The 144,179-nt window shown below is 41.9% G+C and overlaps 1 protein-coding gene across 1 annotated transcript; it reads left to right on the forward strand.

Moving 5' to 3' along the window:
- The first annotated feature begins 48,385 nt into the window (after window positions 1-48,385).
- Window positions 48,386-96,848, forward strand: RSRP1 (arginine and serine rich protein 1). The gene is made up of 6 exons (XM_053707211.1): window positions 48,386-48,534; window positions 55,002-55,054; window positions 75,592-76,224; window positions 85,416-85,528; window positions 95,884-95,955; window positions 96,137-96,848. The coding sequence occupies exons 1-6, from the start codon at window positions 48,476-48,478 to the stop codon at window positions 96,305-96,307; spliced, it is 1,101 nt and encodes a 366-aa protein (XP_053563186.1). The 5' UTR covers window positions 48,386-48,475; the 3' UTR covers window positions 96,308-96,848.
- Window positions 96,849-144,179: the final 47,331 nt, after the last annotated feature.

Here is a 144,179-nt window from a genome sequence, read left to right on the forward strand (position 1 = left end):
TCCTGTTTGAGGGTCTTTAGAGCAATACTGGAGGGGTATTGAATCATGTTCTAAGGCTGTATAAACTTCTTGTTCTATGGGTGTCAGATTACCTATTATCTTTTCTGGTGAGATAGTGAAATTAGGTAGTTTGTGAGGAAGTATCTCATGTATACGGGATAGAGCATCTGCTTTAGTGTTTTGACTTCCAGGTTTATAGGTAATTATAAAATTAAAGCGATCTAGAAATAATGACCATCTTGCCTGTCTGGCTGTTAAAGTTTTGTTCTTTTTCAGGTATTCAAGGTTTTTATGATCAGTAAAAATGATAAATGGAATCGCTGACCCTTCTAAGAGATGTCTCCATTGTTCTAATGAACTCTTTATTGCTAGGAGTTCTTTGTCTCCCACACTGTAGTTAGATTCCGCACTAGTTAGTGTTCTTGAATAAAAAGCAATGGGGTGAATTTCATTATTATCTTTATTTTTTTGGGAGAGAACAGCCCCAATGCCTGTATTAGAGGCATCTACCTCCAGCTGGAATTGCAGATCAAAGTTAGGCAATGATAGAATTGGAGCTGTAGTGAATAACTCCTTAAGTCTATCAAAAGTTTCTTGGGCTTTTCAGACCACTTGAAATGCTGATTTATATTAGTTAGTTGTGTCAGTGGTCTTACTACTGAAGAGAAATCTTTAATAAATTTTCGGTAGAAATTTGCGAAACCTATGAATCGTTGTAACGATTTTACTGTCATGGGTGTAGGCCAATCCTTGATGGCTGATACTTTTTCAGGATCCATTTGTATTTTATTTGGGGTTATTATATAACCCAAAAATTTTATCTTAGATACATGGAAAACGCATTTTTCTAATTTTGCATATAGTTTATGTTCTTTAAGACGTGTAAGCACCCATCTGACGTGTTTTTCATGTTCTGTGGGAGAATTAGAGTATATCAGGATATCATCTAAATATATGATGACACAAATATCCATTAGATCATGAAAAATTTCATTAATGAAATGCTGGAAGGTTGCGGGGACATTGCTTAAACCAAATGGCATTACATTATATTGGAAAAGTCCATAACGAGTTCTAAAGGCGGTTTTCCATTCGTGTCCTTCTTTCATACGGATTAGATTATAAGCGCCCTTTAGATCTAGTTTTGAATATATGGTAGCCTCATTTAACCGTTCCAGAAGTTCAGGTATGAGGAGTAAGGGATACCTGTTTTTAATTGTTATTTCATTCAAGGCTCTGTAATCAATGATCGGTCTTATTGTACCGTCTTTATTACGCACTAAAAACATTCCTGCAGCAGCTGGAGATGTTGAGTGAGAGATAAAACCTTTACGAAGATTTTCATCAAGATATGACCGTAAGTAGACCAATTCCTCTTGTGAAAGAGGATATATCTTACCATGAGGTATTTGAGACCCAGGTATTATATCGATTGGGCAGTCAAACTCCCTATGTGGTGGGAGATTTTCTGCTTCTATTAGATCGAACACCTCTGCCAGGTCCTGATAAATTTCAGGCAATTCATGTTCTATAGCAGAGATTACCTGATAGGGAAAACATGTCTTTAAACAATAAGCTGAGTCTAACGTTACCTGTGATGATGACCAATCAATATGTGGGTTATGTATTTGTAACCAACTAAAACCTAGGATGAGTGAATGCATGTAAATAGGTATCAGGTCAAAAGTAAGGTACTCAGTGTGTCCCTTGTCATTTGTTACCAATAGAGGGATTGTCTGGTGAGTAATGGGGCCCTGTTGTATGAGTGAACCATCAATGAGTTTAACAGAGACAGGATGTGATTTGCAAACAATTGGTATTTTATTAAGTTTAACAAAGGAAGTGTCTATATAATTTCCTGATGCCCCAGAATCGATCAAAGCGTTAGAACGCACGTTTTTCTGATCCCACTGTAAAGAAAGGATGAGAGTCAGTTGAGGATTATGTGTGAAATGTAAAATATTATGTCTGAACTGATTCTTACCCTTCTTCTGTCTTAGCAGTAATGGGCAATTGGTAACTGAATGTTCTTTTTGCCCACAATAAAGACAAAGATTCTCAGACCTGCGTCTGGCCTTTTCTTCAGGTGTTAGAGGACCCTTTATGGCTCCAATTTCCATCGGAGTCTGGTTGGAAACAGCCTTTTCCATGGTTGAAGTATAAGGATAAGATTGTCTCGGCATAACTTCATAAGAAGCTCTTTCAGCCTTCCTTTCACGCAGTCTGCGGTCCAGGGTGGTGCTTAATTTCATCAGTCCATTAAGAGTGTCAGGCATCTCTAATCGGGACAACTCATCTTTTAGCGATTCCGATAGTCCCAATCTGAATTGGTTCTTTAAACTGATCTTGTTCCATTGGGAATCGTCTATCCACATTTGGAACTCTGTGATGTATTCCTCGATGTTCCTTTTCCCCTGTTTCATAGATCTTAATTTTGTTTCTGCAGTTATTTGAGTGTGGGAATCCTCATATAAAGCAGTCATAGCTAGGAAAAATTATTCTAGGGAATCTATAATTGGATGTTCACTCTCAAAAAACCTATTTGCTCAAGAGCATGGCTCCCCCTGGAGGAAAGAGATAGTGGTGCAGACCTTGATCCTTTCTGTATGATAGGTCTTAGGCCTGAGAGAAAAAAGGAGTTTGCAAGCATTTTTGAAATCCCTGAATTCGCTACATTTACCCGAAAAGGGTTGTGGGTAATGAATATGAGGTTCAAGGATTTCTGCTTCTTTCACTGGCATACATTCTTTTATTAGGGTTTTGAGAGCTTTATTTTCTGTTTGTACCTCAGTTAAGGCTCTGGCTAGATATTCCAATTTCTGATGGATATTAGAAAATTTGTTTTTTATTTCATTAGGATCCATAATAAAATTTATAGATATAACCTTTTTAGGGCCTGAAAATTCTGTGATAAACACACTCACTTTAAAAAGAAAATTATATATGTTTACAAAATAAAGGTTATGTTGCTCTATTCTTTTTCACAGCAAGTAAAAAACAGAATTTATGCTTACCTGATAAATTACTTTCTCCAACGGTGTGTCCGGTCCACGGCGTCATCCTTACTTGTGGGAATATCTCTTCCCCAACAGGAAATGGCAAAGAGTCCCAGCAAAGCTGGCCATATAGTCCTTCCTAGGCTCCGCCCACCCCAGTCATTCGACCGACGGACAGGAGGAAAAAATAGGAAAAACCATATGGTGTCGTGGTGACTGTAGTTAGAGAAAATAATTCATCGGACCTGATTAAAAAAACCAGGGCGGGCCGTGGACCGGACACACCGTTGGAGAAAGTAATTTATCAGGTAAGCATAAATTCTGTTTTCTCCAACATTGGTGTGTCCGGTCCACGGCGTCATCCTTACTTGTGGGAACCAATACCAAAGCTTTAGGACACGGATGAAGGGAGGGAGCAAATCAGGTCACCTAAACGGAAGGCACCGCGGCTTGCAAAACCTTTCTCCCAAAAATAGCCTCCGAAGAAGCAAAAGTAAAAGTTTTTTTAGCCTGAGGAAACAGCTTGTTATAGCTGAGAAACGCGTTGCATTTTTAATAAAGAGATTTTTTAGACATACACTTGCTTTCTTCTATGAAGTATTTTATATCCCTTATATTTTGCTAACATGATTATTGGCACCTGAGCGAATTCCTATATCTTCCTGGAGGGCTCAGTCTACTGGGCGACTGTTTGGTTCCAGTTTGCTGTTTATGCACCCACAGGTGCTTTGGATTTTGTAAGTAGGATAGCTCATTTCACCATTGTGTTGATCAAACGGTACTTGGCTATGGTTTGCACATTTTGTGTCCATCTAGGAATCTGCTAACAACCATTACCTAGGACCACGCTTGACCCCTGAAGTGTACCAGTGAGCTGGACCACTGAGAGGCTCCAGTCTGCTCCACTAGCACCAAAGGGTGCAGCTCGTTTGTGAGTATTCATTTGTCACAGGTGTGGATTTTATATTTTTGTTTATGGCTGTACTAGGCCATGTTTGGCGCCTCTGTGTTCTCTCTTTTTTCAAGACCAAGTCGCTGCCTTACATATCTGATCAACAGAAGCCTCGTTCTTGAAGGCCCATGTGGAAGCTACAGCCCTAGTGGAGTGAGCTGTGATTCTTTCAGGAGGCTGCCGTCCGGCAGTCTCATAAGCCAATTGGATGATGCTTTTAAGCCAAAAAGAAAGAGAGGTAGAAGTCGCTTTTTGACCTCTCCTTTTACCAGAATAGACGACAAACAGAGAAGAAGTTTGTCTGAAGTCTTTCGTAGCTTCTAAGTAGAATTTTAGAGCACATACTACATCTAAATTGTGTAGCAAACGTTCGTTCTTTGAAACTGGATTCGGACACAAAGAAGGTACAACTATCTCCTGATTAATATTTTTGTTGGAAACAACCTTTGGTAGAAAACCAGGCTTAGTACGCAAAACAACCTTATCTGAATGGAACACCAGATAGGGTGGAGTACATTGTAGAGCAGATAACTCAGAAACTCTTCTAGCAGAAGAAATAGCAACCAAAAACAAAACTTTCCAAGATAACAACTTAATATCTACGGAATGTAAAGGTTCAAACGGAACCCCTTAAAGAACTGAAAGAACTAGATTTAAACTCTAGGGAGGAGTCAAAGGTCTGTAAACAGGCTTGATCCGAACCAAAGCCTGAACAAATGCTTGAACATCTGGCACAACTGCCAGTCGTTTGTGCAGTAGGACAGATAAAGCAGAAATCTGTCCCTTTAGAGAACTTGCAGATAATCCTTTATCCAAACCTTCTTGTAGAAAGGAAAGAATCCTAGGAATCTTTATCTTATTCCATGGGAATCCCTTGGATTCACACCAGCAGATATATCTTTTCCATATTTTATGGTAAATCTTTCTAGTTACCGGTTTTCTGGCTTGAACCAGAGTATCTATCACGGAATCTGAAAACCCACGCTTTGATAGAATCAAGCGTTCAATCTCCAAGCCGTCAGCTGGAGGGAGACCAGATTTGGATGTTCGAATGGACCCTGAACAAGAAGGTCCTGTCTCAAAGGTAGCTTCCATGGTGGAACCGATGACATATTCACCAGGTCTGCATACCAAGTCCTGCGTGGCTACGCAGGAGCTATGAAGATCACCAAGGCCCTCTCCTGTTTGATCCTGGCTACCAGCCTGGGAATGAGAGGAAACGGTGGAAACACATAAGCTAGGTTGAAGGTCCAAGGCGCTACTAGTGCATCCACTAGAGTCGCCTTGGGATCCCTGGATCTGGACCCGTAGCAAGGAACCTTGAAGTTCTGACGGGACGCCATCAGATCCATATCTGGAATGCCCCATAGTTGCGTCAACTGGGCAAAGATCTCCGGGTGGAGTTCCCACTCCCCCGGATGGAATGTCTGACGACTCAAATAATCCGCTTCCCAGTTTTCCACACCTGGAATGTGGATCGCAGATAGGTGGCAGGAGTGATTCTCCGCCCATTGTATTATTTTGGTCACTTCTTTCATCGCCAGGGAACTCCTTGTTCCCCCCTGATGATTGAGATACGCAACAGTCGTCATGTTGTCTGATTGGAATCTTATGAATCTGGCCTTTGCTAGCTGAGGCCAAGCCTTGAGAGCATTGAATATCGCTCTTAGTTCCAGAATGTTTATCGGGAGAAGAGACTCTGCCCGAGACCACAGTCCCTGAGCTTTCAGGGATTCCCAGACCGCGCCCCAGCCCACTAGGCTGGCGTCGGTCGTGACGATGACCCACTCTGGACTGCGGAAGCTCATTCCCTGGGATAGGTGATCCTGGGTTAGCCACCAACGGAGTGAGTCTCTGGTCTTCTGATCTACTTGAATCACTGGAGACAAGTCTGTATAATCCCCATTCCACTGTTTCAGCATGAACAGTTGTAATGGTCTTAGATGAATTCGCGCAAAAGGAACTATGTCCATTGCTGCAACCATCAATCCTACTACTTCCATGCACTGAGCTACGGAAGGACGAGGAATAGAATGAAGAACTTGACAAGCGTTTAGAAGTTTTGACTTTCTGACATCTGTCAAGAAAATCCTCATTTCTAAGGAATCTATTATTGTTCCCAAGAAGGGAACTCTTGTCGACGGAGACAGGGAACTTTTTTCTATGTTCACCTTCCATCCGTGAGATCTGAGAAAGGCCAGAACGATGTCTGAGTGAGCCTTTGCCTTTGAAAGAGACGACGCTTGTACTAGAATGTCGTCCAAGTACGGTACTACTGCAATGCCCCTTGGTCTTAGAACCGCTAGAAGGGATCCGAGTACCTTTGTGAAAATCCTTGGAGCAGTGGCTAACCCGAATGGGAGGGCCACAAACTGGTAATGTTTGTCCAGAAAGGCGAACCTTAGGAACTGATGATGTTCCTTGTGGATAGGGATATGTAGATACGCATCCTTTAGATCCACGGTAGTAATAAATTGACCTTCCTGAATTGTGGGTAGAATCGTTCGAATGGTTTCCATCTTGAACGATGGTACTCTGAGTAATTTGTTTAGGATCTTTAGATCCAGGATTGGTCTGAAAGTTCCCTCTTTTTTGGGAACCACAAACAGATTTGAGTAAAATCCCATTCCTTGTTCCGCCGTTGGAACTGGGTGTATCACTCCCATCTTTAACAGGTCTTCTACACAATGTAAGAATGCCTGTCTCTTTATTTGGTTTGAGGATAAGTGAGACATGTGGAACCTTCCCCTTGGGGGTAGTTCCTTGAATTCCAGAAGATAACCCTGAGAAACTATTTCTAGCGTCCAGGGATCCTGAACATCTCTTGCCCAAGCCTGAGCAAAGAGAGAGAGTCTGCCCCCCACTAGATCCGGTCCCGGATCGGGGGCTACTCCTTCATGCTGTTTTGTTAGCAGCGGCAGGCTTCTTGGCCTGCTTACCCTTGTTCCAGCCTTGCATTGGTTTCCAGGCTGGTTTGGTCTGTGAGGTATAACCCTCTTGTTTAGAGGATGCAGAATTAGAGCCTGGTCCGTTCCTGAAATTACGAAAGGAACGAAAATTAGACTTATTCTTGGCTTTGAAAGGCCTATCTTGTGGGAGGGCGTGGCCCTTTCCCCCAGTGATGTCTGAGATAATCTCTTTCAATTCTGGCCCGAAGAGAGTTTTACCCTTGAAGGGGATATTAAGCAATTTTGTCTTGGATGATACATCCGCTGACCAAGACTTTAGCCAAAGCGCTCTGCGCGCCACAATTGCAAATCCTGAATTTTTCGCCGCTAATCTAGCTATTTGCAAAGCGGCATCTAAAATAAAAGAGTTAGCCAACTTAAGTGCGTGAACTCTGTCCATAACCTCCTCATATGGAGTCTCTCTACTGAGCGACTTTTCTAGTTCCTCGAACCAGAACCACGCTGCTGTAGTGACAGGAACAATGCACGAAATGGGTTGAAGAAGGTAATCTTGCTGTATAAAAATCTTTTTAAGCAAACCCTCCAATTTTTTATCCATAGGATCTTTGAAAGCACAATTATCCTCGATAGGAATAGTAGTGCGCTTGTTTAGAGTAGAAACTGCCCCCTCAACCTTAGGGACTGTCTGCCATAAGTCCTTTCTGGGGTCGACCATAGGAAATAATTTCTTAAATATAGGAGGGGGAACAAAAGGTATGCCGGGCTTCTCCCATTCCTTATTCACTATGTCCGCCACCCGCTTGGGTATAGGAAAAGCGTCTGGGTGCACCGGAACCTCTAGGAACTTGTCCATCTTGCATAATTTTTCTGGAATGACCAGGTTGTCACAATCATCCAGAGTAGATAACACCTCCTTAAGCAGTGCGCGGAGATGTTCTAATTTAAATTTAAATGTCACAACATCAGGTTCAGCCTGTTGGGAAATTTTTCCTGAATCTGAAATTTCCCCATCTGACAAAACCTCCCTCATGGCCCCTTCAGATTGGTGTGAGAGTATGACAGAACAATTATCATCAGCGCCCTCCTGCTCTTCAGTGTTTAAAACAGAGCAATCGCGCTTTCTCTGATATGCAGGCATTTTGGATAAAATATTTGCTATGGAGTTATCCATTACAGCCGTCAATTGTTGCATGGTAATAAGCATTGGCGCGCTAGAAGTACTAGGTGCCTCCTGCGTGGGCAAAACTGGTGTAGACACAGAAGGAGATGATGTAGAACCATGTCTACTCCCTTCATCTGATGAATCATCTTGGGCAACTTCATTATCTGTGACAGTACTGTCCTTACTTTGTTTGGACGCTTCAGCACAATTATCACATAATTTAGAAGGGGGAGACACATTGACTTTCATACATATAGAACATAGCTTATCTGAAGGCACAGACATGTTAAACAGGCTTAAACTTGTCAGTAAAACACAAAAACCATTTTAAATCAAAACCGTTACTGTCTCTTTAAATTTTAAACAGAGCACACTTTATTACTGAATATGTGAAAAAATATGAAGGAATTGTTAAAAATTTACCAAAATTCCACCACAGTGTCTTAAAGCATTAAAAGTATTGCACACCAACTTTCAGAGCTTTAACCCTTAAAATAACGAAACCGGAGCCGGTTACAGTTTTAACCCCTCTACAGTCCCAGCTACAGCCTTTGCTGCGACTCTACCAAACCCAGAGGAGAATACGATACCAAATGACGCCTTCTAGGAACTTTTCCAACTATTTTCAGGTCCTCACACATGCATCTGCATGTCTTGCTCTCAAAAACAACTGCGCAGTAATGGCGCGAAAATGAGGCTCAGCCTACAACTGGGAAGGCCCTTCCTGACTGGAAAAGGTGTCTAACATAGTGCCTGACGTTAAAAAACATTCCCCAAGTTTATAAATTTGAAATACCAGCATAAACATGTATAAAATGCCCAAATAAAGCAATCGATTTTGCCCATAAAAGTGTCTACCAGTTTTATAGCCCATATTAAGCCCTTTATTCTACTTGAGACTAAGATAATGGCTTACCGGTCCCCATGAGGGGAAATGACAGCCTTCCAGCATTACACAGTCTTGTTAGAAATATGGCTAGTCATACCTTAAGCAGAAAAGTCTGCTAACTGTTTCCCCCAACTGAAGTTAATTCATCTCAACAGTCCTATGTGGAAACAGCAAAGGATTTTAGTTACTGTCTGCTAAAATCATCTTCCTCTCACAAACAGAATTCTTCATCTCCTTCTGTTTCAGAGTAAATAGTACATACCAGCACTATTTTAAAATAACAAACTCTTGATTGTAGAATAAAAAAACTACAACTAAACACCACATACTCTTAACCATCTCCGTGGAGATGTTGCCTGTGCAACGGCAAAGAGAATGACTGGGGTGGGCGGAGCCTAGGAGGGACTATATGGCCAGCTTGCACAAGGTGAGACTTTACTTTTGTAATTGATAATATAGAATGGGAAATCTCATATGATAAGATAGAAAAATGGAATGTTCTTGTTTAGCAAAAATAGACTCAAAGATATCAATATAAATGAGGATATGAGAAATTGGTACTTGAGAATATATAAATATATTGAGAGAAACCTTCATATACTTGAGCATGTAGTATATATCAGAAGTTTAATCCAGAATTAACATTCTTATGAATGTCAGCAAGAAGTTCACGCACTCACACAATCATACCATAAAATATATACAGTTCCAGCATACACGCGATATAGCCCCAGCAAGGAGGAGGTTAATTCAGGTAAGATACACCCCACACAGGGAGACACACTTGATAGACAGTTGTGAGGCTTAACCAAAGTAAACTGCTTTAACAAGTAATGATACCCAAAGGAGCGTGGAGAGCGGATCCTATCCCTTCAGAGATGGCTGATCATGTAGCTTGGAGAGCGGTAGTACCGCTGAGGAGAGAGCTGACAAGGGATGTGCTGGTAGCGGTGATCCGGTAACCGCTTGTGTGAGCGCGACTTCGGCTCGCGTGTGGAAGTAGTTCCGGTAGGCGTAGGGATCCAGGGAAGAATTCCGGTCAGAGACAAAGTTCCAAAGTGAAGGAGCAGCTGAGACTTTGGAGAAACAATGAGCAGAGATTGTTAGGACCTGAAAGGAGAAATTCAAAGGTAACTTGTTCACAGAGAGAACAATAAAGTGAGAATCCACTTCAATTTTCAGGCCCTGAGTGAGGTAATAGCACTTCCTTAAATAGGGAGGAAGTGCTATTAGGTAGTGAGTCTTAAAGGGGTATCACACTATCCCCCCTCTTTTGCTCTCTCTATCCCCCCTCTTTTGCTCTCTCTCCCTTTTCTTTTGCTCTCTTTCTCCCCTCTCTTTTGCTGTCTCTCTCCCCTCTCTCTTTTGCTCTCTCTCTCCCCCCTCTCTTATGCTCTCTCTCTCCCCTCTCTTTTGCGCTCTCCCTCCCTTCTCTTTTGCACTCTCCCCCTCTCTTTTGCTCTCTCTCCCCCTTCTCTTTTGCTCTCTCTCTCTCCCCCATCTCTTTTGCACTCTCTCTCTTTCTCTCTCCTCTTGTGCTCTCCCCTCTCTTTTGCTCTCTCTCCCCTTTCTCCCCCTCTCTTTTGCTGTCTCCCTCTCTTTTGCTCTCTCTATCTCCACTATTTTGCTCTCTCTCCCCGTTCTTTTGCTCTCCCTCCCCCCTCTCTTTTGTTGTCTCTCTCCCGCTCTTTTGCTCTCTCTATCCTCCCTATTTTGCTCTTTCTATCCCCCCTCTTTTGCTCTCTATCCCTCCTCTTTTGCTATCTCTCTCTCCCCTTTTTTTGCTCCCCCCTCTCTTTTGCTCTTTCTCTCTCTCTCTCTTTTGCTCTCCCCCCTCTCTTATGCTGTCTCTCTCCCCCTCTCTTTTGCTTTCTCTCTCCCCCCTCTCTCTTGCTTTCTCTATTCCCCCTCTTTTGCTCTCTCTATCCCCCATCTTTTGCTCTCTCTCCCCTTTCTTTTGCTCTCTTTCTCCCCTGTCTTTTGCTGTCTCTCTCCCCCTCTCTTTTGCTCTCTCCCCCCCTCTCTTTTGCTCTCTCTCACCTCTCTTTTGCTCTCTCTCTCCCCTTTCTCCCCCCTCTCTTTTGCTGTCTCCCTCTCTTTTGCTCTCTCTATCTCCCCTATTTTGCTCTATCTCCCCTATTTTGCTCTCTCTCCCCGTTCTTTTGCTCTTCCTCCCCCCTCTCTTTTGCTGTCTCTCTCCCTCTCTTTTGCTCTCTCTAAACCCCCTCTTTTGCTCTCTCTATCCCCGCCTATTTTGCTCTCTCTCTATCCCCCCTCTTTTGCACTCTCTCTATCCCCCCTATCTCCCTCTTTTGTGCTCTCCCCCTCTCTTTTGCTCTCTTTCTCCCCTTTCTCCCCCCTCTCTTTTGCTGTCTCCCTCTCTTTTGCTCTCTCTATATCCCCTATTTTGCTCTCCCTCTCCCCTTTCTTTTACTCTCCCTCCCCCCTCTCATTTGCTGTCTCTCTCCCTCTCTCTCTCTATCCCCCCTATTTTGCTCTCTCTCTATCCCCCCTCTTTTGAGCTTTCTCTCTCCCGGCGTCCGCATGGCCCCGCCCGTCCCCACCTACGTCACACCCGTCCACATTACACACTGCCCCGTCTGCGTCATGCACGGCCTCGCCACCTCACGCACGATTGGCCCAGGCCCAGATGCCAGGTCAGTGTGCTGAAGGCCAGGTGTGTTTGTCCTTGCGCTGTCTCTACTGCGCACGACAGCTTTGGACAAAATTACTTGGTCTTTTATATTATAAGATTCTCATATGTGTCTCTGGGTATAATGTGTTGAAAGAGCATCAATACACTACTAGTGAAGTGAAGTGAACACATGGGTGAGGCAATGACAATCAGTAGATATATGCAGCCACCAATCAGCAAATTTTTTTGCTCTCTTTCCCCCCTCTCTTTTGCTCTTTCTCTCCCCCTCTCTTTTGCTCCCCCATCTCTTATGCTCTCTATCTCCCCCTCTCTTTTGCTCTCTCTCTCCCCCCTCTCTTCTGCTCTCTCTATCCCCCCTCTTTTGCTCTCTCTATCCCCACTCTTTTGCTCTCTCTCCCTTTTCTTTTGCTCTCTTTCTCCCCTCTCTTTTGCTGTCTCTCTCCCCTCTCTCTTTTTCTCTCTCTCTCCCCCCTCTCTTATGCTCTCTCTCTCCCCCTCTTTTGCTCTCTCTCTCCCCCTCTCTTTTGCGCTCTCTCTCCCCTCTCTTTTGCACTCTCCTCCTCTCTTTTGCTCTCTCTCCCCCCCTCTCTTTTGCTCTCTCTCTCTCCTCCATCTCTTTTACACTCTCTCTTTATCCCCTCTTTTGCGCTCTTCCCCTCTCTTTTGCTCTCTCTCCCCTTTCTCCCCTCTCTTTTGCTGTCTCCCTCTCTTTTACTCTCTCTATCTCCCCTATTTTGCTCTCTCTCCCCGTTCTTTTGCTCTCCCTCTCCCCTCTCTTTTGCTGTCTCTCTCCCTCTCTTTTGCTCTCTCTAAATCCCCTCTTTTGCTCTCTCTATCCCCCTCTATTTTGCTCTCTCTCTATCCCCCCTCTTTTGCACTCTCTCTATCCCCCCTATCTCCCTCTTTTGCGCTCTCCCCCTCTCTTTTGCTCTCTCTCTCCCCTTTCTCCCCCGTCTCTTTTGCTGTCTCCCTCTCTTTTGCTCTCTCTATATCCCCTATTTTGCTCTCCCTCTCCCCTTTCTTTTACTCTCCCTCCCCCCTCTCATTTGCTGTCTCTCTCTCTCTCTCTCTCTCTCTCTCTCTCTCTATCCCCCCTATTTTACTCTCTCTCTATCCCCCCTCTTTTGAGCTTTCTCTCTCCCGGCGTCTGCATGGCCCCGCCCGTCCCCACCTACGTCACACCCGTCCCCGTCCACATCACACACTGCCCCGTCTGCGTCACGCACGGCCTCGCCCCCTCATGCACGATTGGCCCAGGCCCAGATGCCAGGTCAGTGTGTTGAAGGCCAGGTGTGTTTGTCCTTGCGCTGTCTCTACTGCGCACAACAGCTTTGGACAAAATTACTTGGTCTTTTATATTATAAGATTCTCATATGTGTCTCTGGGTATAATGTGTTGAAGGAGCATCAATACACTACTAGTGAAGTGAAGTGAACACATGGGTGAGGCAAAGACAATCAGTAGATATATGCAGCCACCAATCAGCAAATTTTTTTGCTCTCTTTCCCCCCTCTCTTTTGCTCTTTCTCTCCCCCTCTCTTTTGCTCCCCCATCTCTTATGCTCTCTATCTCCCCCTCTCTTTTGCTCTCTCTCTCCCCCCTCTCTTCTGCTCTCTCTATCCCCCCTCTTTTGCTCTCTCTATCCCCACTCTTTTGCTCTCTCTCCCTTTTCTTTTGCTCTCTTTCTCCCCTCTCTTTTGCTGTCTCTCTCCCCCCTCTCTTATGCTCTCTCTCTCCCCCTCTTTTGCTCTCTCTCTCCCCCTCTCTTTTGCGCTCTCTCTCCCCTCTCTTTTGCACTCTCCCCCTCTCTTTTGCTCTCTCTCCCCCCTCTCTTTTGCTCTCTCTCCCCTTTCTCCCCCTCTCTTTTGCTGTCTCCCTCTCTTTTACTCTCTCTATCTCCCCTATTTTGCTCTCTCTCCCCGTTCTTTTGCTCTCCCTCTCCCCTCTCTTTTGCTGTCTCTCTCCCTCTCTTTTGCTCTCTCTAAATCCCCTCTTTTGCTCTCTCTATCCCCCCTATTTTGCTCTCTCTCTATCCCCCCTATTTTGCTCTCTATCCCTCCTCTTTTGCTCTCTCTCTCTCTCTCCCCTTTATTTGCTCCCCCCCCTCTCTTTTGCTCTTTCTCTCACCCTCTCTTTTGCTCCCCCCCCCCCTTATGCTCTTTATCTCCCCCTCTCTTTTGCTCTCTCTCCCCTCTCTTTTGCTCTCTCTATCCCCCCTCTTTTGCTCTCTCTCCATTTTCTTTTGCTCTCTTTCTCCCCTCTCTTTTGCTTTCTCTCTCCCCTCTCTCTTTTGCTCTCTCTCTCACCCCTCTCTTATGCTCTCTCTCCCCTCTCTTTTGCACTCTCCCCCTCTCTTTTGCTCTCTCTCTCTCCCGCATCTCTTTTGCACTCTCTCTCCCCTTTCTCCCCCTCTCTTTTGCTGTCTCCCTCTCTTTTGCTCTTTCTATCTCCCCTATTTTGCTCTCTCTCCCCATTCTTTTGCTCCCCTCCCCCCTCTCTTTTGCTCTCTTTAAACCCCCTCTTTTGCTCTCTCTATCCCCCCTATTTTGCTCTCTCTCTATCCCCCCTCTTTTGCTCTCTATCCCTCCTCTTTTGCTCTCTCTCTCTCCCCTTTTTTGCTCCCCCTCTCTTTTGCTCTCTCTCCCCCTCTCTTTTGCTCTCCCCCTCTCTTATGCTGTCTCTCTCCCCCTCTCTTTTGCTCTCTCTCTTCCCCCTCTCTTTTGCTTTCTCTATCCCCCCTCTTTTGCTCTCTCCCCTCTCTTTTGCTCTCTCTCCCCTCTCTTTTGCTCTCTCTCTCCCCTTTCTCCCCCCTCTCTTTTGCTGTCTCCCTCTCTTTTGCTCTCTCTCTCCCCGTTCTTTTGCTCTTCCTCCCCCCTCTCTTTTGCTGTCTCTCTCCCTCTCTTTTGCTCTCTCTAAACCCCCTCTTTTGCTCTCTCTATCCCCCTATTTTGCTCTCTCTCTATCCCCCCTCTTTTGCTCTCTCTCTATCCCCCCTCTCTCCATCTTTTGCACTCTCCCCCTCTCTTTTGCTCTCTCTCTCCCCTTTCTCCCCGTCTCTTTTGCTGTCTCCCTCTCTTTTGCTCTCTCTATATCCCCTATTTTGCTCTCTCTCTCCCCTTTCTTTTGCTCTCCCTCCCCTTCTCATTTGCTGTCTCTCTGCCTCTCTCTCTCTATCCCCTCTATTTTGCTCTCTCTCTATCCCCCTCTTTTGAGCTTTCTCTCTCCCGGCGTCCGCATGGCCCCGCCCGTCCCCGCCTACGTCACAACCGTCCCCGTCCACATCACACACTGCCCCATCTGCGTCACGCACGGCCTCGCCCCCTCACGCACGATCGGCCCAGGCCCAGATGCCAGGTCAGTGTGTTGAAGGCCAGGTGTGTTTGTCCTTGCGCTGTCTCTACTGCGCACGACAGCTTCGGACAAAATTACTTGGCCTTTTATATTATAAGATTCTCATATGTGTCTCTTGGTATAATGTGTTGAAGGAGCATCAATACACTACTAGTGAAGTGAAGTGAACACATGGCTGAGGCAATGACAATCAGTAGATATATGCAGCCACCAATCAGCAGATCTAAGCTATGTTCTTGACTGCTCCTGAGCAGTCCTAGATAAACCTTTCAGCAAAGGCTAACAAGATAACTTGTAAACATGAATGTTGTTTAAAATGTTATGCTCTGTCAAAATATTGTAAGCGAATGTTCTGCTTTCATACACCTTTTAAATTAAATAGATTTCAGAAATAAGTCAAACACTATAATGTAGCTTTAAAACTATACACTTAATTTAACACATTGAGAGAAATATGGCATACAGGCTTATTATCAAATTCAAATATTTCCTTGTTTTAACAAGTACGTGTAGATATACCAACAAGCCCCATGGATTAGTATATGTTAGTATATGTTCTGGTTTAAAGGGACAGTCAAGTCAAACAAAACATTCATGATTTAAATAGGAAATGCAATATTATTCAACTTTCCAATTTACTTTTATCACCAATTTAGCTTTGTTCTCTTGGTGTTCTTAGTTGAAAGATAAACCTAGGAGGTTCATATGCTAATTTCTTAGACCTTGAAGACTGTCTCTAATCTGAATGTATTTTGACCACTAGAGGAAATTAGTTCATGTGTTTTATATAGATAACATTGAGCTCATGCACGTGAAGTTACCCTGGAGTGAGCACTGATTGGCTAAAATGCAAGTCTGTCAAAAGAACTGAAATAAGGAGTCAGTTTGCAGAGGCATAGATACAAGGTAATCACAGAGGTAAAATGTGTATTTCTATAACAGTGTTGGTTATTCCAAACTGGAGAATGGGTAATAAAGGGATTATCTTTCAGATGTTGACTATCCCTTTAAGCTGTGTTGTTGGCATCAAAACAGTGATATGCCATCATGTATAATTGTAATGGTCAATGTTTTGTATTAGGAGAACATTTTGGAGATCACATCGCAAAAACCAATCAATCTAATCAACAAGGACAGCATGTGATGTTGTCTCCACACACTTGTAAAACACACTTTGCAAAAAATATGCCTCCATGGACCCTGTCCCATAGAAGCTTATTAAATACAGAGTGTGCTCCACAAGTGTAAGAAGACAACATCATCACATACCTATCCTTTACACATAAAATATATACAGTATCTCACAAAAGTGAGTACACCCCTCACATTTTTGTAAATATTTTATTATATCTTTTCATGTGACAACACTGAAAAAAATGACACTTTGCTACAATGTAAAGTAGTGAGTGTACAGCCTGTATAACAGTGTACATTTGCTGTCCCCTCAAAATAACTCAACACACAGCCATTAATGTCTAAACCGTTGGCAACAAAAGTGAGTACACCCCTAAATGGAAATGTCCAAATTGGGCCCAATAAGCTATTTTCCCTCCCCGCTGTCATGTGACTCGTTAGTGTTAAAAGGTGTGTTAAATTTGGTGTTATTGCTCTTACACTCTCTCATACTGGTCACTTGAAGTTCAACATGGCACCTCATGGTTAAGAACTCTCTGAGGATCTGAAAAAAGAATTGTTGCTCTACATAAAGATGGCCTAGGCTATAAGAAGATTGCCAAGACCATGAAACTGAGCTGCAGCACGATGAGCAAGACAATACAGCGGTTTCACAGGACAGGTTCCACTCAGAACAGGCCTCGCCATAGTCGACCAAAGAAATTGAGTGCATGTGCTCTGCGTCATATCCAGAGGTTGTCTTTGGGAAATAGACGTATGAGTGCTGCCAGCATTGCTGCAGAGGTTGAAGGGGTGGGAGTCAGCCTGTCAGTGCTCAGACCATACGCTGAAAACATCAAATTGGTCTGCATGGCTGTTGTCCCAGAAGGAAGCCTCTTCTAAAGATGATGCACAAGAAAGCCCGCAAACCGCTTGATGAAGACAAGCAGACTAAGGACATGGATTACTGGAACCATGTCCTGTGGTCCGATAAGACCAAGATAAACTTTTTTTGGTTCAGATGATGTCAAGCATGTTTGGCAGCAACCAGGTGAGGAGTACAAAGACAAGTGTGTCTTGCTTTCAGTCGAGCATGGTGGTGGGAGTGTTATGGTTATTTTGAGAGGACAACAAATTTACACTGTTATACAGGCTGTAAACTCACTACTTTACATTGTAGCAAAGTGTAATTTCTTCAGTGTTGTCACATTAAAAGATATAATAAAATATTTACTAAAATGTGAGGGGTGTACTCACTTTTGTGAGATACTGTATATACACAAGTACTTCCTCCTTCCCACGAGAGGGAGGCTCTGGGGAGGGCAACTGCCCCTCCAACGAGTTCTTCTAGGAGATGGTTGGGGAAGAAGGGGAGGAGGAGTACTATAAGTGGTTAAGGGATCACCAGGCTGAGGAGGAGATTGAGGCAGAGGAGAAGATGGAGGAGGCCCAGGAGCAGATGGTCCAGGAGCAGAAGCTCTTTTCCCTGGTCCGCTTGGCACCTCCTGGAGGACCTGCAACATATTATTTAGAGTATTCAAGATATTAGTTTGTCCTTCGAGCAGTTGGTTCATTACTCCTGTCATGAACACCCTGTACTCCACCTGTTCCCTCCGGGAGGCATCTCTGAGTAAGTTCCTCATGAGCTCCAACTCTGGCACCTCTGAGGGATTGTTCTCCTCAGAAGGAGCTGCTGCACGGTGGGCTGCTGCATGGGGGGCTACTGCAGGGATCTCTTCTGCAGTGGGGGCTTCTTCAGGGATGCCTTTCATTTCTCCCCGAGGTGGCAAGTCATCTGCACCACTCTCATACCTGGGTGAAGGAGGAACCTGTTGGTGCTGTGCTTCCTCATCCCTGGCCTCAGGCTCTGTATATTTGAAAATGAAAGAAATCGAGATATTAGCACAGTTCCAAATAAAGATGTAAATGTTCTATTTGAAAGTGTATTAATGAGGCTGCCTTCGTAATTCAATTGTAAGCAAAAGCAATCAATACAATTTACGTCTTTGCAAACCCGTCTTTCTGATATCTAGATGGTCAATATGAATGTCTTTTTGCGTTTGTCTTAAATCTGTTTAAATGCACACCTAATCTGTAGACTAGATACTAATGTGATGGGTTTTCTTCAAATGCAACTTTCTCAAGGTAATTCTGAATGCGTTTACGTAATAATGCTTAAAAAAGCGTAATTGCGTTAGTCATATCCCTAATTATTTTTGCGTGTGAATGGGTTATGAGGTGGATGTATTAACGGCATTTGTGATCTCATTCCACAACTTCCTCTTATCCGAAGGGGTGGCCCTCTGTGCCTGCCGCCTCGTAGTCTTCTCTATATAAGCTTCGATAAGGGCCTCCTTCTCCTCAATAGTATATCTCTCCTCCCTCTGCCTGGGCTTCCCCTGTGATGTGAGCCCCTGTTCCCCGGACTGTGAAGTGCCCTCTCTACGCTGAACACCACTGGGCCCAGCCACTTGTTCATCTTCCACAATGTGGCTGGGTCCACCCACCCCTTCCTCTCCTCCTCCCTCTCTCCTGCCTAACCTCCTCCATAAGCTCATCCCTATACTCGTGCCTAATGAGCTCTAATAGCTCCAGGCTAACCTGCCCCCCTTATTGGTAACGATGGGTATGGGATGAAAGGGAATGGGGTATGGGATGAAAGGGAATGGGGTATGAAGTGTAGTATTAAAGGGAATGGGGTTGTCAAGTTAGGTAAAGTCCGGAATCAAACCCAAATGCTAGAGTGAACTTAATTAACAAGCTAGCACCGAGTATAAAACTGGACGTGACCCACAACAGCTTCTGTAATAAGGTACTCACACAATAGCAGGATAGTCCACAGGTTGCAGAGTAGGTGTTATTGGTAACTTGATAACAGGCGGTGTAGGGTCAGGAAAAGACATAGTCAGACAGGCAGTGTTCGGTAACTTGTAATCAGACAGATTTAGGGTTAAGCAATTGCGTAGTCAGACAAGCAGTGTTTGGCAACTTGTAATCAGGCAGATTAGGGTTAAGCAATTGCGTAGTTAGGCAGGCAGAGTTTGGCAACTTGTAATCAGGCAGATTAGGGTTAAACAATTGCGTAGTCAGGCAGGCAGAGTTTTGAAACTTGTAATCAGGCAGATTAGGGTTAAGCAATTGCGTAGTCAGACAAGAAGAGTTTGGCAACTTGTAATCAGGCAGATTAGGGTTAAGCAATTGTGTAGGCAGGCAGGCAAAGTTTGGCAACTTGTAATCAGGCAGATTAGGGTTAAAGGGACATTATACACTCAAAACAATATGGGGTATTTAAGTAAAGCATATAAAGATAATAAACTTTGTCATTGACATGTATTTTCAATTTTGCCTCTAAAGCTGCTAAAAATGATAATAAAGTTGGAAGTCAGGTAACTACATGAGAATACGTCCGTAATACGGCTAGGCTATTGAGCAAGCATTTGTCCCTCACTCCCTAGCAAGTACAAGCCCTGCAGGGACAGCTGTGTGAGCTATGCGTGATTCATAGGGATAATAAAAGCCTATACCTATATGTAATGTGTGGGACTGACACATCGCACCGAGCAGCAGTTTACAGTGCAGTATAAGGCTATATTATGTGCACTCTAAATATCCCAGCATAACGCTCACAGCTCTCCCTGCAGGGCTTGTACATGCCTCTGCTTTATCGCCAGCGTCTCCCTAAGCGGGTTGTTTGCTCTCACTAGGCGGGAGCTCGGCTGCACCGCCATCAATCAGCTGGGATTAGCTTGCTTGCCCATGCTGTGTTCGGTGTATGCTCGATTATTTTACAGACTATTTGTACTGTGATTTTACATCTGAAACGGTAAATGCTGGTTGCGGCTGATGATGGATTCTGCAATAGTGTTATGAAATGACGTAACAAACACAAACCAATGGCTATGTTTTCACTTTCAAGATGGACTAAAAAAATCTAATTTTTCAGCTCAGACTTTGAACTAGTTGCAGGATATTGTTGAAACGTCATACTAATGCAATCACGTAATTCCATCCTGCAACTAGTTCAAAGTCTGAGCTGAAAAATTAGGTTTTTTTTAGTCCGTCTTGAAAGTGAAAACATAGCCATTGGTTTGTGTTTGTTACGCTGGTGATAAAGCAGAGGCATGTACAAGCCCTGCAGGGAGAGCTGTGAGCGTTATGCTGGGATATTTAGAGTGCACATAATATAGCCCTATACTGCACTGTAAACTGCTGCTCGGTGCGATGTGTCAGTCCCACACATTACATATAGGTATAGGCTTTTATTATCCCTATGAATCACGTATAGCTCACACAGCTGTCCCTGCAGGGCTTGTACTTGCTAGGGAGTGAGGGACAAATGCTTGCTCAATAGCCTAGCCGTATTACGGACGTATGCTCATGTAGTTACCTGACTTCCAACTTTCTTATCATTTTTAGCAGCTTTAGAGGCAAAATTGAAAATACATGTCAATGACAAAGTTTATTATCTTTATATGCTTTACTTAAATACCCCATATTGTTTTGAGTGTATAATGTCCCTTTAAGCAATTGCTTAGTCAGGCAGGCAGAGTTTGGCAACTTGTAATCAGGCAGATTAGGGTTAAGCAATTGCGTAGTCAGACAAGCAGAGATTGGCAACATAAAACAGTCAGTAAAGGTATAAACACAAACAAAGTCAGGTAGGCAAAAGTTTGTTAACTTGATCTCAGGCAGATAAGGGTAAAGCTCAAGCGTAGTCAGACAGGTAAAAGTTTGTTAACTTGATATCAGGCAGAAAAGAGCAGGAGAAGAGTACTCACGGATAAGCCACAGCAGTTTAGAAAACAAACGGGCACAAGAAGATTGAGCCGCCGGAATAAGAACCCCACCTGACAGCAGCAGAGTGGGATGGCTCAGTATGCGCATCAAGTTGCTAGGCAACATAGCGCAGAAGGCAAAGAGAAAAACTGCCGGAAGATGGGGAGCGGATTGTGACGGGGTATGGAGTGTATGTAGTGTTAGTGATAAGTGTATGTATGTATTACATGTGTTTGCGTGTAAATGTGTTTATATAAGGAATATACCAAAAAACAGCACTCCCACACTCACCCAAACTCTCGCTCACTAATGCTCTCTCTCTCTCACACTAACTAACTCTCTCACACTAACTAACTCTCATACACTAACTCACACTAACTCTCTCTAATCTCACCAAACCCTCCAATGCCTAGACCTGCACCTAATTCAAAAAAGCAATACAGTAAAAGAAGCCATGCTTAGAGCGTGCTTTATACCCTATGTAAATGTTTAATGATGTACCGGTTTGCAAAGTAAACGAGGTTCAGATGTGCTTTATTTTTGATTTGTATGTGTGCAATGTGGAGTAGTTGTTTTAATTTGCGCATGCTCATATTGAGTTTGTAAATGCACATATGTATTTGTGGAATGTGTATAATGCGATGATATCATAGTGATCGTTTTGCATAACATTCTCCAAATGTAGTATCTCCAAATCTAAATGCTGATTTCTGATCGTATCATATTTGTTAAGTGTTGTAAATGTTTATTTGTAATAATGTTTCGTAATTGCCAAGGTGAATGTTTTGTTTGTGTATCAGTGTGCAATTCTTTTTTCATGTTGTTTTGTTACGTGTTACAGATCGCAACGTATTTTCCTATTCCTTGTTTAGTGTAAATGTTTTGTAGTATTTGTTGTTAACGATTATGAATGTTGAATGTGTATGTGCTATGTTGCGTGAGCGATTGTTGTTTGTACATTTGAGCTGACTGTTTTTATTGTCCATTGTATTGTATGCGTAATATGACAGAGCAGTGTGTATTTCTCGCGAGATTGAGTGTATTTTTCAGTTTGCTATGGGAGAATCCATTACGCGCCCGTGATTACGCTTGGGAAAAAAACTTGGTACTCGTGTTAGCGTGATGCATTACGAGGTGCTTTTCAAACTCGTAATACCTACGTTATGAAAAGTGCACAATGAAAATAATGTACACGATATTAGCGAGCAGCTATAGCGCCACAACTTGTAATCTAGGTGCTTATTTTTTAATAAAGTATATCACTATTGATTTTGGGGAAATTTGGTGGACATTTATAAAATTAACCAGAGATCTAAAGTGCTAATTGTAATGGCTGCTTTTATATATATATATATATATATATATATATATATATATATATATATATATATATATATATATATATATATATACATTGTGGGCCAGATTACAAATGGCACGCTAAAGAAGTAAACATAAAGCGCGTGGGTTGAAAGTAAATTGTTTGCGTGAGAGTAAAAGCTGAATCGCGTTAACTTCAGGACTTCGGAAATCACAACCACGTTAACTTCTCCCCATAGACTTCAGTAGAGCGTGCAAATTGAAAAGACTAACACATCGCTCATGCACTAATACGACAACTTTTAATTCAGTATTAACCCTTTATGCGAAGACTTCAGGCGCACTTACCCAACGAGAGCAAATTTAGATTGCGCTCGTGTAGTCGCATTTACTGTACTTTCAACTTGTAATACGTGTGCAAGTCTTTTTTTGTGTTTATATTCTAGTTATTGATGTTAAATGAGACAACAAGGTTGCGTTTCTAACCTTAGAGAATGACTTATAGCAATGATGGCCAACTTCCTAACGCATGGGGGCAGCATTTCAATATTTTAAGAAGCCTTATGGGCCGCTTATACATTTATGGCTATGAAGCAAACAATATTTAATAAAAATGTCCTGTAACACGGGGCCAATTTTAGGTAACTTTGAAGTAAACAAAAATATCTTATAAAGAAAGTGGGCCATCCCTAAATAAGGGTTTCTAAAAGTCTAGCACTTCAGCTAAATGTTAAAAATAGAAGAAAAAAAAAAAAAAAAAAAAGAGGACACACAATGTGGCTTAAAACACTAAATATAGTTATTACCAAATTAACCAAACATGAATTCTATCATAATAAAATTCTAAAATATGTCCCTTAAGGAACCCCTCATCAGAGGACTAGTAGCCAGCTACTTGCCAGACAAAATAAGGTGCACCAAAATGAAAGTACTTGTTTAGTCTATCAAGGCTGGAATAACACAGGTGGCCAAACAAGTAAGGCTACTGACTCCAAAACCAGCTTGTAGATCCAAACAAAGAGCGTTGGTGTGCCTGATAGGGGCCAGTTTCTGGCTAATCCATATATGTACAAACAACCTGCACAGCGGAGCGCTCACGACCGTCCCATACGATGCTGATCCTCCTACTACGGCTCAATGGAGAGAGGGCGGGAACTACCTCCCTTTGTGTAAGGCAAAGGCTGCTTCCTAAGCGTGACCGCTCCACACGCTCATATAATAACAGATAAGTTCAAGGAAGAAAGCGCTCTGAGCCACAGAAGAAAAAATTCTAAAAAGTTTATTCCAACAGTAAAACGAAACATAGGTCAGGTAAAAACAAAACATCAGGATGATATGCAGGTACACAGTGTAGCAGACGCGTTTCGTGCACATGCGCACTTGGTCACTGCTCACCTGTGTACCTGCTCAATACCTATTTAAAGCAAAACTAATTAAAGGCATATACACCTAATTATGGTTCATTCTAATATCAGCCTGAAAATAGCGTTACGTTGTAGGGGCACATAGGCCTAGATTTGGAGTTTTGTCGGTAACGACCCGCGTAGCTAACGCCGGCTTTTTTCTGGCCGCACCATAAAAATAACTCTGGTATTGAGAGTCCACATAAAGGCTGCGTTAGGCTCCAAAAAAGGAGCGTAGAGCATTTTTAACGCAGCTTCAACTCTCGATACCAGAGTTGCTTACGCAAGCGGCCAGCCTCAAAAACGTGCTCGTGCACGATTCTCCCATAGAAAACAATGGGGCTGTTTGAGCTGAAAAAAAACCTAACACCTGCAAAAAAGCCGCGTTCAGCTCCTAACGCAGCCCCATTGTTGTCTATGGGGAAACACTTCCTACGTCTGCACCTAACACCCTAACATGTACCCCGAGTCTAAACACCCCTAACCTTACACTTATTAACCCCTAATCTGCCGCCCCCCGCTATCGCTGACCCCTGCATATTATTATTAACCCCTAATCTGCCGCTCCATAAACCGCCGCTACTTACATTATCCCTATGTACCCCTAATCTGCTGCCCTAACATTGCCGACCCCTATATTATATTTATTAACCCCTAATCTGCCCCCCACAACGTCGCCTCCACCTGCCTACACTTATTAACCCCTAATCTGCCGAGCGGACCTGAGCGCTACTATAATAAAGTTATTAACCCCTAATCCGCCTCACTAACCCTATAATAAATAGTATTAACCCCTAATCTGCCCTCCCTAACATCGCCGACACCTAACTTCAATTATTAACCCCTAATCTGCCGACCGGAGCTCACCGCTATTCTAATAAATGTATTAACCCCTAAAGCTAAGTCTAACCCTAACACTAACACCCCCCTAAGTTAAATATAATTTACATCTAACGAAATTAATTAACTCTTATTAAATAAATTATTCCTATTTAAAGCTAAATACTTACCTGTAAAATAAATCCTAATATAGCTACAATATAAATTATAATTACATTGTAGCTATTTTAGGATTAATATTTATTTTACAGGCAACTTTGTAATTATTTTAACCAGGTACAATAGCTAAAATAGTTAAAATAATTACAAAATTACCTGTAAAAAAATTAGTTTAAAATTGTTGTAATATTTTTCTTATGTTTGTAGATATTTTTTTATTTTTTGTAACTTAGTTCTTTTTTATTTTTTGTACTTTAGTTCCTAACGCATGGGGGCAGCATTTCTAATATTTTAAGAAGCCTTATGGGCCGCTTATACATTTATGGCTATAAAGCAAACAATATTTAATAAAAATGTCCTGTAACACGGGGCCAATTTTAGGTAACTTTGAAGTAAACAAAAATATCTTATAAAGAAAGTGGGCCATCCCTAAATAAGGGTTTCTAAAAGTCTAGCACTTCAGCTAAATGTTAAAAATAGGAAAAAAAAAAAAAAAGAGGACACACAATGTGGCTTAAAACACTAAATATAGTTATTACCAAATTAACCAAACATGAATTCTATCATAATAAAATTCTAAAATATGTCCCTTAAGGAACCCCTCATCAGAGGACTAGTAGCCAGCTACTTGCCAGACAAAATAAGGTGCACCAAAATGAAAGTACTTGTTTAGTCTATCAAGGCTGGAATAACACAGGTGGCCAAACAAGTAAGGCTACTGACTCCAAAACCAGCTTGTAGATCCAAACAGTCCAGCTAGGGTATATTTTAATACAGAGCGTTGGTGTGCCTGATAGGGGCCAGTTTCTGGCTAATCCATATATGTACAAACAACCTGCACAGCGGAGCGCTCACAACCGTCCCATACGATGCTGATCCTCCTACTACGGCTCAATGGAGAGAGGGCGGGAACTACCTCCCTTTGTGTAAGGCAAAGGCTGCTTCCTAAGCGTGACCGCTCCACATGCTCATATAATAACAGATAAGTTCAAGGAAGAAAGCGCTCTGAGCCACAGAAGAAAAAAATTCTAAAAAGTTTATTCCAACAGTAAAACGAAACATAGGTCAGGTAAAAACAAAACATCAGGATGATATGCAGGTACACAGTGTAGCAGACGTGTTTCGTGCACATGCGCACTTGGTCACTGCTCACCTGTGTACCTGCTCAATACCTATTTAAAGCAAAACTAATTAAAGGCATATACACCTAATTATGGTTCATTCTAATATCAGCCTGAAAATAGCGTTACGTTGTAGGGGCACATAGGCCTAGATTTGGAGTTTTGTCGGTAACGACCCGCGTAGCTAACGCCGGCTTTTTTCTGGCCGCACCATAAAAATAACTCTGGTATTGAGAGTCCACATAAAGGCTGCGTTAGGCTCCAAAAAAGGAGCGTAGAGCATTTTTAACGCAGCTTCAACTCTCGATACCAGAGTTGCTTACGCAAGCGGCCAGCCTCAAAAACGTGCTCGTGCACGATTCTCCCATAGAAAACAATGGGGCTGTTTGAGCTGAAAAAAAACCTAACACCTGCAAAAAGCCGCGTTCAGCTCCTAACGCAGCCCTATTGTTGTCTATGGGGAAACACTTCCTACGTCTGCACCTAACACCCTAACATGTACCCCGAGTCTAAACACCCCTAACCTTACACTTATTAACCCCTAATCTGCCGCCCCCGCTATCGCTGACCCCTGCATATTATTATTAACCCCTAATCTGCCGCTCCGTAAACCGCCGCTACTTACATTATCCCTATGTACCCCTAATCTGCTGCCCTAACATCGCCGACCCCTATATTATATTTATTAACCCCTAATCTGCCCCCCACAACGTCGCCTCCACCTGCCTACACTTATTAACCCCTAATCTGCCGAGCGGACCTGAGTGCTACTATAATAAAGTTATTAACCCCTAATCCGCCTCACTAACCCTATAATAAATAGTATTAACTCCTAATCTGCCCTCCCTAACATCGCCGACACCTAACTTCAATAATTAACCCCTAATCTGCCGACCGGAGCTCACCGCTATTCTAATAAATGTATTAACCCCTAAAGCTAAGTCTAACCCTAACACTAACACCCCCCTAAGTTAAATATAATTTACAGCTAACGAAATTAATTAACTCTTATTAAATAAATTATTCCTATTTAAAGCTAAATACTTACCTGTAAAATAAATCCTAATATAGCTACAATATAAATTATAATTACATTGTAGCTATTTTAGGATTAATATTTATTTTACAGGCAACTTTGTAATTATTTTAACCAGGTACAATAGCTAAAATAGTTAAAATAATTACAAAATTACCTGTAAAATAAATCCTAACCTAAGTTACAATTAAACCTAACACTACACTATCAATAAATTAATTAAATAAAATACCTACAATTACCTACAATTAAACCTAACACTACACTATCAATAAATTAATTAAATACAATTCCTACAAATAACTACAATGAAATAAACTAACTAAAGTACAAAAAATAAAAAAGAACTAAGTTACAAAAAATAAAAAAATATCTACAAACATAAGAAAAATATTACAACAATTTTAAACTAATTACACCTACTCTAAGCCAATTAGAATATTCCTACCTTAATTCCGATTGGCTGATAGAATCCTATCAGCCAATCGGAATTCGAGGGACGCCATCTTGGATGACGTCATTTAAAGGAACCGTCATTCGTCGTTCAGTCGTCGGCCAGGATGGATGTTCCGCGTCGGAGGTCTTCAGGATGCTGCCGCTCCATTCCAGATGGATGTCGATAGATGATGCCGCCTGGATGAAGACTTCAATCGGATGGAAGACCTCTCTGCCCCGCTTGGATGAAGACTTCTACCGGATCATGGACATCTTCAGCCCCCCCTTGGATCAGGACATCGGAGGAGCTCTTCAGGACCGATCGGTGAACCTGGTATGGTGAAGACAAGGTAGGAAGATCTTCAGGGGCTTAGTGTTAGGTTTATTTAAGGGGGGTTTGGGTTAGATTAGGGGTATGTGGGTGGTGGGTTGTAATGTTGGGGGGGGGTATTGTATTTTTTTTTACAGGCAAAAGAGCTGAACTTCTTGGGGCATGCCCCGCAAAGGGCCCTGTTCAGGGCTGGTAAGGTAAAAGAGCTTTTAACTTTAGTAATTTAGAATAGGGTAGGGCATTTTTTATTTTGGGGGGCTTTGTTGTTTTATTAGGGGGCTTAGAGTAGGTGTAATTAGTTTAAAATTGTTGTAATATTTTTCTTATGTTTGTAGATATTTTTTTATTTTTTGTAACTTAGTTCTTTTTTATTTTTTGTACTTTAGTTAGTTTATTTCATTGTAGTTATTTGTAGGTATTGTATTTAATTAATGTATTGATAGTGTAGTGTTAGGTTTAATTGTAGGTAATTGTAGGTATTTTATTTAATTAATTTAATGATAGTATAGTGTTAGGTTTAATTGTAACTTGGGTTAGGATTTATTTGACAGGTAATTTTGTAATTATTTTAACTAGGTAACTATTAAATAGTTCTTAACTATTTAATAGCTATTGTACCTGGTTAAAATAATTACAAAGTTGCCTGTAAAATAAATATTAATCCTAAAATAGCTACAATGTAATTATAATTTATATTGTAGCTATATTAGGATTTATTTTACAGGTAATTATTTAGCTTTAAATAGGAATAATTTATTTAATAAGAGTTAATTAATTTTGTTAGATGTAAATTATATTTAACTTAGGGGGGTGTTAGTGTTAGGGTTAGACTTAGCTTTAGGGGTTAATACATTTATTAGAATAGCGGTGAGCTCCGGTCGGCAGATTAGGGGTTAATAATTGAAATTAGGTGTCGGCGATGTTAGGGAGGGCAGATTAGGGGTTAATACTATTTATTATAGGGTTAGTGAGGCGGATTAGGGGTTAATAACTTTATTATAGTAGCGCTCAGGTCCGCTCGGCAGATTAGGGGTTAATAAGTGTAGGCAGGTGGAGGCGACGTTGTGGGGGGCAGATTAGGGGTTAATAAATATAATATAGGGGTCGGCGGTGTTAGGGGCAGCAGATTAGGGGTACATAAGGATAACGTAGGTGGCGGCGCTTTGGGGTCGGCAGATTAGGGGTTAATAAGTGTAGGTAGCTGGCGGCGACGTTGTGGGGGGCAGGTTAGGGGTTACTAAATATAATATAGGGGTCGGCGGTGTTAGGGGCAGCAGATTAGGGGTACATAAGGATAACGTAGGTGGTGGTCGGCAGATTAGGGGTTAAAAAAATTTAATCGAGTGGCGGCGATGTGGGGGGACCTCGGTTTAGGGGTACATAGGTAGTTTATGGGTGTTAGTGTACTTTAGAGCACAGTAGTTAAGAGCTTTATAAACCGGCGTTAGCCCAGAAAGCTCTTAACTACTGACTTTTTTCCTGCGGCTGGAGTTTTGTCGTTAGATTTCTAACGCTCACTTCAGCCACGACTCTAAATACCGGAGTTAGAAAGATCCCATTGAAAAGATAGGATACGCAATTTACGTAAGGGGATCTGCGGTATGGAAAAGTTGCGGCTGAAAAGTGAGCGTTAGACCCTATTTTGAGTGACTCCAAATACCGGAGGTAGCCTAAAACCAGCGTTAGGAGCCTCAAACGCTGGTTTTCACGGCTAACGCCAAACTCCAAATCTAGGCCTTAGTATGTAAAATATTACAATTCCCTTATTATATGTAACAGTTAAATATTACAAAGGAAAAGAGGATAAAATAAAGAAAACACAGTAGTTAGGTAGTTGAATTAATATACATACCTCCATAACTATAGTATTGCCTGATTTATTTATTTTTTTAAAGTAATTTTTTATTGAGGTTTTGCGATAAGGAATAACATACACTGGTAGCCTTGTAACAATAAAAATAAGTGCATCATTATGCAGGAAACAATGTCTTATATAAAACAAAAAAATAAAGAATCATAAATGAGAAGAGACATAACAATGTATAACAACAAGTAGGCTTCTCAAATATAATAGCTTGATTGGTCAGTTGGATGGCCCTTCATGGGCCTTTTAAGCAAGAGTTAACAAAAAGGCTTAATGTAACCAAATTAGCAGCCACATAAGGGCTTTCAAATAGCCAATAACAATCAGCGGGTAAGCACCGCTCTAAATATTAGTTATTGAACTAAAGTAATATACGTCTAACCAGAGAGGGGAGGGGGGTTAGCAAGTATCTGAAGGATCAGTAATGTAATCTATGGTCCCTAATGGTCTCTTCCACACTTGTAGAGCTAAGGATATGTTGCAATTAAGGAGGGAAACTACACACAGATAGGCTCATGGTTATCTGGGCTGCATACCTATCTTAAGGCCAAGAGCCTCCTGAATTAATAAATGTATAGGGGGAAACTAGGCTAATGCAAAGAACTATATGTTAACAATGCAGGTCTTTTACGCAATAGACATGGAAATTAAAGCAATATATTATTGGCAATTACATCTGAAATATGAATTGGAAAAGATAGTGTCTTGGAGTATAAATTGGCTAAGTCTCCTAAACTTCAGAAATGTTGAGAAAGGGGATAAAATTATGTTGGATATGTTGGGATCAAGACATAGAGGTATAGCTTAATATAAATAGTCTCCAACATATAGATGCAAATGGAGTGACCCGACTGTATACGCATTTCAAACTCTAAAATCCTCATTGGAACATCAGTGGGGAGTGTTTAATGGCAATACATCTCTTTTAAATGATAATGAAAGTAAGGTCTGTTGCATCCAGGCCCATAACTATTAACCCTAAACACATAAGTCTAAAGTTATATACCTAAGCTCTAGAAAGATTTAGTGTAAAAAAGCCTGGGATAGCTTGCAAGAGTAGTTTAAAGAGATGTGGTTTCTTATGGTATAGGGACTATAGTAGGTGTATCTTGGCTACTATTGCTAAATTCAGATATGAGAGGGGAGTCGAGGTATGGGGTAAATGTAAATTAACAAAGTTGTGGGAGGCTTAAATAAGTAACAAAAGTTCCCCTCTAGTAGCACCCAGTCTCTTGAAAACCACGACTCTTTATAGTTTAGTGCTATACCTCTACTCACAGAATTAAAGACAGCAAATAAGATATAGGGCAACATTCCTTTTAAAAACTAGAATATACTGTGTGCTAAAGTAAATGTGAATTTGAAGCAGAGGAATAAACTCTTATATTCAGTTAAAGAGTAACTAGGCAGAATATACTAGCTGTAATAGCTCTGTCATATGATTTCTGAGTAGATGGGCTAAATGTATAGCTCGTTCAAAAGGTACATATCATTTATATAATATTAACATATTTCTTCAGACATGTTGTACATATAAGGGGCACACAGCAAATAAGGGGAGTCGAACTATTAACCAGGACTCACAATTCGACAACAGACTAACCTGTTAGTCTTGACATATGGAAAACTATAAGGGAAAATGAGACAAATCACATTTTATACATAACAGTGTCCAGCTTAGTGCGAATGTCCATGTGAAGACCTTGGCGACATTTCTTCTATCTTAGTAGAGTGAGTAATAGCCAGTCATTTAGCACAATAGCAAAGCAAGAAATCAACGAGTCAATTTTTCCTTACGGCAGTGCACAAAGTATATTGAGACTGACCATGTCGGAGTAAGTTTACCCGATCCCTCTTCGCAAATGGCTGAGCCTGCTACTGACCTGATAGGAGCTCAAAATGGAGAAACTGAAGAGAGGGTGTCGTCTAGGGCACTCCTCTATGTGAAGATGAGGTGTTAGAGGTGAAGATTGCAGGTGAGTATGAGAGAGCGGAATCACAACTGACCCCACTAGCGAGGGACCCACCGAAAAAATTAGGTCTCCGGTCATCACCGGAGTCTTATTTAGCACAGTACGGCACATCAGGTGTTTAGTAGCAGTCACCCACGCTTGCAACCGCTTCTCCTCCGGTGTTCACTCTATCCCTAGAGAGGTATTTACTAGTGTGTCTTCCAAATCTCCACTACTATGGCACGTGATATGAACTTCCTGCAGTTCCACAGGCGATATCTCCCGTAGGGCAGGAGTAAGTAGTCTCAGCTACGCTGAGAGGAGGCTGTGAGCCGTTATGCTTAGAGTCAAGTTCAATTGCGCTCACCAATAGTAGATCCATAGACGGCTCCATGTGGGGGCGAACTCTAATGGCTGCCATTAGGTATTCAAAATTATTGTCCATTTTCTGGGCTAATGCTACCAGGAGGGACTCTATTTCATTATGCATTGACACCTCCATATTGACAGGTAGTTGTACCCCCTCCTATTAGTGGTTAAATGACTCGGCTTTACCCATCAGGGGGGTGGATATGCTGATGGTAAAAGGCAGCCGCCGTATCTGTCCAGACAGCTTAGGAGACAATTTCTTGATTGCAGACAGCACAAAAGATATATCATTCGGTTAAGCTTTGCTTCTTGCATCCAATTCTACATAAGAGACTTCTGCTTTTTCAAATAGAAAGTGGATAATTAGTATATCAGCTGTATAGGTCTTAGATCTTCTGAATTTCATGTCTGGTCATGGCGGCTGCTAGGACACGCCCCCAGTATTGCCTGATTTTAATAGCCCTATAGATCACTTTTATGTTAGAAGTAAATGTTCTTTAAGAAACTTTTCATGTAAAACTGGGAATATTATCAAGACAGTTAATTACACAAATAGGTATAAATCCCAACTCATATTTATACCTTGGGGGTAACTAGTCTGGAGTGTAAACATCCCAAAAAATTTCCCTCTTATTCAGAGACATTTCCCTGTTACCTCCTCTTCTCCATGCAAGTATAAAATCTATACCTTGCACTGTTAATGCAGTAGTGTCTAAATTATGTAGTTGCTTGAAATGTCTAGCTACTGGAGTGTCTGATCCTCATCCTCAATGGAGCGTAAATGCTCCAGGAATCTTTCTTTCAGCTGTCTCTTAGTTTTACCTGTATATTGTTTTAAGCATATTTTGCAGGTAAGAAGATAAACTACATGTGTAGTTGCACAATTGATAGAGAAGTTAATCTCATGATCTTGTTGTGTAACAGTAGATTTAAATTTGGTACCCTCTTACACAAAACCACAGGTTCTACAGATGGGTCTCCTACACTTGAAAAATCCATTTATTCTTTGGAGCCAACATTTATTTGTCTGTGCTCTCAGGTCTGAGGGAGACAAATGATTAGTTAACGTTCTTCCCTTCCTGGGTATAAAGTCACATCCTCCCTGTGTAATGTCCCTAAGTATAGGATCAGAATACAGTATGGGCATCGATTCCCTTATGATACCACAAATTTTGTTATACTCAAGACTGTAAAGAAGTTATAAACTTGGGTTTCTGTATATGTAGTGTAGTCTTACTTTTTGTGTTATTGTTTTTGTATGTTAGAAGATCCTTTCTAGACATCTTATAAACATCCTTCTTGGCCAAGTTTAAAACTTCTTCCTTATAGCCTTGATGCTTTAGTCTGGCAATGGTTTCCTCTGCTTGCCTCTGATACTCTGACTCTTTCGAGCAATTCCTCTTTATCCTTATTAATTCTCCTTTAGGTATACCCTTGACTACATGCCTCTGGTGGCAATAATTGTATTGCAGGATTGTATTACCTGCTGTGGACTTTCTGAACATAATCATATCTACACTATGCTCTAATTCATTTTCTGTAATAGTTAAGTCCAAAAAATTAACGCTCTTCTAACTCTGTTCACTTGTAAAGCTTATGCCGCAATTATTATGGTTAAGATATTCACGGAACTTATCTGCCTCTTCTTCACTCCCATCAAATACAAAGAAGAGATCATCAAAGTACCGATGAAAGTGAACAATTTGATCTCTGTAGGGATTTTTATCTCCATAGACATGGGACAGCTCCCACCAACCCATAAATAGGTTGGCGTAAGTGGGGGCAAATTTAGCCCCCATGGTTGTCCCAAGTCTCTGGAGATAGAACACAGACTGAAACATAAAGAAAAAACCTTAGTTACCGATTCGAAATCAGTTTGTAAATCCAGAAAAAATTAAACTGCTATCATTCCTTTGCCATGCTGTATGGACGTATACAGAGCTGAAACCTCTACTGTAATGAATCTACAGGTAGGTTTCCAGATAATATCACCTATTTTGTTTAATAATGCTCTGGTATCCTGTATATAGCTAGGCAAATTTCTAACTATTGGTTGTAAAAAGGAATCAACTAGTTCAGAAAGTAATTCATTTAGAGAATCAATGCCCGCAATAATGGGTCTACATGGGGGGGGTATTGGATTTTTATGGACTTTAGGAAGGTTGTGCAATATAGGGATAACTTGGGAATGGGGAATGAATGCTTCCTGTACAGATTCATTCATGACATTATTGTGCCTTGCATAGAGAATCAGGTTGGCCTTTTCATTTTTAAATTTCTTAGTTGGGTTTTATTTTAATTTGATATATACCTCTCTGTCACGGATACTGGGCTGCAGGGGCTGAACCCTTGCCCCCCCCCCCATTTCCTCACCCCAGCTGTTCCTCTGCGGTTTTGGGCTCCTCAGAGCAACCACGATCCCCCAGACCTTCTGTTCCCATTTTTGTTTTACGGATACCAGACAGCTAACGCGAACCCCCCCCCCCACCCCCCTACAACCTCACCCCTGTTGTTTCTCAGTGGTTTGGGGCTCCTCAGAGCAACCACAATCCCTGGAAGCTTTGGTTTGCTTCTCTTGTGAAAAGCTGGTATATGACCAGGAAAACCCTCCTAGGCTGGCTGGGCCCCTGGAACTCCCGGTTGGCCGCCTCACCACGGACACCCGCCTAACCCCTCTCAGACTGTCCGGGCTCCTGGAACTCCCGGTCGGCCACAGGACACCCGCTAACTTTACCCCTGGTCGCTCCAGCACCCATGTACCCCAGAGCTCCACTCTTTTGGGGATTAGTAGCCCCTGAGGACAAGAGGTGGGGGAATTACCGGAGGGGAGCTGCTTTGGGAACTGGGGGTTTTGGACACCCCTACCCCCATAATTTCAACGGGCTGTATCTCTGGTCCCCAATAACGAATCACGCCGCTTTTTGAACTGCAGCATCTGGGGACCGAGAGCTTTCAAATGACACACTGGAAGTGCCACCGCTCCCCCGGATCACCCAAAAACCGTCACCACTGTGTCCTGGGATTCTGTGGGACTATGGTTGCTATGGAGGCGTCGGTCAGTCTGGAGGGGCGGGAATGGCGGGAAAACTGTGGCATTGTCTCCTTGTATTATCAAAATGAGCTGTCTGTATAAAAGGTGTGTGTGTTTTCAATAAAATCAGTTCTTTTTTTTCACCTGAATGCTAGTCTGTCTAGTCATTTAGGCGGGCTCCTGCTAGAATCACTTTCCTGGGCTACATAGGAATCACTTTCCTGGGCTACATAGCAGTTTGTTCCAGACAGCGGAAGGACCCAGTTGACGGTGCTACCCAGTCGGGGTAGCGGGAAGTCCGTCACATTGGTTGGCAGCGGTGGGATGCTTCCGTCTACCTGGAACGTTCAAACCACCAACTGAAGATCTTGCCGGATGGAGCAGTACCATGGGCTCCCGAAGGAAGAATTGAGAATGTTGCTGCAGACTAGAGGGAAAGTCGCCGGCAACAAGACAAAGGCAGTGCTCGTAGCCGAAATGATGGAGGACGATCGGGCTAGCGAACAGGCTGGTGGGTCAGATAGCAACCAAAGCGGAGGACAGCCCAGTACAGCCTCCACTCAAGGGACTACGACATCTGACAAGCAGCGGCAGGTACAGTGGCAACTGGCTCTCTATGGACCCAACCCCCCGAGGAGATAATTATTCGGATAGTGACTGATGCCAACAAGATACACATGTTGGAGCTTCAGAAGTCTATAGGGGGGGTCATGCCGGATCCCCTGGACCCCCCTTCCCGGCCCAAGAAACTACCTCATGGGGCTTTCCGAACTTTCCAGGATGATGGGAGCGAGGATATTGACCGCTACCTATAGCTGTTCGAGACCCAGTGCCGGATGCATGGGGTCACTAATGCCGATAGGGTTACTATATTAATTGGCAAACTATCCGGTAGGGCCCTGGAGGCTTTCCACACTGTCCCCTCCGAAGATCAAGGCAACTATGACCGGGTGAAGGAGCACATCCTTGCTTGGTATGGACTCACCCCAGAGGCTCACCGGCTAAACTTCAGGGGACTACAAAGACAAGAGGAGCAGCCATATAGCGAGTTCGCCCACCGCTTAGCTAGATCCTTGAACTCCTGGGTTACTGGGTGCCACATCACCAGCCTAGATGAAGCGGTTCAACTCATCCTCCTGGAGCAGTTCTACAACCGCACCCCAGCAGAGATAAGGGACTGGGTAAAAGACAAGGGACCCAGAACAGCTGACCAACCACTGCCCTGGCCGATCGGTATGTGGATGCCTGGCGCCAGGCAGCCACATACCCCCGGCCAGCAACCCGCTCCGCTCCAGCTCGACCCCCAATGGTCTTTCGGCAGCCACAGACCCGGTTGCCCCCTGGTTACCCAGCCGGGAGCAGCCATCCCCGGGGGTGTTATGGGTGTGGACACCCAGGACATGTTATACGGGACTGCCCCGCCAGACAATGAAACCCCCCAGGCCAGCCGCCAAGAAACCCTGCCTCAACCTCGAGGGGGTCTCCTCAAGCCTGCACCTATCAGGCCGCTGTCCATTGTACCAATACAGCGAGCTCCGACCCCTATGCTGAGTGTACAGGAGAAGAAGTGGGTGTCTTGCACCATGTCGGCTCAATGGACCAAGACAACCGACAACAACACAGGCAAGTTGTCTGGGTCAACGGGCAGGCGGCTCAAGGTATGAGAGATATGGGGGCCACCGTTTCTTTGATTCAACCTCACCTCGTTCCCCCCTCCGCCTGCACTGGGCGCACCCTTGAGTCCATTTGAACTGGAAAACCGACTCCCACAATGTAGAAGTGGGAGTTATGCACCACATCCCTGCCGAGGTCCTGTTGGGAAACTACCTTGGCCACCTTGTGTCCGCCTTTGTGGGGGATGCCTCTCCGGATACCTGTCCAGTGACTACCCGCCAGCATAGGCAGAAGCGATAGTATGATCGCAATGCCCGTACCCGAACCCTGATCGTGGAACAGAAGGTCCTCGCTCTAAAGCCTGTCAAAACCGACAAGCTACAGGCCTCTTGGCAAGGACCTTACCGGGTTGTGGAACAACTGAACAACACCACATACCTGGTAGCGAAGTGTTCAGATGAAAGGATCAGTCGGACCTTTCATGTGAACATGTTAAAGGCATACATAGAGAAACCAAGAGATGTGGTCGCTATCTGTGCGCCGGCAGTGGAGGACTCTGAAAGTCTTCCAATGCCGGAGCTTCCCGGACCTACTGACACCCCCCAGGGGGTGGATGATATATCCCTAGACGATAGGTTAGAGCCCGGACAGAAAAGGCAGGTCCGGTGACTCTTGGAACAAAGAAGTGACATGTTCTCTACTGTCCCTGGGTTTACCACCACAGCCATCCACCGGGTGGAGACCCCGGGACATACCCCCCTGCGACAGGCTGCCTACAGGGTCCTAGAGGCCGTCAGGGACAGTATGCACCAGGAGCTCTGGGGAATGTTGGACCTCGGTGTGATTGAACCGTCCAACAGTCCCTGGGCCTCCCCGGTAGTGTTAGTACCCAAGCAGGACGGAACTACCTGGTTCTGCGTTGACTACAGTAGACTCAACGACAGAACCACCACTGACGCCTATCCCATGCCCCGAGTAGATGACCTGTTAGATCGAATCGCCCGGGGCCATTTCCTGACCACCCTCGACCTATGCAAGGGTTATTGGCAAATCCCCCTCGACCCTGAGTCAGTCCCCAAGTCTGCCTTCATCACTCCCTTTGGCTTATACCAGTTTAAGGTCATGCCGTTTGGAATGAAAAACGCCCCAGCCACTTTCCAAAAAATGGTAGATCGCCTGCTGGATGGCCTCCAGGACTATGCCTATGCATAACGGATGACATTGCCATCTATAGCGAGACCTGGGAGGACCATCTGGTCCACCTAGGTGTCATCTTAGATCGTCTATTCGAGCCGCCGGCCTCACCTTGAAGCCAGCTAATTGTACCATTGGACGCTCGGAAGTTCAGTACTTAGGCCACCGAGTCAGCTGCGGTAAGCAGCGACCCGAGCCGGCCAAAGTCGAGGCAGTAGCTAACTGGCCCACCCCCAGGACCAAAACCCAACTCCTTGCCTTTCTGGGTACTGCAGGCTACTACCGGAGGTTTGTCCCTAATTTCAGCACCCTCGCCAAACCCCTGACTGATCTGACCCGTAAACAACTTCCCTGACAGGTCCTGTGGTCCCCCGAGTGTGAAAAAGCCTTCCAGAGTCTATAGTCTGCTTTAATCTCTGCCCCAGTACTGGCCGCTCCTAACCCAGCCAAACGTTTTTCTGTCCACACAGATGCATCCATGTTCGGGTTTGGGGGCCATACTAAGCCAGGCAGACGAGAAAGGACAGGACCACCCCGTTGCCTACATCAGTCGCAAATTGCTACCCCGAGAAGTAGGCTACGCGGCGGTTGAGGAGTGCCTGGCGCTGATATGGGCTTTGAAGAAGTTGCAGCCCTACCTATATGGGAGACCCTTCACCGTCCTCACTAACCACAACCCCCTCAACCGGATTTCCGGGGACAATGGAAGCCTGTTGAGGTGGAGCCTAGCCCTGCAGCCATTTAAATTTGACATCCAGTACCCACCGGGAAAGAGCAATGGGAATGCTGACGGACTTTCCCGGCGGACTGAAGTGGCATAAACTCTTTGGACATCCCCAGGCCGACCCGTGTGTGGATCTAGCCGGGTCTGCCGAACTGGAGGGGGGGAGTTGTCATGGATACTGGGCTGCATGGGCTGAACCCTTGCCCCCCCCCCCTGATTTCCTCACCCCAGCTGTTCCTCTGCAGTTTTGGGCTCCACAGAGCAACCACGATCCCCCCCAGACCTTCTGTTCCCATTGTTGTGTCACGGATACCAGACAGCTAAGGCTACCCCCCTACAACCTCACCTCTGTTGTTTCTCAGTGGTTTGGGGCTCCTCAGAGCAACCACAATCCCTGGACACTTTGGTTTGCTTGACTTGTGAAAAGCTGGTATATGACCAGGAAAACCCTCCTAGGCTGTCCGGGCTCCTGGAACTCCCGGTCGGCCACAGGACAGCAGGACACCCGCTAACTTTGCCCCTGGTCGCTCTAGCAACCATGTGCCCCAGAGCTCCGCTCTTTTGGGGATTAGTTGCCCCTAAGGAGGACAAGAGGGGGGCAATTACCGGAGGGGAGCTGCTTTGGGAACCTGGGGTTTTGGACACCCCTAACCCCATAACTTCAACGGGCTGTATCTCCGGTCCCCAATAACGAATCACGCCACATTTTGGACTGCAGCATATGGGAGCTGCAAGAGCTTTCAAATGACACCCTGGAAGTGCTACTGCTCCCCCGGGATCACCCCAAAACCGTCACCACTGTGTCCTGGGATTCTGTGAGACTATGGTTGCTATGGAGGCACTGGTCAGTCTGGAGGGGCGGGAATGGCGGGAAAACTGTGGCATTGTCTCTCTGTCTTATCAAGATGAGCTGTCTGTATAAAAGGAGTGTGTGTTTTCAATAAAATCAGTTCTTTTTTTCACCTGAATGCTAGTCTGTCTAGTCATTTAGGTGGGCTCCTGCTAGAATCACTTTCCTGGGCTACATAGGAATCACTTTCCTGGGCTACATAGCAGTTTGTTCCAGACAGCGGAAGGACGCGGTTGACGACGCTACCCAGTCGGGGTAGCAGGAAGTCCGTCACATTGGTTTGCAAGGGTGGGGTGCTTCTGTTGTAACGTCTGCTACTGTCTCTTTAACAGCTTCACAGACCAAGCTTATATAAGACTCCTCCTTATCCTTCTTCCTTGCTAAGTAATTTGTTATTTGAATGCTAGTAAGGCTCTTACTGATTCCTGCTTAGCCTGAGATTCGATTACCCCTATAATAGTGTTTATTACTGGATTTAAGCACAGGGGAACCTTCCTAAATCTATTATCCAAAATTCATACATCCTTGGAAACTTGCTTACTGATAATCCGCTGCTGCTGCAGCTCATATGGTGCACAGACATACTTAAACTTTGTTTGCTACTCGTGCTGTAAGGCTAGAGCAGTGTGCATAACCCCACCTACCTGCAGTCTCCTCTGACCTGACTGCACGCTAACGGAACTCACAGCGCAACACGCTTGCGGCCGTCTCCACCTAACAGAGCCCCCGGACTCAAGCAATGCCTGCTCGGCTCGCTAACATTGGACCTCTGTAACCGCGGAGAGACGCCAGCACCGCTACTAAACACCGGACCTACGTAGCCTGAGTGAGTAACCGACGGCACCATATGCTGCTCTGCACCAAAGGATATAGCAGTCATAAAGTGAATCCGCACATAAACAGTGTGCTCTGATATCTATCTCTGTCACTTGTATACAATACACCGTGAAGTGGGGTATTAATGCTATATCAGCTGGGACTTCTCTTAGTCCCCTCTAGTCGATGAGCAAATCCTGACTCTTGCACTTAAGAGTCACAGGTGTGGTGTGAGACAGAGTGGTTACTAGATTGCATGCATTCCTATCACTACACAATACCTGTCTAGATTCTTACATCTGTCTACCAGGAACGTCCAAACCACCAACTGAAGATCTTGCCGGATGGAGCAGTACCATGGGCTCCGGAAGGAAGAATTGAGAACGTTGCTGCAGACTAGAGGGAAAGTCGCCGGCAACAAGACAAAGGCAGTGCTCATAGCCAAACTGATGGAGGACGATCGGGCTAGTGAACAGGCTGGTGGGTCAGACAGTGACCAAAGTGGAGGACAGCCCAGTACAGCCTCCACTCAAGGGACTACGACATCTGACAAGCAGCAGCAGGTACAGTGGCAACTGGCTTTTTATGGACCTAACCCCCCCCCCGAGGAGATAATTACTCGGATAGTGACTGACACCAACAAGATACACATGTTGGAGCTTCAGAAGTCTATAGGGGGGGTCATGCCGGATCCCCTGGACCCCCCTTCCCGGCCCAAGAAACTACCTCACGGGGCTTTCCGAACTTTCCAGGATGATGGGAGCGAGGATATCGACCGCTACCTACAGCTGTTCGAGACCCAGTGCCGGATGCATGGGGTCACTAATGCCGATAGTGAAAGTGTTTATAGGGTTACTATCTTAATTGGGAAACTATCCGGTAGGGCCCTGGAGGCTTTCCACACTGTCCCCTCCAAAGATCAAGGCAACTATGACCGGGTGAAGGAGCGCATCCTTGCTCGGTATGGACTCACCCCGGAGGCTCACCGGCTAAACTTCAGGGGACTACAAAGACAAGAGGAGCAGCCGTATACCAAGTTTGCCCACTGCTTAGCTAGATCCTTGAACTCCTGGGTTACTGGGTGCCACATCACCACCCTAGACGAAGCGGTTCAACTCATCCTCCTGGAGCAGTTCTACAACTGCACCCCAGCAGAGATAAGGGACTGGGTAAAAGACAAGGGACCCAGAACAGCTGACCAAGCCACTGCCCTGGCCGATCGGTATGTGGATGCCCGGTGCCAGGCAGCCACAGACCCTCGGCCAGCAACCCGCTCCGCTCCAGCCCCAGCTCGACCCCCAACGGTCTTTCGGCAGCCACAGACCCGGCCGCCCCTGTTTACCCAGCCGGGAGCAGCCATCCCCGGGGGTGTTATGGGTGTGGACACCCCGGACATGTTATACGGGACTGCCCCGCCAGACAACGAAACCCCCCAGCCCAGCCACCAAGAAACCCAGCCTCGTGGGGGTCTCCTCGAGCCCGCACCTATCATGCCGCTGTCCATTGTACCCATACAGCGAGCTTCAACCCTTATGCTGAGTGGACAGGAGAAGAAGTGGGTGTCTTGCACCATGTTGGCTCAATGGACCAAGACAACCGACAACAACACCAGCAAGTTGTCTGGGTCAACGGGCAGGCGGCTCAAGGAATGAGAGATATGGGGGCCACCGTTTCTTTGATCTAACCTCACCTCGTTCCCCCCTCTGGCTGCACTGGGCGCACCCTTTTGTCCTGGGATTCTGTGGGACTATGGTTGCTATGTAGGCGTCGGTCAGTCTGGAGGGGTGGGAATGCTAATCTGTCTAGTCATTTAGGTGGGCTCCTGCTAGAATCACTTTCCTGGGTTACATAGGAATCACTTTCCTGGGCTACATAGCAGTTTGTTCCAGACAGCGGAAGGACCTGGTTGACGGCGCTACCCAGTCGGGGTAGCGGGAAGTCCGTCACACTCTCCATCTTTTTTAAATGCTTAAGACAGATTTCCTTTTCATTTGTTAAGCCAGTATTAACTTGTATCCCTTTCCGATTGAGTTCTTCCAAATCAGTTACACCAATCAGTAAATGTTAAACCATTATCATTTGTGACTCTAGATTTATCATCTGTACTTCCTTGTTCCTGACCCTCACCTGAACCGTAAAAATGTTTACGCAATGTAATCTTGCGCACAAATTTATTTATATCTAGTATGGTTTCAAAAAGGTTAAAGTGATTGTCAGGAACAAAATTAAGACCTTTGGACAGTACATGTATCTCTGTTTGGCTCAGTACTTTTGATGATAAATTGATCACATCTGTGTTCATGCACATTTTTACTGTAACTTCTGTGATCTCGTTGCATATGGCTTGTGTACAGTTCCTATTTTTTGTCCTCCTTCTCCCTGTTTCTGTATGTTGTATGTTTCTCTTTTTTCCTCTACTACCCCTGTGTGTTTTTTTCTTGGGGGAAAAGTCTGTTGCTCCTCGTTTTTTGAAATCGTATTTGATGCTTCTGTCATAGTTGTTTCTTCCACTGACCTCAGTACTGAGGGTATAGTCGTTACCTCTATTGTTTCCCCATCTGAGGAATCAAACTCATATTCAGTATCAGAGAATGTTACTGATTTGCCTTTTTTGTTAAATGTACCACTCCTGTTTTTGTTTTATTATAGGTGCGGTTATATTTAGGCCTAGCAACATCTTCCTGGCTCCATTTGTAAACCTGCTTTTTAAAATCCTTATCACTTTGATAGTTTTTAAGCTTATCTTGTATTTCTTTCAATTCTACAAATTGCTGCGTCGTTCTTTCTTGTATTGTATAAGTAAATCAATTAGAGCAAAGGAACAGGTATCTAATATAGTATTCTATTTCAAAATAAAGTCATTGACCACAAATGAAGGAAATTTGCGTATACGCAGCCCTCTGGGTATACATTTCTCTTGCTTGTAAATTAAAAATGATTTTATGTCCAAATCCAATTTTATATCTTTTTTACGTAATGTGTCAATTTAAAAAAAGAGACTGTCCAAAGTGTACACTATTCTGTCATAAAAATCAGGTGTGTCTTCCCTGAAATCTCCCAGTACGTATGATGACTCAGTATTATCCTCCATTATGTTCCCCTCTGTGTAAGTGCATATGAAATAAAACTCTGACCTATGTGGATATTGTATATTCTGTAGAAATAATATTATATAACCCTCCCTGTCTTCAGCCGTGTATATTATACATCCTAATAGAAAGTATAAAGAAATATTTCATACCTCCTTTATCTGTTGCTGTCTTGCTGTCACTTGAAACATTTGTATTGCACAATATATGCTGCAAATGCTTTTGGCTATCTTTTCTCCATGCAATCAAACTCCTGCAGCTCCTAGGCAAAGAAGGTAATATAAGTGAAACAATCCATACCGTTCAGGGTGAATATATTTGTAGACGTAGCGTGTTATGGACATAAAATAATTTTTAATTTACAAGCAACTTACACGAAGGGAGGTAGTTCCCGCCCTCTCTCCATTGAGCCGTCGTTGGAGGATCAGCATCAGATGGGACGGTCGTGAGCGCTCCGCTGTGCAGGTTGTTTGTACATATAACTTTGTTCATACTGCTTTTCCTGCCTAGGAGCTGCATGAGTCTCATCATTTTGCGAATAACGGAGGAACGCTGTTTATTAAAGGAAGATAAATCTTGAATAGATTCTTTGTCAATACACAATGGCCGGTTTACGGCTGAAGAACAATAACAAAGGGTTTACAGCGTTACACGCTATGTCTACAAATATAATCATCCTAAAAGGTATGGATTGTTTCACTTATATTACCTTCTTTGCCTAGGAGCTGCAGGAGTTTGATTGCATGGAGAAAAGAAAGCCAAAAGCATTTGCAGCATATGTTGTGCAATACAAACGTTTCAAGTGACAGCAAGACAGCAACAGATAAAGGAGGTATGAAATATTTCTTTATACTTTCTATTAGGATGTATAATATACAGGGCTGAAGACGAGGAGGGTTATATAATATTTTTCCTACAGAATATACAATATCCACATAGGTCAGAGTTTTATTTCATATGCGCTTACATAGAGGGGAACATAATGGAGGATAATACTGAGTCATCATACGTACTGGGAGATTTCAGGCAAGACACACCTGATTTTTAAGACAGAATAGTGCACACTTTGGACAGTCTCTTTTTTTTAAATTGACACATTACGTAAAAAAGATATAAGGGGATACAAGTTAATACTGACTTAACAAATAAAAAGAAAATCTGTCTTAAGCATTTAAAAAGTGTTAGTTCTATCCAGTCCATACTTGAACCAAGGTACTTGATATTTTTAAAAAAAACATAGAAGAAAAAAAAAAAGATCTCTCAAGAAGCCCAAAAAGCAAAAACATAACAAATATTATCATAATTTTACACCTCAAGAAAGATCAGCTTTAAAAAAACTTGCTGAAGATGACAACATTGTACTTAGACAATCTGATAAGGGTGGAAATACAGTTGTCCTTAATAGGGAGGACTATATAACTAAAGCTATGAGACAGCTTGGAGATGGAGAGGTATATATTTTAAATTAAAAGAAAACCCAACTAAGAAATTTAAAAATGAAATGGCCAACCTGCTTCTCTATGCCAGGCACAATAATGTCATTAATGAATCTGTACAGGAAGCATAAATTTCCCATTCCCCAGTTATCCCTATAATCCACTACCTTCCTAAAGTCCATAAAAATCCATTATCCTCCCCAGGTAGACCCATTATTGCGGGCATTGATTCTCTAAATGAATCTCTTTCTGAACTAGTTGATTCCTTTTTACAACCAATAGTTAGAAATTTGCCTAGCTATATACAGGATACCACAGCATTATTAAACAAAATAGGTGATATTATATGGAAACCTACCTATAAATTCATTACAGTAGATGTTTCAGCTCTGTATACGTCCATACAGCATGACAAAGGAATGATAGCAGTTGAATTTTTTCTGGATTTACAAACTGATTTTGAATCGGTAACTAAGGTTTTTTTTGTTGAGAGCAATAGAATATCTGTTGACACACAATTTCTTTATGTTTCAGTCAGTGTTCTATCTCCAGAGACGTGGGACAGCCATGGGGGCTAAATTTGCCCCCTCTTACGCCAACCTATTTATGGGTTGGTGGGAGCTGTCCCACGTCTATGGAGATAGAAATCCCTACAGAGATCAAATTGTTCACTTTCATCGGTACATTGATGATCTCTTCTATGTATTTGATGGGAGTGAAGAAGAGGCCGATAAGTTCTGTGAATATCTTAACCATAATAATTGCGGCATAAGCTTTACAAGTGAACAGAGTAAGAAGAGCATTCATTTTTTGGACTTAACTATTAAAGCAAATAAATTAGAGCATAGTGTAGATACGATTATGTCCAGAAAGCCCACAGCAGGTAATACAATCCTGAAATACAATTATTGCCACCCGAGGCATGTAGTCAAGGGTATACCTTAAGGAGAATTAATAAGAATAAAGAGGAATTGCTTGAAAGAGTCAGAGTATTAGAGGCAGGCAGAGGAAACCATTGCCAGACTAAAGCATCGAAACTATAAGGAAGAAGTTTTAAACTTGGCCAAGAAGGATGTTGATAAGATGTCTAGAAAGGATCTTCTAACATACAAAAACACAAAAAGTAAGACTACACAACATATATAGAAACCCAAGTTTATAACTGCTTACGGTCTTGAGTATAACAAAATGTGTGGTATCATAAGGAAATCGATGCCCATACTGTATTCTGATCCTATACTTAGGGACATTACACAGGGAGGATGTGACTTTATACCCAGGAAGGGAAGAACGTTAACTAATTATTTGTCTCCCTCAGACCTGAGACCACAGACAAATAAATGTTGGCTCCAAAGAAGAAATGGATTTTTCAAGTGTAGGAGACTCATCTGTAGAACCTGTGATTTCGTGTCAGAGGGCACCACATTTAAAACTACTGTTACACAACAAGATCATGAGATTAACTTCTCTATCAATTGTGCAACTACACATTTACTAGATTATATTCTTACCTGCAAAATATGCTTAAAACAATATACAGGTAAAACTAAGAGACCACTGAAAGAAAGATTCCTGGAGCATTAACGCTCCATTGAGGATGAGGAATCAGACACTCCCGTAGCTAGACATTTCAAGCAACTACATAATTTAGACACTATTGCATGAACAGTGCAAGGTATAGATTTTATACCTGCATGGAGAAGAGGAGGTAACAGGGAAATGTCTCTGAATAAGAGGGAAATTTTTGGGATGTTTACACTCCAGACTAGTTACCCCCAAGGTATAAATATGAGAAGGGATTTAGACCTATTTGTGTAATTACCTGTCTTGATAATATTCCCAGTTTGAAATGAAAAGTTTCTTAAAGGGACACTGAACCCACATTTTTCTTTCGTGATTCAGATAGAGCATGCAATTTTAAGCAACTTTCTAATTTACTCCTATATCAAATCTTCTTCATTCTCTTGGTATGTTAATTTGAAAAGCAAGAATGTAAGTCTAGATGCCGGCCCATTTTTGGTGAACAAAGTGGGTTGTCCTTGCTGATTGAACAGCACCAATAATCAAGTGCTGTCCATGGTACTGAACAAAAAATTTGCTGGATCCTTAGCTTAGATGACTTCTTTTTCAAATAAAGATAGCAGGAGAACGAAGAAAAATTGATAATAGGAGTAAATTAGAAAGTTGCTTAAAATTACATGCTCTATCTGGGTTCAGTGTCCCTTTAAACAACATTTACTTCTAACATAATAGTGATCTATAGGGCTATTAAAATCAGGCAATACTATAGTTATGGAGGTATGTTTATTAATTCAACTATCTAACTACTGTGATGTCTTTATTGTATCCTCTTTTCCTTTGTAATATATAACTGTTACATATAATAAGGGAATTGTAATATTTTACATACTAAGTTCCCCTACAACGTAGCGCTATTTTCAGGCTAATATTAGAATGAACCATGATTAGAATGAATAATGCTTGTGAGGGGTAAAAGCCCTCTTTCCTAGCTGGACTCTTTGGATCTACAAGCTGGTTTTGGAGCCAGCAGCCTTACTTGTGTAGCCACCTGTGTTATTGCAGGCTTGATGGACTAAACAAGTACTTTCATTTTGGTGCAGCTTATTTCGTTTGGCAAGAAAGGGTTAGAAATCTTTTAAAATTTGTATAAATAAAAAATACATCATTAGATACCTCAATACTAAAACTTTTAAATGCACTTATTTTAACCCAAAAACGAAGCTTCTAATCATAAATAAAACATTTTTCCTTCTAAAAACGGCTCTAACGACCGCCCATAAAACAAGGCTGGAACTCTCAATAATGAATTCTCACATCCTCCAATCGCAACGCCATATAACGCCTCTAATTTGAATATTCATGATATGCTTCTTGTAAAATCGCATGCACTGTATAATTTAAGGGCAATCGCATGCGTGCTGTACATTTGAACTCCTGTTCGCCATTTTTATGTATTTGTTCCCATGCATTGTCAGACACAGCCTTCTTAGTCATCACCCAGTGCAGGGTTGATGATGCACCTGCTGACACTAAACTATTAAAAATCAATTTGCGCATGCGTGGGTCAGATACAATGGGAAATGTGCTTGCGGGCCGCCATGATTGTTCTACTCAGGTAGAACACGCTAATATGCTATTAATAACAAGGATAAATAAATGGGCTTGGCAGCAATAATAATTTCATCAGGAAACTACAAGTAAACCATAAAAAATTGCTTATACATGTTATTTGCACTATATAAGTATTTGATAAGAGGTTTTAAAATGTGGAAAGTTTTTTGGGGGGTTACTATCCCTTTAAGGTACATATTTTAGGATTTTATTATAATAGATTTCATGTTTTAATCATTTGATATATTTGGTATTTTGAGCCACATTATATGCCCTCTTCTTTTATTTTTCTATTTTTAACATTTAGCTGAGGTGCGTTACTAGCCTTTTGGGAGCCCTTATTGATTGCACACTTTCTTTATAAGATATTTCCGTTGTACTTTTCTAGTAGGCACCATCTTCTGTATTATGCAGTTTAGTTATTATTATTTTTTTAAGACAATTCAAGGAGTAATTTTCTTTTTTTAGTTGTTTTTTAAGCTTGAAGGTAACCCTCTGTCCGCTCTTCTCAACTCCAGAGGGCTATTTTGAGTTGCGCCCAGTTTTTTTTGCCACCAATCAGAAGTTACAACTTACCAATGCCCTCAATAAATATTATATTTTATACATTGATCTTTTAATAGTTTATTTTTATTTTTCCTAGTGCTTTATAATTATACACCGCCTAATCTTTCACATCGTTATGCAATAGCCCCCTCCCCCTCTTCCAGTAAATTCTAGAAGTCACACTCATGAATATCATTAAGTAATTGACAGTTGTAACGTCCAATAGTTAGTCTCCATGTCTGGAAGGTTATGCCAGTCAGCAACTGGACCTCCTCCTTGCTTAGATGCTTACTGAGCTATGCGTTGCGTTCGAGAAATTTCCAGAGTTCAGACACCTTGAGATAGTTGAGGAGAGCGGAGTTCTTGATTTGTTTTGGTTTGTGGTTTATACCTGGTTTCGATTTCCAGCATGACTCGAACTGTAGAGTTAGAGCCTTCAGGTTCCGAATATGTTTCAACTGGAAGCCCGTGAGTATATTTTTGTTTCCTAGTACAGGCGTATTATTATATTCATGTTTGTGTTACCCACTTCATATGTATCTAACATTTAAATAGTTGGCCATGGCCAGTGCAGTGTTTGAACATGATGTTAGCGAACCTACGTTTTGAAGAGCTCCCCGCAAAATGTCAGAAATTGGTAATCATAAAAAAGCAGTTTAAAGGCCAAATAGCTTTTTTTTCTCTTTATATACCAACGCGGCATGCATAATTTGTTTTCTAGCTAGTGGTTAAGTGATTTTTAGCTATGGGTTTTGTTACATTTTCTGTCACATAGTCAGCTATGGTACGTTGAACACTTGAATTACTCGCAGCCATTTCGCTGTAGCAGGAACTGTCCCTTCTTGTTACCTCCATTTTGTGCACTGAGCAGTTAAAGTGACAGTCAACTCCAAAATGATGATTGTTTAAAAAGATAGATTATCCCTTTATTACCCATTATACAGCCAGCATGGTTATATTAATATAATTTTTTTTTCTCTGAATACCGTTTATCTAAGCCTCTTTTGACAGCCTGTTCTATCAAAAGAGCAAACGTATCAGATTCAGAGCAGCAAACAGAAGTGATGTTCTGTCAGCAGTCTGATAAGAAACACGCACTGCGCATGCGCTCATCAGCATAGACACGTAACAAACGTCACTCACATTGCCCATCAGATTCTTGAACTGTGAACTGCAGCACGCACTAACAACCATCAGATTGTTGGACACTGGATAGAGTGCATGCGCTATACACCTTTATATTAAAGGGACATAATACTCATATGCTAAATCACTTGAAACTGATGCAGTATAACTGTAAAAAGCCGACAGGAAAATATCACCTGAGCATCTCTATGTAAAAAAAGAAAATATTTTACCTCACAATCTCCATAGCTCAGCAGAGTAGGTTCTGTGTTAAAAGTTATACTCAGCTGCAGGTTAAAAAAAAAGTAGAAATGAACTGCAGCCAAACCGCATCAACAGTGCTGAGGTCATGAACTCTCTTACTGTGATCTCATGAGATTTCATAGTAAATTTCCTTGAACTGAATAGGGAAATAACATGACAGTGCACGAAAGCTCGCTCCTGCCGCTGTCCCGGGACAGACATACTGATTTGCTGCTTAGAAGTCCTTTACAATGGGATGTGGCTACTGAGGAATTTCTGAGATAAAATCTTTATTTTTTACATAGAGATGTTCAGGTGATATTTTCTAGTCAGCTTTTTACAGCTATGCTGCATCAACAGTTGGATATCATGGCCCTTTAATTAAATCTGACGTCCCGGGTTGTTTTAATATTTACAGTATATAATAATGTTAATTTTTTTTTTTTTTTTACACTCTCAAATGTTACGTAGCAGGTTTTTTTCCAGCAAGATATTGGGGTAATGCATTCATATACAGGTATACCTCGCTTCACTTTACAGCATTTCGCTAATACAGCGCTTTGTGGAGCTGAAGGTCAACCTCCAAGGATTTTGAAACAGTGCTATACTCGTCATGAGATTGAGAGAAAAGTGACTGGCACCATGTTGTTATGCTTAGTTCACCGTTTACAGCATTACAATGCGATCTGTGTCTCAGTGCTGTAGTCTGGTAAATTTTACTACAGTGATTGTCACTTATTTACAGGTACAGTATTTATTGGATACTAATTGAATACGTGCTGTGCTAGTGTTTAAACTAAACATAGCACTATTGCACCCCTAATATGTTAGTTCAAACATGTTTTTAAACACTGGCAAGTGAAAAGAAAGCTAAAACCACGTTGTTTCACTTTATGCGGTTTTCACTTTACAGCGGGGCTCTGATCCCTAACCCGCTGTATGATCGGGGTATACCTGTACATGGTACATTAAACAGAAGTGGGAAGATGCATAAAAGTCTAGCTTTGTGTTTAAAACTTTTTTTTTTACAATGACAGAGCTGTAAAGTGACATTGAAACATTGTGACACCGTATTTGAGATCTGTTTTCCAGCTCTCAGTGTCGCACTATAAAGTGAAAAGATAAATTGGGCAAAGCTTTCTGTCATCAAGTATGCTGAGACCTGTTTAACACCTTTTAAAGTGAATGTAAATTTTGATGATAAAGTGCCCGGTTTTTAAAAATTCAATAAAAAAAACAGGGGCACTTTAATTTATCAAATTTACATTTTTTTCGCCCCCGTCGTCGCAAGCCTCTTCCTACGTCAGAAATTATGGATCTGTCATCTTCCAATCACGGTTTTCCCCCGGGGGAATCGGTGTCTGATTCAACGCCGTGATTGGAGGAAGCCTAATTTTAGACCCAGGAAGAGGCTTTGCGACGGGTGGAGGAAGCGATGCATCGGCTGTCAAGATTAAAAGGTAAGTATTTTCACAACACAAGTGAAATGTAAATTCTGATGAATTAAAGTGCCCCTGTTTTTAATAAAATTTTTAAAAACGGGTCACTTTATCATCAAAATTTACATTCACTTTAACCCTTTCGTAACAGGGTTAAAAAGTCTACATCGGAACAACGTTCCGATGTAGACAAATTGAAGTCAAGCGATTGTGCAAACGATTGTGAGATTTCAATTATGGGATCGGGTCTGGGGGGCGTCCCTATGACGCTAGGAACGCCCTCCAGACCGCGATCAAATCCTCCAAGCGCAGTAGGCTTCAGGACAGCCTTTGGCTATGACGTATTCCGTCATAACGGCTTTAAAGCCCAGTGCCGCTGTGATGAGATACAACTGCATAACGGCGTGAAAAGGTTAAATGTATGACTCATAACACTATATTGAAAGAAATACAATGTTATCTTTTCACAAAGCCACTGTTTAAAGTACCATGAATATGTATGCATTACCTCCAATATTTTGCTCGCAAAACCCCCCTGCTATGTTACGTTTGTGAGTAAAAGGAAAAAACAAGTTACATTATTATATACTGTAAATCTTAAAACGACCCAGGGCATCAGGGATTAAAGTGAAAGTAAATTTTACAATCCACAAATAACGCTATGGATTCTACTACTATAATCCTATATAGTCGTTATTTAAAAAAAAATAAAAAAATTTGTGCCAAATTATAACGTTGTATTTTCCGTACCTTTTTGCTAGCTTCCGGCTTTAATAGTCTTACACGTAAGAGCGGTCCCACCCGCTCTATGTATTTATCTGTGCTTGCTCTCGTTAGTAAAAAAAAAAAATTGCGCATTGGGCAATGCGATCTCTGTGTCTATACATAGGATTTCTCTTTGGCTTTTGAACATGCATCGGATCATGGATTAACTTCTAGGATAGCCGCATGTGCATTTCAAATGGTGGCGTCGATCTAACCATTTGACGCCCATGGGGACCAATGATGTTGTTATATCAGTATTCGTCACTGCAAAACAATTTATTTTTTTCATGTGCACGGAGGAACGGTAAACAAGTCTGGTGGTTTGAGGGTAAAGAAGTAGTGTTAAAAATAGAATTAGAACAAAATTATGAATGGAAGTTCACTTATTTTTAATTGTATTTTACAACCAAAATATAGCGATATACTAATGTTGACTTTCACTTTGTCTCTTAAATCATAAATAATTTTACTAACTTTTAAAGGAACACTGTACCCAATTTTTTTCTTTTGTAATTCAGAAAGAGCATGCAATTTTAAGCAACTTTCTAATTTACTCCAATTATCAATTTTTCTTCGTTCTCTTGCTATCATTATTTGAAAAAGAAGTTATCTAAGCTTTTTTTTGGTTTCAGTACTCTGGACAGCACTTTTTTATTGGTGGATGAATTTATCCATCAATCAGCAAGGACAACCCAGGTTGTTCCCCAAAAATGGGCCGGCATCTAAACTTACATTCTTGCATTTCAAATAAAGATACCAAGAGAATGAAGGAAATTTGATAATAGGAGTAAATTAGAAAGTTGCTTAAAATTTCATGCTCAGTCTGAATCACGAAAGAAAATTTTTGGGTACAGTGTCCCTTTAATATAAATAAAGGCATTAGTATTTAGCACATGCGCTCTAACCAGTGTCCAACAATCAAATGGTTGTTAGTGCGCACAGCCTTTTACTGTTAAAGAATCTGATGGGCACTGTGACGTACTGGCTTTGGAATGTGACTACCTTGAAGAGCACATGCGCGATGCGTATCTATCAGCTGACTGAACGTCTCTTACGTTTGCTCTTCTGATAGAGCACAGTCCCCCTGATCACATGACTATTATCACATGACTTACATTTTAGCCAATTAGTGCAGTGTCAGCCACAACTCCCAGGAGAGAGCACAATGTTATCTATGACCCACATAAACTAGCCTTGTCTAGTGAAAAGCTAATAAATAAAAAAAAAAGCATGTGATAAGAAGCGGTCTGTAGTGGCTTAGAAAGATACAGAGCTTGGAGGTTTAAATGTTATAAAGTGTATTAATGTAACAATGTTGGTTGTGCAAAGCTGGGGAATGGGTAGTAAAGGCATTATTTATCTTTTTAAACAATAACAATTTTTGTGTTGACTTATCCTTTAACCCTTTGAGTGCTAATGATGGCTCTGAGCGTCACAGAGTTTCCCACTCTGGTGCTAATGACGGCTCTGAGCCGTCACTAGCACTCTCCCACCTTGAGGGAGATCTGGGGGCTCCTACCCCGGCGATCGTGCCTGTAGAGTGACAGGCATCGCCGGGACTTCCCGTTTTGTGTGGTGACGTCACGCGCAATAACGTGATGACGCCACCACGCAACTTATACTTAACAATGTTAAGTATAGGAGCAGGGGGCATGCTGCTTAGAAGCCTGTATCTCAGGCATCTAAGCAGCTACAGACCCCCAAGACCCACCATTGGAAAGGTTCCTTGATAAAGCTCATTAGCGAAACGTACGTAGGATACATTGTTCCTGGGCGTCTTTCCAAGTATCTGCACACCAATTAGGAGAGAGACATATACTGGACTTAAGGGGGAGGTTGTGTGGTCAAATATCTGCACTCCTTACCACGGTCTCTGGTATTGTGTGTAGCTCAACCTGAGCAATTACTATATTGTATTGCCAATCCTGTTGTATTTGGTGTTTAAAGCAACTCTTGTGACGCTTTTTATATTTGTATTTTAATAAATCTTTTTATCCAAATATCCTGTTCAAGCAACTGTTTACCCAACAGTATAAAAGTGGGTGTGCACATTAACCTGAGCGTGGCTATAGCTCCATCCCATGTGAGTAATCATTTGTATACACACCTTCTGCACTGAAATAAGGTTACAGAATTACGCTATGTGGCATTTCTTTTTTCATATGAGGATCAAAAAAGAAAAATAGAAGAGTGAAGAATTTTAAGAAGAATTCATATATCCTTACATGAACTTTACACAATTGTCTAAGTTTTAACACATTATTGTGTCACTTTTGTTCACTTTTTCTTTGTATTTTTATCACATTTATTTCACATTTTTGCGTTTTTGTGATACTATGGTATTTGTTATTATTGGAAAGGTAATCGCCTAACCTTGTGTACAGTGTAATTCTTGGGGGTCTGAAAAAAATAAAGTTAAAAAAAAATTGTTCAAAAAATAAAAAAAATCATTAAAAAAATATTAGCACCCAGGTGGGAAAGTGCTTAGCACTCAAAGGGTGAAAGTAAATTTTTCTATTCAATATCAAATGACATTCACAAATTTTATCTCTAACTCAGTCGCTAACTTTTTATTAAAAAAAAGTGTTTTGAAGATATTTATATAATCCTATACCGTTATAAGTGCTTCCTCCGCCCACCCGTTCATTTCCTGGTTTTACTCCTTTGCACGTAACAGAGGTCCCACCCTCTCTCACGTGTACCTATGTGCGCGTTCTTTAGCTTCATTAAATTGTGCATGTGTCAACACTTGGCCGCAGTGTTACATATAGATTCAATGAATCAACGAAATTGGAGAACAAGTAGAGAATGTGCATGTGTCTCTTATGAGCATGCTTCTATACAGGTCTCAATTTCTGTGAGACACGTATGTGCATTTAGAATTGTGGGCGTAGAGCGAGTCAGTTGGGACGCCAGTGGGGGGACCAATAAAAAAATATAGAAAGAGATTAGTCATTCGAAACCTTTTTTTTTTTTGCCAGCCAGAATTACGGAGTGAGAAGGTATCGGTCTAAAAGGTAGAATTTGAAGTTTACTAGTTAAGATAAAAAATTATGAATAAAGGTCTTCCTAAATTTCGAAGATCTTTTAAGGGGCTGCAGAGTGGTAGGTTAAAGTTAACTTTTCATTTAAGTTGTAGCCATGAACATTTTAATAAAAACGTGTTCTAACTGACATGGCTAGCAGACCATCAGTTTGCTGAAGTGTTGTCATTTGCATATATTATATAAGTATATATACAATTTTGTCATAATTCCACAAATAATTTGAGTATATTTTTAATAAATGGAGCAGCATGATTGCATGAGCTACTTTAATAAAATATATTGGTAGCTTATTTATATATTTTTATTTTTTTAACAGGATTCTTTCTGATTCCCCAAAGATATACAGCGTTGATGCAGTTAGAAAATATGGTGAGTTTAGTTTTCCTCTATATTAATAGAATGTTTCTTTGCCAGCACCCTTCTTTTTATATGTAAACATGAGAAAAAATAATTTTATTTTTTTTTAAACATAGATAATTTGCACAGTTTGGTAGTAGGAGTTATAACATTGCTGCTTAAAGGGATATGAACCCCCAAAATATTTTGATTCAGACAGCATACCATTTAAAAAAAAAAAAAAAGTTTCCAGTTTTCTTCTATTATTGGACTTGCTTCGTTCCCATTATATTCTCTTTCAAAGAGATATCTAAGTAGATGTCTGTAGCACTACATGGTGTAGAAAAAAATTGGGTTTCATATCCCTTTTAAGTGTTCAGACACGCTACACACTTTTTGTACTACTTGACTTTTTCTGTATTACAGGACTCAGCCTGGATGAAGATCTGTCTGGTTAAAGGGACACTGAACCCAATTTTTTTTTCTTTCGTGATTCAGGTAGAGCATACAATTTTAAGCAACTTTTTAATTTACTCCTATTATCAAACTTTCTTCATTCTTTTGGTATCTTTATTTGAAATGCAAGAATGTAAGTTTAGATGCCGGCCCATTTTTGGTGAACAACCTGTGTTCTTGCTGATTGGTGGATTAATTTAACTGACCAATGAACAAGTGCTGTCCAGGGTCTGAACCAAAAATAGCTTAGATGCCTTTTTTAAAATAAAGCTAGCAAGAGAACGAAGAAAAATTGGTAATAGGAGTAAATTAGAAAGTTGCTTAAAATTACGTGCTCTATCTGAATCATGAAAGAAAAAAATTTGGGTTCAGTGTCCCTTTAAGTCCCTTATTCCCCCTAAATGGCTTGTTGCCTATAATGTCCAATTATGGACACTCATTGGAACAGGGAACGGAACATATTTATTTGTTGAAACAATCCTCCAAGGGAGGTAGACATCATTAAAATATGTTATGTTTCATACATGCAAGCTGAGAGGAGCTGTGCTTATTTAAGCGGCACCAGAACTTTGAGATATAAACACATGCAACTGGTGCACTTTTTTTTTATATACATACACTGTTTATTTGCCTTTATGGCTCTAGTGGGGTTATAGGCAACAGGGGCGAGCAAGCTCTGTGTGTGACTTTGTTCGCTGCTATCGCACTGTTTATGGTGAGCATAAGATAATGGTGTCTTCCATTTTCCCAAACATATATTCTGCAGACATATGGGAGCGGGAGCTGCACCTACGTAATTTATATTTTGTGTTATTACCCAGCCTGCAATATGCACATCTTCTTCTTGCACTGTGCCAAGTCGTAGTCTACATCGGACTGGCAGCGTGGGAGGTGGTGAGACATCCCAGACGTAAGCATTGACTGGGGGCTAAATAAGGGAATATTTTCTGGTTCTTAAAATGACAAAACAATTTCATATTGGAGGCAACTACCCTTTTTATTATGGAGGACTCAATTTCAGTCAGCAATGTTAATTGAGTTGAATAAATTATGCTTTGCAGGTTACACAGTGTTGTGCTAAATTGTGTAGTTCATGTCTTACTACTGTCCTGCAGTCTTCTTCCGGTGGGCTTAGTACTCAGACACCTGCACTATCTCTCAATCAGCCTAGGTTAACACTGTGACCTCAGTGGCCTCGCAGATCTTAGTTATGCCTTTTATAACTCCAGTCTATCTCAGTCGCTCTCATGCAGTGCCCTGCGATTCCCATCTGCTGTTTTTCCTCATGATTGTGGCCCAATTACTATCGCCAGTTACTGCTGCCCTGAGTGCTATTCCCATTGCAGAGGAAAGGAAGAGGAAGGTTAAACATGGATACTCTGATTTTAAGACCAGCAGCACTCTTGAGGCTACAACGGCCAGTCATGTTCAACTTTCTGATGAGGAACATTCCTTGTCTAGTTCTCAGGGGTAACTTTCATCCCATAGCTCCTCTGGTGACAGAGTACAGTATTCAGAGGAAATTAATTTTAGGTTAAAAACTGAACACCTGATATTTACTTAAGGAAGTTTTGTCCACGTTGGATGTACCTGAGCCTAAGCCAGCAGATAGAAAAACGAGTACCAAGCTGGATATGGTGTTTAAACCTAAGTTAAAGACCCCTGAAGTGTTTCCAGCACCTTCATTGATGACAGATAGTATATCTAAGGAGTGGGAGAAAAGCCTGTGTGTTGTCTTCCCCCCCCCCCCCCTTCTCCAAGTTTTAAAGGGACAGTCAACCTAAAAATAGTTTTAAGTTATATCTTAAGTTTCCATAGATCGTTTTTTACAAATGTAGCCCAGTTTTTACATATTCCGTTTTAGAGTTAAAGCACTTTGGCGCCACTACCGTTTAAAAATGTCCGTCTGGATCTGCCCCTTTTTCATCATCTGTTACATCATGATCTTCTTGTGATCCCTGTAATTTTCTATCTTCCTCGTAACCGGCTTTAGCGGATGCGCAATGTGCCTATTGTACTGAAGGGGAACTTTTTCACATAGGAACAAAAACGCTGGGAAAAAGTTCCCCTTCAGTAGCCTGATTAGTAAAACGCATGCAAATCCTTTAACAAGTTCCCACGAGTGGTTGATGTAACTCTGATAATGATTGGATTTTATACACGTCACAGTACCTATCATATGAATAAATGAATTCAGTACATTTTGTCACTTCTGCTTTGGTATAAACACAGACCAAGTCTGCCCAAATCATGTTGATTCATATCCTCTGTGTGGTTTGCCAAAAGCATTTAATTATAAACTGAACATTAGACAAAGTTGGATTCAGCTATTTAAGCATAAGGTTGTGTAATGGATTCATTATACTTAAGCTCAAACAGCTGAACCCAACTTCTTTTGTTTTTCAAGGGGGTTCGCGCTTCTAGCCTGCTGTAAGTATTGTGGTGGTTCCGTTTTATAATTAAATTCTTTTGGCAAACCACAGAGGATGTGAATCGGCATAATTTGGGCAGACTCGGCCTGTGTTTATACCAAAGCAGAAGTGACAAAATGTACTGAATTCATTTATTCACATGATAGGTACTGTGATGTGTATAAAATCCAATCATTATCAGAGTTACATCAACCACTCGTGGGGACCTGTTAAAGGATTTGCATGTTTTTTTTTTTACTAATCTAGCTACTGAAGGGGAACTTTTTCACATCGTTTTTGTTCCTAACTCAGTGTGGAGTAGGAACAAGCAGCTCAATAAATCTGCATGAAGGGTCGGTCCCATACCTGGGCTCAGGTCAAGTAAGGGGCAGATTAGCTCAATTCCAGGAATTTTGGGCTCAGTTGGTTCAGGGCCCTTTCAATCTGGACATTATATCCCAGGGATACAAAATAGGTTTTCTATCTCGCCCTCCAAGGGGCAAGGTCCTCACCTTAGGGGTTCTGAAGAGACCGTAATAAAAGGAAGGCCTTCCTAAATTGTGTAAAAGGACTTGGTGTCCATGGGAATATTCATAGTTCCTAAAAAGGAGGGAACTTTTCATTCCTTTCTAGACCTGAGGGTTACTTCCTTCAAAATGGAAACGAACCAGTCTATCCTTCCCCACCCCCCCTTCCAGAAACTATAATTCATGACTACCATAGATTTAAAGGTTGCATATCTTTAAAGTGGATGTAAATTTTTAACATATTGACCTTCCAAATCTGTTCTTATGCACTCTTTTATTAATACCGCATACTTTTTTCTTTTAAATGTAGAAAAAATAAATTAATATTTACGTTTGTAACTCGTCTCCGTTTTCAGGCAGAGCTCCTCCCATCCATAATTTCCCTTCTTTTCAGCGCATAACGTCTGGAGCGGTCCCACCCGCTCTCTGACGTATTACCCTTGCGCGTTCACGATGGCTCCTTTTTGTGCGCATGCGCTTCTAATTTAGTGCCGAATATGCGCATGCGTGTACTCTAGACTTCCTGAATTGCGCATGCGTTTCTAAACTCGCGATCGTGACTTCAAATCTTTGTGCGCATGCGTTGCTAGGGGGTATGTTATCAAAGCTTTGAAAGCCAGCTGAAGTTGTTTTACGCATGCGCTTATAAAAGACACATGCGCATAAATTCACAATGACGTTAAGAAAAAGGGGCTGGACGCCATGGGGTATGCCAAATTATTAGTTTAGGCAAATGTCAATCACTGTAAGAAAAGCGGAACAAAATGGCGGGCGGAGGGAGAAAGCAAGACGTTTTTAGTTATAGAGGTATATATATCGATATAATATTATGTTTTTACAAAATTGATGACTTAAACTTATGCTATTTTTGGATTATAAAGCAGTTGTGACTGTCGACTATCAGTGAGTTTACATCCACTTTAAACTCCCATTCAAGATCATAATCTTCAATTGCTTGTTTTCCCTTCATGGACAATCACTACCTGTTCATAGCTCTTTCATTTTGTTTAGCTACGGTTTTAGAATCTTTACAAAAGTTCTAGGGGCCATCCTGGTGGTAGTCTGATTACAGGGTTTGCTGTGGCGCCATACTTGGATGATATTATGGTTCAAGCACCATCTTTATATTTAGCAGGCTCTCACTGAGGCTATTTTGGTATCTTTGGACACATGGCTGGAAAGTTACTCCGGAAAAGAGCTCTCTCATTCTCAACACACAAGTAAGCTTCTTAGGGACTGTTAATGATCCTGTCTGCATGTGTATTTACCTCAGATTAGCAAATGGAGAAGCTCCAGGCTGCCTGTGTAGTCTTCAGACCACTCCTTGGCCTTCAGTGGCTCAATGCATGGAGAGGTGGTAGGTCTTATAGTGGTGGCTTCAGGTGCTATTCAGTTTGCTCGCTTTCATCTGAGACCTCTACAGTTATGTATTCTCAGTCAATGGAACGGAAATCATTTAGACCTGTTCCAGGAAATCTCTCTGTATCTATGGACGCATTAACAGTTCCATGAAACTTCAGTCTAGTGTATCATCTTAATCTTCTCAAAATCTAGATTCTTTGAGGCTGACTCAATGGAGATTGAACACAGCTTTTTATTTAAAGGGACCCTAAACACCATCTGTTTTAATGTAATTATAATCAATAATACCCCTAAACCACCGCCTACTGAATGCAGTGCTGGCTGCCAAGTTGTAACGCACGTTCTATGCGATACTCAATGCACACTCCCTTCTTCACTTGCATGCGCATACCAAGTAAAGGGACTTTAAACACTTGCCATTAGGTTATTTTGTTTTTTTTATTCATAATGTTTCTTTTGTTTTTTTAAATGCAATTTGCTATTTATTTTTATTATATGTTTACTTTTTTTACATTTATTTCACTTTCTGACCGCTCCGTGCAGACATGGCAGAAAGTTATGTGTAGACAAACCTCCCAGAAGTCTCTGCTTTGCTGTGAGCGCGCACGTCTGTAGAGTTGTAGACAGCACACTGAGCACAGCATGACTAAATCTACAGCGATTATCTTAGTGTTTTTCCCTGAATAGTATCATTTGAACTGGCCTCATCTGTAAGCTAATAATTCATTATCATTTTTTAAAAACAAAATGTATTTACCCTATTTTTTAATCTTACTTGTAGTGCGAGTGAAAGAGGGATCGCCCAACACACTGCTCAGGGAGACAGCTGCTGTCTCATAAATATTACCCCTCTGTTTTTTCTATCCAAGCTCCCGGAGTCCCGCTCAATTTATTGCACATCTTATACAGCTCACGCTCTCTGTGCATCTCAGGTTATGTGACCGCATCAGTGGTTTGTCTATTTAGCAGGCATTCCAAAGATCCTAAAAGATAGTGTAGGGAAGGGGATGCTTTATTTGTTTTGTGTTAAGAGTATGTAGAGGTCAGCCACAGTGCTCTGTTCTATGTACATCAATTTATAATGTCACATAACCTGAGATGCACAGAGAGCGTGAGCTGTATAAGATGTGCAATAAACTGAGCGGGACTCTGGGAGCTTGGATAGAAAAAAGAGGGGTAATATTTATGAGACAGCAGCTGTCTCCCTGAGCAGTGTGTTGGGCAGTCCCTCTTTCACTCGCACTACAAGTAAGATTAAAAAATAGAGTAAATACATTTTGTTTTTAAAAAATGATAATGAATTATTAGCTTACAGATGAGGCCAGTTCAAATGATACTATTTAGGGAAAAACACTAAGATAATCGCTGTAGATTTAGTCATGCTGTGCTCAGTGTGCTGTCTACAACTCTACGGACGTGCGCGCTCACAGCAAAGCAGAGACTTCTGGGAGGTTTGTCTACACATAACTTTCTGCCATGTCTGCACGGAGCGGTCAGAAAGTGAAATAAATGTAAAAAAAGAAAAAAAAAGTAAACATATAATAAAAATAAATAGCAAATTACATTAAAAAAACAAAAGAAACATTATGAATAAAAAAAAAAACCAACCTAATGACAAGTGTTTAAAGTCCCTTTAAGGCTCTTGGTATTTTTCCTTTGTCATTTGCATTGTTTGTAGTTAACTTAATACTTTAACAATGAAGTAACTCCATAAAAACAAACAATAGCATCAACTTACTGGCATGGTTAGAACATGGGTATCTAGGCCATCTGTAAATTACATATGCCTGCAGGGGCTGAGCTCCCGTAAGCAAGAGGGTCGTTACCGACCCACACTCAATAAGTGTATCCATTCAGGGCCAGCCCAGATCTCATAGAGGTCTCGTCCCCAGGCGATAGGGAGGAAGGGAGAAGCCAAAGGGGAGGTGGGGGGGATTTTTAGTCTATAGCATGATAGGAGAAGGTATTATAGGCGGAATAGCAGTGTGGGAGTGAGCGGGAAAGAAGGTCTATGTGTATGTGATTTAATCCAGGGAATCCAAATATTCCAGTACGTGTCTGAATTATCTGCCTGTTGGTAGAAATTTCTTTCCATGTTAGCAAATGTGTCCATAATTTTTATTACAGTTTGTATCTGAGGAGGGTCTTTCTGTGTCCATGCTCTAGCTACCGCTAGTTTGTTGGCTGCAAAATGAAAGATGGCTAACTGTTTCCTATGTCTGGGGAGCACTGGTCGAAATAAACTGAGTAACGCTGATTTGGGGCTCAGTCTGAAAGGCCTCTCTCTTAGAGTAAAAGTTTTTACTATGCACTCAATTTAGCGCAAATATAAAAACATACGTACAAGATATAAAATCAAAACAAGCAATGTGGGACAATATCACCATATGTTTTCTCCCCGACAGCCGCGGATAAGTCTTTTGCAGATTGGAAGAAGCCGTTAATACTTCTAACCTTCACCGCCAGCAAAACTGGCTATTTTCAGGCTTGCATCAGAGGAGAAACATGTTAACTTCAATGCGTTTCTTCTGGTATCCACCAGACTTTTTCAAGAGGAAAAAGTCTGATGGATACCAGAAGAAACGCGTTGAGGGCTTTCTTCGCTCTTGTCTTCATTTTTTTAGTAGTTTCTTGATTGCAGATCAAGCTGGCAGTAGCAGTAGAGGTCTCCTGGGGAGGTGCTCCTTCTGACCGATGTTAGGGAAAAGGAATTGGGTTATGACCCGTAGGCAAAGTGGGCCAACGGGAAAAGGAGGAGAGAGACTTGGCACCCCTTTTTCTTTAAAGTGTGAGAGAGGGGGCAGACAATGCCAGTAAAATGATTGACCTTCATACGCGGGATTATGTGTTGCTTGCAAGAATTGAGATCACCTGCAGTTATGACTATATGGTGTATAATGCCAGCCTGTTGACTTGTCTTGGGTATCTGGCAACCAGCAAGCAAATGATCAGTTCCTATGGCTGTATCTGAACAGGCCTCAGTAGATTTATATAGATATGGGCAAGTTCAAAGGGCCTCAACCTCTGTGTTTATTTCTATTGTTTGTGAGGGCTGCAACCCAATATGGTGCCGTCGTGCCCTATACCAGTGTCTGAGGAGGTAAATAATAATAAAGAAAAAAGGGACCACTCAGTGTACCTTAGTGTTTATGATCTCGGTATTATAGTCGCCAGGCTAGGATCAACGTAAACTTGTTTTACCCACTGCAGGCACACCTCTTATGGGAACGATACCCCCTCTTCACCTTCCTGTAGCTTGGATATCAGTTTTCCTGTTTGTCTGTTTTATTGGTGAATAAAGATGGACCAAGAAACCCTGCAAGATGTTACATGTTCTTTTATGTTTTGATGCTAATGTAGAATCACCAATCCCTTTCTGTTCTCCATGCATTGAGAGAACTTTACATTACAGGGATAGACTTTTTTCCTGAGCCAACATTGTCTAAGGCGGATGCTGTTCAGGAGTCTTCTGACAATGTTCAAGATATGCCGCAGCTTTCTCCTCAAGCATCCTAAAATTTAGCGTCTATACAGCCAGTTGCCTGTGGTTCCTCTGTTACTCCAACTGGAGTTACCTTGCAAGACATCGCTTCCCTAATGTCATCAGCGGTATCTGATGCGTTGTCTGCTTTTCCCATGCTGCAGGGAAAGCGCAAGAGGAAATGTAATCGATCAGTGAATAAGGTTGCTGACACAGTAGTGGCCATTCCGAATGTTCCTTCCCAGAAACCTGAAGAGGAGGATACTTCGGTAGCATCTGAGGGGGATATCTCAGACAGTGTGTTACAGTACCAACAGGATACCAAGGTTAATACCAGATGAACAATGTCCTGCATAGGGAATCAGCAATTCACAACCCAAACAGTTTTCAGGTTTAAAACAGAATGACATTTATTAAAGGCTAGATGCCTAGTATTTATACAGGTTTGACCCCAGATGGGGGGGTTGAAATACTCTTCTACATTTAGATAAAAAGGGGAAGACGCCCTTTTATGAAACAGTAGAATTACATTACTTAAATACTTTACTTAGGCAGATAACAACTTAAACACATTTGGCTTGTCTTATCACCTAGCGTCTGCTCTCTGAGGGTGATTAAACAATGGCCTGTTTATTACTTAAATGTAATTATAGCACACAATAACTGAGGCCAGAAAACCTGTCTTTAGAAATTAGATTCTTAAAGCTAAACACAGTTAACTCCTTCAGTCCTGACAGAAGGGTCTGTCACACAGTGTAATACCTTAAGCTGATACTGAAGTGGTTTCTTTCAGGTTTAAACTTTACCACCTCCGTTTGTTACTTAAGGTGGTTTTAGCTACCCTGGAAGACTCTGACACTACTGTCGTAGTCAATCCTAAGAAGTCTAGTAAAGTAAACAAGTATTTTGACGTGCCTTCCATGGTGGAAGTCTTTCCTGTACCAGATAGGGCTTCAGAGATTATTGCTAAGGAATGAGAGAGACTGGGTATCCCTTTTTTTTTTTTCTCCATCCCCTATATTTAAGAAGATGTTTCCTATAGCAGACTCTATCAAGGAATCTTGACAGACGGTACCCAAGGTGGAAGGGGCAGTTTCCACACTAGCCAAGAGAACTATTCCCATAGAAGATAGTCGTTCCTTTTAAGGATCCTATGGATAAGTTAGAGGGGTTGCTCAAGAAAATGTATGTTCACTAGGGTTTACAATTGCAACCTGCGGTTAGTATTGCTACTGTCACTAGTGCAGCAGCATACTGGTTTGATGCGTTGTCTGGTTCTATTCGGACAGACACTCCCGTCAAAGAAATCCAGGATAGGATCAAGGCCCTTAAGTTGGCCAACTCCTTTATCACAGATGCTTCCCTACAGGTTATTAAACTGGGAGCAAAGATTTCCGGTTTTGCCGTTCTGGCCCGCAGAGCTTTATGGTAAAAATCTTGGTCTGCGGATGTGTCATCTAAGTCTTAACGTTTGGCGATTCCTTACAAGGGAAAGACCTTGTTTGGGCCGGGTTTGACGGAAATAATTTCTGATATTACGGGAGGAAAAGGCCATTTCTTCTGTTAAGTGTGATCAGTCCACGGGTCATCATTACTTCTGGGATATTACTCCTCCCCAACAGGAAGTGCAAGAGGATTCACCCAGCAGAGCTGCATATAGCTCCTCCCCTCTACGTCACTCCCAGTCATTCTCTTGCACCCAACGACTAGATAGGATGTGTGAGAGGACTATGGTGATTATACTTAGTTTTATATCTTCAATCAAAAGTTTGTTATTTTAAAATAGCACCGGAGTGTGTTATTATCTCTCTGGCAGAGTTTGAAGAAGAATCTACCAGAGTTTTTGTTATGATTTTAGCCGGAGTAGTTAAGATCATATTGCTGTTTCTCGGCCATCTGAGGAGAGGTAAACTTCAGATCAGGGGACAGCGGGCAGATGAATCTGCATAGAGGTATGTAGCAGTTTTTATTTTCTGACAATGGAATTGATGAGAAAATCCTGCCATACCGATATAATGTCATGTATGTATACTTTACACTTCAGTATTCTGGGGAATGGTACTTCACTAGAATTACACTGTAAGAAATACATAAAGCTGTTTAATAACTAGAGATTATGTTTAACGTTTTTGCTGGAATGTAAAATCGTTTTCATTTGCTGAGGTACTGTGTGAATAAATGTTTGGGCACTATTTTTCCACTTGGCAGTTGCTTAATCTGTTTTTCTGACAGTTTCTGTTCTCCCTCACTGCTGTGTGTGAGGGGGAGGGGCCGTTTTTTGGCGCTTTTTCTATGCATCAAATATTTCAGTCAGCAACTCATTGTATTCCCTGCATGATCCGGTTCATCTCTACAGAGCTCAGGGGTCTTCAAAACTTATTTTGAGGGAGGTAATTTCTCTCAGCAGAGCTGTGAGAATTATAGTTTGACTGAGATAAAAAACGTTTATTCTGTAATTTGTTTCCTGCTTTCAGAATTTGTTATCTTTGCTAATGGGATTAAACCTTTGCTAAAGTTGTGTTGTTTACAAGGATTGAGGCTATAACTGTTTCAATTTATTAATTTTCAACTGTCATAGATCTTCTGTGCTTCTTAAAGGCACAGTACATTTTAATATTATTCTAATTGAATTGTATTTCCAAGTTGCAAGTTTATTTGCTAGTGTGTTAAACATGTCTGATTCAGAGGATGATACCTGTGTCATTTGTTGCAATGCCAAAGTGGAGCCCAATAGAAATTTATGTACTAACTGTATTGATGCTACTTTAAATAAAAGTCAATCTGTACAAATTGAACAAATTTCACCAAACAACGAGGGGAGAGTTATGCCGACTAACTCGCCTCACGTGTCAGTACCTACATCTCCCGCTCAGAGGGAGGTGCGTGATATTGTAGCGCCGAGTACATCTGGGCGGCCATTACAAATCACATTACAGGATATGGCTACTGTTATGACTGAGGTTTTGGCTAAATTACCAGAACTAAGAGGTAAGCGTGATCACTCTGGGGTGAGAACAGAGTGCGCTGATAATATTAGGGCCATGTCAGACACTGCGTCACAGGTGGCAGAACATGAGGACGGAGAACTTCATTCTGTGGGTGACGGTTCTGATCCAAACAGACTGGATTCAGATATTTCAAATTTTAAATTTAAACTGGAAAACCTCCGTGTATTACTAGGGGAGGTGTTAGCGGCTCTGAATGATTGTAACACAGTTGCAATACCAGAGAAAATGTGTAGGTTGGATAAATATTTTGCGGTACCGACGAGTACTGAGGTTTTTCCTATACCTAAGAGACTTACTGAAATTGTTACTAAGGAGTGGGATAGACCCGGTGTGCCGTTCTCACCCCCTCCGATATTTAGAAAAATGTTTCCAATAGACGCCACCACAAGGGACTTATGGCAAACGGTCCCTAAGGTGGAGGGAGCAGTTTCTACCTTAGCTAAGCGTACCACTATCCCGGTGGAGGATAGCTGTGCTTTTTCAGATCCAATGGATAAAAAATTAGAGGGTTACCTTAAGAAAATGTTTGTTCAACAAGGTTTTATATTGCAACCCCTTGCATGCATTGCGCCGATCACGGCTGCAGCGGCATTCTGGATTGAGTCTCTGGAAGAGAACATTGGTTCAGCTACTCTGGACGACATTACGGACAGGCTTAGAGTCCTTAAACTAGCTAATTCATTCATTTCGGAGGCCGTAGTACATCTTACTAAACTTACGGCGAAGAATTCAGGATTCGCCATTCAGGCACGCAGGGCGCTGTGGCTAAAATCCTGGTCAGCTGATGTTACTTTTAAGTCTAAATTGCTTAATATACCTTTCAAAGGGCAGACCTTATTCGGGCCCGGGTTGAAAGAGATTATCGCTGACATTACAGGAGGTAAAGGCCATGCCCTGCCTCAGGACAAAGCCAAAGCCAAGACTAGACAGTCTAATTTTCGTTCCTTTCGTAATTTCAAAGCAGGAGCAGCATCAACTTCCTCTGCACCAAAACAGGAAGGAGCTGTTGCTCGCTACAGACAAGGCTGGAAACCTAACCAGTCCTGGAACAAGGGCAAGCAGACTAGGAAACCTGCTGCTGCCCCTAAAACAGCATGAATTGAGGGCCCCCGATCCGGGATCGGATCTAGTGGGGGGCAGACTTTCTCTCTTCGCCCAGGCTTGGGCAAGAGATGTTCAGGATCCCTGGGCGCTAGAGATAATATCTCAGGGATACCTTCTGGACTTCAAATACTCTCCTCCAAGAGAGAGATTTCATCTGTCAAGATTGTCAACAATCCAGACAAAGAAAGAGGCGTTTCTACGCTGCGTACAAGAGCTCTTGTTAATGGGAGTAATCCATCCAGTTCCACGATCGGAACAGGGACAGGGGTTTTACTCAAATCTGTTTGTGGTTCCCAAAAAAGAGGGAACTTTCAGACCAATCCTGGACTTAAAGATCCTAAACAAATTCCTAAGAGTTCCATCGTTCAAGATGGAGACTATTCGGACAATTTTACCTATGATCCAAGAGGGTCAATACATGACCACTGTAGATTTAAAAGATGCTTACCTTCACATACCGATTCACAAAGATCATTATCGGTACCTAAGGTTTGCCTTCCTAGACAGGCATTACCAGTTTGTGGCTCTTCCATTCGGATTGGCTACAGCTCCAAGAATCTTCACAAAGGTTCTGGGTGCTCTTCTGGCGGTACTAAGACCGCGGGGAATCTCGGTAGCTCCATACCTAGACGACATTCTGATACAAGCTTCAAGCTTTCAAACTGCCAAGTCTCATACAGAGTTAGTGCTGGCTTTTCTAAGGTCACATGGATGGAAGGTGAACGAAAAGAAAAGTTCACTCGTTCCACTCACAAGAGTTCCCTTCCTGGGGACTCTTATAGATTCTGTAGAAATGAAGATTTACCTGACAGAGGACAGGCTAACAAGACTTCAAAGTGCTTGCCGCACCCTTCATTCCATTCAACACCCGTCAGTGGCTCAATGCATGGAGGTAATCGGCTTAATGGTAGCGGCAATGGACATAGTACCCTTTGCACGCTTACACCTCAGACCACTGCAACTGTGCATGCTAAGTCAGTGGAATGGGGATTACTCAGACTTATCCCCTTCTCTGAATCTGGATCAAGAGACCAGAAATTCTCTTCTATGGTGGCTTTCTCGGCCACATCTGTCCAGGGGGATGCCATTCAGCAGACCAGACTGGACAATTGTAACAACAGACGCCAGCCTTCTAGGTTGGGGTGCCGTCTGGAATTCTCTGAAGGCTCAGGGACAATGGAGTCAGGAGGAGAGTCTCCTGCCAATAAACATTCTGGAATTGAGAGCAGTTCTCAATGCCCTCCTGGCTTGGCCCCAGTTGACAACTCGGGGGTTCATCAGGTTTCAGTCGGACAACATCACGACTGTAGCTTACATCAACCATCAGGGAGGGACAAGAAGCTCCCTAGCTATGATGGAAGTATCAAAGATAATTTGCTGGGCAGAGTCTCACTCTTGCCACCTGTCAGCAATCCACATCCCGGGAGTGGAGAACTGGGAGGCGGATTTCTTAAGTCGTCAGACTTTTCATCCGGGGGAGTGGGAACTTCATCCGGAGGTCTTTGCCCAAATACTTCGACGTTGGGGCAAACCAGAGATAGATCTCATGGCGTCTCGACAGAACGCCAAGCTTCCTCGTTACGGGTCCAGATCCAGGGATCCAGGAGCAGTCCTGATAGATGCTCTGACAGCACCTTGGGACTTCAGGATGGCTTACGTGTTTCCACCCTTCCCGTTGCTTCCTCGATCGATTGCCAGAATCAAACAAGAGAGAGCATCAGTGATTCTAATAGCACCTGCGTGGCCACGCAGGACTTGGTATGCAGACCTGGTGGACATGTCATCCTGTCCACCTTGGTCTCTACCTCTGAAACAGGACCTTCTGATACAGGGTCCCTTCAAACATCAAAATCTAACTTCTCTGAAGCTGACTGCTTGGAAATTGAATGCTTGATTTTATCAAGACGTGGATTTTCTGAGTCAGTTATTGATACCTTAATACAGGCTAGGAAACCTGTTACCAGAAAGATTTACCATAAGATATGGCGTAAATACCTATATTGGTGTGAATCCAAAGGTTACTCTTGGAGTAAGGTTAGGATTCCTAGGATATTGTCTTTTCTACAAGAAGGTTTAGAAAAGGGTTTATCTGCTAGTTCATTAAAGGGACAGATCTCAGCTCTGTCCATTCTGTTACACAAACGTCTGTCAGAAGTTCCAGACGTCCAGGCTTTTTGTCAGGCTTTGGCCAGAATTAAGCCTGTGTTTAAAACTGTTGCTCCACCATGGAGTTTAAACCTTGTTCTTAATGTTTTACAGGGCGTTCCGTTTGAACCCCTTCATTCCATTGATATAAAGTTGTTATCTTGGAAAGTTCTATTTTTAATGGCTATTTCCTCGGCTCGAAGAGTCTCTGAATTATCAGCCTTACATTGTGATTCTCCTTATTTGATTTTTCATTCGGATAAAGTAGTCCTGCGTACTAAACCTGGGTTCTTACCTAAGGTAGTTACTAACAGGAATATCAATCAAGAGATTGTTGTTCCTTCTTTATGCCCAAATCCTTCTTCAAAGAAGGAACGTCTACTGCACAACCTGGATGTAGTCCGTGCTCTAAAATTTTACTTACAGGCAACTAAGGAATTTCGACAAACGTCTTCTCTGTTTGTCATTTACTCTGGGCAGAGGAGAGGTCAAAAAGCTTCCGCTACCTCTCTTTCTTTTTGGCTTCGTAGCATAATTCGTTTAGCTTATGAGACTGCTGGACAGCAGCCTCCTGAAAGAATTACAGCTCATTCTACTAGAGCTGTGGCTTCCACTTGGGCCTTCAAGAATGAGGCCTCTGTTGAACAGATTTGCAAGGCTGCAACTTGGTCTTCGCTTCATACTTTTTCCAAATTTTACAAATTTGACACTTTTGCTTCATCGGAGGCTATTTTTGGGAGAAAGGTTCTTCAGGCAGTGGTTCCTTCTGTATAAAGAGCCTGCCTATCCCTCCCGTCATCCGTGTACTTTTGCTTTGGTATTGGTATCCCAGAAGTAATGATGACCCGTGGACTGATCACACTTAACAGAAGAAAACATAATTTATGCTTACCTGATAAATTCCTTTCTTCTGTAGTGTGATCAGTCCACGGCCCGCCCTGTTTTTAAGGCAGGTAAATATTTTTTAATTTATACTCCAGTCACCACTTCACCCTTGGCTTTTCCTTTCTCGTTGGTCCTTGGTCGAATGACTGGGAGTGACGTAGAGGGGAGGAGCTATATGCAGCTCTGCTGGGTGAATCCTCTTGCACTTCCTGTTGGGGAGGAGTAATATCCCAGAAGTAATGATGACCCGTGGACTGATCACACTACAGAAGAAAGGAATTTATCAGGTAAGCATAAATTATGTTTTCCTCCCTCAGGATAAGAGGGATAAGAGAAATAAGCAGAAGGGACGTCAAGATAATTTTCATTCCTTTTGAAATCTCAAGGGAAAGCCTTCCTCTCCCTCTTCCAAGCAGGAACAGTCCAAGCCTTCCTGCAGGCCTAACCAGTCTTGGAACAAGGGAAAACAATCCAAAAAAGCCTATTAAATAAAAAAACAGCATGAAGGGCCTGCCCCCGATCCGGGACCGGATCTTGTAGGGGCAGACTTTCCTTCTTCACTCAGGCTTGGGTATGGGATGTGCAGGATCCCTGGGCAGTGGAAATTGTGTCCCAGGGATACAAACTAGAGTTCAAAGCCTTTCCTCCCATGGGCAGGTTTCTGCTTTCAAGATTATCTGTAGAGCAGATAAAAGGAGAGGCGTTCTTATGCTGTCTTCTGGACCTTTCCGACTTGGGAGTGATAGTTCCTGTCCCTATACAAGAACAGGGTCTGGGGTTCTACTTCAATCTGTTTGTGGTTCCCAAAAAAGAGGGAACCTTCAGACCAATTTTAGATCTCAAGAGTCTACACAAATTCCTCAGAGTACCGTCCTTCAAGATGGAAACTATTCGTACCATTCTTCCCTTGGTTCAAGAGGGTCAATTTATGAAAACGGTAGATTTAAAGGACGCTTACCTGCATGTTTCCCATCCACAGGGACCATCACAAGTTTCTGAGGTTTTCATTTCTAGACAAACATTTCCAGTTTGAGACTCTTCCATTCGGCCTAGCCACAGCTCCCAGAATTTTTTCAAAGATTATAGGATCCCTGTTGGTGGTGCTCCGATTGCGGGGCATTGCAGTGGCGCCTTATCTGGACAACATTCTGGTTCAGGCGCCATCCTTTCAACGAGCAAGATCCTACACGGAAATGTTGTTATCCTTCCTGCGATCTCACGGATGGAAGGTGAATTTGGAAAAGAGTTCCTTAATTCCAACTACAAGGGTAGTTTTCTTGGGAACCATAATAGATTCCTTTATCAATGATGATTTTTCTGACAGAAGTCAGGAAATCAAAGATTTTCGTTTTTTTTTGCCTAGCGCTTCAGTCCTCTCCTTGGCCATCAGTGGCTCAGTGCATGGAGGTAATCGGTCTGATAGTAGCGGCAATGGACATCATCCCGTTTGCCCATTTCCACCTCAGACCTCTGCAGTTAAGCATGCTCAGACAGTGGAACGGAGATTATGCAGATCTGTCTCCACGAATGCAGCTGGAATGGGAGACGAGGTATTCTTTTCTTTGGTGGTTGTCTCTGGGTCACCTCTTCCAGGGAACCTGCTTCCGCAGACCCTCTTGGGTAATTGTGACAACAGACGCCAGCCAACTGGGATGGGGAGCAGTCTGGGGCTCTCTAAAGGCTCAGGGAACATGGACTTGGTCGGAGTCTGTTCTATCCATAAACATTCTGGAGCTGAGAGCAATCCTTAATTATTATTGCAGGTTCCAGTCGGACAACATAACTTCAGTGGCTTACATCAACCATTAGGGGAGAACTCGGAGTTCCTTGGCCATGGCAGAGGTAGCCAAGATAATTCATTGGGCGGAGACCCACAATTGCTACCTGTTGCCGATCCACATCCCAGGAGTGGATAACTGGGAGGCGGATTTTCTGAGCAGACAGACCTTTCACCCGGAGGAGTGGGAGCACCATCTGGAAGTGTTTTTCTGCCTAATTCTCAAACGGAGACAGCCAGAACTGGACCTCATGGCATCTCGGCAGAATGGCAAACTCCTGAGGTACGGATCGAGTTTGAGGGACCCTCAGGCTGTTCTGATAAGACGCTCTGGCGGTACCCTGGAATTTCAGTCTCTCATACCTATTTCCCCTGTTGAATCTTCTACCTCGGGTCATTGCTAGAATCAAACAAGAGATGGCGTTGGTGATCCTCATTGCACCGGCGTGGCCTTGCAGGATTTGGTATACAGACCTGGTGGAGATGTCATCTCTTCCACCTTGGAGACTTCCATTGAGAAAGGACCTTCTACTTAAAGGGCCCTTACTTCATCCAAATCTAGTTTTTCTGAAGCTGACTGCTTGGAAATTGAACGCTTAAAGGGACAGTCTAGGCCAAAATAAACTTTCATGATTCAGATAGAGCATGTAATTTTAAACAATTTTCCAATTTACTTTTATCACCAATTTTGCTTTGTTCTCTTGGTATTCTTAGTTGAAAGCTTAACCTAGGAGGTTCATATGCTAATTTCTTAGACCTTGAAGCCCACCTCTTTCAGATTGCATTTTAACAGTTTTTCACCACTAGAGGGTGTTAGTTCACGTATTTCATATAGATAACTTCTCATGCACGAGCACAGTGTTATCTGGGAGCAGGCACTGATTGGCTAGACTGCAAGTCTGTCAAAAGAACTGAAAAAAGGGGCAGTTTGCAGAGGCTTTGATACAAGATAATCACAGAGGTTAAAAGTATATTATTATAAATGTGTTAGTTATGCAAAACTGGGAAATGGGTAATAAAGGGATTATCTATCTTTTAAAACAATAAAAATTCTGGTGTAGACTGTCCCTTTAATTTTATCTAAGCGTTGAATTTCAGAATCGGTCATTGAGACCATGATTCAGGCTGGTAAGCCTGTGACTAGAAGGATTTATCATAGGATATGGAGTAAATATCTGTATTGGTGTGAATCCAAGGTCTACTCCGGATTCCTAGAATTTTGTCTGTTCTCCAAGAGGGTTTGAAGAAGGGTTTATCGACAAGCTCCCTAAAGGGTAAAATATTTGCCTTGTCTATTTTGTTACATAAACGTCTGGATTTCCCAAACGTGCAATATTTTTGTCAGGCCTTGGTCAGGATCAGGCCTGTGTTTAAGCTGGTTACTCCTCTCTGGAGTCTTAACATAGTTCTTAATGTTCTTCAACAGGCTCAGTTTGAGCCGATGCATTCCTTAGATATTAAGTTGTTATCTTGGAAGGTTTTGTTTCTTGTTGCTATTTCATCTGCTCAAAGAGTTTCAGAGCTCTCGGCATTAGAGTTTTGCGTACCAAGTTAGGGTTTCTCCCTAAAGTGGTTTCAGATCAGAACATTAATCGGGAGATTGTTTTCCTTGTGTCCTAAGCCTTCTCAGAAGGAACGTCTGCTACACAATCTAGATGTGGTGCGGGCATTGAAATTCTATTTGCAGGCGATTAAGGATTTTCTTCAGTTTTCTGCTCTGTTTGTGGTTTCCTCCGGGAAACGCAAGGAGCAGAAAACTATGGCTACTTCTCTTTCTTTGTGGCTGAAGAGTATCATTTGCTTTGCCTATGAAAACTGCTGGACAGCAGCCTCCTGAGAGAGTTACGGCTCATTCTACGAGGGCTGTTTCCTCTTCCTGGGCATTCAAAAATGAAGCTTCTGTGGAACAGATTTGCAAGGCTGCAACTTCGTCCTCTCTTCACACTTTTTCAAAATTCTATAAATTTGACACTTTTGCCTTGGCTGAGGCTTCTTTTGGGAGAAAGGTTCTTCAAGCAGTGGTGCCTTCTGTTTAGGTTCCCTGTCTTCTCCCTCCCTTATCTGTGTACTCTAGCTTGGGTATTGATTCCCAATAGTAATTAGATGATCCGTGAACTCACCGTGTCATTAGAAAGAAAACAAAATATATGCTTACCTGATAAATTTCTTTCTTTCTTGACACGTTGAGTCCACGGCCAGCCCTGTTTTCTTAAGACAGGTTTTTGTGGGTATGCTGTAAACTCCAGACACCCCTGCACCTTGCTTCTTTTCTCTCCTTTGCTTCGGTCGAATGACTGGGGTTGGAGGGAAGGGATGTGATAATTAACAGCTTTGCTGTGGTGCTCTTTGCCGCTGGGCAGGAGTGATATTCCCAATAGTAATTAGATGATCCATGGACTCACCGTGTCAAGAAATAAATACATTTATCAGGTAAGCATAAATTTTGTTTTTCATGATTTTTTTTTTTTTTTTTTTATAGTTGTCTCTAAGGCGTCCCTGTGGCAGTTCATACCTTTTTTGTTTGTCCCTTGGCTACCCTTACGCTTAAAGGGATGCTAAAGTTAAAATAAAATTGCATGCTGTATCTGAATCACAAGTTTAAAGTCTTTCCTGTTTACTTTATTAAATTGGGCACAGTATTTTTTATATGCACATTTTGTGTCACCAGCTACTACTACGGAGCATGTGCAAGAGTTCATTGTATGAATATAAAGTCTGTTTATTTAAATACCCGTTCTTCTTTTTTTTTTTTCAATAACTATACTTATTCAGTGCTAAACAATTTTAAATTTGTATAATTCAGATAACTTAATTTTAAGACCTTTTTTAAAATTCACTTCTATTTTTAAATTTACGTTGTTCTTTTAGTATCCTTTGACAAAGTATGAGCATTTTCTATACTAGTAGTTGGCTGATAATTATTGGCTACCCACATTTGTCTCTTTTGATTGGCTCACTGGATGTGTTCAACTAGCCTCGAGTTGTGCATTGCTTCAGCAAAGGATAACAAGAGAATAAAGTAAATTGAAAAGCTGTTTATATGTGTTCTTTCTGAATCATGCAAGAAAAAATAGGGTTTTATGTTCCTTTAATGTAATAGAAGAGAGCAGTGTACCCTATTCTGTCTTTAAGGTACCAATAAATACAGTAGATCTGCATAATCAACAAAAGCATTATGAAAAGACAATGCTATAATACTGTATTAGTTTGTGTGCAAGTGTTCTGGGGGACAGGGCAATTGATGAAAAGAAAAACAAAGTATGCTCATTTTGACAAAATAAAACTGCCTTATTGCAAAAAAAATTTCTGATTTGAAGGTACATTGTTATGCAGCTTACAATTTGTGTTTTTTTTTTAAGTCCCTTTTAAATAGACTTGCTCTACATGCATGGTTTTATTTGTTTCTTCTTTTAGACCTAAGCCTTTCAAAGAATAAAGACCTTCAAAAAAACAGCCCCTCAGCATGTGAAATAAAAAGAACTAGTGAAATGACCAATTTTATGGATGACTTGAGCTTAAATTCCCCAAAAGAGAGGCAATCCAGGTCAAGGTCAAAAACACATTCTTACAAACGGAAATCCTCAAGGTCATCATCGGATAGTTCTTCTGATTCTTGTTCTTCGAGCTCAAGCTGTAGCCGTTCATGTTCCAGAGACCGAAAATATAGACATAAAACATCACGACGCAGTTCCCGGTCATATTCCAGGAGCCATTCAAGATCCTACTCTAGAGATCGTTCCAGATCCTACAGCCCACGACATAGGAGGAGATATTCTCCTGCTTACAGAAGGTACTACAGATCTCCTCCACGATACAGATCACGTTCTCGAATGGGATCGGTTTACAGTAGCTGTTATTCTAGAAGCAGATCAAGATCTCGAATGGGTTCAGTTTACAGTAGCCGTTATTCTAGAAGCAGATCAAGATCTTGCGGAAGAAAGTATTATGGCTTTGTCAGAAGACCTTACTCTCCTACATTCCGAAGCTGGAGAAGTCGATCAAGGACTCGTTCTCGCAGCCGTACTCCACTGAGATTAAGTGAAAAAGGTGTGTGTGTATGCTGTCTTTCTTAAACAGTCTTACAATTGAGAAATACGGATAACATGCAACAAAAGTATTGGCTTTTAGTTCTTCCATGAAAATTTATAACCGTTAACTGTGCTCAAAATGTGTGTGTATGATAGAGATTTTATTTCTCTCTATTTCTCTATCTCTCGTTAATGGCAAGAGTCCATGAGCTAGTGATGTATGGGATATACATTCCTACCAGGAGATGGCAAAGTTTCAAAAACCTCAAAATGCCTATAAATACACCTCCCACCACACACATACTTCAGTTTTACAAATTTCGCCTCCTATGGAGGTGGTGAAGTAAGTTTGTGCTTGATTTTTATGATTTCTTCTATAAGCGCTTCTAAGCATTCTGAAGCCTAATTCCTCTCAGAGTACAGTGTGTCAGAGGGACGTGAAGAGAGTATTGCCTGTTGATTTTTATGGTTTCACTCATAGGAAATATTTTCAAGGGTTCTCTGTTATCGGTCGTAGGGATTCATCTCCTACCTCCCTTTTCAGATAGAAGATATACTCTTATACCATTACCTCTGCTGATAGTTTTCAGTACTGGTTTGGCTGTCTGCTATATGTGGATGGGTGTCTTCAGTAAGTATGTATCATTATTTAAGACACTCAGCTATGTTTGGCGCTTTATGTATTTAATATAAAGTTTTAAATATATGTGTTTACTTATATTTGCCATGAGGCAGGTCTATGTGTATTTCCCTTTGCAGTTTCAGTATGAGAATAATGTTTTAGGAAGTTAATTTTAAAAAACAAAAATTCTTATCTGGGGTTTAGTTTATCCAATTTGACTTGTTTTTTCCTTAAATTTTGCGGGCAAATCTAGGCTCGCTAAGGAGCAAAATGCTGTTCTTTATTGCAGTTTCTTAATTTCCTGCATCCTTATTGACGCTAGTTTGGCGCAAAGTCGCGCTTGTTATGAGGCGAGTTGCGTCATTTCCGAATGTTTGGCGCCAAAAAACTTTTCACTTTGCGTTGTGCGTCTTACTTGGCGCCAAATTTTTTTTGGTTATATTACCCCACTTCCTTTATGCTCCCTGCTCTCTTTATATTCTAGAGGGCTATGCTGTTTGCTTTTCTGCTTATTTAGCATATACATTTCTCCCTTTTTTTTTTTTTTTTTTTTTTTTGATATTTTGTTTAAATGTTGTTTTTTCTTCTGTTATGTGTGATCAGTCCACGGGTCATCATTACTTCTGGGATATAACTCCTCCCCAACAGGAAATGCAAGAGGATTCACCCAGCAGAGCTGCATATAGCTCCTCCCCCCTACGTCAGTCCCAGTCATTCTCTTGCACCCAACGAATAGATAGGATGTGTGAGAGGACTATGGTGATTATACTTAGTTTTTATGACTTCAATCAAAAGTTTGTTATTTTACAATAGCACCGGAGCGTGTTATTACTTCTCTGGCAGAGTTTGAGGAAGAATTTGCCAGAGTTTTTTACTATGATTTTAACCGGAGTAGTTAAGATCATATTGCTGTTCTCGGCCATCTGAGGGAGGTAAAGGCTTCAGATCAGGGGACAGCGGGCAGATGAATCTGCATTGAGGTATGTAGCAGTTTTTATTTTCTGAATGGAATTGATGAGAAAATCCTGCCATACCGTTATAATGACATGTATGTATACACTTCAGTATTCTGGGGATGGTATTTCACCGGAACTACTCTGTTAAAAGTCACTAATCCTTTTAATAAGTATTTATCATGTTAAACGTTTTTGCTGGAATGTAGAATCGTTTACATTGCTGAGGTACTGTGTGAATAAATATTTGGGCATTATTTTCCACTTGGCAGTTGTTTGCTTTTAATTGTGACAGTTTCGATTCTCTTCACTGCTGTGTGGGAGAGGGAGGGGCCGTTTTTGGCGCTCTTTGCTACGCATCAAAAAATTCCAGTCAGTTACTCTTATATTTCCTGCATGATCCGGTTCATCTCTGACAGATCTCAGGGGTCTTCAAACTTCTTTGGAGGGAGGTAGATTCTCTCAGCAGAGCTGTGAGAATTTTATATTGACTGTGAATAAAAACGTTGCTCTGTAATTTTTATGTAAAATTTAATTATTGTTATTTTACTAATGGGAACAAACCTTTGCTAAAAGTTGTGTTGTTTTAAAGTTTGATGCTATAACTGTTTTTCAGTTCATTATTTCAACTGTCATTTAATCGTTTAGTACCTCTTTGAGGCACAGTACGTTTTTGCTAAAAAAGATTATAACCAAGTTGCAAGTTTATTGCTAGTGTGTTAAACATGTCTGACTCAGAGGAAGATATCTGCGTCATTTGTTCCAATGCCAAGGTGGAGCCCAATAGAAATTTATGTACTAACTGTATTGATGCTACTTTAAATAAAAGTCAATCTGTACAATGTGAACAAATTTCACCAAACAGCGAGGGGAGAGTTATGCCGTCTAACTCGCCTCACGCGGCAGTACCTGCATCTCCCGCCCGGGAGGTGCGTGATATTATGGCGCCTAGTACATCTGGGCGGCCATTACAGATAACATTACAAGATATGGCTACTGTTATGACTGAAGTTTTGTCTAAATTACCAGAACTAAGAGGCAAGCGTGATCACTCTGGGGTGAGAACAGAGTGCGCTGACAATACTAGGGCCATGTCTGATACTGCGTCACAGCTCGCAGAGCATGAGGACGGAGAGCTTCATTCTGTGGGTGACGGTTCTGATCCAAACAGATTGGACTCAGATATTTCAAATTTTAAATTTAAATTGGAGAACCTCCGTGTATTACTAGGGGAGGTCTTAGCAGCTCTCAATGATTGTAACACCGTTGCAATACCAGAGAAACTGTGTAGATTGGATAAATACTTTGCGGTACCGGCGAGTACTGACGTTTTTCCTATACCTAAGAGACTAACTGAAATTGTTACTAAGGAGTGGGATAGACCCGGTGTGCCGTTCTCACCCCCTCCAATTTTTAGAAAGATGTTTCCAATAGACGCCACCACTCGGGACTTATGGCAAACGGTCCCTAAGGTGGAGGGAGCAGTTTCTACTTTAGCTAAGCGTACCACTATCCCGGTGGAGGATAGCTGTGCTTTTTCAGATCCAATGGATAAAAAATTAGAGGGTTACCTTAAGAAAATGTTTGTTCAACAAGGTTTTATATTGCAACCCCTTGCATGTATCGCGCCGATTACGGCTGCGGCAGCATTTTGGATTGAGTCGCTGGAAGAGAACCTTAGTTCATCTACGCTAGACGACATTACGGACAGGCTTAGAGTCCTTAAACTAGCTAATTCTTTCATTTCGGAGGCCGTAGTACATTTAACCAAACTTACGGCTAAGAACTCAGGATTCGCCATACAGGCACGTAGGGCGCTGTGGCTAAAATCCTGGTCAGCTGATGTTACTTCTAAGTCCAAATTACTTAATATTCCTTTCAAAGGGCAGTCTTTATTTGGGCCCGGTTTGAAAGAAATTATCGCTGACATTACAGGAGGTAAGGGCCACGCCCTACCTCAAGACAAAGCCAAAGCTAAGGCTAGACAGTCTAATTTTCGTCCCTTTCGGAATTTCAAAACAGGAGCAGCATCAACCTCCACTGCACCAAAACAGGAAGGAGCTGTTGCTCGTTACAGGCAAGGCTGGAAGCCTAACCAGTCCTGGAACAAGAGCAAGCAGGCCAGGAAACCTGCTGCTGCCCCAAAGACAGCATGAACCGAGAGCCCCCGATCCGGGACCGGATCTAGTGGGGGGCAGACTTTCTCTCTTCGCCCAGGCCTGGGCAAGAGATGTTCAGGATCCCTGGGCACTAGAGATCATATCTCAGGGATACCTTCTAGACTTCAAATTATCTCCCCCAAGAGGGAGATTTCATCTGTCAAGGTTGTCAACAAACCAGATAAAGAAAGAAGCGTTTCTACGCTGTGTACAAGATCTGTTATTAATGGGAGTGATCCATCCGGTTCCGCGGTCGGAACAAGGACAAGGGTTCTACTCAAACCTGTTTGTGGTTCCCAAAAAAGAGGGAACTTTCAGGCCAATCTTAGATTTAAAGATTCTAAACAAATTCCTAAGAGTTCCATCGTTCAAAATGGAAACTATTCGGACAATCTTACCCATGATCCAAGAGGGTCAGTACATGACCACAGTGGATTTAAAAGATGCTTACCTTCACATACCGATCCACAAAGATCATCACCGGTATCTAAGGTTTGCCTTCTTAGACAGGCACTACCAGTTTGTAGCTCTTCCATTCGGATTGGCTACGGCTCCAAGAATCTTCACAAAGGTTCTGGGTGCCCTTCTGGCGGTACTAAGACCGCGAGGGATTTCGGTAGCTCCGTACCTAGACGACATTCTAATACAAGCTTCAAGCTTTCAAACTGCCAAGTCTCATACAGAGTTAGTTCTGGCATTTCTAAGGTCGCATGGATGGAAAGTGAACGAAAAGAAGAGTTCTCTTTTTCCTCTCACAAGAGTTCCATTCTTGGGGACTCTTATAGATTCTGTAGAAATGAAGATTTACCTGACAGAAGACAGGTTAACAAAGCTTCAAAATGCATGCCGTGTCCTTCATTCCATTCAACACCCGTCAGTAGCTCAATGCATGGAGGTGATCGGCTTAATGGTAGCGGCAATGGACATAGTACCTTTTGCACGCCTACACCTCAGACCGCTGCAATTGTGCATGCTAAGTCAGTGGAATGGGGATTACTCAGATTTGTCCCCTACTCTGAATCTGAATCAAGAGACCAGAAATTCTCTTCTATGGTGGCTTTATCGGCCACACCTGTCCAGGGGAATGCCATTCAGCAGGCCAGACTGGACAATTGTAACAACAGACGCCAGCCTACTAGGTTGGGGCGCTGTCTGGAATTCTCTGAAGGCTCAGGGACTATGGAATCAGGAGGAGAGTCTCCTTCCAATAAACATTCTGGAATTGAGAGCAGTTCTCAATGCCCTTCTGGCTTGGCCCCAATTAACAACTCGGGGGTTCATCAGGTTTCAGTCGGACAACATCACGACTGTAGCTTACATCAACCATCAGGGAGGGACAAGAAGCTCCCTAGCAATGATGGAAGTATCAAGGATAATTCGCTGGGCAGAGTCTCACTCTTGCCACCTGTCAGCAATCCACATCCCGGGAGTGGAGAACTGGGAGGCGGATTTCTTGAGTCGCCAGACTTTTCATCCGGGGGAGTGGGAACTTCATCCGGAGGTCTTTGCCCAAATACTTCGACGTTGGGGCAAACCAGAGATAGATCTCATGGCGTCTCGCCAGAACGCCAAACTTCCTCGCTACGGGTCCAGATCCAGGGATCCGGGAGCGGTTCTGATAGATGCTTTGACAGCACCTTGGAACTTCGGGATGGCTTATGTGTTTCCACCCTTTCCGCTGCTTCCTCGATTGATTGCCAAAATCAAACAGGAGAGAGCATCAGTAATTCTAATAGCGCCTGCATGGCCACGCAGGACTTGGTATGCAGATCTAGTGGACATGTCATCCTGTCCGCCTTGGTCTCTACCTCTAAGACAGGACCTTCTGATACAGGGTCCATTCAAACATCAAAATCTAACTTCTCTGAAGCTGACTGCTTGGAAATTGAACGCTTGATTTTATCAAAACGTGGTTTTTCTGAGTCGGTTATTGATACCCTGATACAGGCTAGGAAGCCTGTTACCAGAAGGATTTACCATAAAATATGGCGGAAATACCTATACTGGTGCGAATCCAAAGGTTACTCCTGGAGTAAGGTTAGGATCGCTAGGATATTGTCTTTTCTACAAGAAGGTTTAGAAAAGGGTTTATCAGCTAGTTCATTAAAGGGACAGATTTCAGCTCTGTCCATCTTGTTACACAGGCGTCTGTCAGAAAATCCAGACGTCCAGGCTTTTTGTCAGGCTTTAGCTAGGATCAAGCCTGTGTTTAAAGCTGTTGCTCCGCCATGGAGTTTAAACCTAGTTCTTAACGTTTTACAGGGTGTTCCGTTTGAACCCCTTCATTCCATTGATATAAAATTGTTATCTTGGAAAGTTCTGTTTTTAATGGCTATTTCCTCGGCTCGAAGAGTGTCTGAGTTATCAGCTTTACATTGTGATTCCCCTTATCTGATTTTTCACTCAGACAAGGTAGTTCTGCGTACTAAACCTGGGTTCTTACCTAAGGTAGTCACTAACAGGAACATCAATCAAGAGATTGTTGTTCCATCCTTGTGTCCAAATCCTTCTTCAAAGAAGGAACGTCTTCTACACAATCTGGATGTAGTTCGTGCCCTCAAGTTCTACTTGCAGGCAACTAAAGATTTTCGCCAAACTTCTTCCCTGTTTGTCGTTTATTCTGGACAGAGGAGAGGTCAAAAAGCTTCTGCTACCTCTCTCTCTTTTTGGCTTCGTAGCATAATACGTTTAGCCTATGAGACTGCTGGACAGCAGCCTCCTGAAGGAATTACAGCTCATTCCACTAGAGCTGTGGCTTCCACTTGGGCCTTTAAGAATAAGGCCTCTGTTGAACAGATTTGCAAGGCTGCAACTTGGTCTTCGCTTCATACTTATTCCAAATTTTACAAATTTGACACTTTTGCTTCTTCGGAGGCTATTTTTGGGAGAAAGGTTCTTCAGGCAGTGGTTCCTTCTGTATAATGAGCCTGCCTATCCCTCCCGTCATCCGTGTACTTTTGCTTTGGTATTGGTATCCCAGAAGTAATGATGACCCGTGGACTGATCACACATAACAGAAGAAAACATAATTTATGCTTACCTGATAAATTCCTTTCTTCTGTTGTGTGATCAGTCCACGGCCCGCCCTTTTTAAGGCAGGTAAATATTTTTTAAATTATACTCCAGTCACCACTTCACCCTTGGTTACTCCTTTCTCGTTGATTCTTGGTCGAATGACTGGGACTGACGTAGGGGGGAGGAGCTATATGCAGCTCTGCTGGGTGAATCCTCTTGCATTTCCTGTTGGGGAGGAGTTATATCCCAGAAGTAATGATGACCCGTGGACTGATCACACAACAGAAGAAAGGAATTTATCAGGTAAGCATAAATTATGTTTTCTTTTACATTTTGCAAGATGTCTCAGTCTGATCCTGTCTCAGAAGCTACTGTGGGAACCATGTTGCCTGAGCACAGTTTTATCAAAGCTAAGTGTATCTGTTGTAAGCAAGCTGAGATATCTCCGGCTATATTATGTAACAGTTGTCATAAGCTTTTGCATGCCGATAATGTTTCTATTAGTACTAGTACAGCACCTGTTCCCTCAACATCTGATGTACATGATATCCCTGTTGATATGAAAAATGATATTGCGGATGCAGAAGGCTGTGTCTATTCCACCTTCTAATAAACGTAAAAGGTCTTTTAAAACCTCTCATAACTGATGAAATTTGATGACCGACAACATACTGAACTATCCTCTGAAGAGGATCTCTGGTTCAAAAGATCCTACGTCAGACATTGAAATTGATAAGTCTTATCTTTTTAAGATTGAATATATTCGGCCTTTGTTGAATGAATTATTGGTTACTTTGGGTATTGAGTCTGATCCTCTTGATAACAAAACCAGTATACGTTTAAATTCTGTTTTTAAACCTTCTGTGATTACTCCTGAGGTTTTTCCAATTCCAGCTGCGATTTATGATGTGATTGCTAAGGAATGGTCTAAACCTGGTGCTTATTTTTATACTTCTAGGTTTAAGACGTTATATCCTTTACCAATGGCTAATTAGGAGTTTTGGGAAAAAGTCCCTAAGGTTGATGGGGCTTTTTCTACTCTTACCAAATGTACTACTATTCCTATGGAAGATGGTACTTCTTTTAAGGATCATTTATATAGGAAGATTGAATCTTATCTAAGGAAAGCTTATTTACATTCTGGCTATATTCTCAGGCCTGCCATTTGTATGGCTGATGTTGCTGCTGCATCAACTGGGTGTCTGGGTTTTTATTTCAAATCTATTCATTGTCCCAAAGAAAGAAAATTCTTTCAGGCAAGTTCTGGATCTGAAGTTTTTGAATCATTTTGTAAGGGTCCCAACTTTCAAGATGGTTACTATAAAGACTATTCTGCCTTTTGTTCAGCAAAGTCATTTCATGTCCGCAATAGACTTACAGGATGCTTATCTTCACATTCATATTCACCCAGATTCTCTTTTCTAGACAAGCATTACCAATTTGTCTCTCTTCCATTTGGCCTAGCAACAGCTCCAAGAATCTTTTCGATGGTTCTCGGTGCCTTTCTATCTGTAATCAGAGTGCAGGGTATTGCAGTGTTTCCTTATTTGGATGAAATCTTTGTACTGGCTCAATCTTTTCATTTAGCAGTATCTCACACAAATCAACTAGTTTTTCTTCAAAGACATGGTTGGAGGATCAATTTACCAAAGAGTTTCTTGATTCCTTATACAAGGGTCATCTTTTTAGGTTTCCAGATAGATTCGGTGTCCATGACTCTGACTTTAACAGACAAGAAACAAATGAAATTGGTTCAGCCTGTTGAAACCTTCAGTCTCAATCATTCCCTTCAGTGGCTATGTGCATGGAGGTTTTAGGTCTCATGACTGCAGCATCAGATGCGATCCCCTTTGCTCGTTTTCATAGGAGACCTCTGCAGCTTTGCATGCTGAATCAATTTTTTTTTTTTTTTTTTTTTTATAAAAGCACAATATTATTTTCCACTTCCACTTTTTTACTCCTATTTATACCTCACTAATTGGCTATTAAATTGAAGTATGTGTGTGGTGGGAGGTGTGTTTATAGGCATTTTGAGGTTTGGGAAACTTAGCCCCCTTCTGGTAGGAATGTATATCCCATACGTCATTAGCTCATGGACTCTTGCCATTATTAATTAAATTAATTTATCAGGGAAGTTTTTACATAAATTATGAGATATAGAGATCTCCAAAAGAATGCACTCTCGGGGCTTTCACAAAAAAAAGAACCACAATTTATTTAACTTTTTGGAGATCAACTCTGATGAAGGAGAGTTGATCTCTGAAAACATTTTAAATTGTGGTTCTTTTTTGTGAAAGCCCTGAGTGCATTATTTTGGAGGATATGTTTATTGCATTTTTGCACCCATGCAAATAGTATCCAGTGGGTTGAGCTGAAGATTTGAGATAAAAAATAAGCATATCTATCCTTTTCTAATGTCACTTAAAGCTGAACTAATTTAATGCCTGGTTCTTATCTGTAGAAAAACAGGAACTGTTGGAGATAGCGAAAAAGAATGCTTCAAAAGCACTTGGCAAAGAGGTGGAATTACCAGAAAGCTTGAGAAAAGAAAAGAACACAAGTAAAACTTTAGAGGTTGGTGTTTAAATTTTATTTCCACTCTTGCATCCAAAAATCCTTGTGTGTTGAGGTGGATTCTTTCATAACACAGTATATAGTAGTTTACTTAAAGGGACACTGAACCCAAAATTCTTAATTCGTGATTCAGATAGAGCATGACATTTTAAGCAACTTTCTAATTTACTCCTATTACATTTTCTTCATTCTCTTGGTATCTTTATTTGAAATGCAAGAATGTAAGTTAAGATGCCGGACCATTTTTGGAGAACTACCTGGGTTGTCCTTGATTGGTGGATAAATTCATCCACCAATAAAAAAGAGCTGTCCAGAGTTCTGAATAAAAAAAAAAAAAAAAAAAAAACTTAGATGCCTTCTTTTTCAAATAAAGATAGCAAGAGAATGAAGAAATTGATAATAGGAGTAAATTGGAAAGTTGCTTAAAATTGCATGTTCTATCTCAATCGCAAAAGAAAAAATTTGGGTTCAGTGTCCTTAAAGGGACATTAAACACTTTGAGATGGTAATATAAAATGATAAATTGTATATAATAAAAGAACTCTGCAATATACTTTCATTATGTATTTTGTCCTCTTTGTCTGTAATTCCATTCTGAAATTGTAAGCTTTTCAGTTCCTGATAGAAATGGAAGTGCAGAACACTGTTAAGTCCAGCACAACCATTGGCTGCACACTCTAGTGACCTATTTATAACTGACCCTAATTGGCCACAGCAGAGAAGGTAACACAAGTTACAACATGGCAGCTCCCAGTGTTTTATATACACTAAAACTTTACACTTATTTTGTCACTTTTTAAACAACTAATGAAACTTTAAAAAATACATCTACATGTTAGTCATGGACTAATCTTTTCTTTGAATGCATCATTCTATCTAGCATGTATTTAGTGTTTAATGTCCCTTTTTAAATTAATTGACCTGATTTTTTTTTTATTTTTTTTTTTGACATAAGTATTTGCTAACACATAGTTACATTGTTTTCCTTTGACAACCTAGCTAAAGCTTAGTTCTTGATGTTTGTATACTGGGACATTGATGTGCAAGCAGTAGTCCTAGATATTGTTGAAACTTCAGGAATATTGTGCAATTTTACTACAGAAAAACAGAGTTTAAAAGCTTTATTTCTGTTTTCATAGAAATGAATGATCTCCAGCCTTTGAGGATGAAAAACAGGTGGTAATGTTATGGGTTGCATATAGGTGTTTATTTTCAGTGTTTCCATCTTAGTTACTTGATCACAGCAAAATAGCTTAGATCCATCCATTCAAAGATTTCTGAGAAACTTCAAAGGAGTGTGCAGGATTTAGTTGTGCAATTAAGACAGTCAGCAACTGCGTAGTGATCAACTTTCATTCAGCCCCTTTCTTTAATGTCTAACTATATACCTCCTTTAAACAGGTATAACACCCCTTGGCAGCCCAGTCTCTTAACCTTTAATTATGAATATATAATATAATTCTTAACAGATTCTGAATCATTAAAGGGCCATAATACCCAAATGTTTAAACACTTGAAAGTGATGCAGTATAGATGTAAAAAGCTGACTAGAAAATATCCCCTGAACATCTCTATGTAAAAAAGAAAGATATTTTACCCCAAAAGTTTCTCAGTAGCCACATCCCATTGTAAAGGACTTCTAAGCAGCAAATCAGTATGTGTCCCGGGACAGCCGAAGGAGCGAGCTTTCGTGCACACTCATCTTATTTCACTATTCAAGTGTATGGAAGTTTACAATGAAATCTCATGAGTTAAGTGAAATCTCATGAGATCACAGTAAAAAAGTTCATGATCTCAGCATTAGGGTAGCACCGATACCATTTTTTTTTTTTAAAGACAGAGTACAAGTACCGATACTTTTTTTTTCTAATACTCACCGATACCAATTACTCATGACAGTTTACCCAGCACAATACAGGCTAATGATTTAAGATAGCTTCTTTATAATTATGAACTGTAACTCAATATACATTTTGAAATAATTAAACAGTTTTATTTGATTGTCGTCACAAAGTTCACATGACATGTTTATAAATAAAAATATTACAATAAAATATATTAATAACAAGAACAATAAATATCAGCTGCAGCAGTTTTGGCTGGAAAACTACAATTTAAATGGGTGATTACTGTATGCAATTGGGTTGTAGGATGCCTATATAGCATCAATCTAACATTTGTATTTAATACAAAGTAATCTAATTTAATTGTGAAAAAAACATTGGGGAAGGAGTTTCCCAGTAATCCCCTTTGAGAAAAATGGGCATTTGCATTCTACTGACTCAACAGAAAATAGGGCTACTTTTCCAGGGCTGCTTTTATTCCCTGTCCAGCCCTAGCTAAGGATGTTCCTCAGAGTACAGTATGTTTTGAGCATAATTGTGCAAGATGAGAACTAGCAGTATAACAGACAATCTAGCAATTAAAATAATTTTTCAAAAGTTAGTGGTAAGTTCTTATTAAGGAACAGAAGCATCTCTGCATGTTCAGCTATAAGTCTGTTTCTTTTATCAGTAAGGTCGTTTGACACCAAGCTAAAGAGTCTTTCAAACGTTTCACACTACTGCATTGGGTGGAAAGATATTTTTGGGCCATTTTTAGCCAGAGCTGGAAATCTCAGTTTATTAACTGCCCACTACTTCAGGGGTTTGTCAGAATGAGGTACAGTGGTCTAACCCAGGTAGGCTAAGGCTTCCGGCTGTATAGTAGCAGCTTTTGGAGCACTGCTCTCAAACGTACTATAATACAAATAACAGCAATTTTTATTGGCAGAACAGAAGTGAACAATTTTTAGTTAAAGGGGTCTACACCAGAATTTTTATTGTTTTAAAAGATAGATAATCCCTTTTATTACCCATTTCTCAGTTTTGCATAACCAACACAGTTATAATAATATACTTTTAACCTCTGTGATTATCTTGTATCTAAGCCTCTGCAAACTGCCCCTTTTTTCAGTTCTTTTGACAGACTTGCAGTCTAGCCAATCAGTGCCTGCTCCCAGATAACTTCTCGTGCACAAGCACTGTGTTATCTATATGAAATACGTGAACTAACACCCTCTAGTGGTGAAAAACTGTTAAAATGCAATCTGAAAGAGGTGGGCTTCAAGGTCTAAGAAATTAGCATATGAACCTCCTAGGTTAAGCTTTCAACTAAGAATACCAAGAGAACAAAGCAAAATTGGTGATAAAAGTAAATTGGAAAATTGTTTAAAATTACATGCTCTATCTGAATCATGAAAGTTTATTTTGGCCTAGACTTTCCCTTTAAGTCTTCACTCCAGCTTAAAATGAAATGGGAACATGCAGTTTGAAAAACGCCACAAGATGGCGTATAGTATCGGTTTTAGTATAGGTGCATTTGCATGAGTACAAGTACTTATGCAAATACTTGGTATCGCCACAGATACCGATACTAGTATCGGTGCAACCCTACTCAGCATTGTTGATGCTGATTGGCTGCTGTTCATTTCTTCATTTTTTTTTTTTTTTTACTGCAGCCAAGTATAACTTTTTACACAGAACTTACTCTGCTGAGCTGAGGAAATTGTGAGTTAAAATATCTTCCCTTTTTACATAGACACACAGTTATACTGCATCAGTTTCAAGTGATTTAGCATATGAGTATTATGTCCCTTTTAATGCATATTTTGAACCATTAAGTGCATGGGTAAGATTTATACCTAGTTTTTAGTTTGAAAGCTAGGTATTCCTGTTTTTACATCTGAAATGACTCCCAGAGGAGAATCTTGTAATCTGTACTTGTAGGTACAGGTAATCATCATTTTATTAACTATATTCCAGGGTTAAGAATTTGTCGATGAAGACGCCTACATCACTTGCAGATAAGTTAATTTACTTCAGGATGGTATTAACCTTGATATTTAAACATATTTTTTTTTTTTTGTAGTATTTAGCTCAGAAGTGAATTTGCAAAAAATATGTTCAAACCACAGTACTACTAAGCTCTTTAACACCTATAGATAAAAAAAAAAAAAAAAACAGGTGCCTGCCTTTTAATGGTATATTCTAGTGCAAACTATTCCGGATCTTTAGAGACAAGAATAGTTTGAATTAAATGTCATATTAATGTTTGCTTAGTTTTATCAGTTTGACCCATTTACTTGACAATTTATCAGAATAATGAATGAACAAAGATGGGACCTAACTTAAAAGTCCACATGTATAATACATTGGTCCTTTTAAGTCCATTAGAAAGAAACATGCAAAGTATCTTTGGGGGTGTTTTATTCTCCCCCCAATATCATTTAATCCATTTAAAACTGTCAAACATGCTCTTAATCATGAATGTTTAATTTTTACTGTACTTTGTTCCTTTAGCATAACCATTAGAATGTAATTAACAGGATTTCATTGAAACTTGTCAGCTTTCTGTGATATTTTGGACTTTGTATTCAACCTTAATTGAAAATCCATAGATCATGCCACACTTTTAAATAAGTAAACCACAAGAACAATCATTTCTCCAACATAGGTGTGTCCGGTCCACGGCGTCATCCTTACTTGTGGGATATTCTCTTCCCCAACAGGAAATGGCAAAGAGCCCAGCAAAGCTGGTCACATGATCCCTCCTAGGCTCCGCCTACCCCAGTCATTCTCTTTGCCGTTGTACAGGCAACATCTCCACGGAGATGGCTTAGAGTTTTTTTAGTGTTTAACTGTAGTTTTTATTATTCAATCAAGAGTTTGTTATTTTAAAATAGTGCTGGTATGTACTATTTACTCAGAAACAGAAAAGAGATGAAGATTTCTGTTTGTATGAGGAAAATGATTTTAGCACCGTAACTAAAATCCATGGCTGTTCCACACAGGACTGTTGAGAGCAATTAACTTCAGTTGGGGGAACAGTGTGCAGTCTCTTACTGCTTGAGGTATGACACATTCTAACAAGACGATGTAATGCTGGAAGCTGTCATTTTCCCTATGGGATCCGGTAAGCCATGTTTATTAAGATAGTAAATAAGGGCTTCACAAGGGCTTATTAAGACTGTAGACTTTTTCTGGGCTAAATCGATTCATTATTAACACATATTTAGCCTTGAGGAATCATTTATTCTGGGTATTTTGATATGATTATATCGGCAGGCACTGTTTTAGACACCTTATTCTTTAGGGGCTTTCCCTAATCATAGTCAGAGCCTCATTTTCGCGCCGGTATGGCGCACTTGTTTTTGAGGACAGCATGGCATGCAGCTGCATGTGTGTGGAGCTCTGATACATAGAAAAGTCTTTCTGAAGGCATCATTTGGTATCGTATTCCCCTTTGGGCTTGGTTGGGTCTCAGCAAAGCAGATTCCAGGGACTGTAAAGGGGTTAAATATAAAAACGGCTCCGGTTCCGTTATTTTAAGGGTTAAAGCTTCCAAATTTGGTGTGCAATACTTTTAAGGCTTTAAGACACTGTGGTGAAATTTTGGTGAATTTTGAACAATTCCTTCATACTTTTTCGCAATTGCAGTAATAAAGTGTGTTTAGTTTAAAATTTAAAGTGACAGTAACGGTTTTATTTTAAAACGTTTTTTGTGCTTTGTTATCAAGTTTATGCCTGTTTAACATGTCTGAACTACCAGATAGATTGTGTTCTGACTGTGGGGAAACCAAGGTTCCTTCTCATTTAACTATATGTATTTTATGTCATAAAAAAATTTAGTAAAAATGATGCCCAAGATGATTCCTCAAGTGAGGGGAGTAAGCATGGTACTGCATCATCCCCTCCTTCGTCTACACCAGTCTTGCCCATACAGGAGGCCCCTAGTACATCTAGTGCGCCAATACTCCTTACTATGCAACATTTAACGGCTGTAATGGATAATTCTATCAAAAACATTTTAGCCAATATGCCCACTTATCAGCGAAAGCGCGACTGCTCTGTTTTAGAAAATTCTGTAGAGCATGAGAACGCTGATGATATGGTTTCTGAAGGGCCCCTACACCAGTCTGAGGGGGCCAGGGAGGTTTTGTCTTAGGGAGAAATTTCAGATTCAGGAAACATTTCTCAACAAGCTGAACCTGATGTGATTACTTTTAAATTTAAGTTGGAACATCTCCGCGCTCTGCTTAAGGAGGTGTTATCCAATTTGGATGATTGTGATTATCTGGTCATTCCAGAACCACTATGTAAAATGGAAAAGTTCTTAGAGGCCCCGGGGCCCCCCGAAGCTTTTCCTATATCCAAGCGGGTGGCGTACATTGTTAGTAAAGAATGGGACAGGCCCGGTATTCCTTTAGTACCTCCCCCCATATTTAAAAAATTGTTTTCCTATAGTCGACCCCAGAAAGGACTGATGGCAGACAGTCCCCAAGGTCGAGGGGGCGGTTTCTACTCTACACAAGCGCGCCACTATACCCATAGAAGATAGTTGTGCTTTCCAAGATCCTATGGATAAAAAATTAGAAGGTCTGCTAAAAAAGATGTTTGTTCAGCAAGGTTCCCTTCTACAACCAATTGCATGCATTGTCCCTGTCACTGCAGCCGCGTGTTTCTAGTTTGATGAGCTAGGAAAGGCGATTATTAGTAATTCTTCTTCTTATGAGGAGATTATGGACAGAATTCGTGCTCTTAAATTGGCTAATTCTTTCACCCTAGACGCCACCTTGCAATTGGCTAGGTTAGCGGCGAAAAAATTCTGGGTTTGCTATTGTGGCGCAGAGCGCTTTGGTTAAAATCTTGGGCAGCGGATGCGTCTTCCAAGAACAAATTGCTTGACATTCCTTTCAAGGGGAAAACACTCTTTGGCCCTGACTTGAAAGAGATTATCTCTGATATCACTGGGGGCAAGGGCCACGCCCTTCCTCAGGATAGGTCTTTTCAAGACCAAAAATAAACCTAAGTTTCGTCCCTTTCGCAGAAACGGATCAGCCCCAAGGGCTACGTCCTCTAAGCAGGAAGGTAATACTTCTCAAGCCAATCCAGCCTGGAGACCTATGCAAGGCTGGAACAAAGGAAAGCAGGCCAGGAAACCTGCCACTGCTACCAAGACAGCATGAAATGCGGGCCCCCGATCCGGGACCGGATCTGGTGGGGGGCAGACTCTCTCTCTTCGCTCAGGCTTGGGCAAGAGATGTTCTGGATCCTTGGGCGCTAGAAATAGTCTCCCAAGGTTATTCTCTGGAGTTCAAGGGGCTTCCTCCAAGGGGGAGGTTCCACAGGTCTCAGTTGTCTTCAGACCACATAAGAAGACAGGCATTCTTACATTGGGTAGAAGACCTGCTAAAAATGGGAGTGATTCATCCTGTTCCATTAGGAGAACAAGGGATGGGGTTCTACTCCAATCTGTTCATAGTTCCCAAAAAAGAGGGAACGTTCAGACCAATCTTAGATCTCAAGATCTTGAACAAGTTTCTCAAGGTTCCATCGTTCAAGATGGAAACCATTCGAACACTTCTTCCTTCCATCCAGGAAGGTCAATTCATGACCAAGGTGGATTTCAAGGATGCGTATCTACATATTCCTATCCACAAGGAACATCATCGGTTCCTAAGGTTTGCATTCCTGGACAAGCATTTCCAGTTCGTGGCGTTTTCTTTCGGATTAGCCACTGCTCCTAGGATTTTCTCATAGGTACTAGGGTCCCTTCTGGCGGTGCTAAGACCAAGGGGCATTGCTGTAGTACCTTACTTGGACGACATTCTGATTCGAGCGTCGTCCCTTCCTCAAGTTAAGGCTCACACGGACATTGTCCTGGCCTTTCTCAGATCTCACGGATGGAAAGTGAACGTGGAAAAGAGTTCTCTATCTCCGTCAACGAGGGTTCCCTTCTTGGGAACTATAATAGACTCCTTAGAAATGAGGATTTTTCTGACAGAAGCCAGAAAAACAAAACTTCTAGACTCTTGTCGGATACTTCATTCCGTTCCTCTTCCTTCCATAGCGCAGTGCATGGAAGTGATAGGTTTGATGGTAGCGGCAATGGACATAGTTCCTTTTGTGCGCATTCATCTAAGACCATTACAACTGTTCATGCTCAGTCAGTGGAATGGGGACTATTCAGACTTGTCTCCGAAGATACAAGTAAATCAGAGGACCAGAGACTCATTCCGTTGGTGGCTGTCCCTGGACAACCTGTCACAAGGGATGACCTTCCGCAGACCAGAGTGGGTCATTGTCACGACCGACGCCAGTCTGATGGGCTGGGGCGCGGTCTGGGGATCCCTGAAAGCTCAGGGTCTTTGGTCTCGGGTAGAATCTCTTCTACCGATAAATATTCTGGAACTGAGAGCGATATTCAATGCTCTCAAAGCTTGGCCTCAGCTAGCGAGGGCCAAGTTCATACATCAACCATCAGGAGGGAACAAGGAGTTCCCTAGCGATGGAAGAAGTGACCAAAATCATTCTATGGGCGGAGTCTCACTCCTGCCACCTGTCTGCTATCCACATCCCAGGAGTGGAAAATTGGGAAGCGGATTTTCTGAGTCGTCAGACATTGCATCCGGGGGAGTGGGAACTCCATCCGGAAATCTTTGCCCAAGTCACTCAACCGTGGGGCATTCCAGACATGGATCTGATGGCCTCTCGTCAGAACTTCAGAGTTCCTTACTACGGGTACAGATCCAGGGATCCCAAGGCGGCTCTAGTGGATGCACTAGTAGCACCTTGGACCTTCAAACTAGCTTATGTGTTCCCGCCGTTTCCTCTCATCCCCAGGCTGGTAGCCAGGATCAATCAGGAGAGGGCGTCGGTGATTTTGATAGCTCCTGCGTGGCCACGCAGGACTTGGTATGCAGATCTGGTGAATATGTCATCGGTTCCACCATGGAAGCTACCTTTGAGACGAGACCTTCTTGTTCTAGGTCCGTTCGACCCACTCCAGCTGACTGCTTGGAGATTGAACGCTTGATCTTATCAAAGCGAGGGTTCTCGGATTCTGTTATTAATACTCTTGTTCAGGCCTGAAAGCCTGTAACCAGAAAAATTACCACATAATTTGGTATATCTGTTGGTGTGAATCTGCAGGATTCCCTTGGGACAAGGTTAAGATTCCTAAGAGTCTATCCTTCCTTCGAGAAGGATTGGAAAAAGGATTATCTGCAAGTTCCTTGATGGGACAGATTTCTGCCTTGTCTGTGTTACTTCACAAAAAGCTGGCAGCTGTGCCAGATGTTCTAGCCTTTGTTCAGGCTCTGGTTAGAATCAAGCCTGTTTACAAAATTTTGACTCCTCCTTGGAGTCTCAACCTAGTTCTTTCAGTTCTTCAGGGGGTTCCGTTTGAACCCTTACATTCCGTTGATATTAAGTTATTATCTTGGAAAGTTTTGTTTTTGGTTGCAATTTCTTCTGCTAGAAGAGTTTCAGAATTATCTGCTCTGCAGTGTTCTTCTCCTTATCTGGTGTTCCATGCAGATAAGGTGGTTTTGCGTACTAAACCTGGTTTTCTTCCAAAAGTTGTTTCTAACAAAAACATTAACCAGGAGATAGTTGTGCCTTCTTTGTGTCCTAATCCAGTTTCAAAGAAGGAACGTTTGTTGCACAACTTGGATGTAGTTCGTGCTCTCAAATTTTACTTAGCAGCTACTAAGGATTTCAGACAAACTTCGTCTTTGTTTGTTGTTTATTCTGGTAAACGGAGAGGTCAAAAAAGCAACTTCTACCTCTCTCTCCTTCTGGATTAAAAGCATTATCCGATTGGCTTATGAGACTGCCGGACGGCAGCCTCCTGAAAGAATCACAGCTCACTCCACTAGGGTTGTGGCTTCCACATGGGCCTTCAAGAACGAGGCTTCTGTTGATCAGATATATAAGGCAGCGACTTGGTCTTCACTGCACACTTTTTCTAAATTTTACAAATTTGATACTTTTGCTTCTTCTGAGGCTATTTTTGGGAGAAAGGTTTTGCAAGCCGTGGTGCCTTCCATTTAGGTGACCTGATTTGCTCCCTCCCTTCATCCGTGTCCTAAAGCTTTGGTATTGGTTCCCACAAGTAAGGATGACGCCGTGGACCGGACACACCTATGTTGGAGAAAACAGAATTTATGTTTACCTGATAAATTACTTTCTCCAACGGTGTGTCCGGTCCACGGCCCGCCCTGGTTTTTTTAATCAGGTCTGATAATTTATTTTCTTTAACTACAGTCACCACGGTAACATATGGTTTCTCCTATGCAAATATTCCTCCTTAACGTCGGTCGAATGACTGGGGTAGGCGGAGCCTAGGAGGGATCATGTGACCAGCTTTGCTGGGCTCTTTGCCATTTCCTGTTGGGGAAGAGAATATCCCACAAGTAAGGATGACGCCGTGGACCGGACACACCGTTGGAGAAAGTAATTTATCAGGTAAACATAAATTCTGTTTTTTCAAGGTTCACTTGCTGTGATATTAATGTTAATTGTTCTTTGTAGCAAACTGAAACTGAACATGGGAAAGAGGGCAGAAGTGCCAAGTCTGAGAGAGTCTATTCTTCTAATTTTTTTGTAAGTAAGATAAATAAATTCTGAGTTTGGCAATCAAGCAAAACAAATACATCATCAAACCACCTACATTTTGCTTTTTAACATGCAGGGTAATTTTTATGTGGTATGAAAGTTACTAAATGTCTCCCCATGCAACAGGAAAGCTAAAAAAAAAATATATATATTTTTTTTTTCTTTTCAGGGCTCAGAAGCAAAATCTGTTCAGAATCTTACAGGAACTTCCTTAAAAGAACAAAGTTCAGAAGCCAAACAGAAAAGTACCTATGCTCTTTGGCGACCTGTGACAAGCGCAAATAAATCCTTTTCGAATAACTTGTCTCCCAAAAACACACATTCAACAAAAATGCGCTAATCTGACTGCTTGTCTTCTAGAAGACTTTTTTTTTATAATACTTTGTAAACATTACAGCCTTTTTATACATTTTAAAACCGATTCAGGGCTTTCTCACAAGGGCATTCTATGAGTTTAGTTACTCCTATGACATATGTTTTGTTTTTTTCCCCAGTGATTTGTATGTTTATATTGATTAGGTTTTATTTTTCAGATGTTGCCTAATAACTGATGGACACCAAACTGCAGGTGGGATATTTAAATGTTAATTTGTAAATATTTGTATATTTAATGCATGTGTAGATGTCCATTCATTTCCATGTATTTTTTTAATATATATTTTAAAAAGCTAACCTTAAAACCAATCTGAGCAAAATTGAAGAATTTTTTTTTTTCTTCACAATGCAAAATCCATTGTTCAGTTTGTTTCATACTTAATTTCTTGTGGAAGTTTAGCTAAACAGCACTATCAGTTGTACTTTAAAGTCTTTTGTATCAAAACTTTCTTGGTTTGTTTATTTAAATTGTGTAATTATCAATAAAGATTAATTTGCATAAATAAGATTGTCAATCATTGCGTTCTATAAAATTAGTTTCTGAAGCACTTGTTTTTGTGTGTTCTGGGTAGTAAAACAATTCAACTGTACCATCTGCCAAATTAGGTGTGCTGCTCATGATTAGTTGTGCATCAGCAGCTTTGTGTTTGAAGGCACTGAAGTCAATATATGTGTGTGTGTGAAGCTGCTGAACGCGCTTGTGTTGCGGTCTGGGAGTCACTGTTGAGCTTTTCTCTCCGGTCGGCAGGGCAGGTAGGCACCTCAGCAAAAAGTGCTGAGGTGAGGGGTTGCCTGAGATTGTTATAAACTTTTACAGTTTTGTTTTGAAAAAGGCTGCTTTTATAAGCGTTTATTATTTAAAGGAGCAGTAACTTTTTTTTTTTTGTTCAAGTATTACTGCTGTTGCTTATAGAATTTTTTGTTTGAGATTTGCAGGGGCACTATCTAATGACACGATGAGTCCACGGATCATCTAATTACTATTGGGAATATCACTCCTGCCCAGCAGGAGGCAGCAAAGCTGTTAAATATCACCTCCCTTTCCTCCAACCCCAGTCATTCTCTTTTGCCTACGTTAGAGCAAGGAAGGGGTAAAGTTAGGTGTTAGAATGAAGATTCTTCAAGCAAGATTTTATTATTTCTCCAACATTGGTGTGTCCGGTCCACGGCATCATCCTTACTTGTGGGAATATCTCTTCCCCAACAGGAAATGGCAGAGTCCCAGCAAAACTGGCCATATAGTCCCTCCTAGGCTCCGCCCACCCCAGTCATTCTCTTTGCCGTTGCACAGGCAACATCTCCACGGAGATGGTTAAGAGTATGTGGTGTTTAGTTGTAGTTTTTTATTCTACTATCAAGAGTTTATTTTAAAATAGTGCTGGTATGTACTATTTACTCTGAAACAGAAAGAGATGAAGAATTCTGTTTGTGAGAGGAAGATGATTTTAGCAGACAGTAACTAAAATCCTTTGCTGTTTCCACATAGGACTGTTGAGATGAAGTAAATTCAGTTGGGGGAAACAGCAGACTTTTCTGCTTAAGGTATGACTAGCCATATTTCTAACAAGACTGTGTAATGCTGGAAGGCTGTCATTTCCCCTCATGGGGACCGGTAAGCCATTTTCTTAGTCTCAAGCAGAATAAAGGGCTTAATATGGGCTATAAAACTGGTAGACACTTTTATGGGCAAAATCGATTGCTTTATTTGGGCATTTTATACATGTTTATGCTGGTATTTCACACTTATTAACTTGGGGAACGTTTTTTAACGTCAGGCACCATGTTAGACACCTTTTCCAGTCAGGAAGGGCCTTCCCAGTTGTAGGCTGAGCCTCATTTTCGCGCCATTACTGCGCAGTTGTTTTTGAGAGCAAGACATGCTGATGCATGTGTGAGGACCTGAAAATAATTGGAAAAGTTCCTAGAAGGCGTCATTTGGTATTGTATTCCCCTCTGGGCTTGGTAGAGTCGCAGCAAAGGCTGTAGCTGGGACTGTAGAGGGGTTAAAACTGTAACCGGCTCCGGTTTCGTTATTTTAAGGGTTAAAGCTCTGAAAATTGGTGTGCAATACTTTTAATGCTTTAAGACACTGGTGAAATTTTGGTAAATTTTGAACAATTCCTTCATATTTTTTCACATATTCAGTAATAAAGTGTGCTCTGTTTAAAATTTAAAGAGACAGTAACGGTTTTGTTTTAAAACGGTTTTTGTGTTTTACTGACAAGTTTAAGCCTGTTTAACATGTCTGTGCCTTCAGATAAGCTATGTTCTATATGTATGAAAGTCAATGTGTCTCCCCCTTCTAAATTATGTGATAATTGTACCAAAGCGTCCAAACAAAGTAAGGACAGTACTGTCACAGATAATGAAGTTGCCCAAGATGATTCATCAGATGAAGGGAGTAGACATGGTTCTACATCATCTCCTTCTGTGTCTACACCAGTTTTGCCCACGCAGGAGGCCCCTAGTACTTCTAGCGCACCAATGCTTATTACCATGCAACAATTGACGGCTGTAATGGATAATTCCATAGCAAATATTTTATCCAAAATGCCTGCATATCAGAGAAAGCGCGATTGCTCTGTTTTAAACGCTGAAGAGCAGGAGGGCGCTGATGATAATTGTTCTGTCATACCCTCACACCAATCTGAAGGGGCCATGAGGGAGGTTTTGTCAGATGGGGAAATTTCAGATTCAGGAAAAATTTCCCAACAGGCTGAACCTGATGTTGTGACATTTAAATTTAAATTAGAACATCTCCGCGCACTGCTTAAGGAGGTGTTATCTACTCTGGATGATTGTGACAACCTGGTCATTCCAGAAAAATTATGCAAGATGGACAAGTTCCTAGAGGTTCCGGTGCACCCCGACGCTTTTTCTATACCCAAGCGGGTGGCGGATATAGTGAATAAGGAATGGGAGAAGCCTGGCATACCTTTTGTTCCCCCTCCTATATTTAAGAAATTATTTCCTATGGTCGACCCCAGAAAGGACTTATGGCAGACAGTCCCTAAGGTCGAGGGGGCAGTTTCTACTCTAAACAAGCGCACTACTATTCCTATCGAGGATAATTGTGCTTTCAAAGATCCTATGGATAAAAAATTGGAGGGTTTGCTTAAAAAGATTTTTGTACAGCAAGGTTACCTTCTTCAACCCATTTCGTGCATTGTTCCTGTCACTACAGCAGCGTGGTTCTGGTTCGAGGAACTAGAAAAGTCGCTCAGTAGAGAGACTCCATATGAGGAGGTTATGGAAAGAGTTCACGCACTTAAGTTGGCTAACTCTTTTATTTTAGATGCCGCTTTGCAAATAGCTAGATTAGCGGCGAAAAAATCAGGGTTTGCAATTGTGGCGCGCAGAGCGCTTTGGCTAAAGTCTTGGTCAGCGGATGTATCATCCAAGACAAAATTGCTTAATATCCCCTTCAAGGGTAAAACTCTCTTTGGGCCAGAATTGAAAGAGATTATCTCAGACATCACTGAGGGAAAGGGCCACGCCCTCCCACAAGATAGGCCTTTCAAAGCCAAGAATAAGTCTAATTTTCGTTCCTTTCGTAATTTCAGGAACGGACCGGGCTCTAATTCTGCATCCTCTAAGCAAGAGGGTAATACCTCACAGACCAAACCAGACTGGAAACCGATGCAAGGCTGGAACAAGGGTAAGCAGGCCAAGAAGCCTGCCGCTGCTAACAAAACAGCATGAAGGAGTAGCCCCCGATCCGGGACCGGATCTAGTGGGGGGCAGACTCTCTCTCTTTGCTCAGGCTTGGGCAAGAGATGTTCAGGATCCCTGGACGCTAGAAATAGTTTCTCAGGGTTATCTTCTGGAATTCAAGGAACTACCCCCCAAGGGGAAGGTTCCACATGTCTCACTTATCCTCAAACCAAATAGACAGGCATTCTTACATTGTGTAGAAGACCTGTTAAAGATGGGAGTGATACACCCAGTTCCAACGGCGGAACAAGGAATGGGTTTTTACTCAAATCTGTTTGTAATTCCCAAAAAAGAGGGAACTTTCAGACCAATCCTGGATTTAAAGATCCTAAACAAATTTCTCAGAGTACCATCGTTCAAGATGGAAACCATTCGAACGATTCTACCCACAATTCAGGAAGGTCAATTTATGACTACCATGGATCTAAAGGATGCGTATCTACATATCCCTATCCACAAAGAACATCATCAGTTCTCATCAGTTCCTAAGGTTCGCCTTTCTGGACAAACATACCAGTTTGTGGCCCTCCCATTCGGGTTAGCCACTGCTCCAAGGATTTTCACAAAGGTACTCGGATCCCTTCTAGCGGTTCTAAGACCAAGGGGCATTGCAGTAGTACCGTACTTGGACGACATTCTAGTACAAGCGTCGTCTCTTTCAAAGGCACACTCAGACATCGTTCTGGCCTTTCTCAGATCTCACGGATGGAAGGTGAACATAGAAAAAAGTTCCCTGTCTCCGTCGACAAGGGTTACCTTCTTTGGAACAATAATAGATTCCTTAGAAATGAGGATTTTCTTGACAGAAGTCAGAAAGTCAAAACTTCTAAATGCTTGTCAAGTTCTTCATTCTATTCCTCGTCCTTCCGTAGCTCAGTGCATGGAAGTAGTAGGATTGATGGTTGCAGCAATGGACATAGTTCCTTTTGCGCAAATTCATCTAAGACCATTACAACTGTGCATGCTGAAACAGTGGAATGGGGACTATACAGACTTGTCTCCAGTGATTCAAGTAGATCAGAAGACCAGAGACTCACTCCGTTGGTGGCTAACCCAGGATCACCTATCCCAGGGAATGAGCTTCCGCAGTCCAGAGTGGGTCATCGTCACGACCGACGCCAGCCTATTGGGCTGGGGCGCGGTCTGGGAATCCCTGAAAGCTCAGGGACTGTGGTCTCGGGAAGAGTCTCTTCTCCCGATTAAACATTCTGGAACTAAGAGCGATATTCAATGCTCTCAGGGCTTGGCCTCAGCTAGCAAAGGCCAGATTCATAAGATTCCAATCAGACAACATGACGACTGTTGCGTATCTCAATCATCAGGGGGGAACAAGGAGTTCCCTGGCGATGAAAGAAGTGACCAAAATCATACAATGGGCGGAGAATCACTCCTGCCACCTATCTGCGATCCATAATCCAGGTGTGGAAAACTGGGAAGTGGATTTTTTGAGTCGTCAGACATTCCATACGGGGGAGTGGGAACTCCACCCGGAGATCTTTGCCCAGTTGACGCAACAATGGGGCATTCCAGATATGGATCTGATGGCGTCTCGTCGGAACTTCAAGGTTCCTTGCTACGGGTCCAGATCCAGGGATCCCAAGGCGACTCTAGTGGATGCACTAGTAGTGCCTTGGACCTTCAACCTAGCTTATGTGTTTCCACCGTTTCCTCTCATTCCCAGGCTGGTAGCCAGGATCAAACAGGAGAGAGCCTCAGTGATCTTGATAGCTCCTGCGTGGCCACGCAGGACTTGGTATGCAGACCTGGTGAATATGTCATCGGTTCCACCATGGAAGCTACCTTTGAGACAGGACCTTCTTGTTCAGGGTCCATTCGAACATCCAAATCTGGTCTCCCTCCAGCTGACGGCTTGGAGATTGAACGCTTGATTCTATCAAAGCGTGGGTTTTCAGATTCCGTGATAGATACTCTGGTCCAAGCCAGAAAAGCGGTAACTAGAAAGATTTACCATAAAATATGGAAAAGATATATCTGCTGGTGTGAATCCAAGGGATTCCCATGGAATAAGATAAAAATTCCTAGGATTCTTTCCTTTCTACAAGAAGGTTTGGATAAAGGATTATCTGCAAGTTCTCTAAAGGGACAGATTTCTGCTTTATCTGTCCTACTGCACAAACGACTGGCAGTTGTGCCAGATGTTCAAGCATTTGTTCAGGCTTTGGTTCGGATCAAGCTTGTTTACAGACCTTTGACTCCTCCCTGGAGTTTATATCTAGTTCTTTCAGTTCTTCAAGGGGTTCCGTTTGAACCTTTACATTCCGTAGATATTAAGTTGTTATCTTGGAAAGTTTTGTTTTTGGTTGCTATTTCTTCTGCTAGAAGAGTTTCTGAGTTATCTGCTCTACAATGTACTCCACCCTATCTGGTGTTCCATTCAGATAAGGTTGTTTTGCGTACTAAGCCTGGTTTTCTACCAAAGGTTGTTTCCAACAAAAATATTAATCAGGAGATAGTTGTACCTTCTTTGTGTCCGAATCCAGTTTCAAAGAAGGAACGTTTGCTACACAATTTAGATGTAGTCCGTGCTCTAAAATTCTAATTAGAAGCTACGAAAGACTTCAGACAAACTTCTTCTCTGTTTGTCGTCTATTCTGGTAAAAGGAGAGGTCATAAAGCAACTTCTACCTCTTTCTTTTTGGCTTAAAAGCATCATCCGATTGGCTTATGAGACTGCCGGACGGCAGCCTCCTGAAAGAATCACAGCTCACTCCACTAGGGCTGTAGCTTCCACATGGGCCTTCAAGAACGAGGCTTCTGTTGATCAGATATGTAAGGCAGCGACTTGGTCTTCACTGCACACTTTTGCCAAATTTTACAAATTTGATACTTTTGCTTCTTCGGAGGCTATTTTTGGGAGAAAGGTTTTGCAAGCCGTGGTGCCTTCCGTTTAGGTGACCTGATTTGCTCCCTCCCTTCATCCGTGTCCTAAAGCTTTGGTATTGGTTCCCACAAGTAAGGATGACGCCGTGGACCGGACACACCAATGTTGGAGAAAACAGAATTTATGCTTACCTGATGAATTACTTTCTCCAACGGTGTGTCCGGTCCACGGCCCGCCCTGGTTTTTTTAATCCGGTTTGATGAATTATTTTCTCTAACTACAGTCACCACGACACCATATGGTTTCTCCTATTTTTTCCTCCTGTCCGTCGGTCGAATGACTGGGGTGGGCGGAGCCTAGGAGGGACTATATGGCCAGCTTTGCTGGGACTCTTTGCCATTTCCTGTTGGGGAAGAGATATTCCCACAAGTAAGGATGACGCCGTGGACCGGACACACCGTTAGAGAGAGTAATTTATCAGGTAAGCATAAATTCTGTTTTTTTTAAGTGGTGCAAGATTGTGCTGCTTTGTCCTAGGGTGTAGCCGTAGTCCATATCAGTCTCTAAAGTAGAGCAGTCAGTGGTGGCTTTAGAGCAATGTGAACTTGTGGGGTATACTCGTCACTGCGCCTCCCATATACTAATGCCGCCCTATATTTCTAAAGCCTGAGTAAGTTTATTTAGTCTTTGCATTTTTCTCCACAGGTTCATGTGAGGAATCATGCCTCTCAAACCTAGTGAGCTGCCTTGCTGCCGGGCAGATTTACAAAGGTAAGTGCTGACTTTTTATTTTATGGGATCGTTATTCAGAATAAAAGATGGCACATTAAATTAAAGGGACAGTCAGGTCCAAAAAAACCTTTCATTTTTCAAATAGGGCATGTAATTTTAAACAACTTTCCAATTTACTTTTATCAACAATTTTGCTTTGTTCTCTAGTTGAAAGCAAACCTAGGAAGGCACATATGATCATTTCTAAGCCCTTGAAGGCCGCCTCTATTTCTTTTACAAAGATATGACGAGTCCACGGATTTCATCCTTGTGGGATTTATCCTCCTGCAAACAGGAAGTGGCAAAGAGCACCACAGCAGAGCTGTATATATAGCTCCTCCCTTCCCTCCCAACCCAGTCATTCTCTTTGCCTGTGTTAGTAATAGGAATAGGTAAAGGAGGTGTGTGTTTAGATGCTTCAATCGAGAAGTTTTTTTTTATTTTAAAATGGTACCGGTGAGTACTATTACTCTAGTAAGGTGTATCCAGTCCACGGATCATCCATTACTTATGGGATATTCTCATTCCCAACAGGAAGTTGCAAGAGGACCCACAACAAAGCTGTTATATAGCTCCTCCCCTTCCTTCCATATCCAGTCATTCTCAACGCGCATGGAGGTAGTAAGAGGAAAGTGGTGAAAAATAGTTTATTTTCTTCAATCAAAAGTTTATTTTAAATAGTACCGGAGTTATGTATTGTTTCTCAGGCAGAGATAGAAGAATCTGCCTGAGTTTTCTATGATCTTAGCAGGTTGTAACTAAGATCCATTGCTGTTCTCACACATGTCTGAGGAGTGAGGTAACTTCAGAGGGAGAATGGCTTGCAGTTTATTCTGCTATCAGGTATGTGCAGTTTGCAGCATTTTCTAGCATTTCCAATCCTAGAAAAAAATCATGATTCCTGATAAATGTAAGTTAAGCCTGAATACAGTGATTTAATAACGACTAGTATCATGCTTACTCTCAGGGGTATTACCCTTATAGATATGCTATATAAAACGTTTGCTGGCATGTTTAATCGTTTTTTATATATGCTTGGTGATAAAATTTTATTGGGGCCTAATTTTTTCCACATGGCTGGCTTTATTTTTGCCTAGAAACAGTTTCCTGAGGCTTTCCACTGTTGTAATATGAGTGGGAGGGGCCTATTTTATCGCTTTATTGCGCAGTTAAAATTACGGACTGAGGCATCCAGTTTTCCTTAGGAGTCCCCTGAATGCTACAGGACATATCTAAAGAGCCTAAAATCTTTTATTGGGGAAGGTAGGAGCCACAGTAAAGCTGTGGCACTTTGCTGGGACTGTTAAAAAAACGTCTGTTGTTTTTTTTTTTTAACCGTTTTTTGAACTGAGGGGTTAATCATCCATTTGCAAGTGGGTGCAATGCTCTGTTAGCCTATTACATACATACACTGTAAAAATTTCGTTTGTGTAACTGCCTTTTTTCACTGTTTTTCAAATTTTGACAAAATTTGTTTCTCTTAAAGGCACAGTACCGTTTATTTATATTGCTTGTTAACTTGAATTAAAGTGTTTTCCAAGCTTGCTTGTCTCATTGCTAGTCTGTATAAACATGTCTGACATAGAGGAAACTCCTTGTTCATTATGTTTAAAAGCCATGGTGGAACCCCCTCTGAGAATGTGTACCAAATGTACTGATTTCACTTTAAGCAATAAAGATCATATTATGTCTTTGCAAAATTTATCACCAGAGGATTCTGATGAGGGGGAAGTTATGCCGACTAACTCTACCCACGTGTCAGATCCTTTGACTCCCGCTCAAGGGACTCACGCTCAAATGGCACCAAGTACATCAAGGGCACCTATAGCGTTTACTTTACAAGACATGGCGGCAGTCATGGATAATACCCTGTCAGCGGTATTAGCCAGACTACCTGAACTTAGAGGTAAGCGAGATAGCACTGGAGTTAGACGAAATGCAGAGCATACTGACGCTTTAAGAACCATGTCTGATACTGCCTCACAATATGCTGAAGAAGGAGAACTTCAGTCTGTGGGTGATGTTTCTGACTCAGGCAGAGTACCTGATTCTGATGTTTCTACATTTAAATTTAAGCTTGAACACCTCCTGTGTTACTAAAGATGGTTTTAGCTGCTCTGAATGACTGTGACACAATTGCAGTGCCAGAGAAATTGTGTAGACTGGATAAATACTTTGCAGTGCCGGTGTGTACTGATTTTTTTCCAATACCTAAAAGGTTTACAGAAATTATTACTAAGGAATGGGATAGGCCAGGTGTGCCGTTCTCTCCATCTCCTATTTTTAGAAAAATGTTTCCTATAGACGCCACCACACGGGACTTATGGCAGACACCTCCTAAGATGGAGGGAGCAGTTTCTACTTTAGCAAAGCGGACTACTATTCCTGTCGAGGACAGTTGTGCTTTTTCAGATCCAATGGACAAAAAATTAGGTTACCTTAAGAAAATATTTTGTCAACAAGGTTTTATCCTACAGCCCCTTGCATGCATTGCCCCTGTCACTGCTGCTGCGGCGTACTGGTTTGAGTCTCTGGAAGAGGCCTTACAGGTAGCGACTCCATTGGATGACATACTTGGCAAACTTAGGGCACTTAAGCTAGCCAATTCTTTTGTTTCTGATGCCATTGTTCATTTGACTAAACTAACGGCTAAGAATTCTGGTTTTGCTATACAGGCGTGCAGAGCGCTATGGCTTAAATCATGGTCAGCTGACGTGACTTCCAAATCTAAGCTGCTTAACATTCCCTTCAAGGGGCAGACCTTATTCGGGCCTGGTTTGAAGGAGATCATTGCTGATATCACTGGAGGAAAAGGTCATGCCCTTCCTCAGGACAGGTCCAAATAGTCTAATTTTCGTGCCTTTCAAAACTTCAAGGCAGGTGCGGCATCAACCTCCTCTAATGCAAGACAAGAGGGAACTGTTGCTCAATCCAAAGCGGTCTGGGAGCCAAACCAGACCTGGAACAAAGGTAAGCAGGCTAAAAAAACCTGCTGCTGCCTCCAAGACAGCATGAAGGAACGGCCCCCTATCCGGTAACGGATCTAGTGGGGGGCAGACTTTCACGCTTCGTCCAGGCGTGGGCAAGAGATGTTCAGGATCCCTGGACGTTGGAAATTATATCCCAGGGATATCTTCTGGACTTCAAAGCTTCTCCCCCAAAAGGGAGATTTCACCTTTCACAATTATCTGCAAACCAGATAAAGAGGCATTCTTACACTGTACGAGACCTCCTAGTTATGGGAGTGATCCATCCAGTTCCAAACGAGGAACAAGGACAGGGTTTTTACTCAAATCTGTTTGTGGTTCCCAAAAAAGAGGGAACATTCAGACCAATTTTGGATCTAAAGATCTTAAACAAATTCCTCAGGGTTCCATCATTCAAGATGGAAACTATCCGTACCATCCTGCCTATGATCCAGGAGGGTCAATATATGACTACAGTGGATCTAAAGGATGCTTACCTTCACATTCCGATACACAAAGATCATCATCGGTTTCTCAGGTTTGCCTTTCTAGACAGGCATTACCAGTTTGTAGCTCTTCCCTTTGGATTAGCTACAGCCCCAATAATTTTTACAAAGGTTCTAGGGTCGCTTCTAGCGGTCCTAAGGCCGCGGGGCATAGCAGTAGCCCCTTATTTAGACGACATCCTGATACAGGCGTCAAACTCCCAAATTGCCAAGTCTCATACGGACGTAGTACTGGCATTTCTGAGGTTGCATGGGTGGAAAGTGAACGAGGAAAAGAGTTCTCTATCCCCACTCACAAGAGTTTCCTTTCTAGGGACTCTGATAGATTCTGTAGAAATGAAAATTTACCTGACTGAGTCCAGGTTATCAAAGCTTCTAAATTCCTGCCGGGTTCTTCATTCCATTCCGCACCCTTCGGTGGTTCAGTGTATGGAAGTAATCGGCTTAATGGTAGCGGCAATGGACATAGTGCCGTTTGCACGCTTACATCTCAGACCGCTGCAACTATGCATGCTCAGTCAGTGGAACGGGGATTACACAGATTTGTCCCCTCAACTGAATCTGGACCAAGAGACCATGGATTCTCTGCTCTGGTGGCTATCTCGGGTCCATCTGTCCAAAGGTATGACCTTTCGCAGGCCAGATTGGACGATTGTAACAACAGATGCCAGCCTTCTAGGTTGGGGTGCAGTCTGGAACTCCCTGAAGGCTCAGGGATTGTGGACTCAGGAGGAGTTTCTCCTTCCAATAAATATTCTGGAACTAAGAGCGATATTCAATGCTCTTCAGGTTTGGCCTCAGTTAGCAACTCTGAGGTACATCCGATTTCAGTCGGACAACATCACGACTGTGGCTTACATCAACCATCAAGGGGGAACAAGAAGTTCCCAAGCGATGTTAGAAGTCTCAAAGATAATTCGCTGGCCGGAGTTTCACTCCTGCCACCTATCCATATCCCAGGTGTAGAGAACTGGAAGGCGGATTTTCTAAGTCGACAGACTTTTCATCCGAGGGAATGGGAACTCCATCCGGAGGTGTTTGCACAAGTGATTCATCGCTGGGGCAAACCAGAACTGGATCTCATGGCATCTCGACAGAACGCCAAGCTTCCTTGTTACGGATCCAGGTCCAGGGACCTCAGGGCGACGCTGATAGATGCTCTAGCAGCGCCCTGGTCTTTCAACCTGGCTTATGTGTTTCCACCGTTTCCTCTGCTCCCTCGACTGATTGCCAAGATCAAGCAGGAGAGAGCATCGGTGATTTTAATAGCGCCTGCGTGGCCACGCAGGACCTGGTATGCAGACCTAGTGGACATGTCATCCTTTCCACCATGGACTCTGCCTCTGAGACAGGACCTTCTACTTCAGGGTCCTTTCCTCCATCCAAATCTAATTTCTCTGAGACTGAGTGCATGGAGATTGAATGCTTGATTTTATCAAAGCGTGGCTTCTCCGAGTCAGTCGTTGATACCTTAATACAGGCACGAAAGCCTGTCACCAGGAAAATTTACCATAAAATATGGCGTAAATATCTTTATTGGTGTGAATCCAAGGGCTACTCATGGAGTAAGGTCAGGATTCCTAGGATATTATCTTTTCTCCAAGAAGGTTTAGAAAAAGGTTTGTCAGCTAGTTCCTTAAAGGGACAGATTTCTGCTCTGTCTATTCTTTTACACAAGCGTCTGGCAGACATTGTCTTTTTGTCAGGCTTTAGTCAGAATCAAGCCTGTGTTTAAACCTGTTGCTCCACCTTGGAGCTTAAATTTGGTTCTTAAGTTTCTTCAAGGAGTCCCGTTTGAACCTCTTCATTCCATTGATATTAAACTTTTATCTTGGAAAGTCCTTTTTTTGGTAGCTATTTCCTCGGCTTGTAGAGTCTCCGAGTTATCTGCCTTACAATGTGATTCTCCTTATCTAATTTTTCATTCTGATAAGGTAGTCCTGCGTACCAAACCTGGGTTTTTACCTAAGGTGGTATCTAACAAGAATATCAATCAAGAGATTGTTGTTCCATCCTTGTGTCCTAATCCTTCTTCAAAGAAGGAACGTCTAAAGCACGAACCACGTCCAAATTGTGTAATAAAGTTTTACTTACAAGCTTTGTTTGTTGTTTACTCTGGTCAGGAGAGGTCAAAAGGCTTCGGCAACCTCTCTTTCTTTTTGGCTAAGAAGCATAATACGCTTAGCCTATGAGACTGCTGGACAGCAGCCCCCTGAAAGGATTACAGCTCATTCTACTAGAGCTGTGGCTTCCACTTGGGCCTTTAAAAATGAGGCCTCTGAACAGATTTGCAAGGCGGCGACTTGGTCTTCGCTTCATACTTTTTCAAAATTCTACAAATTTGATACTTTTGCTTCTTCGGAGGCTATTTCTCCAACATTGGTGTGTCCGGTCCACGGCGTCATCCTTACTTGTGGGAATATCTCTTCCCCAACAGGAAATGGCAAAGAGTCCCAGCAAAGCTGGCCATATAGTCCCTCCTAGGCTCCGCCCACCCCAGTCATTCTCTTTGCCGTTGCACAGGCAACATCTCCACGGAGATGGTTAAGAGTATGTGGTGTTTAGTTGTAGTTTTTTTATTCTACTATCAAGAGTTTGTTATTTTAAAATAGTGCTGGTATGTACTATTTACTCTGAAACAGAAAAAGATGAAGATTTCTGTTTGTGAGAGGAAGATGATTTTAGCAGACAGTAACTAAAATCGATTGCTGTTTCCACATAGGACTGTTGAGATGAAGTAACTTCAGTTGGGGGAAACAGCAGACTTTTCTGCTTAAGGTATGACTAGCCATATTTCTAACAAGACTGTGTAATGCTGGAAGGCTTTCATTTCCCCTCATGGGGACCGGTAAGCCATTTTCTTAGTCTCAAACAGAATAAAGGGCTTAATATGGGCTATAAAACTGGTAGACACTTTTATGGGCTAAATCGATTGCTTTATTTGGACATTTTATACATGTTTATGCTGATAATTCACACTTATAAACTTGGGGAACGTTTTTTAACGTCAGGCACTATGTTAGACACCTTTTCCAGTCAGGAAGGGCCTTCCCAGTTGTAGGCTGAGCCTCATTTTCGCGCCATTACTGCGCAGTTGTTTTTGAGAGCAAGACATGCAGATGCATGTGTGAGGACCTGAAAGTAGTTGGAAAAGTTCCTAGAAGGCGTCATTTGGTATCGTATTCCCCTCTGGGCTTGGTAAAGTCACAGCAAAGGCTGTAGCTTTGGTAAATTTTGAACAATTCCTTCATATATTTTCACATATTCAGTAATAAAGTGTGCTCTGTTTAAAATTTAAAGAGACAGTAACGGTTTTGTTTTAAAACGGTTTTTGTGCTTTATTGACAAGTTTAAGCCTGTTTAACATGTCTGTGCCTTCAGATAAGCTATGTTCTATATGTATGAAAGCCAATGTGTCTCCCCCTTTAAAATTGTGTGATAAATCTGCCATAGCGTCCAAACAAAGTAAGGACAGTACTGCCACAGATAATGAAATTGCCCAAGATGATTCCTCAGATGAAGGGAGTAGACATGGTTCTACATCATCTCCTTCTGTGTCTACGCCAGTTTTGCCCACGCAGGAGGCCCCTAGTACTTCTAGCGCGCCAATGCTTATTACCGTGCAACAATTGACGGCTGTAATGGATAACTCCATAGCAAATATTTTATCCAAAATGCCTGCATATCAGAGAAAGCGCGATTGCTCTGTTTTAAACACTGAAGAGCAGGAGGGCGCTGATGATAATTGTTCTGTCATACCCTCGCACCAATCTGAAGGGAGGTTTTGTTAGATGGGGAAATTTCAGATTCAGGAAAAATTTCTCAACAGGCTGAACCTGATGTTGTGACATTTAAATTTAAATTAGAACATCTCCGCACACTGCTTAAGGAGGTGTTATCTACTCTGGATGATTGTGACAACTTGGTCATTCCAGAAAAATTATGCAAGATGGACAAGTTCCTAGAGGTTCCGGTGCACCCAGACGCTTTTCCTATACCCAAGCGGGTAGCGGACATAGTGAATAAGGAGTGGGAGAAGCCCGGCATACCTTTTGTTCCCCCTCCTATATTTAAGAAATTATTTCCTATGGTCGACCCCAGAAAGGACTTATGGCAGACAGTCCCTAAAGTAGAGGGGGCAGTTTCTACTCTAAACAAGCGCACTACTATTCCTATCGAAGATAGTTGTGCTTTCAAAGATCCTATGGATAAAAAATTGGAGGGTTTGCTTAAAAAGATTTTTGTACAGCAAGGTTACCTTCTACAACCCATTTCGTGCATTGTTCCTGTCACTACAGCAGCGTGGTTCTGGTTCGAGGAACTAGAAAAGTCGCTCAGTAGAGAAACTCCATATGAGGAGGTTATGGACAGAGTTCACGCACTTAAGTTGGCTAACTCTTTTTTATTTTAGATGCCGCTTTGCAATTAGCTAGATTAGCGGCGAAAAATTCAGGGTTTGCAATTGTGGTGCGCAGAGCGCTTTGGCTAAAGTCTTGGTCAGCGGATGTATCATCCAAGACAAAATTGCTTAACATCCCCTTCAAGGGTAAAACTCTCTTTGGACCAGAATTGAAAGAGATTATCTCAGACATCACTGGGGGAAAGGGTCACGCCCTCCCACAAGATAGGCCTTTCAAGAACAAGAATAAGTCTAATTTTCGTTCCTTTCGTAATTTCAGGAACGGACCTGCCTCTAATTCTGCATCCTCTAAGCAAGAGGGTAATGCCTCACAGTCCAAACCAGCCTGGAAACCGATGCAAGGCTGGAACAAGGGTAAGCAGACCAAGAAGCCTGCTACCGCTAACAAAACAGCATGAAGGAGTAGCCCCTGATCCAGGACCGGATCTAGTGGGGGGCAGACTCTCTCTCTTTGCTCAGGCTTGGGCAAGAGATGTTTAGGATCCCTGGACGCTAGAAATAGTTTCTCAGGGTTATCTTCTGGAATTCAAGGAACTACCCCCAAGGGGAAGGTTCCACATGTCTCACTTATCCTCAAACCAAATAAAGAGACAGGCGTTCTTACATTGTGTAGAAGACCTGTTAAAGATATTAACCAGGAGATAGTTGTACCTTCTTTGTGTCCGAATCCAGTTTCAAAGAAGGAACGTTTGTTACACAATTTGGACGTAGTCCGTGCTCTAAAATTCTATTTAGAAGCTACAAAAGATTTCAGACAAACATCTCTGTTTGTCGTCTATTCTGGTAAAAGGAGAGGTCAAAAAGCGACTTCTACCTCTCTTTCCTTTTGGCTTAAAAGCGTCATCCGATTGGCTTACGAGACTGCCGGACGGCAGCCTCCTGAAAGAATCACAGCTCACTCCACTAGGGCTGTGGCTTCCTCATGGGCCTTCAAGAACGAGGCATCTGTTGATCAGATATGTAAAGCAGCGACTTGGTCTTCACTGCACACTTTTGCCAAATTTTCCAAATTTGATACTTTTGCTTCTTCGGAGGCTATTTTTGGGAGAAAGGTTTTGCAAGCCGTGGTGCCTTCTGTTTAGGTAACCTGATTTGCTCCCTCCCTTCATCCGTGTCCTAAAGCTTTGGTATTGGTTCCCACAAGTAAGGATGACGCCGTGGACCGGACACACCTTTGTTGGAGAAAACAGAATTTATGCTTACCTGATAAATTACTTTCTCCAACGGTGTGTCCGGTCCACGGCCCGCCCTGGTTTTTTAATCAGGTCTGATGAATTATTTTCTCTAACTACAGTCACCACGGTACCATATGGTTTCTCCTATATTTTTCCTCCTGTCCGTCGGTCGAATGACTGGGGTGGGCGGAGCCTAGGAGGGACTATATGGTCCTTTGCTGGGACTCTTTGCCATTTCCTGTTGGGGAAGAGATATTCCCACAAGTAAGGATGACGCCGTGGACCGGACACACCGTTGTAGAAAGTAATTTATCAGGTAAGCATAAATTCTGTTTTTTGGGAGAAAGGTTTTACAGGCAGTGGTACCTTCCGTTTAAGTTCCTGCCTTGTCCCTCCCTTCATCCGTGTACTTTAGCTTTGGTATTGGTATCCCATAAGTAATGGATGATCCGTGGACTGGATACACCTTACTAGAGAAAACACAATTTATGCTTACTTGATAAATTTATTTCTCTAGTGGTGTATCCAGTCCACGGCCCGCCCTGTCATTTTAAAGGCAAGTTATTTTTAAATTTAAACTAGTCACCACTGCACCCTATGGTTTCTCCTTTCTCTGCTTGTTTTCGGTCGAATGACTGGATATGGTAGGAAGGGGAGGAGCTATATAACAGCTTTGCTGTGGGTCCTCTTGCAACTTCCTGTTGGGAATGAGAATATCCCATAAGTAATGGATGACCCGTGGACTGGATACACCACTAGAGAAATAAATTTATCAGGTAAGCATAAATTGTGTTTTTCCTCGGAGACATGGAATGAAGAAATTTTTATGTCCTGAGGTTGATGATCTTAGCAGACGTAACTAAGATCCATTTTGGTTCCCACAGAACTTCTGAAGGTAGTGCAAGAGATATCTTCAGTGTGGAGAACGGTGTCATGCTACAAGCAGCATTGAGGTATGTTCAGTATTTTATTTCTGAGGAGACTTGTTATATCAGAACTGGCTGACATTTTTTCCCTGCAAGGGAAGGAGTAAGCAGTAGACCTGTATCACTGAGGGTGTTACTGAAAGTCCTGTGTTTTTATACATATTGCTGTTACGGTTTGTATATCTGTATTGGGGCTTGACAGTGGGAGAGGCAGCTTGAAATGTATATATTTAATATTTAAAGTCAGTAGGGCTGCAGTTATTTGTTAGAGGATTATATGTTCAGGGGACCACATGGCTTTCTTTTTCAAACCGCTTCCCATGCGGTTAGGCAGATTGTTGAGGCGACGTCCATGATGGGCGGGGCCTATTTCGCGCGCTTAGACGCACAGTTTTCTCTCACTAAGAAGGCAGCAGGCATTAGCTCCGGTTTTCCAGTACTCTGAGGGCAGAAAGGCGCCACAGCGGTCATTTTCATTGTTGAGATTTTTTTTTTAATCAAAATGTCTTAGAGGGCAATTTCACCTTTACTTATAGGGTGCAATAATTTTTGGTCACATTGAATTGTTATATAATCGTTTAACGTCTTTAGACGTTTTTAGTGCAGTTTGGAAAAAATGGTTGCGTTTTTTATTTCTTAAAGGTGCAGTACACTTTTTTTCTCAAATTTTTTTGAATCAATAATATTGTGGCTATTGCTAGTCTGTTTAACATGGCTGACATTGAGGAAACTACTTGTTCTATGTGTTTAGAAGCCATTGTGGAACCCCCTCTTACTTTGTGTACCTCTTGTACTGAAAGGGCCTTACAATGTTGTTACGGTTGCCTCCAGGCTGGCTGGAAGTTGGACCGTAGAAAAGGATGCTCCTAGCGCTCACCAAAGGAGCAGCAGCACCGTGGACACTATAACTGCTGCGTAGCCACCATAAGTAATGCAGACTCTATGAACCACCGCTGCTGGGCTGGTATCTCGCCGTCTGCTCTGCGCCCTGGACCTACGACCAGGCTCCAGTAGGCGAACCTCTTCCTTCTGTAGCAATCCCTGTAGCTAAGGGAGTATGAAAAACATAGCAATCCCTGTAGTGATTATAAGCTGTCCCCTACAAACATGAGTCAAAGCTGCAAGTTAGAGGGTCAAAAAATAGGTCTGATGTGCTGGAGCACACAGCCTGCTTTTTATTGAGGTTACATGCAAACAGGACACTCTCAGGGGGAGGCATAAAATCCCCCATCACACATTTGATATTAGATAGAGACACTCCCTTTGACAGGCCACAACAGCAGATAACATTACACACAAGAAAACAATGCAGTCCACCTTATCAATACTAGTCTGATTAGACAATGGGAAAGTTGATCACTAAACCTAATTAGAGCTAATCCCAGCAGACTTGTATTTAGAATAGGTTTCTTGAAGCTGAACAAAATTTAACTCTTAATGGCACACAATGAAACTGAACCAAGTGGGAGAAAGCCAGGGACAAGTCATTTCACAGGTCTGGGGACATAGTCTTAAAGGGGCATTGTTCATCAAAGTCACAATATGTCCCCAGATGGTTCTTAAAGGGCCATACACACCCAATAAAAGTTAATATGTTCTCAGGGGCACAATCTTCCAGGGGCCATAGTCATGAGGAAGGAGGCTGGCAAATAGGCTTCTCCAAAATCCAGGGAAGCAGGGCAATTTTCCATTTAAAGGGCCAGTTACACATAGCAGTTTGTAACAAATGTAAAGAGCATACTTCTCTTACTTGGTGTATTCAGTCCATGGATTCATCCTTACTTGTGGGATATTCTCAATCCCTACAGGAAGTGGCAAAGAGAGCACACAGCAAAGCTGTCCATATAGCTCCCCTCAGGCTCCGCCCCCCCCCAGTCATTCTCTTTGCCGCTCTAACAAGTAGCATCTCCACGGGAGGGTAAAGAGTATGTGGTGTTAGATTTGTAGTTTTTATTTCTTCAATCAAGAGTTTGTTATTTTAAAATAGTGCCGGTTTGTACTATTTACTCTGAGGCAGAAAGTGATGAAGGTTTCTGCTGAGAGGAAAAAGATTTTAGCATGTTGTAACTAAGATCCATTGCTGTTCCCACACAGGACTGTTGAGTACATGAGAACTTCAGTTGGGGGGAACAGTTTGCAGGCTTATACTGCTTAAGGTATGATCAGTCATTTTTTCTAACAAGACCTGGTAGTGCTAGAAGACTGACAGAAACCCCATGAGGGAAGGTAAGCCATTTTCTGAGACACAGTATAGAATGATGGCTTCAATTAAGGGCTTTAATACTGACAGACACTGTGATGGGCTAAATCGATTACTTTATTAAGGTAATCTTTTAGTTATTAAGCGTTTTTTAACGTTGGAAACACTTTTGGGGAATTTTTTATGCCTGGCATTGTATAAGACAGCTATTATGACTCAGAAAGGCCCCATAACTCTGGAGTGAGAGAGGAAGGAGCCTCATTTTCGCGCCTCTATTGCGCAGTTGATTTGCAACACAGCTCCACGCAGCTTCATGTGCAGAGCCTTTAGAGTTCAGAAAGACTTCAGGGAGGCTTATTTTTCACCTGCAGATAACCCTAAAGGAAGGTAAAGCCACAGCAAAGACACTGGCATAGTACTGTAGTGGGTTAAATTGGGTATTTACTTCATTTTGCTCCGGTTTGGGCATTAAGGGGTTAAACGATTTCAAAACTTGTGTGCAATCATTTCAAGGCATGAGGATCATGTGGTGAAAATTTCATTACGATCGGATGTTTTTTGATGATTTGGTAAAAAAGTGTATGCCTTTTATTATTTAAAGAGACAGTAACGTTTTTTTTCAAAAATTATTTTTTTCAATATTTTATTGTTGTCTGAGTCTGTCAAACATGTCTGAGCCTTCAGATAGACCTTGTTCTTTATGTTCAAGAGCCATGGCAATACCCCCATTACTTTAATGTTTAAAGTGTGCACAAACATTCAAGCATTTTAAAGATCATCCAGTGACAATTAAAAATGCTGTTCAAGATGATTCCTTAACGGAGGGTAATGAGGATAGTCCTCCTTCCTCCCCCCACGTGTCTACACCAGTTACGCCCGTGTAAGCGATGCCTAGTCCCTCTAGTGCATAGGCCAATATTACTTTTCAGCAATTAGCAGCAGTAATGGATAATTCACTTGCAGCATTTTTATCCAAACTGCCAGTTTTTCCTAGAAAGCGTGAAAGCTCAATTTATCTGTAGTGCCCTCACAAAACTCAGAGATAGAAGTGAGAGAAGGGCTGTCTGAGGGAGAAATTTCTGACGCAGGAAAAATTTCTCAGCAGGCAGAGTCAGATTCCTTAGCGTTTAAGCTGGAACACCTCCGCGTCCTGCTTAAGGAGGTTTTAGCTACGCTGGATGATTGTGACCCCATGGTGGTCCCTGAAAAATTGTGTAAAATGGACAGATATTTAGAGGTCCCTGTATACACGGAGGCATTTCCGATCCCAAAGAGGGTGGCGGATATTGTGACTAAGGAGTGAGAGAGACCAGGTGTACCCTTTGTTCCCCCACCTATCTTTAAGAAAATGTTCCCCATAATCGACCCTAGGCGGGACGCGTGGCAGACGGTCCCTAAGGTAGAGGGGGCTGTTTCAACACTGGCTAAGCGTACAACTATACCAATAGAGGACAGTTGTGCTTTCAAAGATCCTATAGATAAAAAATTGGAAGGATTGCTGAAGAAAATGTTTGTTCAGCAAGGTTTTATGCTTCAACCTATTGCCTGCATTATCCCGGTAACTACTGCAGCGGCTTTTTGGTTCGAGGCCCTGGAGGAGTCGCTCCAGAGGGAGACTTCATATGATGAGGTCATGGATAGAATTCTTGCTTTAAAGCTGGCTAATTCTTTTATCACTGATGCCGCTTTCCAATTAGCTAAACTAGCGGCGAAAAACTCAGGTTTTGCCATCATGACGCGAAGAGCGTTTTGGCTCAAATCATGGTCGGCGGATGTGTCGTCCAAAGCAAAACTGTTAAGGGTTTTCCCCTTGAAGGGAATATTTTTCGGCCCGGAGCTGAAAGAAATTATTTCGGATATCACTGGGGGCAAGGGCCATGCCCTGCCACAAGATAGGCCGTTTAAGGCCAAAAACAAGGCTAATTTTCGCTCCTTTCGCAACTTCAGGAGCGGACCTGCTGCAACCTCTGCTGCTGCAAAGCAAGATAACGCTTCCCCGCCTAAAGCATCCTGGAAACCTTTGCAGGGCTGGAATAAGGGTAAACAGGCCAAGAAGCCTGCTCCTGCTACCAAGACAGCATGAAGGGGTAGCCCCCGATCCGGGACCGGATCTGGTAGGGGGCAGACTCTCTTTCTTTACCCAGGCTTGGGCAAGAGACGTTCCGGATCCTTGGGCATTAGAAATAGTTGCTCAGGGGTATCTTCTGGAATTCAAGAACTCTCCCCCAAGGGGAAGGTTCCACATTTCTCGTTTATCTTCAGACCAAACAAAGAGACAGGCGTTCTTACGCTGTGTAGAAGATCTACTAAGAATGGGAGTGATATACCCAGTTCCAATTGCAGAACAAGGACTGGGTTTTTACTCAAACCTGTTTGTAGTTCCCAAAAAGGAAGGAACTTTCAGGCCAATCCTGGATTTAAAAATTCTAAACAAATTCCTCAGAGTTCCGTCTTTCAAGATGGAAACCATTCGGACAATTTTACCGATGATCCAGGAAGGTCAATATATGACTACCGTGGATCTAAAGGATACGTACCTACATATACCTATCCACAAAGATCACCATCAGTTCCTAAGGTTCGCCTTTATGGACACACATTACCAGTTCGTGGCCCTTCCTTTCGGATTGGCCACAGCTCCAAGAATTTTCACAAAGGTGCTAGGGTCCCTTCTAGCGGTACTAAGACCACGGGGCATTGCAGTAGCACCTTATCTAGACGACATTTTAATTCAGGCGTCGTCCTTTTACAAAGCCAAGGCTCATACAGACATCGTTCTGGCCTTCCTAAGGTCTCACGGGTAGAAGGTGAACGTAGAAAAGAGTTCTCTGTCCCCGCTCACAAGGGTTCCCTTTCTGGGAACATTAATAGACTCGGTAGATATGAAAATATTTCTGACAGAGGTCAGGAAGTCAAAACTGTTGAATACTTGCCGAGTTCTTCATTCCATTCCTCGGCCTTCCGTGGCTCAGTGCATGGAAGTAATTGGTTTAATGGTTGCGGCAATGGACGTAGTCCCTTTCGCTCGAATCCATCTCAGACCACTGCAACTGTGCATGCTCAAGCAGTGGAATGGAGATTACGCAGATTTATCTCCGCAAATTCACATGGACCAAACAACCAGAGACTCTCTTCTCTGGTGGTTGTCTCAAGATCACCTGTCTCGGGGAATGAGTTTCCGCAGACCGGAGTGGATCATTGTCACGACCAATGCCAGTCTGGTAGGCTGGGGCGCGGTCTGGAATTCCCTGAAGGCTCAGGGACTATGGTCTCGGGAAGAATCTCTTCTCCCGATAAACATTTTGGAGCTGAGAGCGATATTCAATACGCTCCAGGCGTGGCCTCAACTAGCAGAGGCCAAATTCATCAGATTTCAGTCGAACAACATCACGACTGTAGCGTACATCAATCATCAGGGGGGAACAAAGAGTTCCCTAGCGATGAAGGAAGTATCCCAGATTATCAAATGGGCGGAGGATCACTCCTGCCATCTATCTACAATTCACATCCCAGGAGTAGACAACTGGGAGGCGGATTTTCTAAGTCGTCAGACTTTCCATCCAGGGGAGTGGGAACTCCACCCGGAGGTTTTTGCCCAACTAACTCCGCTTTGGGGCATTCCAGAATTGGATCTGATGGCGTCCCGTCAGAACACCAAACTTCCCCTTTACAGATCCAGGGATCCCAAGGCGGCATTGATAGATGCATTGATAGCGCCTTGGTCATTCAGTCTAGCTTATGTCTTTCCACCGTTTCCTCTTCTCCCTCGGCTAATAGCCAGAATCAAACAGGAGAAGGCTTCGGTAATTCTGATAGCGCCTGCGTGGTCACGCAGGACTTGGTATGCAGACCTAGTGGGCATGTCATCGGTTCCACCATGGAACTGCCAGCGAGACAGGATCTTCTAATCCAAGGTCCTTTCAAGCATCCAAATCTAGTTTCTCTGCAACTGACTGCTTGGAGATTGAACACTTAATCCTAGCTAAGCGGGGTTTCTCTGAATCAGTTATAGATACTCTGATACAGGCCAGAAAGCCTGTCACCAGGAAAATTTCCCATAAGATATGGCAGAAATATCTTTGGTGTGAATCCAAGGGTTACTCGTGGAGTAAAATTAGGATTCCAAGGATATTGTCTTTTCTCCAGGAAGGTTTGGAGAAAGGTCTGTCAGCTAGTTGCTTAAAGGGACAGATATCTGCTCTGTCTATTCTGTTACACAAGCGTTTAGCAGCTGTTCAGGCGTTTGCACAGGCTTTAGTTAGAATCAAACCTGTCTATAGACCTGTGTCTCCTCCATGGAGTCTAAATTTAGTTCTTTCAGTTCTTCAAGGGATTCCTGTTATCTTGGAAAGTTTTGTTTTTAGTTGCTATTTCTTCTGCTAGAAGAGTTTCAGAACTATCCGCTTTACAGTGTGATTCACCCTATCTGGTGTTCCACGCAGATAAGCTTGTTTTGCGTACTAAACCTGGTTTCCTTCCAAAGGTGGTTTCTAATAAGAATATTAACCAGGAAATCATTGTTCCTTCTCTGTGTCCTAATCCAGTTCCAAGATGGAACGACTGTTGCAAAATCTTGATGTGGTTCGTGCTTTAAAATTCTATTTAAAAGCAACTAAAGATTTCAGACAAACATCGTCCTTGTTTGTTGTCTATTCTGGTAAGAGGAGAGGTCAGAAAGCGACTGCTACCTCTCTTTCATTCTGGCTGAAAAGCATCATCCGATTGGCTTATGAGACTGCTGGTAAGCAGCCTCCTGAACGAATTACTGCTCATTCCACCAGAGCTGTGGCTTCCACATGGGCTTTCAAGAATGAGGCTTCTGTTTATCAGATTTGTAAGGCAGCGACTTGGTCTTCACTGCATACATTTGCCAAATTTTATAAATTCGATAATTTTGCTTCTGCGGAGGCTATTTTTGGGAGAAAGGTTTTCCAAGCAGTGGTGCCTTCCGTTTAGGTTACCTGACTTGTTCCCTCCCTTCATCTGTGTCCTATTGCTTTGGTATTGGTATCCCACAAGTAAGGATGAATCCGTGGACTGAATACACCAAGTAAGAGAAAACAGAATTTATGCTTACCTGATAAATTACTTTCTCTTACAGGTGTATTCAGTCCACGGCCCGCCCTGGGTTCAAATTTAATTTACAATAACTACAGTCACCACTGCACTCTATAGTTTCTCCTTTTTCTCCTTTTTCTCCTAACCGTCGGTCGAATGACTGGGGGGCGGAGCCTTAGGGGAGCTATATGGACAGCTTTGCTGTGTGCTCTCTTTGCCACTTCCTGTAGGGATTGAGAATATCCCACAAGTAAGGATGAATCCGTGGACTGAATACACCTGTAAGAGAAAGTAATTTATCAGGTAAGCATAAATTTTGTTTTTATGTAAAGAAAGTGTGCCTAAGGATGATTCTCAGTCTGAAGAGAATCAGGATATGCCATCTAATTCTCCCCAAGTGTCACAACCATTAACGCCCACACAAACGACATTGAGTTCCTCCAATGCATCTAATTCTTTTACTCTGCAGGGTATGGCTATAGTTATGTCAACTACTCTTACAGAGGTATTATCTAAATTACCAGTGTTACAGGGTAAATGTAGTAGGACAGGAATTAATGTGATGCTTTGTTGGCTATTTCTGATGTACCCTCACAGGGTTTTGAGGTGGGGGTCAGGGAACTTTTGTCTGAGGGAGAATTTTCAGAACCAGGAAGTATGTTACCTCATACAGATTCGGACGTCATGTCCTTTAAATTTAAGCTAGAACAACTCCGCCTGTTACTTTGGGAGGTCTTAGCGACTCTGGATGACTGTGACCCTATTATGGTACTACCAGAGAAATTGTGTAAAATGGACAATTATCTAGAAGTACCCGCTTACACTGATGTTTTTCCGGTTCCTAAAAGAATTTCGGAGATTATAAAGAAGGAATGGGACAGAGCGGGTATACCGTTCTCTCCTCCTAATTTCAAGAAAATGTATCCCATATCAGACACCATTCGGGACTCTTGACAGACTGTCCCTAAGGTGGAGGGAGCTATTTCTACCCTGGCTAAGCATACAACTATTCCTATTGAGGACAGTTGTGCTTTCAAAGACCCTATGGATAAGAAGTTGGAGGGTCTTCTAAAGAAATTATTCATCAGGGTTTCCTTTTACAACCAACAGCTTGCATTGTTCCAGTTGTTACTGCAGCAGCTTTTTGGTTTGATGCGCTGGAAGAGTCTCTGAAGGTTGAGACCCTTTTAGAGGACGTTTTAGATAGAATTAGAGCTCTCAAGCTAGCTTATTCTTTTATTACAGACGCCACCTTTCAAATTGCTAAATTGGCGGCGAAAAATGCAGGCTTTGCCATTTTAGCGCGTAGAGCGTTATGGTTAAAATCTTGGTCTGCTGATGTGTCGTCTAAATCAAAGCTCTTAGCTATTCCTTTCAAGGGTAAGATCCTATTCGGGCCTGAGTTGAAGGAAATCGTTTCTGACATTACTGGAGGTAAAGGTCACGCTCTACCTCAGTATAAATCTGTTAAGATGAGGGGTAAACAAAATAATTTTCGTTCCTTTCGGAACTTTAAAGGAGTACCCTCTTCTGCCTCTTCCTCCACAAAGCAGGAAGGGAATTTTGCTCAGGCCAAGTCCGTCTGGAGACCCAACCAGGCTTGGAACAAGGGTAAACAACCCAAGAAGCCCGCTGCTGCTACCAAGACAGCATGAAGGGGCGGCCCACGATCCGGGACCGGATTTAGTAGGGGGCAGACTTTCTCTCTTTGCTCAGGCTTGGGCAAGAGATGTTCAGGACCCCTGGGCGCTGGGAATTGTGACCCACGGGTACCAACTGGAATTCAAAGAATTTCTTCCAAGGGGGAGATTTCTTCTTTCACGATTGTCTGTAGACCAGATAAAAAGAGAGGCATTCTTACGTTGTGTAAAAGACCTCTCTACTATGGGAGTAATTTGTCCCGTTCGAAGACTAGAACAGGGACGGGGGTTTTACTCAAATCTTTTCGTGGTTCCCAAAAAAAGAGGGGACGTTCAGACCCATTTTAGATCTCAAGAGTCTAAACAAGTTTCTCAGAGTTCCATCTTTCAAGATGGAGACTATTCGAACAATTTTACCAATGATCCAGGAGGGTCAATATATGACTACCGTGGACTTAAAGGATGCATACTGCATATTCCTATCCACAAGGATCATCATCAGTACCTAAGGTTTGCCTTCCTGGACAAACATTTTCAGTTCGTGGCTCTTGGGTTGGCCACAGCACCCAGGATCTTCATGAAGGTTCTAGGGTCCCTTCTGGCGGTTCTCAGGCCAAGGGGCATAGCAGTGGCGCCTTATCTGCACGATATTCTGATTCAGGCGTCAACTTATCATCTAAAGAAGGCTCATACAGACACAGTGTTGTCCTTTCTGAGAACTCACGGATGGAAGGTGAATTTAGAAAAGAGTTCAATAACTCCACAGACAAGGGTTCCCTTCTTGGGAACTCTGACATATTCTATAGACATGAAGATTTTTCTGACGGAGGTCAGAAAGTCAAAGATTCTAGATACATGCCGAGCCCTTCAGTCCAATCCTCGGCCATCAGTGGCTCAGTGCATGGAGGTAATTGGATTGATGGTGGCGGCAATGGACATCATTCCGTTTGCTCAATTTCATCTCAGACCACTGCAACTGTGCATGCTCAGACAGTGGAATGGGGATTATGCAAATTTATCTCCTCAGATAAATCTGGACCAGGAGATCAGAGACTCTCTTCTTTGGTAGTTGTTGCCGGATCATCTGTCCCAAGGGACGCGTTTCCGCAGAGCTTCGTGGGTGATAGTGACAACGGACGCCAGTTTACTAGGCTGGGGTGCAGTCTGGAATTCCCTGAAGGCTCAGGGTGTATGGACTCAAGTGGAGTCTCTACTTCCAATCAATATTTTGGAATTGAGAAAAATATTCAATGCGTTTCAGGCGTGGCCTCAATTGGTTTCGGACAAATTCATCAGGTTCCAGTCGGACAACATCACGACTGTGGCTTACATCAATCATCAGGGAGGAACGAGGAGTTCTTTAGCGATGACAGAAGTTTCCAAGATCATTGGATGGGCGGAGGCATCAAGATAATTGGATGGGCGGAGGCGGAGTGGACAACTGGGAAGCAGACTTTTTAAGCCGACAGGCTTTTCATCCGGGGGAGTGGGAACTCCATCCGGAGGTATTTACCTCACTGATTTTCCGATGGGGCAAACCGGAATTGGATCTGATGGCGTCTCGACAGAATGCCAAGATATGGATCCAGGTCGAGGGATCCTCAGGCCGAACTGATAGATGCCTTGGCAGTGCCTTGGTCGTTCAACCTAGCCTATGTGTTTCCACCGTTTCCCCTCCTTCCCCGAGTGATTGCTCGGATCAAGCAGGAAGAGGGCTTCAGTAATTCTAATCGCGCCTGGGGACAAATTTCTGCTTTGTCAATTTTGCTACACAAACGTTTGGCAGAGGTTGCAGACGTTCAGTCTTTTTGTCAGGCTTTATCTAGAATTAAGCCTGTATTTAGACCAATTGCTCCACCTTGGAGCTTGAATTTAGTTCTTAATGTTCTTCAAGGGGTTCCGTTTGAACCCATGCATTCCAAAGATATTGTTATTATCTTGGAAAGTTTTGTTTTTGATTGCTATTTCCTCTGCTCGTAGAGTTTCTGAACTTTCAGTGTTACAATGTGACTCGCCTTATCTTATCTTTCATTCTGATAAGGTGGTTTTACGAACCAAACCTGGGTTCCTTCCTAAGGTTGTTTCAAATAAGAATATTAATCAGGAAATTGTGGTTCCTTCATTATGTCCTAATCCTCCTCCTAAGAAGGAGTGTCTGTTGCATAACTTGGACGTGGTTTGTGCCCTGAAGTTTTACTTGCAGGCGACTAAGGAATTTCGTCAATCATCTTCATTATTTGTATTTTCTGGGAAGCGTAGGGGCCAGAAAGCTACGGCTATCTCTCTTTCCTTTAGGCTGAAGAGTGTCATCCGTCTGGCATATGAGACTGCTGGACAGCAGCCTCCTGAAAGAATTACGTCTCATTCCACTAGGGCTGTGGCTTCCTCATGGGCATTTAAAAACGATGCTTCTGTTGAACAGATTTGCAAGGCTGCAACTTGGTCGTCTCTTCACACTTTTTACAACTTTTACAAATTTGATACTTTTGCTTCTTCTGAGGCTGGTTTTGGGAGAAAGGTTCTTCAAACAGTGGTGCCTTCCGTTTAGGTTCCTGTCTTGTCCCTCCCTTTCATCCGTGTCCTATAGCTTTGGTATTGGTATCCCACAAGTAAGGATGAAATTTGTGGACTCGTTATATCTTTGTAAAAGAAAAGGAAATTTATGCTTACCTGAAAAAATTATTTATTTTATGATATGACGAGTCCACGGCCTACCCTGTTATTTTTTTAAGACAGGTATCTATTTTTATTTAACTTCAGTCACCTCTACACCTTTGGCTTTTCCTTTCTCTTCCTAACTTCGGTCGAATAACTGGATTGGGATCGAAGGGAGGAGCTATATATACAGCTCTGCTGTGGTGCTCTTTGCCACTTCCTGTTAGCAGGAGGATAAATCCCACAAGTAAGGATGAAATCCGTGCACTCGTCATATCGTAAAAGAAATACATTTATCAGGTAAGCATAAATTTCCTTTTTATTTACTTTTCACAGCAGGGGAGAGCAAGCTCATGTAGGACATATAGATATCCTTGTGATCACTCCCGTGGCTAGTGGCAGACACTGCACTAATTGGCTAAAATGCAAGTCAATAGATAACTAAAAGTCATGTGATTTAGGGGCGGTCAGAAGATGCTTATTAATATAACAGTGTTGGTTTTGCAAAACTGGGGAATGGGTAATAAAGGGATTATCAATCTTTTTAAACAACAAAAATTCTGGTATTGACTGTCCCTTTAAATAAATTTGGGACATAATAAAGATACTCTTATGACTTGGAGAATATTTATTACGGGTAGTAATAGCAGGCACTGGGGACAAGGAGCAGGCTCAGAGGTATTTTTTTTTTTAGCTTAAGTAACGATAAAATGGCATTATGCTTTTGATTTGAGGGAAGTTTTTTTCCTGTAATGGCCACGATGGGCGGGGCTAACGGAAGCGCCAAAGTTTGTTGCTCACTTCTCCCTCATAGTTCCTGTGTTCTGTGGCAAGGAAGACTTTGTCACAGTCTATAAACTCCGGTGTTAGGCAGGTAAGCACCTCCGCAAAGTTAAGCTGAGGTGTAAACGTGTCCGGAGTATTTAATTTCTCGTTATTTTCTTGCTGAAAAATAAAGCAATTAATTTTAAGATTTAAAGGAACAGTAACGGTTATTTTGTGAGTTTTTTTATTTTTTTAAATAAAATATCAGTTATCTATTCATTTTTGTGGTGAATAAAGATGGAACAAGAGGTCCTGCAAGATGTTACATGTTCTTTATGTTTTGATGCTAATGTTGAACCACCAATCCCTTTCTGTTCCTCATGTATTGAGAGAACTTTACATTATAGGGATAGTATAAAATATCCTATATTATAAAAGGCCAAGTGTGTTTGTCTGAAGCCGTCATGCGCAGCCGCAGTAGAGACAAACAACACTTGGCCTTAGATCCCAGACACCTCGCACGCACAGCTATCAGCTCACACATCCACACACCCACAAACTTGGCCGCACGCGCACCCTCGCACCCACACACAGCAACCCTTAACACACAGCCTATAACTTGGCCGCACCCTAGCACCCACACACAGAACTTGCCCGCACGCAGCGCAAGATGAAGACCACACGCGCATTAACACACAGCCTATAACTTGGCCGCCCACGCACCCTAGCACCCACACAGAACTTGCCCGCACGCAGCGTAAGATGAAGGCCGCACGCGCATGCGCACCCTCCACAAATGACTCGCCCGCCCTCGCACCATCGCAGCGCGAGATCAATACACACCGGCGCGAGTAGTCGCGTGACGTGTCGCGAGCCTAACAAAACTTAAAACTGCGCAACACACTCCAACACACTCCATTGAAAGCTCCGGAGTTATCTGTGCTAGACAGAACTTTCTACACAGCAAATAATATTTTAGTTTAAAAAAAAAAAAAAATGGGTCTGGACTTATATGTATAGAAAGGTCTTGCTCTGTACTTATGTATGTGCTACACGGCACATAATATTTTAGTTTAAAAAATAAGTTTGTTCTAGAAAAAACATTGCCTCACGATTTATGTGCTACACAGCACATAGAAAAAACATAGAAAAAACATATTTTGCACATAGAAAAAACATTTTAGTAAAAAAAAAAGTAAAAAAAATAAAAAGTTTGATTAGGACTTATGTAAGTGCTACACAGCATATAGAATTTTTTTTATTTACTTTATAAAAAAAAAAAAAGCCTGGATTAATAGGCTCATAAAACAGCCCAACACTGTGCTACACAGCACATATAGGCTCATAAAAGAGACCAACACTGTGCTATATTTTAGTTTAAAAAAACATTTACACAGCACATAATATTTTAGTTAAAAAAAAAAAATACATTTGTTCTAGACTTATGTATAGAAAAAAAAATATTTTAGTTTAAAAAAAAAAAAAAAAAAATTGCCTCAGGATTTATGTATGTGTTACACAGCCCATAGAAATATACTTTAAATAAATAAGTTGTCTTTTTATTTAGTTACAAGTAAGTTTGTATTATTTATAGCAATATTCTTAATGTACATTTTAAACTTTATTTTATTTTAATTTACTTTAAATAAAAAAATGATTTTATGTCTATGTTAATGTTTATATCTTTTGTTATTTTGTGAATAAAAACATAAAAATTCAATACACATTTTGGCCCGTGTACACGGGCTTTAACACTAGTACCAATATATCACAAAAAGAATAAAATGGAAAATAAATGTGATAACACAATCGTGCAATAAAAGAATAAATAAAGGTTCATAGATAAGGATATGTTCGCTCTCTTTGGAGTATCCAGCCTCTTGTGGTCTTCCGTGTGTTCTCAAAAAAAAAAAAAAAAGGAACAAAATGCCCAACATAGTGTAATTCTGTAACCACTTTTAGGAAAATGTGATACTTGTTAACGAGTGATTACTCACATTTGGTGGAGCTTATCCAAGCTCAGGGAAATTCGCACACCTACTTTATACTGGTAGGTAAACAGTTTCTCTCACGTAGATATATTAAAATTATTATTATCAGTTATTTGAAGAGCACCAACAGATTCCGCAGCGCTAAAATATATAAGATTTATTAAAAACATATAAAAGCGTCACAAATGCACAACTGACACCATCAGCAGAGGATGTGAGCAACAATATACAAGTTATTACTCAGAAGTGCAGTCCCAAATACTGGATGGATGTGGATAGAGAAGCAGAAACTTAAAGGTACAGTCAAGTCCAAAAAAACTTTCATGATTTAAATAGGGCATGCAATTTCAACAATTTCCCAATTTACTTTTATCACCAATTTTGCTTTGTTCTCTTGGTATTCTTAGTTGAAAGCTAAACCTAGGAGGTTCATATGCTAATTTATTAGACCTTGAAGACTGCCTCTAATCTGAATACATTTTGACCACTAGAGGGCATTAGTTCACGTTTCATATAGATAACCTTGAGCTCATGCACGTAAAGTGACCTAGGAGTGAGCACTGATTGGCTGAACTGCATGTCTGTCAAAAGAACTGAAATAAGGGGGCAGTCAGCAGAGGCTTAGATACAAGATAATTACAGAGGTAAAACGTGTATTATTATAACTGTTGGTTATGCAAAACTGGGGAATGGGTAATAAAGGGATTATCTTTCTTTTTAAACAACAACAATTCTGGTGTTGACTGTCCCTTTTAACCGCTAAACCATCCACCCTTAGATACCAGTGGGAATGGCTCCTCCCCTAGGTGTATAGGCAAATGCAGAGATGCACTGGTGAGATTAACATTTACAGTTCTGACGTACGTTTCGCTAGATGAGCTTTTTCAAGAAATGAAGTGCGCATGTCCATGTTCCCTTTTATACCTCAATCTGTTAATAAACCGGAAGTCGAGGAAGAAAAGTCATTCATTTTGAAACAGGGCATTATATCCCAACGGTCAAAAATACTATCTTCTTATATCACAAATTAGACCTTACGGTAAAGAATGGAAAGTCTTTGGATATTAGTGTCCGTATTGTCGTTATATATATGTAGACATTAAGGAGAAATTCAACAATTGATTATAATCTATACATATACAAATATCAAATACTGTAAGACATCCTAATACCATTGTAATAACCAACCTAGTGATTCCTAAAAGTCATGTTAATACACATAAGTCTCATAATAACACAACCTGAATGTCTAACTAACAAAATATTACATCCAGATGGTTATATGTTCAACAACTAAATGGTATGAAAAACAAATGATAATCAGTTATTGCAAATCTTGCTACATCCAAGTGATAATGCAACCAAATCTTTCTCACCCAAATTAGATGCTGCTATGTAATATACACACAGAGTGCATCAATAGATGCTTTTCCAACCTTTCTGGCAAGACTGTATGTATTCCTATGGGTAGTATCGCAAGAGAAACACCTACTACATGATAAATAATTATTGTGATTAATATTTATAGGAAGTGGTGTATCTCGAAGTCCTTATTTAGTCCATTAGGTATGAAGCTGTCCATAGTGTGTATCCACTTCATCTCCAATCGTCCCAAAGAATTTTGTATTTCTTCTGTTATGTGTGATCAGTCCACGGGTCATCATTACTTCTGGGATATAACTCCTCCCCAACAGGAAATGCAAGAGGATTCACCCAGCAGAGCTGCATATAGCTCCTCCCCTCTACGTCAGTCCCAGTCATTCTCTTGCACCCAACGACTAGATAGGATGTGTGAGAGGACTATGGTGATTATACTGTTCAGATCTCAGGGGTCTTCAAACTTCTTTGGAGGGAGGTAGATTCTCTCAGCAGAGCTGTGAGAATTTTATATTGACTGTGAATAAAAACGTTGCTCTGTAATTTAATTAGTGGTTAGCATGCCTGACTTGCAAGTAAATGGTCAAGGGTTTGAATCTACCCATGGGTGCTGTTTAATTAGCGAGGGGAGAGTTATGCCGACTAACTCGCCTCACGCGACAGTACCTGCATCTCCCGCCCGGGAGGTGCGTGATATTATGGCGCCTAGTACATCTGGGCGGCCATTACAGATAACATTACAAGATATGGCTACTGTTATGACTGAAGTTTTGTCTAAATTACCAGAACTAAGAGGCAAGCGTGATCACTCTGGGGTGAGAACAGAGTGCGCTGACAATACTAGGGCCATGTCTGATACTGCGTCACAGCTCGCAGAGCATGAGGACGGAGAGCTTCATTCTGTGGGTGACGGTTCTGATCCAAACAGATTGGATTCAGATATTTCAAATTTTAAATTTAAATTGGAGAACCTCCGTGTATTACTAGGGGAGGTCTTAGCAGCTCTTAATGATTGTAACACCGTTGCAATACCAGAGAAACTGTGTAGGTTGGATAAATACTTTGCGGTACCGGCGAGTACTGACGTTTTTCCTATACCTAAGAGACTAACTGAAATTGTTACTAAGGAGTGGGATAGACCCGGTGTGCCGTTCTCACCCCCTCCAATATTTAGAAAGATGTTTCCAATAGACGCCACCACTCGGGACTTATGGCAAACGGTCCCTAAGGTGGAGGGAGCAGTTTCTACTTTAGCTAAGCGTACCACTATCCCGGTGGAGGATAGCTGTGCTTTTTCAGATCCAATGGATAAAAAATTAGAGGGTTACCTTAAGAAAATGTTTGTTCAACAAGGTTTTATATTGCAACCCCTTGCATGTATCGCGCCGATTACGGCTGCGGCAGCATTTTGGATTGAGTCTCTGGAAGAGAACCTTAGTTCATCTACGCTAGACGACATTACGGACAGGCTTAGAGTCCTTAAACTGGCTAATTCTTTCATTTCGGAGGCCGTAGTACATTTAACCAAACTTACGGCTAAGAACTCAGGATTCGCCATACAGGCACGTAGGGCGCTGTGGCTAAAATCCTGGTCAGCTGATGTTACTTCTAAGTCCAAATTACTTAATATACCTTTCAAGGGGCAGTCTTTATTTGGGCCCGGTTTGAAAGAAATTATCGCTGACATTACAGGAGGTAAGGGCCACGCCCTACCTCAAGACAAAGCCAAAGCTAAGGCTAGACAGTCTAATTTTCGTCCCTTTCGGAATTTCAAGACAGGAGCAGCATCAACCTCCACTGCACCAAAACAGGAAGGAGCTGTTGCTCGTTACAGGCAAGGCTGGAAGCCTAACCAGTCCTGGAACAAGAGCAAGCAGGCCAGGAAACCTGCTGCTGCCCCAAAGACAGCATGAACCGAGAGCCCCCGATCCGGGACCGGATCTAGTGGGGGGCAGACTTTCTCTCTTCGCCCAGGCCTGGGCAAGAGATGTTCAGGATCCCTGGGCACTAGAGATCATATCTCAGGGATACCTTCTAGACTTCAAATTATCTCCCCCAAGAGGGAGATTTCATCTCTCAAGGTTGTCAACAAACCAGATAAAGAAAGAAGCGTTTCTACGCTGTGTACAAGATCTGTTATTAATGGGAGTGATCCATCCGGTTCCGCGGTCGGAACAAGGACAAGGGTTCTACTCAAACCTGTTTGTGGTTCCCAAAAAAGAGGGAACTTTCAGGCCAATCTTAGATTTAAAGATTCTAAACAAATTCCTAAGAGTTCCATCGTTCAAAATGGAAACTATTCGGACAATCTTACCCATGATCCAAAAGGGTCAGTACATGACCACAGTGGATTTAAAAGATGCTTACCTTCACATACCGATCCACAAAGATCATCACCGGTATCTAAGGTTTGCCTTCTTAGACAGGCACTACCAGTTTGTAGCTCTCCCATTCGGATTGGCTACGGCCCCAAGAATCTTCACAAAGGTTCTGGGTGCCCTTCTGGCGGTACTAAGACCGCGAGGGATTTCGGTAGCTCCGTACCTAGACGACATTCTAATACAAGCTTCAAGCTTTCAAACTGCCAAGTCTCATACAGAGTTAGTTCTGGCATTTCTAAGGTCGCATGGATGGAAAGTGAACGAAAAGAAGAGTTCTCTTTTTCCTCTCACAAGAGTTCCATTCTTGGGGACTCTTATAGATTCTGTAGAAATGAAGATTTACCTGACAGAAGACAGGTTAACAAAGCTTCAAAATGCATGCCGTGTCCTTCATTCCATTCAACACCCGTCAGTAGCTCAATGCATGGAGGTGATCGGCTTAATGGTAGCGGCTATGGACATAGTACCTTTTGCACGCCTACACCTCAGACCGCTGCAATTGTGCATGCTAAGTCAGTGGAATGGGGATTACTCAGATTTGTCCCCTACTCTGAATCTGAATCAAGAGACCAGAAATTCTCTTCTATGGTGGCTTTTTCGGCCACACCTGTCCAGGGGGATGCCATTCAGCAGGCCAGACTGGACAATTGTAACAACAGACGCCAGCCTACTAGGTTGGGGCGCTGTCTGGAATTCTCTGAAGGCTCAGGGACTATGGAATCAGGAGGAGAGTCTCCTTCCAATAAACATTCTGGAATTGAGAGCAGTTCTCAATGCCCTTCTGGCTTGGCCCCAATTAACAACTCGGGGGTTCATCAGGTTTCAGTCGGACAACATCACGACTGTAGCTTACATCAACCATCAGGGAGGGACAAGAAGCTCCCTAGCAATGGTGGAAGTATCAAAAATAATTCGCTGGGCAGAGTCTCACTCTTGCCACCTGTCAGCAATCCACATCCCGGGAGTGGAGAACTGGGAGGCGGATTTCTTGAGTCGCCAGACTTTTCATCCGGGGGAGTGGGAACTTCATCCGGAGGTCTTTGCCCAAATACTTCGACGTTGGGGCAAACCAGAGATAGATCTCATGGCGTCTCGCCAGAACGCCAAACTTCCTCACTACGGGTCCAGATCCAGGGATCCGGGAGCGGTTCTGATAGATGCTTTGACAGCACCTTGGAACTTCGGGATGGCTTATGTGTTTCCACCCTTTCCGCTGCTTCCTCGATTGATTGCCAAAATCAAACAGGAGAGAGCATCAGTGATTCTAATAGCGCCTGCATGGCCACGCAGGACTTGGTATGCAGATCTAGTGGACATGTCATCCTGTCCGCCTTGGTCTCTACCTCTAAGACAGGACCTTCTGATACAGGGTCCATTCAAACATCAAAATCTAACTTCTCTGAAGCTGACTGCTTGGAAATTGAATGCTTGATTTTATCAAAACGTGGTTTTTCTGAGTCGGTTATTGATACCCTGATACAGGCTAGGAAGCCTGTTACCAGAAAGATTTACCATAAAATATGGCGTAAATACCTATACTGGTGCGAATCCAAACGTTACTCCTGGAGTAAGGTTAGGATCCCTAGGATATTGTCTTTTCTACAAGAAGGGTTAGAAAAGGGTTTATCAGCTAGTTCATTAAAGGGACAGATTTCAGCTCTGTCCATCTTGTTACACAGGCGTCTGTCAGAAAATCCAGACGTCCAGGCCTTTTGTCAGGCTTTAGCTAGGATCAAGCCTGTGTTTAAAGCTGTTGCTCCGCCATGGAGTTTAAACTTAGTTCTTAACGTTTTACAGGGTGTTCCGTTTGAACCCCTTCATTCCATTGATATAAAATTGTTATCTTGGAAAGTTCTGTTTTTAATGGCTATTTCCTCGGCTCGAAGAGTCTCTGAGTTATCAGCCTTACATTGTGATTCTCCTTATCTGATTTTTCACTCAGACAAGGTAGTTCTGCGTACTAAACCTGGGTTCTTACCTAAGGTAGTCACTAACAGGAATATCAATCAAGAGATTGTTGTTCCATCCTTGTGTCCAAATCCTTCTTCAAAGAAGGAACGTCTTCTACACAATCTGGATGTAGTTCGTGCCCTCAAGTTCTACTTGCAGGCAACTAAAGATTTTCGCCAAACTTCTTCCCTGTTTGTCGTTTATTCTGGACAGAGGAGAGGTCAAAAAGCTTCTGCTACCTCTCTCTCTTTTTGGCTTCGTAGCATAATACGTTTAGCCTATGAGACTGCTGGACAGCAGCCTCCTGAAAGAATTACAGCTCACTCCACTAGAGCTGTGGCTTCCACTTGGGCCTTTAAGAATGAGGCCTCTGTTGAACAGATTTGCAAGGCTGCAACTTGGTCTTCGCTTCATACTTTTTCCAAATTTTACAAATTTGACACTTTTGCTTCTTCGGAGGCTATTTTTGGGAGAAAGGTTCTTCAGGCAGTGGTTCCTTCTGTATAATGAGCCTGCCTATCCCTCCCGTCATCCGTGTACTTTTGCTTTGGTATTGGTATCCCAGAAGTAATGATGACCCGTGGACTGATCACACATAACAGAAGAAAACATAATTTATGCTTACCTGATAAATTCCTTTCTTCTGTTGTGTGATCAGTCCACGGCCCGCCCTGTTTTAAGGCAGGTAAATATCTTTTAAATTATACTCCAGTCACCACTTCACCCTTGGTTACTCCTTTCTCGTTGATTCTTGGTCGAATGACTGGGACTGACGTAGAGGGGAGGAGCTATATGCAGCTCTGCTGGGTGAATCCTCTTGCATTTCCTGTTGGGGAGGAGTTATATCCCAGAAGTAATGATGACCCGTGGACTGATCACACAACAGAAGAAAGGAATTTATCAGGTAAGCATAAATTATGTTATCTCTTCCTTTCCAACCCTGCTCTACCTTCCTAATGCCTAAGAACTCCAGGTCATCCACTTTCCTATTATGTTTCTTATCAAAATGTGTGGATACTGTGTGATTCTGATATCCTTTTTCAATGTTGTAGATATGTTCGTTCAATCTAGTTTTCAATAATCTAGAGGTGCGTCCTATATAAATCAGATCACACGAACAGCGTAACATGTAAATAACATTTTTGCTGTTACACGTGAAATGATTAATATCATAACTCTTTTTATAGTCTGCTGAGTGAAATTTATTGCATAACTTAGGTGCTTTCTTCATGTGTTTGCATGCATTGCAAAATTGGCATCTTCTGAACCCCATTTGTGACGGAAGAAGCCAATTTTTTGCAGATTTGGTATTGCATGCCTCTTTTGTGCCATGAGAAAGTTGTAACTTCAGATTAGGAATTTTTTTAAACATAACATTAGGGCCATCGCCCAGGAACTCTACAATACCTGAGTCTCTGGAAAGGATTCCCCAGTGTTTATAAATAATGTACCTTAGTTCATTACTTTGTGTACTATGCTGGAAAATCAGCCTATTGGCTAGGTTATCACCATTGCCTCCCATTGTGTTTTTATTTTTGATTTTATAATTTAGTAGTTCCACCCTATCTAGGTTTGTTACTGCTTCTATTTTTTCTTCTAAGAATGTATCAGAATAATTCTTCTCTAAAAAAAAAAGGGAGGATTATTATACACAAAAAAATGAGAATAACTCTCGCCAAGGCTACAGGTATAATGAAAACCAATACGGGATGGGAGGCAATCAGTTTATGTATAATAGGAGTAATCATTTCAGACTAGAACGACACAGGAGAGATGAGAATAGTTGGCAGCAACCAAAAAATCTGTTTAAGAATCAAAGGGTACATTATCAAAATGAAACCACCACCCATAACCGATTTGAAGAGTTAGGAAGATTTAATTCTGAAGATGAGGTTTTTTTAGAGACTGGGAAAAGAAAATACACAAGAACAGACTCAGATCTGTTCAACAAAAGAAGGAAAAACATGGACAGCATTAAGTAATAGACATAATAACAGAAGATTAAATAAGAATAATAAGGTTGGCAAAGGTATCTTCAACCTATCTTCCCCTGAATTATCGGAGGCACAAAAAGCTGTGTTAAATAAGGGATTGAATTTTGCCCCTAGTTATAGAATTAATAAATTTGATACTTTTATAGTGGTACAAAAATTCATGCGGAATTTATGTATTAAAAAATATTTTTCAAATAATCCAATAACAAAGAACAGTTCTATGGAACCTAGTAGATATAAACATGTAGAGGTTCAAAATAAATCTTCCTTTAACCCGACACAATGCAAATCAGCACCTATGGAAACCTTCCTAGAATTGGTCCATAGGGATATAAAAAATTTAAAAATTAACTATAAATCTAACCTGACTAGTGAGGAACAATCAGCGTTATTAGAACTAAAGGGCAATAATAAGATAGTAATCAAGCCCACAGATAAGGGCGGAGGGACTGTAATAATGGATAAAATCAACTATGATATGGAGTGTCACAGACAGCTTGACAACACTAATACATATAAAAAGTTAATCTCAAATCCAGTTCTAAATTATAAAAAATTCCTACAAGAAGGTCTAAAGGAGAACATTCTAAATAAAAAAGAATACTCATTCATCAACATTAAATTCCCCAAAACACCCACATTCTATGTATTGCCGAAGATTTATAAAGATTTACACAAACCCCCAGGTAGACCCATTGTATCGGGGGTCAACTCCCTTACTAGTAATCTTTCGGCATACATAGATCAATTTCTGAAAGTATACGTAAAAGGGACTAAGTCGTATATGAAGAATACCATAAGTATTCTTAATCTAGAACAAATTAAGTGGAATGATGAATGGTGGTTACACACGATCATTGATAAAAACCAGGGAATTTCATCAGTTAGGAATATACTTAGAAAAGATGTAACATTAGATTTGCGCCTAGTTATGCCAATTTATACATGGCTAACTGGGAGAATCAGTAAATCTATAATTCCTCATGGGTGCAATATCGGGTGTCCTATCATCGTTACATAGACGATTTGTTTCTCATTTGGTCAGGAAGTGAGAATCAACTATTGGAATTCATGGAATATTTGAAATTGAATGAATTTAAAGTAGCCCTTACTTGGAATTACAGCAGGACCAAAGTAGATTTTCTGGATTTAGAAATCTATGTAGAGAATGGTATATTAAAATCAAAAAACTTTTTTAAGAACATAGATGTTAACAACTATATCAGTCTTGACAGTTGTCATCAAAGACATTGGTTAAGAAATGTACCGAAAGGTAAATTTTTCAGTTTGAGGCGCAATTGCAAAGATAAAGAAACATATCAAATACAATCTAAAATTCTGAAAGAACGTTTTTTAGAGAAGAATTATTCTGATACATTCTTAGAAGAAAAAATAGAAGAAGTAACAAACCTAGATAGGGTGGAACTACTAAATTATAAAATCAAAAATAAAAACAGAATGGGAGGCAATGGTGATAACCTAGCCAATAGGCTGATTTTCCAGCATAGTACACAAAGTAATGAATTAAGGGACATTATTCATAAACACTGGGGCATCCTTTCCAGAGACTCAGGTATTGTAGAGTTCCTGGGCGATGGCCCTAATGTTATGTTTAAAAAAGTTCCTAATCTGAAGTTGCAACTTTCTCATGGCACAAGAGAGGCATGTGATACCAAATCCGCAAAAAATTGGCTTCTCCCGTCACAAATGGGGCTCAGAAGATGCCAATTTTGCAATGCATGCAATCGCATGAAGAAAGTACCTAAGTTATGCAATAAATTTCACTCAGTAGACTATAAAAAGAGTTATGATATTAATCAGTTCATCACGTGTAACAGCAAAAATGTTATTTACATGTTACGCTCTTCGTGTTTTCCTGAGCCAGAGTATTTCGGATTTTAACTTATTCACCTTGTAACCCGAAAAGGAGCCAAAGTGATCAGTTATTTGAATAAGTTTTGGTATATTTAGCTCAAAGTTAGATAGATAAATCAAAAGATCGTCAGCATACAGTCCAACTTTCATCTCATAATTTCAGATTTATATACCATCAAGGGATTCCCTTATCATAATTGCCAGCGGCCCAATGGCTATGTCAAAAAGAAGCGGGGATAAATAAATATTTTGATGTACCTTCCATGGTGGAAGTTTTTCCTGTACCAGATCGAGCTACTGAGATTATTGCTAAGGAATGGGAGAGACTAGGTATCCTTTTTTCTGCATCCCCTATATTTAAAAAGATATTTCCTATAGCAGTTTCTATCAAGGAGTCTTGGCAGACGGTACCCAAGGTGGAAGGGACAATTTCCACGCTAGCCAAGAGAACTGCTATTCCCATAGAGGATAGTTGTTCCTTTAAGAATCCTATGGATAAGAAGTTAGAGGGGTTGCAGCATACTGGTTTGATGCATTGTCTGAATCTATTCAGACAGACACTCCCCTCGAAGAAATCAAGGATAGGATTAAGGCCCTTAAGTTGGCCAACTCCTTTATCATTGATGCTTCCCTTCAGGTTATTAAGCTGGGAGCTAAGACTTCTGGTTTTTCCATACTGGCCCACAGAGCTTTATGGTTTAAAATCTTGCTCTGCGGATGTGTCATCTAAGTCTAAACTTTTTGGCGATTCCTTACAAGGGAAAGACTTTGTTTGGGCCTGGTTTGACGGAAATAATTTCTGACATTACGGGAGGAAAGGGACATTTCCTCCCTCAGGACAAGAGAAATAAACAAAAGGGACGTCAGAGTAATTTTCGTTCCTTTCGAAATTTCAAGGGAAATCCTTCTACTCCCTCCTCCAAGCAGAAGCAGTCCAAGCTTTCCTGGAGGCCCAATCAGTCTTGGAACAAGGGAAAAAAATCCAAAAAGCCTGCTATTGAATCAAAAGCAGCATGAAGGGCCTGCCCCCGATCCGGGACCGGATCTTGTGGGGGGGCAGACTTTCATTCTTCACTCAGGATTGGGTTCGAGATGTTCAGGATCCCTGGGCGGTGGACATTGTGTCGCCGGGGATACAAACTAGAGTTCAAGACCTTTCCTCCCAGGGGCAGGTTTCTGCTTTCAATATTATCTGTAGACCAGACAAAAAGAGAGGTGTTCTTACACTGTGTTCGGGACCTCTCCGACCTGGGAGTGATAGTTTGTGTTCCAATGCAGGAACGGGGTCTGGGGTTCTATTCCAATCTGTTCATGGTTCCCAAAAAGGAGGAACCTTCAGACCAATTTTAGTGCCGTCCTTCAAGATGGAAACTATTTGTTCCATTCTTCCTTTGGTCCAAGAGGGTCAATTTATGACAACCTCTCTTGGCCATCAGTGGCTCAGTGCATGGAGGTAATCGGTCTAATGGTAGCGGCAATGGACATCATCCCGTTTGCCCCGTTTTCACCTCAGACCTCTTCAGTTAAGAATGCTTAGGCAGTGAAACGGAGACTATGCGGATCTGTCTCCGCGAATACAGCTGAAGCAGGAGACAAGGGATTCTCTTCTTTGGTGCTTGTCTCAGGATCATCTCACCCAGGGAACCTGCTTTCTCAGACCCTCTTGGATGATTGTGACAACAGACACCAGCCTTCTGGGATGGGGAGCAGTCTGGGGCTCTCTAAAGGCTCAGGGAACATGGACTCGGTCGGAGTCTGTTCTACTCATAAACATTCTGGTGCTGAGAGCAATCTTCAATGCGCTTCTGCCCTGGCCCCAGGTAGCCTCAGCCCGGTTCATCAGGTTCCAGTCGGACTTCAGTGGCTTACATCAACCATCAGGGAGGAATTCAGAATTCCTTGGCCATGACGGAGGTAGCCAGTATAATTCAGTGGGCGGAGACCGACAATTGCTGTCTGTCAGCGATCCACATCCCAGGAGTGAAAAACTAGGAAGCGGACTTCCTGAGCAGGCAGACCTTTCACCCAGGGGAGTGGGAATTCCATCTGGAAGTATTTTCCAGCCTGATTCTCAAATGGGGTCAGCCGGAATTGGATCTCATGGCATCTCGACAGAATGCGAAGCTTTCTAGGTACGGCTCAAGGTCAAGGGATCCTCAGGCTGTACTGATAGATGCCCTGGCAGTACCTTGGAATTTCAGTCTTGCATACCTATTTCCTCCGTTCGCTCTTCTATCTCAGGTCATTGCTCGAATCAGGCAGGAGAGGGTGTCTGGGATCCTCATTGCACCGGCGTGGTCTCGCAGGATTTGGTATGCAGACTTGGTGGACATGTCATCTCTTCCATTTTGGAAGAGGGTTTGGAGAAGGGTTTATCAGCAAGTTCCCTAAGGAGTCAGATTTCTGCCTTGTCTATTTTGTTACATAAACGTCTGGCGGACGTCCCAGACGTGCAATCGTTTTGTCAGGCCTTTCGTCAGGATCAGGCCTGTATTCAAGCCAGTTACTCCTCCCTGGAGTCTTAATTTAGTGCTTAAGGTTCTTCAAGGGGCTCCGTTTGAGCCTATGCATTCCTTGTTGTTATCTTGGAAAGTTTTGTTTCCTGTTGCTATTTCATCTGCTCGTAGAGTGTCAGAGCTCTCGGCATTACAGTATGAGTCCCCTTACCTTATTTTTCATTCGGATAAGGTAGTTTTGCGTACCAAGTTAGGGTTTCTCCCTAAGGTAGTTTCAGATTGGAGCATTAATCAGGAGATTGTTGTTTTTTCCTTGTGTCCTAATCCTTCTTCTCAGAAGGAACGACTTCTGCACAATCTAGACGTGGTGCGTGCATTAAAATTCTGTTTGCAGGCGACTAAGGATTTTCGTCAGTCTTCTGCTCTGTTTGTGACATTCTCTGGGAAACGTAAGGGGCAGAAAGCTATGGTTACTTCTCTTTCTTTGTGACTGAAGAGTATCATTCGGTTTGCCTATGAAACTGCTGGACAGCAGCCTCCTGAGAGAGTTACGGCTCATTCTATGAGGGCTGTTTCCTCTTCCTGGGCATTCAAAAATGAAGCTTCTATGGAACAGATTTGCAAGGCTGCAACTTGGTTCTCTCTTCAAACTTTTTCAAAATTCTATAAATTTGACACTTTTGCCTCGGCTGAGGCCTCTTTTGCGAGTAAGGTTCTTCAAGCAATGTGCCTTCCGTTTAGGTTCCCTGTCTTGTCCCTCCCTTATCTGTGTACTCTAGCTTGGGTATTGATTCCCAATAGTAATTTGATGATCCGTGGACTCATCGTGTCATTAGAAAGAAAACAAAATTTATGCTTACCTGATTTATTTATTTCTTGGCCCGATGAGTCCACGACCCGCCCTGTTCTTTTTGGACAGGGTTTGTTGGTATATTATAAACTTCAGACACCTCTGCACCTTGTTCCTTCCTTTCTCTCCTTAACTTTGGTCGAATGACTGGGGTTGGAGGGAAGAAAGGTGATATTTAACAGCTTTGCTGTGGTGCTCTTTGCCACCTCCTGCTGGGCAGGAGTGATATTCCCAATAGTAATTAGATGATCCGTGGACTAATCGTGTCAAGAAATAAATTTATCAGGTAAGCATAAATTTAGTTTTTTTGAGTGTTAGTTGCTGCTGTTGAAAATTAAAAAATAAATAAATATTAAATTAAAGTTTTTTTCTTTAATTGGTGAGTTTTTGGTTGGAGATGGACCAAGAGGCCCTGCAAAATGTTACATGTAGCCTGTGTTTTGATTCCAATCTGGAACCACCAGTCCCTTTTTGTCCCTCTTGTATTGATAGAGCTTTACATTACAGGGATAGACTTTTTGATTCTGTGCCACCATTAGCTAAGGCGGATGCTGTTCATGGGTCTCCTGTTCGAGATGCCGCTGCTTTCTCCTCAAGTGTCCCAAACTTTGTTGTCCGCACAGGCAGTGCCCTGCGCTTCATCTCATACTCCGGTTGGGGTCACATTACAAGATATTGCTACCCAGATATCTTCTGCGGTAACGGATGTGCTTTCTGTCTTTCCTGTATTACAGGGACAACGCAAGAGGAAATTTGAGTCAGTGAGTAGGGTTTCTGATTCAGTTGCATCTGTTCCGAAGGTTTCCTCTCAGAGTTCTAAGGAGGATGATTCTTCGGTTGCATCTGAGGGTGAAATTTCAGATTCAGATAGTGTTACTCCTTCCTCTGATGCTGAGGTTGTATCCTTCAGGTTTAAGCTAGAACACCTTTGTGTGTTACCTAAAGAGGTTTTGGCTACTTTGGATGACTCTGACTTGTCTGTTATTGTCACTCCTAAGAAGTCTAGTAAGCTGAATAAATACATTGATGTTCCTTCCGCAGTGGAGGTGTTTCCTGTTCCTGACCGTGCTTCAGAGATTATTGAACGGGAGTGGAAGAGACCTGAGATTCCTTTTTCCCCTTCTCCAATTTTTTAGAAATTTTTTCCAATAGCCGATTCTGTTAAGGAATCTTGGCAGATGGTTCCCAAGGTGGAAGGAGCAGTTTCCATTTTGGCTAAGAGAACCACCCATAGAGGACAGTTGTTCTTTTTAAGGATCCTATGGATAAGAAGTTGGAGGCGTTATGCAAAAGGATGCATGTTCACCAGGGCTTGAAATGGCAGCCTGCGGTGTGTATTGCTATGGTTACTAGTGTGGCAGCTTACTGGTTTGATGCGTTGTCTGATTCTATTCAGTCTGATACTCCTCTTGAAGAGATTCCGGATAGGATTAGGGCCTTGAAGTGGGGTAATTCCTTTATTATGGATGCTTCTTTACAGGTCATTAAGTTGGGAGCAAAGATTTCTGGTTTTGCTGTTCTGGCACGCAGAGCCTTGTGGTTAAAGTCCTGGTCTGCGGATGTGTCATCTAAGTCTAAAAACTGTTAATGACACAAATGTGTCCAACTCTAGGGGGCGCTTGACCGATCAAAATTGTTACTTGTGTATATAATACAACCTATTAAGTTAATATACTAATTGTGTTAGATATACAAATTAAAAAAACACATAAAATATAAAATGCACTAGATGCAAAATACACAGTAAAACACAATCACCTAGATTTAGAGTTCTGCGTTAGCCGTCAAAAGCAGCGTTAAGGGGTCCTAACGCTGCTTTTTACCACCCGCTGGTATTTAGAGTCAGGCAGGAAAGGGTCTAACGCTCACTTCCCTACTGCGATTCCAGGCTACCGCAGATCCCCTTACACCAATTGCGTATCCTATCTTTTCAATGGGATCTGCCTAACGCCGGTATTTGGAGTCTTGGAAGAAGTGAGCGGTAGACCCTCTACCGACAAGACTCCTACAGACAAAAAAAGTCAGTAGTTAAGAGCTTTATGGGCTAACTAACGCGTGAATATAAAGCTCTTAACTACTGTGCTCTAAAGTACACTAACACCCATAAACTACCTATGTACCCCTAAACCGAGGCCCCCCCACATCGCCGCCACTATAAAAACATTTTTTAACCCCTAATCTGCCAACCGGACACCGCCGCCACCTACATTATACCTATAAACCCCTAATCTGCTGCCCCTAACATCGCCGACCCCTATATTATATTAATTAACCCCTAATCTGCCCCCCCACGTCGCCGCTACCTAACTACACTTATTAACCCCTAATCTGCCGAACGGACCTCGCCGCCACTATAATAAATGTATTAACCCCTAAACCCGCCTCGCTCCTGCCTCGCAAACACTAGAATAAATAGTATTAACCCCTAATCTGCCCTCCCTAACATCGCCGCCACCTACCTACAATTATTAACCCCTAATCTCCCGCCCGCACCGTTGCCGCTACTATAATAAAGTTATTAACCCCTAAACCTAACTCTAACCCTAACACCCCCCTAACATTAATATAATTTAAATTAAACGAAATAATATTCCTAAAATTAACTAAATTAATCCTATTTAAAACTAAATACTTACCAATAAAATAAACCCTAATACAAAATTACCTGTAAAATAAATCCTAACCTAAGTTACAATTAAACCTAACACTACACTATCATTAAATTAATTAAATAAATTACCTACAATTACCTAAAATAAAATACAATAAAATAAACTATTCTATAATACAAAAAAAAAAACTGTAAATTACAAAAAATAAAAAAGAATTACAAGAAGTTTAAACTAATTACACCTAATCTAAGCCCCCTAATAAAATTATAAAGCCCCCAAAATAAAAAAAAGTCCTACCCTATTCTAAATTACCAAGTAACCAGCTCTTTTACCAGCCCTTAAAAAGGCTTTTTGCGGGGCATTGCCCCAAAGTAATCAGCTCTTTCACCTGTAAAAAAAAATACAACCCCCCCAACATTAAAACCCACCACCCACATACCCCTACTCTAACCTACCCAAACCCCCCTTAAATAAACCTAACACTACCCCCCTGAAGATCTCCCTACCTTGAGTCTTCTTCACCCAGCCGGGCCGAAGTCTTCATCCGATGGGGCAGAAGAGGACATCCAGACCAGCAGAAGTCTTCATCCTATCCGGGCAGAAGAAGACATCCGGACTGGCAGACATCTTCATCCAAGCGGCATCTTCTATTTTCATCCATCCGACGAGGAGCGGCTCCATCTTCAAGACCTCCGGCGCGGAGCATCCTTCCT

The sequence above is a fragment of the Bombina bombina genome, chromosome 3 (genome assembly GCF_027579735.1).
Source record: "Bombina bombina isolate aBomBom1 chromosome 3, aBomBom1.pri, whole genome shotgun sequence".
Lineage (NCBI taxonomy): Eukaryota > Metazoa > Chordata > Amphibia > Anura > Bombinatoridae > Bombina > Bombina bombina.

Excerpts from the sequence above, each read along its gene's own strand:
- RSRP1 (XM_053707211.1), top strand. The coding sequence starts at position 48,476 with ATGACTCGAACTGTAGAGTTAGAGCCTTCAGGTTCCGAATATGTTTCA. Across the intron at positions 48,535-55,001 it reads TATGTTTCAACTGGAAGCCC|GATTCTTTCTGATTCCCCAA; the intron begins GTGAGTATATTT and ends TTTTTTTAACAG. Across the intron at positions 85,529-95,883 it reads ACACAAGTAAAACTTTAGAG|CAAACTGAAACTGAACATGG; the intron begins GTTGGTGTTTAA and ends TGTTCTTTGTAG.